The sequence below is a fragment of the Heptranchias perlo genome, chromosome 29 (genome assembly GCF_035084215.1).
Source record: "Heptranchias perlo isolate sHepPer1 chromosome 29, sHepPer1.hap1, whole genome shotgun sequence".
Taxonomy (NCBI): Eukaryota; Metazoa; Chordata; class Chondrichthyes; order Hexanchiformes; family Hexanchidae; genus Heptranchias; species Heptranchias perlo.
In genome coordinates, this window is record NC_090353.1 from 23,906,287 (window position 1) to 24,050,465 (window position 144,179).

General features: G+C 40.1%; 1 protein-coding gene across 5 annotated transcripts; it reads right to left on the reverse strand.

The window, feature by feature from the left end:
- Positions 1 to 2,800: 2,800 nt before the first annotated feature.
- Positions 2,801 to 98,600, reverse strand: dot1l (DOT1-like histone H3K79 methyltransferase). 5 transcript variants are annotated; one of them, XM_067968305.1, is made up of 30 exons: positions 98,320 to 98,600; positions 85,588 to 85,631; positions 79,484 to 79,558; positions 74,531 to 74,594; positions 72,198 to 72,426; positions 71,852 to 71,946; positions 71,707 to 71,769; positions 69,295 to 69,350; positions 62,544 to 62,623; positions 61,348 to 61,416; positions 59,814 to 59,920; positions 58,279 to 58,320; positions 57,410 to 57,487; positions 56,461 to 56,689; positions 55,205 to 55,318; positions 51,288 to 51,379; positions 50,051 to 50,152; positions 48,331 to 48,468; positions 47,615 to 47,740; positions 43,895 to 44,379; positions 42,942 to 43,080; positions 39,524 to 39,676; positions 32,217 to 32,334; positions 31,014 to 31,651; positions 28,631 to 28,833; positions 21,761 to 21,846; positions 18,152 to 18,670; positions 17,660 to 17,887; positions 7,853 to 8,471; positions 2,801 to 7,199 (listed from the first exon to the last, which is right to left on the reverse strand). In XM_067968305.1, exons 1-29 carry the CDS (start codon positions 98,398 to 98,400, stop codon positions 7,882 to 7,884), a joined length of 5,043 nt encoding a protein of 1,680 aa, XP_067824406.1. In that variant the 5' UTR covers positions 98,401 to 98,600; the 3' UTR covers positions 2,801 to 7,199; positions 7,853 to 7,881. The 5 variants fall into 5 exon arrangements, with proteins under 5 accessions (XP_067824406.1, XP_067824408.1, XP_067824410.1 ...); XM_067968307.1 differs by lacking the exon at positions 17,660 to 17,887; XM_067968309.1 differs by lacking the exon at positions 7,853 to 8,471.
- Positions 98,601 to 144,179: the final 45,579 nt, after the last annotated feature.

Here is a 144,179-nt window from a genome sequence, read left to right on the forward strand (position 1 = left end):
GTTGAGAAGGATAGTTTACCACAGTCACATAGGATGTCATGTAGCTTTGATAAGGGCCGCTTCAGTAGGGGTGGAGACCTGATTGGAGTGATTCAAACATGGTATATCTAGAGCTTTGCTTCTGCGAATGATTCATATTGTAAATAAATCTGGTCAGCAATTTAAACCTATATTAAATGGTCTAGTGTTCATATTTTTCACCGAGATTAACAGAAGACAAAGTACAAATCCTACATACTATCTCAGTAAACAATTTACAGTTTTCAGGGTTAAACACTGGTGTTAGACCCAAACAACTCCAAGTCACTACAGCAGTGAAAGATACAGGTCTCAGTTTGAGATGTGGCCTATTTATGGAAAAGAATTATCAAGCCATTTGAAGAACTTGCATTTATATAGCACTTGACACCTCAGGACGTCCCAAAGCATTTCCAATGTATTTTTGACATATAGTCACTGTCGTAATGTATGGAAACGTGGCATCCAATTTGCACACAGCAAGGTCCCACAAACAGCAGAGGTAATGACCAGAAAATCTGTTTGTGATGTTGGTTGAGGCATAAACATCGGCCACAATAACTCCCCTGCTCTTTGAAGTGTCATAGGATCTTTTAAATCCACCTGCGGGGGCAGACGTAGTTTCTAAAAGACAGCACTTCTGACCGTGCAGCACATCCTACAAAGTGTAGCAAAAATAAAGCCCAAAGGGTTTCTATCAATTTTTCATAGCCCCGGCTTGGATATGCAACCTCGAGAGTACTGGAAGGCATCGCAGAATCACTATTTCCTTCATTACAAATTCTTCAATGGTATTCCAAGTACAAAGCCCAGGAAAGAATTCAAGAAATTAGACACTTCCTGCAAGAGGGTAGACTGTTCGAGGCCATTATCTGCAGCAATGTCTGCATATCCAATGCACTTTAAAATTTATTACAGGCAACTGGTAAAAACCAACAGTGGCAACTCACTACAGTGAGTTCTTTTCCAGGCATACAACCAGGATTCCTTCGAGTGTTGCTTGTAAGGGAAACAGTAAGTAATACGCATGTCCTTGGTCACCACCCATTATCACTGCTCATCTTGGACAGCAGTGCATGGGTGGGAGGAAGGGTTCTCGGGCTATCCTGGAATTCCTTCTGGTCATCCTCATCATTGCTTCCTTTGAGTTTCATATTGTAGGACAGGCCTTGAAGTGCTTAGGCCTTGAAGTGCTTACATGATGTTGTAAAGTAATCCTATTGATCACAGATGAAATATGTAAGTATGACAATTGGTACTTCAATTGTATATTTTGCCTAAAGTCTAACATTTTAATTCCACTTCCTGGGTTCTTCAGCTACAGCCACCAGCTTATGCCAGTCCTACCACAGGAGTTTATCAACGCAAGATTGCATGCAGTAAGAACTTGTAGTTATATAAAGCACCTTTGACATCCTTAGGACATCCCAAAGCATTTCACAGCAATTAATTACTTTTGAAGTGTAATCATTTACACAGGCAGCCAATTTGTACACAATGCAATAAATATAGTTAATCTGTTTTGTGATATTGGTGAGTGATGGATGTTGGCCAGGACACACAGAATGCCTCCGTTTCTCTTGGAATTGGGCTATGGGATCTTTGTCATCCAACCAAGCAGGGGGACAGAAAAATGGCACTTCTGACCTCTCAGCACTTCCTACAATGGCACGGAAGTGCTCGAGTTCTGCTCCCATTGAGCCCATTTGACACATACTCCATGAATGGTGTTGAAATAGCTAAGTTAAAAGTTAAAAGATCTATGGATGTTAAAACTTGGCACACAACATATCCAGTCACTCTGTAGCAGTAATCAACAAAACAAAGAATGCTAAACTATATTGCTAAATCAGTAGAGTACAAATAGAGGGGACCATGTTGAAACTGTAGTGCTCTGGTCAGACCACACAATTGAGTAATGTGTCCAGTCTTGGTCACTGAATCACAAGGGAGAAATTCAAACCCTGGAAGTGGTGCAGAGAAGAGCTACAAACCTGATCGCCAGTGTCACATGACTGATGAGTTATGAGGAAAGATTGGAGACTCTTGGGCTCTTAAGATACAAACAGAGGCAAGAGCAGGCCTCAGGTACACCAAAAAGTAAATCGTATGGAAATGATTGAAACTGGAACACCACAATTTAAACCATGACAGGACAAGAGGTCACGAGTTCAAATGAGTGAAAGGCAAATTTAAGACAAATAACGAAGTTCGGCACACGAAATGATCAACACTTGGCATAAACTTCCGGGTAGGGTAATGAAGGTAGAAACCTTGGAATCATTTAACAGTTGAGTGCTATGATTTTGGGGGGGGGGGAGGGGGGGGAGATGGAAAGAAGGGCGAAGAGGAGAAAGAGGTCTGTTGTTTTTTTTCTGGATGGCCCAAGTGACCTCTTTCATCTGTATTTACATTGTAATCATTCACCCAATGACTGTAGAGGAATCCTGTGCGGGAAGCTCCCATTAATACCTCTCCTATCAAAGTATTTTTGTTCACCATCTTTTTACTGTAAAGATGAAGAACACATTCAGAAATGATCAAATTGTACTGCACAGAATTACTACAAATGATACTACTGCAACTGTGGCACAATTGCATCTACAAAGAGTAAAATAGGCAATGAAAATAATTAGGAATCGAGCCGATAAGTTGCATATTTGACAGTGAAGCTGTGAAATACCACTTGCAACTGAGATTTAAAAACAGCTGTGTTTGGAGTTCAAATTTTCTACCAGTTTTGTAGTTCTTAAAAATATATTTTTGCAATAATTAATACACATTATATATTTAGAAATACACAATTTTATTAAAAAGCAAAAAAAAACATAAAAGCATAATTTCTTGGCAAAGCAAACACCAGAGACAAAATTCAAGAATAACTTGGGGGTAAAATGTAAAAACTGCCAGGTCGAAGAAAATGTATTCCTCCAAAAAAAAAACATTTTAGTAGTAGTTGCAACTTAACTGGATTTACAGTACTTTACAATCCTAGAAAAGGGTGGAATGGCAAAAAAAAGAGAAGTTCCATTATAACATTACATACAAAGAAAAACACGAGATCTTTAGAATGCCTGCCATTTAACCTTCACAAATTTCACGAAATTTAATAAGCACTAGGCAATTGTAATCACAAAAACATCCTTTTCCCTACCACACAGTATATGCACCAAGTCTACATTATGAAAAATTTGGAAAACCAACTGAACTGACTGTCGATATGAATATCTAGTTATATTTCAAATTCTACAGCCACGTCAAAATAGTCACAAGCCAATTCCTGAGCGACATCAGCTTCTCATCTGTACATATTGAATGACTTGTGTATATTCACTGAGTTTTTAAATAACCACAGATTTTATTTCTTTAACATTGTGTTTATTTAGGACAGCTTTTTTTCTTCCACACCAAGCAGCATTGTACAATATAAGCTATAGCCACAAAAAGATAGACTGTATGGTATAAATACAAGGAATATCTGATTCATCCTCCACTTGTGTATTTAAAGGTAATGTCCATCTTATACAGAATATATGTAGCCTTCTGATCCAATACTCCAAACTGATGAAAACCTGTGTCCAAGATGCCAAAAGCTTATATGGAGTTTAAAATAGCAGGAGTCTTGAGGCAAAATATTTACAAAGTTCAGATTATTACACCTCACAACTGAGATATTTTGTTTTCAATTCAAGAAATTTGCAATTAATAGTCCTAACTCCTGTTTGTAAACATTTTGGGGATAATATGTGCCTGAAATAACCAGGAGTCTTAACACTATATTGTAATCCCCTTTATCATATTCCACAATCACAGCACACTTCATATTTATGGAATTTACTGCATTTTCATTTGTATTAACTGTGTGGTTAATTTCAAATAAGCATAACACCCATGTAATCTCAACTGAAACAGGCTACTTGATGCACCATTTACATGAAGTTGTAACATTTTATAACTTATGAATGTAGATATTTACATATGCATTGTTTTAAATGCTCATTCAGGATGCAGTGCAAAGAGGATTAAAATATACTTGTATCTCAAATGTTTTTCCCAACATAAACATTTTTAAAATGTAAAACTATGTTCAAATACCATTAAGTGCATGTGGGGAAGTGAAAAATATGTAAAATACAATTAACATCTAAAATCCAGCATATGATGGACATTACCTTTCAGTGCTGAAAAATGTCATCTGTGCCTGGTGAAGGTTCACAGAAATACTTGGAAAGGGTTAGTTTCCTTTTTCAGAACTAGTAAATGTACGATTCTGTTACAAACAGAAAAAATGTCCTCCAATGCATTTGGGTGTACTAAAGAAAATTAGGTAATAGTTTCTAATATATGATATCTCAGGCATTTTGGTAATATATATTAAAATAATAGGTATTACTTTGTACAGAAGTTTTTCCTTACAGTAAACTGAACTTGATAAATAGTGTACAGATCACAATAGATGTTTAATTCTTAAGGGGCAATCTCATTTACAGTTTCTGCATGATAGAGGCACCCCTGATGGATTGTACAAACTGATTTTGACTGCTTATGAAAAGCAGTTTGTTTTATTACTATAAACCAACATAAAATGATATAAATGCACCTTTTTTCTATTAAGTTATATGGCTCAGTTTTCACAGCATGTAATTACACCTCAATATACCTACAAATTTAAGGCTACTTATAAGAACATCCTGCCACTGTATTGATGTTTTATAGTTACTGGTTAGCTAGTTATCTACCAAGTACTAGTGTGAATTTTGTCACATTGTACAAACATGAAGTCAAATTTATAAATGACCCATCACCTTCCTATATGTGCTTCAATGAAATTACTGGGTAGACCGTACTATCCAAATAATCCATTAGCAGTCAACAGTCAACATCACTGGACTCTACAAAGTAGGTTCTATGAAATTGAAATCTAACCAAATACCATATTCTTGGATAATTCAGATTTCTTACTGTTTTAGTGTCTATTTCAATAGAACAGTACTCTGGATTTTATTTCATTTGACTTGTTGCACCTCAACAGCTGAGTTTATAATACCTGATAACTATTGCATCTGTACCAGTAACAGACTAAAGGTCTAATTTTAGTCAACTATTTCCTAGTTCAATTACCCTCTTCTTACCTATTTCAAAAAGGAAGAAAACAAAAGATTGCATTCCAGTAATCTTTGTTCTTCCCAAGAAAGATCTCATGACACATTTCATGGGGTCTTGCCCAGGAATACATCAGAACAAAGGGAAGTAAAACTCTACAGTACTACGTTATGGTATTTTAAACTTGAATAAATATTAGTTTCAAGTAAAAAGTCAAAACATTAACATGACTAAGCACTGAAGCTGGTAACCAGTCAGTGGAAGGTGTCCAATCAGTGTTTGCACTTGAACACTTACTACTTTAACAATAATGTGCATAATGCAGCACTGAACATGTACCTGTAGGACATGTGTCACTGTTTTAGTGCTAGTCATGCATCAAGGTGCATGCACATTGGAGGACCATCAAACTCATCTTCTCTAAGCAATAACCAGGATTCCCCCATACTGCAAAAAGCTAACATTTCTGCTCACACTTTTACAAGCTTTCACTTTTATTACAATTACTCAGTCACAAGCCCATATCCCCACATAGCCACCACTAAAACTAAAACAACCTTCTGAACATTCCCAAAGCAAAAAGAGTTAATTCCCTCAGGTAAAATACAACAGTTTTTAAACTGCAATGTGGTTTCAAAACAGTCAGCAGAACTCAAAAATAAGACCCCCCTCCCTATAGGTTTAATATTTACTTAACATGCTGGATAATGTTTTAAAAAAGATACATGGACTCCTGTGTGCTGCACTGTAATACATACAGGACACGTGAATCGGCTCCACCTGGAGACAGACAGCACAACTCTGCTGGCCTAAAAGCCTTTAAGTCACCCTCAGTTACAAATTCCAATCATTTTATTATACTTACAAAAATGCTTGGCATTGGTCTTACTGCAGTTTAGTTAGTGAATATAATTACATTAAAAAAAATTACTGCAAATTTTTTGCTTCAGACCTTTTTAAAAAAAATAGCTTTTTAAATAATTTGATAAAAGAAAAAACATTTAGCTTCAAGCTCAATCCAATGTTGAATTCTTTAACCAGAAAGTTTAACTTTTGTAAGGATATTAAAAAATTTGAGGTACTTTTTAAAACTGCATTAGTAAAGATGTCCCACCTTGAATGTATAAAACATTGTGAAAAAGAAATTTTTAAAATGACCTACAGTATGAAATCCCACTGCATTTTAAATTTCAGTTTTCTTTTTCACATTTTGCTCTCTTGGGTTGTTTATACATAATACATATTTCTTGAACAAAATGTGTAGAAAATGGTCAAATTTACACTTCATTTTATACTATGTTTACCAGAAAACCAACGTGCTATTGCTTACAATTAAAATTACACACAGCAATAATTCAAATGTATAATAAATCTTTATCTAATGGTATTAGATTACATTGTTCCAACTGCAATTTACAATGCTATAAAACACCATTAAATTAATGATAAAGGATCAGTGATGACAGTATTTTTCTGTGTTATCATGAACTATCACTTAACATACAAAAGACCAGAGACAATCAGAGGAAGAGAAGAGCAGGATCGTACTTGTATAAAATAAACTGAAGGCGGCTGAGCAACATTTGCATCAAGTACCAAACTGTTAACAAGTGATGCAAAATATTACAGGATATCACCTGTTGCTGAGAAGCTTAAGTCTCAGCTAACAATTCAGTTTTCAACCTTTCAGAATAATAAGCACCAGGGATCAGAACCCACAGAGGCACAGTTCGTGATGGTTAAAATAGCACCAACAGCAGGCTAACAAATGAATGCTGGTGTGTGCTGCACTTCACACTTCAAAGCCTCTACTGGCTTGCTGGAACAATGACTAGTCCCAATCACTTGGAAAAAAGATAAATAGTTTCTAAAATACTATACAACAGGAGCCATTTTTTTTTGCAGCAACACTAAAACCAATTCACAGTAGAATGTATTTGCTTTTATTTTCCAGTAGTAAAGAAGCAAAACAATGTTTGCAGGCCACTCAAGCACCTTTTGTTTGATGGAAGTGGATGAAGTTGGTCCACATTGTCCTTGCATAGGTCACATTGTTTTGAGGTAGAATTCCTAATTACCTAGAGATAGAAGGGAAAAAAGTACATTATCTACCTTCCGTTAATAACGGCACCATATTTCAGATTTAAAAATGAATAATGGAATAATTAGGGGAGGGGAAAGAAATCCCCCATTCACCTTTAAGCAATAGCAGCAGCAACTCTACTCAACAGATTGATACAGATTAACAACAGCAATTAAGTTCAGAGATTCACACACTCCAGGCTTAAATTTAATACTAGCTGAACAGCCAAATGTTAATGAAATTTTAATGAGAAAATTTCCACTAAAAGGCATCAATATGTCAAGATAGGTCTTCAACCGATCATATGAAACTCAAATGACTAATGTCAAATGGCAATACTCAATTTTAAATGCCATGACAATTAATATAAAGCCAGTACATTACTGTTGCAACTTTGTTTAGTCTTGAAAAGCAGTTCTTTTTATTCATGGCAGTATCTATATCCGCATTTCTGATTTTAAGCACATGCACACACTATACCAAGAAACACAGAACATTCCTAAACCATAAATGAGATTCTAGATATGTCTTAATTTTACAAAATTAGTCAGGTTTTACACTGCTAGAGTTTGCATTTCATCAAGATATCTCAAACATAGCTGTACACATTGATAAATTGTTTTAACCTTGCACATTTTCTAACCTTACCTTATAAGACTGATAAAGTACGCAAGTTCTTATCGAGGCTTAACCCCAGAGAAATGTGAAGCATAAGGAGGCTGCATGCCAAGTGTGACCCACATTGCAGATGTACTTGTGCTGGACTGAGGGATGAGCGGTGCTGACTGAGCAAGCGCTGTACGTGGCAAAGGTGGGTGATGCACAGTGAAGGAAGGGTGCGAAGCTTTGGGCTGCAAAGATGCAAGCTTCATGGCTAATGCAGTGTTAGCAGATTGAAGCGAAGCAGTTGAAGAGGAGGAGCAAGAAATGGATGAAGGCAAGTATCCATCGTTAACAGAGGACATATTCCGGAAAAGGGAAGGATCAGAACTGTTTGAATTTAGCAATGGAGGGGGTGGTGGTAAGGAAATATTGGGGGGAGGTGTGTTAAGCACAGACTGTGTAGGTGCCCGGGTAAGGTAGGGGGCCACTCTGCTCTCAGTGGAAGATAATGTACTGGAAGAGACAGAAAGAAATGAATGGGAAGTAGTAGGAACAGTCTGTAGTGGGTTAAAGTTTAACATCGTGCTACTAGATACTGGAACATTGCTGAAATTGGCTCCAAACTGATGAGAAGAGACTGAAGGCACCACATGGTTAAAAATACCTGAAATAGGAGAGAAAAAAACAGCTCAAAGGTTTTTGTCTAGCAGGAAGCAAAGCATCAATATAGCAGCTAAGCCCAAAATTGTAGCTTTTTTTTTAAGCAAGCACAGTAAAGCAACAAAAGAAAATAGATTTATAAAAAAAGCAAAACAATTCAGGTTACCCAAAGCATAGCAACTCTCCTTTTCAGTGAATGTCTACTACATCTAAGGGAAAAAAAAAATCTACATTTCTTATATAAAAATACTGTGTGCCATAAAGACTTTAAAACAGGATGGTACTATTTGAACCAACCACACACACTAAAGGTTACTTGCCATGGTTTTCCTCCCTCACCCACCAAATTTTCCTCCTGTTCTGAATGAGTCAAATACTTGCATTACTAACATTTTGTCGATGTGTCCATTCTTAATGTGTGCACCTAGATAATGACTGTTGGTAGACAATTCAACCATGGAGGACAACACAGTGAGACAGATCCCTGTTCTCACAAGATGCCCACATGTATAGTCAAGAAAGGGGTCACTGGATGGCATTCAGAAACAGGAACCCCGACTGAAGAATTTACCCCCTCACTAACGGAGGCCCATTGCAGCACTCCAAGTTATTGGCAAAACTGAGTCAGCTAATTCAACACGGATACATAATCAACCGGAGAAGCTCAATCCAGCACACTACTTGATGTTAAACTACAGCTTGCAGGACAAGGGGACATAGGTACAAACTGGTCAAAGACAAATGCTGACTAATATGCTTCAAGCAAAGAGTGATCAATACCTGGAACTGTCTACGGTAGGGTAGTGAAAGCAAAAACTTGAATCAAGGGACAGTTAGATGGTGTAATGGGAAGTCTAGGTTTCTATGCAAGGATGAGCTAGATGGTCTCCCTCATTTGTACTTATTTGTGTGCAGCTTAGTGCTACCCTGGATGTTGCCTTTACCCCCCAAGCTCATTGGAAGAGCATCTGGACTGCACCTTGTGTCCCAAACACAAAAAAATGGAGTTCAAATTTAATACTGTTCATAAAAAAACAAATAATTTCAACACAACCAACTAAAGCAAAACCAATTAACTGCAGGCAACTGATGTAGAATTAAGTGGAGACTGAATACGTAAATATAAAGTCTCTCTGGTTTTCACTATACCCCACCCACAAAACATTTATTTTTTTCATCCAATCCAACCTTTAATTCTTCTGTGGACTTCCACATGGTCAATTGAATAATCTAAAAAGACAACTAAATACTACATGGAAAGTGGTTCAATTTTACTATTGTAACATTTAGACCACATCATTCCACTTCAAAGTAAGTGATTCTGTGAAGCGCTTTTAGGTGATTTGATATAATAAAGTGCACTATATCTCTAAATGTTTACAATATAACATTTTAGGTAGGATTGAAATCACTGGAATGCAGAAGATGACTGAAAGTGATTCAGGACTGAACCACAAGGACAAAAAGGCTTTTTAAGTTCAAGAAAAAGCTACACCACAGCTAGGCAAACATTATGGGCGTCAACAGATTAGCTCTTTTATGCATGGAATCTCAGAAACTGTTGTAGATGAAAAGCCATGTGGAAGTACGTGCCATGTCAAAGGCAGCCAGCTGGTCTGTTGAGCAGAGACAATTTTGAACTTTAAGCGCATTCAACCAATTCTCTCAAATACGAGTTGGAATTGTGAGTTTGAGCATCAGAAAGTAGTGGAAATGAAATCCTGATCAGAGTGTATATCCACTTTTGAGATCACACAAAAAGTGTCCACTGCATAGGTAGAATGCTTCACAGTTTGAGTGAACTGAACTGAGAAGGCATTGAACCGCAACAGACATTTTCCTCATCCCCAGAATCTGAGATATTCCATTAATCCAGTTTTATGTCACTCCCTTATCCTGCATTTTGCAATTTGCAGAGGGATAGGCTTCGAACAGAAGCAGAGGCAAGTTTTATTCCACCTTCTCCTCTGTTGTTGGTTCAGCACGACGAAATGGGTTTTTTTTCCAACCTAAGGAGACAATCCAAGAATGATCTTTATAGTAGAGCTCACCAGACAAACCTTCCATGTCCCATATTAAGGGATCACAATGGAGAAGTCCAAGAGGGATGTAACACTAGAAATGAGTTGACATCTCTAACACTCCTATTCCCCTATTTGAACGAAAGCCCTTTCAGGCAGCAACATCAACGCGAATTGGGAAAATATTTTATAGGAAACAGAGAGCGGGCTAAGAATGGAAGATCCTCTAGACCCAACTCTAGAACTCAAAAGATCCCAATACTTAAAACACCAATAGTAATGGCTGGGGTCAATGAAAAATAAACTGTAGCGAAGGGCATCGATGCAATTCACTTGGTAGAGGTCAAGTCTGTATCACTCAATAATGATGTTTGATTTGCAACAGGGCAGCATTGATGCCAATAATGACTGCTGCTCACACTCAGTAATCACACAATGGCTGCTCCCAACTCTTAACATCAATCAGTGCCAAAAAAACGATGGAATTCTGGCACCACTGCTGGCTGCACTAGTGTTCAAATCTACCTCTGGGTGGGGCTGTTGATACCAGAGATGGGACTGCAATGCTGGAAAAACATTTGATGCTAGTGGATCTTAAAAGGCCAGAATCAATGGAATGAGGTGGCATGGAACCTGTCTTAGCTGAGGGCATAACTAGGGTCAATTTGAACTGTTCTGGCCTTTTAAAAGGAATTTGATCTGCTGTGCAGTGTTGAAGTGTGATCAAGGCTATTTAGGTGGGAATTTCAAATTACTTTCCAAGCAATATGGAGGATGTGGATGGAGAAAAATTCTTGAAGTTAGGACTGTTAGGGAGTAGAACTCAAAAAACATTCTGACATTCCCTGATCCCACCCCATCAGTTTTTGGACTTGAGAGGTTAGTGGGTTCTGGTCCCTACATCAGTCCTGTTGCTAGTCCTGGTCCAACTCAGACAATCAATCCCACCACCACCTTGTGGAGTTTTTGATGTGACCCATGGGCAAGTTCTTGCTTGTAGTTGTGGCTTTTAACCAAAAGTTAGTAAGGACTCCTGCCTTACCCAATAGTAGGGGAAAGAAAATGATGAACTATGATCGATGATGTCAGAATTAGAAACCACTCGTGCCATGGATCCGTAGGTGTTCCATGATCTATTGGGGTCATAGAATTGCATTCACCATTTCCTACACTTAATTGCTGACCTTAAGTGAACTATCACGACGTGGAGAGCAAGTACAGGGAGGGGAAGAGAAGGACACTTCCAGAGGAATGGGGAGGGGTTGGAAGGAAAACAAATAAATCACTCAGGTTTCCTTTGCACAACTCCAGACAGCCAGCTCCAAAACCTAGGAGTAAGTCTGTGTGGTGCAGGGAAACCCAAGAAAAGAGTTAAGAGTTAAAACATTTCAAGCTATTTTCTGGAGGCCTCAAACCTTTTATACTGACCACTGACTGTACCGAAACCTACAAGAGCACACAGTTTGCCTAACTGGTCGAGGTCTCCAGTTCAGCTTTGTTTTAACAATCATTGCATCTTAACTACCTCCTTTTGGAGTGTTTCACCAGTTCTCAAGCTGGGCCACAAGGTGCACCTTGCACTGAGAGAATAGCACTACTACTACTACTACAACAACTTGCATTTATATAGTGCCTTTAACATAGTAAAGCCTCCCAAGGCCCTACACAGGAGTATAATTAAACAAAATTTGACACCAAGCCACATAGAGATATTAGGACAAGTGACCAAAAGCTTGGCCAAAGAGGCAGGTTTTAAGGAGCTTCTTGAAGGAGGAGAGAGGTGTAGAGGTTTAGGGAGGGAATTCTAGAGCTTAGGGCCTTGGCAACTGAAGGTGGAGTGATGAAACTTGGGGAAACACAAGAGGCAAGAATTGGAGGAGCGCAGCGATCTTGGAGGGTTGTACGGCTGGAGAAGGTTATAGAGATAGCAAGGAGCTAGGCCATGGAGAGATTTGAAAACAAGGATGAGAACTTTAAAATCAAGGCATTGTCCGACCAGGAGCCAATGTAGGTCAGCGAGCACAGGGGTGATGGGTGAACAGTACTTGGTGCAAGTTAGGATACAGGCAGCAGAGTTTTGGATGTGCTCAAGTTAATGGAGGGTGGAAGGTGGGAGGCTGGCCAAGAGAGCATTGGAGTAGTTAAGTCTAGAGGTAACAAAGGCATGGATGAGGGCTTCAGCAACAGATGAGCTGAGGCAGGGGCAGAGATGAGCGATGTTATGGAGGTGGAAGGAGGCGGTCTTGGTGATGGAGCGGATATGGGGTCGGAAGTTCATCTCAGGGTCAAATAGAATGCCAAGGTTGTGAACGGTTTGGTTCAGCCTCAGACAGCCACCTCACGAATCATGCCTCACATCACCAATAGCAAGTAGTATTAAAAGGTTGAACGACATTCTCATGACCTTGGCATTATTGTCCACACCTTTTAAAAAAATATATGGTTTTGGTATGGAGAAATATTTACCAGTGTAAGCCACAGAAGCAAGTCAGTAAAAATGTCAAAAAATCCAGCATTATTCCAGGAAACCCATAATGAGGAACTGCTACTTTACATTTCACAAGATGTTTCTGGATGGAGGCCTTTTGGCCTATTGATTTCATCCTTCCAAAAAAAAACCTATTGACTCTTCATTACAGCTTCTCCAGCCCCTGACTCATTCTTGCCTTTTGTGGAAGTCACTACATACACATCCCAAATGTTTTATAAACAGACAGCCTCTGAAAGAGAGCCGAAAACTCAAAATTATTGTTTCTCTCCTTACCCACAAAATATCAGCTTGTACCAAATAATGATTTCCCTTCCGAACCACAAGATGGTGTGGACAAACTGATCCCAGAGCTCTATCAATGCTGCTCTCGGACTACCCACACAGCTGTTCAAGGGCTTCAGTGTAACTCATTCAACAACTTCTAACTTTTTAAACAAAGTCCCTACTTGGTGATGAACACTCTTTTCCTCCCACCCAACAGGCATGCCCTTAGGACACCTGTCGTAAACAGCCAAAATATTAGAATTATTTTTATTCTTAAGTATTCAGAAACACCCAAGGAACTAAAAAACTCAACTCAGATTAACTGTGACAAATCAACCATTCATCACATAAAAAAGGAATGATAATCTCTTTTGCACCCAATACTTTTTCCCCCCATTTGAATGTTTATCTATGTTTGCAGCTAGGAAAATTAATGAGATTATTTTGTATGTAGGCTCCTATATGAAAGTATGCATTGATAATTTTTGGCACTGATGTTTCACTAAAAGAACTACATGCCTACATGTAATAGAGATACAATCTCAAGCAACAATCACAAAACCTCCTGCATTTGTGAAAGACAAAATAGCATCATAGTTGTTGCAACTCATCACCTTGGGATAGACAAAGTACAAATATACTCATCAAAATAAATTGCCAAAAGGGTACAAATGTTGCAATATATTGTGTCAATGTGAGATAAATACCAACTGTAGCCCACTTGGAACAATAATTTGAGTATCATCTGGCAATCACTCAAGGTATTTCTTAAATGAATCTGCCAGACCACGATACACCGCTAGTCATTCAGAAAACAAAGTAACAGGAGACAGAGTTAGAGAAATGGAGATACAATATTTACAGGCATGTGGTCCAAGATATTGTTCATAACATAAGAAATAGGAGCAGGCCATTCGGCCCCTCAAGCCTGCTCCGCCATTCAATAAGATCATGGCTGATCTTCGACCTCAACTCCAATTTCCCACCCTATCCCCACATCCCTTGATTCCAAAAATCTATCGATCTCAGTCTTGAATATACTCTTATTTTAAAATCACAAGCTTTCGGAGATTATCCCCTTCGTCAGGTGACGAAGGGGATAATCTCCGAAAGCTTGTGATTTTAAAATAAAATTGTTGGACTATAACCTGGTGTTGTACGATTCCTTACATTTGTCCACCCCAGTCCATCACCGGCATCTCCACATCTTGAATATACTCAACCACTGAGCATCTACAGCCCTCAGGGGTAGAGAATTCCAAAGATTCACACCCCTCTGAGTGAAGACATTCCTCCTCATCTCAGTCTGAAATGTACGACCTCTTATCCTGAGACTAGGCCCCCTAGTTCTAGACTCTCCAGCCAGAGGAAACAGCCTCTCAGCATCTACCCTATCAAGCCCTCTGAGAATCTTATATGTTGCAATGAGATCACCTCTCATTCTTCTAAACTCCAGAGAACATAGGCACATCCTACTCAGTCTCTCCTCATAGGACAACCCTCTCATCCCAGGAATCAATCTAGTGAACCTTCATTGCACCCCCTCGAAGGCAAGTATATCCTTCCTTAGCACAACCATTTTCAATAGTAATCAGAATAAATTATGCACAAATGCCAATATCAGGTCTCTGCCCTGATCGCACCAGTAATGAGATGTATAACTACAGCCACATTATGAAAATCTTGCACATATGCACATTTCCTGCCTATAAAACCTAAATTCCAATTTCTTTTGCCACATTTGGTATAAATTTTGTGTCCCCCCCCCCCACTATAAATTCCAAAGTCCACATTTATAAATGAAATTAACCTATGTAAACTGGTCATGCTGTGATTACACTCTCCCGCCACTGATCGCAACTCAGTTTTACAACTCCCAGCTTCTTGGCCTGTACCGCTGTGAAAATCCTTTGCTCCAATCAACTCTATGTCTCTACTTCCCAAACTTCCCTATGTTTGGCTATTTAACTATAAAATTATAAAAAATAAAAATGTTATACAAAATAAGGACAGATTGTATAACAAAAATGGGGACTAAATTACATCTCTGCAAAGAATTCACTCAATAATCTCTCTTCAGTATGTTCTATGGTGTGTGGAAAATGCTTAAAATGAAGTAGTAGCAACTCAGGAGGATAGAACCAACAGAGCAACCCTAACACTAGCTTCCAGGAGCAATATGTCAAAAACATTAATGCGGGCATCCGTCAAATCTAGACTTACGCTCACACTTGCAAGTACTACCAATCAGAACCCAACTACGGTGTGTCTAGGAAGCAGGCTTGGCACATGTGCAGCGACTTTCAACCTACCCTGTAGGCTTTGCCCGTTAAATATCAGTTCAGAATGTAGTAAGTGGCCTGAGCATCTACATAATGAAAACACTGTTCCATTCTGATTGGTGTGACTGTAAGCAAAACATGGGACAATTTCTTTTACAAATGAAATCAGAAAGCAACTTGGATTAAGTTCTAAGGACCACTTGGTCATAATAGCAAATCAAATATGGTTTTGTAACCACTAATTCAACAAGCCAAAATGAACAGTGCAACTTTTCAAGTGAGAAAAATGTACAAAAAAGTTCAAATGGTCCATACATTAACTTGGAGAAATTGGTTAAGATCCCAATCAGGAATCCACGAAGACCTGTCGAACCACAATTTCCTAATAGCTTGCAGAAAACAGAGGACCCAACTAGGTCGTGAAAGGCTAAAACAGCCACATGAGCTTAATAGAAGCGGATTTAAAACCAACTTTTAATCAATGCTGGAGAGCTCATGAACACGAAGGACATCACAAGATGTGGCTAGCCAACTCCATATACCACTGCACAAAATTAGTAGATCCCCGCTAAGAACTAACCAAAGTCCCTTAAAACAGGGAATTGCATCATATGTCAAATCAAAAGGCAATATTTGTGTTTGAAATCCTGGTTATCACTTGAAAATTGATCAGTGCAGCAGCCAATCTTGCTAGAATATACAAACCTCACCAAGAAAATGCTATTGCAGGGAACCAATTAAGAGACAAATTATTATTTTTGTACAAATATATTTAGTTACAGAACTCATTAAGTGTAATGTACCTCAATTAGAGTCCACTTAACAGATGCTTGTTTTGATGTGTTATTGATCAAATGGGTCAAAAGGAGTTTTGTAAGTATGTAAAAAATGGATGTACGTCCAATACTTAGTACAGTTGCATTTAGTGTTTACGATTGGGTGCTTTTAAACTTAGGAGAAACCACATGATCTCTCTCAGTAGAAGGTCATGCCAAAAATGATGCAATGCAATTAAAACAGGTTGAACCTGAGCATTTTTGCAACTGTGCAGCAGCAGGTAAAGCAAATCTTTATCGCCCTCCCCACACCCAATACAGATCTGACTATCCAATCATTCAACCTGGTCAGTAAAGCGGGGAGCAGGAAGGAAATATGTACATAGAGAATTCCTTCAATTAATTAGGAGCACGCTAATGCAGGAGCCATTTTATCTATCATATTCTACATATCATGCACAGTCTGTACCACATTAATGGTTCCTAGAGGAAGGATCAGACTGTCCTGCAGCAAAAGTGACAGTATTAGTTCTGCTGGTATGCTTTTATAGTAACGTTTGGTCTAGTAATGTGTTACGGATTTTACAAGGACCTCACTCCCTGCCAACAGGAGCTGTGCATTCCACCAACCAGTGTGAAAATCAGTGACTGCAGAATGGCAGAACCCAATGTTCTAGCCCTTTAAGAAACAAAGTACTAAGGACTCCAACAAAGAAAAGAGCTAATTGCAGTTGCACCGTAGCAAAAACCTTGAAATCAACAATAACCAGGGATTCACTAGACGACTATCAGCTTACGGCATCTTAAAATATATGATTATGTACACTGGGTATTGATGTTGGTTACACTGGCCTTTCAGCTCTGGGATACTGGTTCAAATACAGCCTATAACAATGCATTGAAAGTTTCCTCTGCCTGCTAACGTCCTACAGGAAATGGACAGTCTCAACCCACGTGGGCATGGGGCTATACTACGAAACTGCCCCTAATTGTGCACTAGATCATATAAAGTTGGTTAATAAAGGGAAATGATCACAACTGTGTCTAATCGAGCACTCATAGCTTACCAGGACAGTAGATGGTGCTCTTCTGAGATTGGCATCATGGCAGACTGTCAAGTCAGAGGGAAGGGAATGTTTATGGAGTAGGGGAATAATGCTTTGAATTGAAAGTACCTCCCTGCCAACCCACTGTATGTTTAAATAGATTAGATTTATCAAAAATACATTAATATTCCAACAATAAATCTTTTAAGAGCTTCTCCTTCAAAATCTATGAATTTCATTAAAGTGTAAAGACTAATATGTTCTAGATGCTAATCTAACCCTTTTAATTACATTACACTCTGAAGTACCCACCTCCTGCTGTCCCACCAGCAATACCAGTAGTGGAGAAATTACCAACAGTGCAAGAATTAGTCAACCCAGCTCCAGCAGCTGTAACAGGAACCATGCTTGCAGTAACTGGTGCTGATCCAAAGAAAGACTGCAATACTGATGGCCCCATCATGGAGTTTGACTTGCCCTGCAATGATGTGGATCCCATAGGGTACTGTGATCCTGCGGTAAGCTGACCAGGAATAGAACCTGCAACAGAATGGTGTGATTGTGACTGAATTGAACATAGTGCATGGTTAGCTATGGGGTGGCTGCTGTCTGAAACAGCAGCTGGCATGTTTTTACCACCCAGTATTCCTCCGGATGGGACTGTGGTCACTGGAATAAAGAGATTTTGGCTAGTTTTAATTTCCCACTCTCTTTCACGTGATTTGTTCACCTTTATATTATGTAGCATTGCATTTTTCTCCACATGGCTTCCCAAGCAACTTAATCCCTCTGCATTTTCTTTACCTTTGACCCCTGACTTGCTCAGCTCATCTCCCATTGCACCAGTCAACACATCTGGTTGCTTCTTGTTTGAAGAGAGATTTGAGTCAATATTGGAGTCGGTTTTGTTCCTGGACAGCTGGTACAGTGCACTGGAATTCAGCCCCACCATCTCTGAAGTCTTACGAGCTAAACAAGCACCTTCATTATAATTATGTAAACTGATATCGGCAGATCGTCCAGAATTGTAATTAAAAGCGATGGGCGAGGCTGCATGATGACCATTTTCCTCCACTGAGACTGGGGTGGTGATGTGCTTCCTCTGATGAGACCCCATTTTAGCATCACTGACTGAAAGGTCACCTGTCATCGGCCTGGTGCCAAAAGGGGAAGCTTGACATAAAGCAGATGCTGACTGGGATGCGCTGTCAGAGTTCTTGGTCAAATTGATATCAGATATTGGAGAAAAAGTGGATTTCCATTTACTGCTGTTGTCCGTACTATTGGAAGAGAGTCCTTGTTTCCGTATTGGCAAACTTCCACCTACAAAGATTTAAAAACAAAAACATGGTCAGTACAAGAAGAAACTGGGTTGGTGGGGGGGGGGGGGGGGGGGCGGGGAAGAAAGAAGCAAGAAATTATTCACATATTTATCTTCACTTTCAAAATAGGCTTGATTCCGTAATACAACTGAAGGACTCCACAGAAGAATTTGGGGGTGCTTTGGAACTGTACTATAATAAAACCAGAGCATAACTCAATGCACAAGTCATATTTATAACATTAAACAGACTTGAGGCTGAAACAAGCTTTCAAAAAAAAAACTAAGATGTGCAACAGGTATGGATGTAATATTGACAGAGCAGGTTTTGCAGAGCCAGAAAGCAGTAAGGATAAATAAAAACAGTAGATCACAAGATAAATAATGGTAAGGTGAAGCCAGTTGGCATATTTGAGCTCATCCATTTCAGGAGAAAAAAATGTTGCCTCTTTCCTCCTCCATGCACCCCCTGCCCCTACCTCCCCAATCTGCCTCTTCAATAAATCTATGGTTTTCACTTCCATCACCATACCAGGAAGACCATTCTTAGAGTTGATCACTCTTTGTTTGAAGCTCTTCATGACAATGATGTTAAGTTGCCCTTTCACCAGTTTTGGCCTATTCTAATTTAGTATTGGTCCAGTGTCTCAGTTTATCCTGAAGTACTGCTCCAGATTTACCTGATCTATTACGATTTAATATTGCGTAAATTTATATAAAATCCCTTCTCAGTCAGCTTCTATCAAGGCTAAAGAGCCCCAGTTTCTCCAGACTTGCCTTGCAACTTAATCCTTTAACCTTAGTGATCAGCCTCATGCCTCTGCTCTGCCCAGCCTCCATGGCTTGAATGGTTCTCCTATCTTTTTAAAAAACTGAACACTCAAGGTACAGACATTGTACATTATCCAACTTATACCTTGCTGATCGAGTAATGCATTACACCATTATATGTTGTTGCTCCATAAGTCTCAAATCTACAAACACCCTCAGATCCCTTTCAACTTTATCTTTAGCTTTAAAAATAAAACTATGCCATGTGTACACCCGACACTCATTTCTCCTTCCAACATGTATTGGTTTCACTTGTCTGTATTTAATGTCATCTGGCACTGTTTCACCCAGTTATAGGTTTTATCAAACTCCTTTTTCTAGGTCCTAATCTACACCCTCCAACTCAAAACTCTTTTGGTTTGGTATTCGCAAATTTCACCAGTTTTTGGTGGATTTCTGAATCCAAGTCATAATCGTGGATTAGAAACAGTAGGATCACGAGCACCAATCCTTGCCTTTCTCAACTCTTACCCCCACTGACATCACTCCTCTCTCTCTTTCCCCAACCAAGTACCCACTGCTTCCTTTCTTTCAGCCAATTTGTTACCCACACTCAAATTTTACTGTGAATTTCCTCTGCTTTAGCAACCTTTTGAGAAACTTTATCAAAGGCTTTTTGAAAATCTAAGTACCCAACATTCATTGATTTTCCACTGTTCACTCGGGATGTTAGTTGTTCAAAAAAAAGTCAAGGCGATTGTCAGGCAGGACCCTCCCTTTCTCACAATGCATTGTCTGTTATTTACTAGATTGTGAAGATAGATTTGCTCGTGCTCAGATTAGATTGATCTTTTTTGAATATACATTACCTAGTTTCCAGTGACTCCTTCATTGCGATTGTGAAGTGCTGGCAAATTTCATCACTAGTCTTTCTTAGTATCTGAGATAGATACATGGATCCCTGGGGATTTGTTCATTTTGAGCCCTCTATGGATGTCTAGAACCTCTGATGCCAAAGTCTGTAAATCTGCTTGGATCATCACACTTAATAAAGGACATGTTACTATAGTCTTCTCTAGTGAAGAACTGAAGGAAGGAATTGTCAAGTATATTAAATATTCTCGGCTCATTCTCAGTTTCATCTCCACTGGCATCCTTTAAAGTTCGCATTTCTTTCTGGACTGTACTCTTGCTATAAAAGCAGTAATAAACGATTTTGCTCTTCAGTTTGCATTCTGCATTTAATCATTTCCAGGTTCTTCGCCACCCCTTTGATTACCGTTTTGATGTACTTCTGAAGTTTCCTGTATTCTTCCCACTGCATTCCCTGGTCTGTCTTCTTGCGACCTTTATGAAGCTTCTCTTCCCCACCCACCCTCCCCCCTCCATTTGACCCGATTGTCCTGTTAATCCACTTAGGGTCATGTTTATTGAGCCTGTGGTTGCTAATCTTAGACATGCATGTATCCATCCCGCATGCTCTTCAGTATATCCTTGAAGGTACTCCATTTGTCCTCAATTGAGATGTTAAACAATTTCCTCCAGCTAATCTTGCAGGTCTTCTGTCATACACACATTTGGTCCTTGTACACCCTGGGCTGGCCCTTGGCAGTGTTCAATCCCAAATTCACATAGAACATTAGTAAGGTTATAGTTACAATCACTGTGGTGCCATGGCTTTTATTTCCTGTATATAGTCAGATCACTTACCATTACCAAATCAAGTTGAGAACTGTGTTTCATGGCTTCCCTGACGAAATGCGTCATGAAGCAATCAATCATTTACCATTTCTGACTTTTAAACCCCTCAAGCATTTCCAATTTGTATCACCAGAAAATGCTGGAAATACTCACCAAGTCAAGCAGCATCTGTAGAAAGGGAAACAGAGTTAACGGTTTCAGGTCGATAACCTTTCATCAGAACTGGTCATCGACCTGAAACCGTTAAGTCTTTCTCTCCACAGATGCTGCTTGACCTGCTAAGTATTTCCAGCATTTTCTGTTTTTATTTCAGATTTCCAGCATTCGCAGAATTTTGCTTTTGTCCCAATTTGTATTAGTTTGGTTGAAACCCCTCACTAATACAGCCTTCCTGTTTTCATATAACCTGTTCATCTCTTCAGAAAAAAATACTGTCATTATCTGTGTTGTTCAGATGCAAACCTGACTCAGTCTTATCATTCAAAAATAAGTTGTGCTCTGTATACATCACAGCCTAGTTAGCTGTAGAACATAGGGGATTGCTAACAAACACATTTTTGAAACATTAAGAAAAAGTTCAGGCTCACTTCATCTTGTTTGCACAACCTCAATTTACTTACCTTGGTCACCTTCTCCACAAACGGTTGGAATTTCTTTACTTTCGATTGATACAGTGCACTGATTTTGAGTCATTTTTCTTTCAATCCTTAAAACAAAAAAGTGCATGTTTACAAATACAGAAATTAATGAGTGCTCTATTGACTGCTGGCACCTCAAAGAATGGTAAGGTATGGATTTGGGCCTGTAATTCTCCCTATAGACCATTCATCTCAGATTGAAAAAGGACGAGTCAAGTCAACCTCAGCAGCTGAGATGAAACTCAGAGCAAGAAGCTGCACTGCAACATAAGAGCAGTGAATATTGATTCAGGAATTTAAACAATAGCTGCAGAAAACTTGCCTTGAAAAGAGGGACATTTTATACCATATTTGTCATTATTGGGAACCCTCCCCATCCAGTTTCTAATGTGCAATGTGGCCACTTCGCTAAATTGGCATGGTATTTAAACATTTCATAACTTTCTTTTTTTTTAAAAACTAACAGCTGTTTTCTCTGTCTAAAATAGTTTAAAAATTAGCTCAGGCTACAACATTTTTAACTAGCATGAGGTCAATGTTTGGGCATGAAATACATACACTATTTTTCTTTGCAGCAACAAACTACTAATTTTAAGTTTGTTAACCTAGCCCTAGGCAGTCTAAAGCAGATAACCAGGGTACTATGGGTAGATAGGTGGGGCTATTTTCTCTCAAATAAGCTAAAAATCTTCACATTAAGAGACAACATTAGATAGTCTACTGCATTCCTCATTTTTTGAAAAAACTCCAGCCTCTACACTCATTTTAGAGAATCAAAGAAAGTTATAGCACAGGAGGAGACTATTCTACCAATTGTGTCTATGCCAGCCCTTTACTAGAGCAATCGGAAACCAATCCCAATGCCCAGTCTCTGTCCATAGCCTTGCATCTTTCTCTGCATTAAATATTTCTTGAATATTCCCTTAAAAGATGCAATGATCTCTACTTCAACCACTATGTAGCAAAGCATTCCATGCTCCAACAACCCTCCATGTGAAGACATTTCTCCCAACCCCCCTCCTTACTAAGTGAGGATTTTCTATTGAGGCTCCTCGGCATTGACTGTTTCATTATTCACTATCAAAAGTTACCATAATTTCAAAAACCTTAATTAGAATTCCTCTTAGCCTTCTTTGCTCCAGTGCAATTCCAGTTTCTCAAGTCTTTCCTCATAACTGTAGTTTCTCATCCCTGGCTTCATTCTATTGCCCTTTATGGCTTTACCTACCTGCATACTCGTTTTTAGGGAATTATGTAGTGGAACCTTTAGATCTCTGTTCATCTACACCCTACAAATGTCCATTATGAGGTAATACATTTCCTTCCAAAATGTATTACTTCATACTCATCCACATTAAGTTGCATCTGCCACCTGTTTGACCATTCCATTAACCTGTGTATCTTCCTGAAGTCTGCTAACTGTTTGCCAAACCACCTACTTTTGAGGCTAACAAATTTAAAGATGGTGTTCCCTATGCCAAGTCCACATCAACTATATAAGTGGACCCAGCACTGACCTGCTGGGGTACAATACTTCCAACCTTTCTCTAGTCCAATCTATGTACAGGCAGGAGGCAAAATTCTATCCAGGCTGCTACATTTCTTCTTATTGCATATGCCTGCTTTCATCCCACTGGGATTTTTGGAGAAAGGGAGGAGATTTGATAGGTGTTCAAAATTAAGGGTTTTGATAAAGGTTAAAAAGTGAGAAAAACTATTTCTGCTGGTCGGTGAGATCTGCTAACTAGAGGATAGAAATTTAAGATCATCACCAAAACAAATGAAAAGGTGAGTTTTTTTTTTAAAAACTTAAGATTGTACGGTCATTGAATTCCCTAGCAGAAACAGTGGTGGAAGCAAAATACATGAGCTTTTAAAAGGGAAGTGGATAAATATTTGAAAAAGAAAATTGCTAAAAGGGTATAGGAAAAGGGCAGAAAGAATGGGACTGGGGGGGGGGGCATAGGCACAATGGGCCAAATGGCCTCCTAGTGTGCTATAAATTATCCGACTATTAAACAAAAGGGCAGCATCAAGGCCTCAAGAATAAATAACAGCAATGTAACATGTACACAATTCCAAGCCAAAAAAAAGTGGCAGGCTGGCTGGGAGCTATGTAGAAGTTGAAACTTCTTTCAAAGATAGAATAAGACTATAGATACTGCAAAAAAAATCCTTGTTCATTCAGACTTGACACATAAGTAGGACTGTACTGAAGTTGAGCAGAAATTAGCAGTTGAACTCAACATCAAAATTTGCAGGGAAGCTTAAAGTATTGTGTTGAACTACTAATGTTCCTGTCAGTTCAACATAAAAGTTCTTCAGGTAAAGATGCAAATTGTCTCTTTGTAACTGCCTTACAGGTAACTTTCAGAAGAATCCTCTGGAATTAGTCTAAGATATGGCAACTATACCAATAGAATGGGCTCTAACTTTCCTTGATTGGTCCTTCCTTGCCTTAGAACAGAAAATAATTAATTCTACTATTTACTCTAGTAATCTCCAATTTGTAATGTGTAACGTTTTGTTACCACAAGAAAAAACTGTAAACTTTTGGTTCCAATAATGTTGAAAAATGAAGGGCTTTGAGCGATAATGGACTGAAAGAATCTGGAGTTGGTAGAAAAACTTTAGCACGGATTTTCTGCAACAGGGAAAACCTAACTTATGACAAGTGCACATGGAGAGTGCACTCCTTCACTTCGATCCAAAGATCTCATGGTCCAACAGACTTCATGCCTATTAAGAGCAACTGAACTAATAGTTTTCAGCAAAAGATACTTTCACACAAATTCACTGGTTCAAATGATGGATATCAGTTTGCTCAGCACCAGATTCAGTTTCTAGCTGAGATTTACCTCCTGAATAAACAACCCAGTTTCCAAAACAAAGCCTGCTTCCCTTTGCTAGATGTTCCATGAATCAAACATTGTATCTGTTGGGTTGCACTCATTATAGAATGACTCCCATCTTTGGTAGTCAAGTTTCCATTCGATTACTAAAAATAACACTTCTATGGAGCAGGGACAAGTCCAAGAAGCTCTTTTGAAGGTCAAGATGAAAATTTGAGATCCATGTGTGCGCACACATATAGGATAATGGTTTAAACCACTCTCCCAACTCATTTATATCAAGTACTCCCATAGGCAACCTCTGCATCAGCTGTCTAAATGTTAACAATGTTTTCCTATACTATGAACTGTATGAATAGTTGCAGCATGAATTTGGGAAGTTTGTGGACAAACCATCTAGTAACCCCAATAAAATCTCAGTATCCTACAATTTCTGAGGTGAAGTGTGTCTTTGAGGAGTAATTTCTCTATTAGCTCACACTTCAAAAATTTATAGGGTGAACAGACTGGGTAAATATTCTTCAATCACCATGGGAAACCAGTCCACCTACTAGGCTAAAGGCCACTGGTGCTTTTTAACTCAGGTTCTTCCAATTTTCTCTGAGGAGGAGGGAGCTTGAACAATGTATATGGCTGGTAGACACAATTATCAGATCCATAACTGTACCCTTACCAGCAAGAGATCTTCCATTTCCAAATGGTCACTATACTCAAAAGAAATTGAGCACTCAGCACTTACAAATACTGTCATAATATTCCATTACTGTGGAAGCCTATGGACGGCATATTCTTTCCTCTACACCACCACTTGTTAGTCCAGTTGAAGTCCACTGGACCTCAAACAAGGTGGATGCTGCCACCAGGCCAAAGCATGCACAGCTGCCACTGGCATTTGTGCTGGGACTAGTGTCACAGCTGGAGAAGACACTGGCTGCAATCTTAAAGCAAGCCATATGCCACAAAATACTCTCTGGCTAAAAACATTGTATTGAGAGAATCCTTCAAAAAGTCTTGAGTAGGGAGCAGAGGGGTACTTCAACAGATACTTGACTTATTTTTTCCCGAGCCAGGCATCTATGGGAAGGTTCAACAACTCTGGCCACTTCTTCCCATCATGCATCAGTGTTAGTATCCAATAGAGATCATCAAACTTCACAATGGCACTGTTAAAATTAAATCAGTGGAAAACCTAGTTCCAGTAAATCACTCGAACCGATGACAGGCAGCTAACTGCAGAATCCTATGGGTGAGCAGCCTTGTGACTAATAAAAAGAGTTCCATTAGCCCTAGAGCACGTCAGTGCTCAGCCCTCATTCGTACAAATTTACATGGAACACTTCTCAGCTATTGCATCTTTCCTGGAACAAATGTATAATAACAAGATCCATGACAATCAATAGAAAAATCAGAACCTTGCAATGGTTCGAGGCCAAGCAATGCACAACTAGAACCAAACTGAGGTAAGGCTTTGGTGGGCCAATAGTAAGGCAAAGAAGGTAAAACAGCCAATTTCCAAGCAAAAGTCAAACGCCATAAACATTTCAAAAAGTGAAAAGGTTCCATACAGAACTAGGCTTTAACAAACTATACTGGTTTAAAACAAAATAATGTTTTTTTAAAATTCAGGTGTTTATAAAACAATCAAGATTGCTGCTGACAGGAGAAAAAGAATCAGTGCTTTACTTTAGACCAAGGCCTTACAACACAGGAGTATCATCAAAATAATTAAGCAAAGACAAAGTTCTGGAAGGGACAGTATTCTCAAATGATTCTTCCCTCTTTCTTGCCCTACCTTGTGATAGGATGACAGCCTAACCTCGGTGGTAGGCAAATTATTGGAAAAAATTCTGAGGGACAGCATTAATCATTATTTAGAAAGGCATGGATTAATCAAGGACAGTCAGCATGGATTTGTTAAGGAAAGGTCGTGTCCGACTAACTTGATTGAATTTTTTTGAGGAGGTAATAAGGAGGGTCGGATGAGGGTAGCCAGTTTGATGTAGTCTACATGGATTTTAGCAAGGCTTTTGACTGGTCAGAAAAGTAAAAGCCCATGGGATCCAAGGGAAATTGGCTAGTTGGATCCAAAATTGGCTCAGTGGCAGGAAGCAAAGTGTAATGGTCGCCAGGTGCTTTTGTGATTGGAAGGCTGTTTCCAGTGGGGTTCCGCGAGGCTCAGTATTAGGTCCCTTGCTTTTTGTGGTATATATCAATGATTTAGACTTAAATGTAGGGGGCATGATCAAGATGGTACAAAAATTGGCCGAGTGGTTGATAGTGAAGAAGAAAGCTGTAGTCTGCAGGAAGATATCAATGGACTAGTCAGGTGAGCGGACAAGTGGCAAATTGAATTCAATCTGGAGAAGTGTGAGGTATTGCATTTGGGGAGGGCAAACAAGGCAAGGGAATACACAATAAATGGAATGATACTGAGAAGTGTAGAGGAACAGAGGGACCTTGGACAGCATGTCCACAGATCCCTGAAGGTAGGACAGGTAGATAAGGTGGTTAAGGAGGTAGACAAGATACTTTCCTTTATTAGCCGAGGCCTAGAATATAAGAGCAGGGAGGTTATGCCAGAACTGTATAAAACACCAGTAAGGCCACAGCTAGAGTACTGTGTACAGTTCTGGTCACATTACAGGAAAGATGCGATTGCACTAGAGAGGGCACAGAGGAGATTTACGAGGACGTTGCCAGGACTGGAGAATTTTAGCTACGAGGAAAGATTGGATAGGCTGTGGTTGTTTTCTTTGGAACAGAGGAGGCTGAGGAGAGATTTAATTGAGGTATATAAAATTATGAGGGGCCTAGATAGAGTGGATACGAAGGACCGATTTCCCTTAGCAGAGGGGTCAATAACCAGGGGGCATAGATTTAAAGTGATTGGTAGAAGGATTAGAGGGGAGTTGCGAGAAATATTTTCACCCAGAGGGTGGTGGGGGGTCTGGAACTGCCCGGAAGGGTGGCAGAGGCAGACACCCTCACTACATTTAAAGGGTACTTGGATGTGCACTTGAGGTACCGTAACCTACAAGGCTACGGACTAAGAGCTGGAAAGCGAGATTTGGCTGGATAGCTCTTTTATCGGCCGGCACAGACACAATGGGCCGAATGGCCTCCTTCTGTGCGGTAAATTTCTATGAACACTTGCTATTCAAATAAAGACTGAACAAATGAGGAAGAACTTAGTTAAATTAAGACAAGCCTCTAAGCGTCACTATACTTGATCAAAGCAATTTAGATTGCTTTTCAGGCTCAAATATTACTGATAAAACAATGCTTTGGTGTCTTAAGGATTTCATGTAACACACTTAATATTTCAGCAATCTCTCAGATATAGAAAACTTCAGCTACAAGGAGTAGCCTACTATCTGAATAACTATCTACCAAGTGCTGAAATAGTCACACCTCACCACAAAGGTCAGGTAGTATGTATGTACGGACACACGCAGCAGCACATTGTGTGTTTTTGTTATTTTCAAACTTCTCTAGTGTAGTTACCACCCTTATTCCAAACTGCTTATTTAAAATCAAAATTCAAGCAACTAAAATCCAACTGATTTTTTTTTAATTCCATAAATGTTGAACCAATCCCACTTTGCCATTTGCTGCAACAAAACTTTAAAATAGGATAACTCAGCTGGTGCAGTGCTCTAACCAGAAGACCAATAGTTACAGTAAATGCAGAACAGTTGCACAGGAGAACAATTGAGGCTTATTTCACAAAAATAAGGTTCATAAAATTCCCAGTGAGAACTGATGGGTACTAAATTATGAAGTATTTCCATTAGTTCTCACGTTCCTTCATTGGCAACAAAATTGATTGCATGTTTTGAGGTTCAAAGAATATACAATGAGATAGTTGTGTAATTTTAATTGTACTGCATTTCAAATGAATATTTCTTAGCTTCAGTCACATGAATTATCCAATGTCAAATTCTAAATCTTTCGAAGTCATAAGGAAGTGTGTGAACCTCTCTGTTTGCAAGATCCCCACCTTCCATTAATCTGTTCAGTTTCCTCCTCTTGTTCTTCATCAGATGTAAGTGGCGAATAATGAACGCCATTGGTTGCAAACATCTTTTCCCTTTTCAGATTTGGAGGTCCTTCATTATCCTGATGGGGAACAGGAGAGCTCTTCACTGAAGTTTCTGGTGATGAAATTGCTGTTATTTCCAAAGGCTGATTGATGTTATTGACCTAAAGAACAATAAATTTAAGACATACCATGATTTTGCAATATTTCTATATTTGGATTCAGTCCCAGTACTGCGTGCTGGGAACACTTTGTATGCTAAGAAGCTTGGTGAGGAAGGTGGGTGTAATTAATTATAATGGCAGTCAAATCATCAAAGAGGAGAACTATAGTGAGCCACTGCTTTGATTCAAAAATGGTGACCCTATCACTTATTTATTCACAGATCCATCAAAACAATTCAGCCATGGTCTGCCATTTCACCGTAAATGACTGGCATTTTTATATGTATTATATATATGTTCGAATATTTATGATATTCAATATGATTAGGTTTGTGGCAATCATATTCAAGTTAGATTGAATTTTGTTGATCAGACTCTATAAATATGAACTTAAAAAGTATGACTGTTTCAATCATAATAATTATATATTCATTTTAAGCTTAGCATGCCATCCATCAGCAGCCCCTTATTTTGACAAAAAAATGTATCAGATTGAACTTGTCATATCTGAAACAAACGACATAACCAAAACAGTAGAATGAAAATTAGAGGAAGTCATGATCAAACTGTACAGTGCTCTGGTCAGACCACACTTCCAGTATGGTCGCGAAGAAACAAAGGAGAGTGTCAAGTGCAGGAGGCAGTGCAAAGAGCCACGAGACTGATCCCTAGTATCAGGTATTCGAGTTATGAGGAAAGCCTGGACAGACAGGGTTTTTCACTGGTTGAGAGGTGATTTTAATGGTATATAGGATAGAAAAGGTTAATCTGGAGACCATTATAAATTAAACTGTGGGAGTAGTACCAGGGTTCACAAGTCCAAACTAGTAAAAGGTAAATTTAGGACTGATATCAAAGTTGTTCACAAAGAGTGATCAACACTACAAACTTCCAGAGTAGAAGAGGTGAAAACTCTTGAATTATTTAAGAAATAATTAGCATCAACAATGGGGGGTGTATAGGGTTGTTCTGGATGGATAAAAGAAAATGGGCCGAGTGGCCTTCCTCATCTGCAACTATGTTGGAAACATGACTATTGTGGCATTTAATTGGCTTCAAAAACCTCAGCTGCTTTCAGCCAAGCAAAATAGGATTGATTTCAAATGTCATTCCAAGTTCCAATTTGACAGTGGAAGCCTGAAAGAACAAGACAGGAAAAGACTTAAGGTTAGCTTTAATATAAAAGCTTGAAAATATAGATTAAGTAGAAAAGAATAAAAATTGCTTCCCAAACATGAACTCCTAAACAATCTTGGTCACAGTTAACATTTGGTGACCAAATGAAAACCCACAAAGCTTTCACTGGAAGCTGTATTCTCCAGATTTAGGTACAGCATTCCAATGTGCTGAGTCAGCACTGCATCTGTACTGCATTCCACCCCTAGGTTTGAGGGCCTTCCTAAAATTAGCTTTCCTCCTCATCCTCCTCAGAAGTAGGGGACATAAGTTTGTCTTTCAGCAATAAAGCCACACACATTAGGCAATTTGACCAGGCATTGGTACTTCTGCACTGGGTGATGCTGAAGCTCCCCCTATAGCAATTGATAGTTGTACCCAAAACAAGATTCAAGTCCTTGGGATAACATGCTTTCAAAAATGAAATGAGGAATCAAGATTTAGCCAATTGTTACTCAGAACCACGTATTTCAAACAAATTTTGAAACTAAACTCTGGTGCCAATCAACACCCACAGGGCTTGACTCAATTGAGGTAGGTGTGCCTGATGAAGGATGGGGTCCACCGAATTGTGTGCACACTGGTTTCAAACCTAAACTAAATCCAAGAAAGTGACTTTTTAAAAAAAAAAGGAAACTCCTTCAGTTGCCAAGTAACAGAAGAAAATTTAGCAACTAGCAAAAACATGAACATATGAACTTTCTTTAGAGTGACAGATAAAGGTATGATGCAGCATATTAAAAGGAAGATTGCATTTGCCTATGGCACAAATTTTCTTAGAATGGGCTGTGTTCCAAGATAACTTTAAAAACAGATCAATTGGCTCATCTGCACAGCCTTACTTTTACAGAAACACCCATTTGTTAAGGCAGCCTATTTGAATATAAATGATGGCATTCTTACTGAAGTACAATGTCTATGGATATTCAGAAAGGCTTTGACGTCAAAAGCAAGTTTCCCCTTCCAAAATAGTCAGTAAGATAGGAATAAATCAAATCACTTACCATGGAACTTATATTCAAAGGAGATCCCGAAGAAAGCCCTAGTGCAGCAAGCAGGGATTTCCGCTTAGGAGAGCTACCTGCATTTAAATTGGATGTCACAGAAGAACGTTTTCTTCTGCCCTTCTTTTTTCCTTCTTGAGACGTGGTCTGTCCAGATTCTAACTTGATGGCTGAAGCCATAGGAGTCTGTTTATTTGAAGTAGGCTGCTTTACATTTCCACCATTTGCAGTGGAAAATATTATTCTCCGTTTGGATTCATTCTCCTGTTCCGAGGCACCTTGGTCTGACTGTAAATCTTTTTTGATTACCTCTGAGAAAGCCTTTTGTGTGTCTGCATACTGTAAAACCCCACCCATGCTTGGAGAACTGGCTGCTGGATTTTGAGAGTTGGAAAGCCTAGGGCTGGCTGAATGCTGCGTCACTGGGGAGTTTTGTTCAGAATTCCGAGATTGCGTCAGGTGCATTGTTGGATGCTGTGGGTTTATGCTCTGTAAGACAGAACTGTTGGCAAGGATACCTACAGTGGTGGAATCAGAATCTTCTAATAATGTCTTGTCATGACTATTGAGCGCTGACTGGATGGGAGAACCAGAATGGACTCCATTGACTGCCACAGAGCCAGCTGAGCAACAAAAACCTGCAAAACGATAAAGTATCACACTGCAACGACCCCAGCTTTGATAAACACAACTACCATCCACCTTTTGTTATTGCTTGGTATGTATGTATTTAATAAAGGAAAAAATAACTTAAAACCAGAATACCAACATGAATTGATTTCTTCTCATCTACATAGTATACCCAAATAGATACCCAAAATATAATTCTAGATTTCCACAGATTTTGTACTTTATATTCCAATACAATTAATTTTAAGTGCTTGTAAATTGCAGGCATTATATAAACACATCAAACAGAAGTTTTGAAAGGGTTAAATTCAAATTTTAATGTTACTAAGTTCCTCCCTGTCACTACCAACAATTTATTTCATGCTGAGAGGTACGAGGAAAGCACCATAACAAACAAAATGGACTAAAGAGTCAAGATACATCAAAAAATATAATATTCACATTACTATTAGGATGAATTAGAAATTCAGGTCTGACTAACTTATTAAATATATTCCAATTGTGACTTATCAAATGCAAATGTAAACTGCTACATGTTAATTCTAACTCAAATGGAAAAAAATAAACAAGTACCTGAGGTAGCCAAAGACTGTGGCTTATTTCCAGCCGCATTTCCATAGTTAGCACCATATTGTTTGTCAAGCATTGATAAATCACGATTTGAAACTTGAATAGGACTAGGTGTGCTTCTCTGTAAAAGAAATCAAATTAAACTGATATTTGTTTCAAGCAGCAAATGCCTGAAAAATAATATACAAGAAAACTATCTTCTGCAATTGCCTCCTGCTGGAAATTGAAGCAATCTGCATCTAAATCAAGAACTATAAAATGCAAAAAGAACTGCATATTCTCTACTGAAGAGCATCAGAGGGCTTTAATCACTATCAAATGAGTAATTTAAAAGCATTATTTGTCTGCAGTCTTTAAACCTAGCTCCCATGCTATTCCATGCAGTCAAGCGGGTGGTGGAGTTCAGTCTGAATGTTACCGATACCATGTTTTGGTTAACAGTTTAGAACAGTGGTTCCCAAACAATTTTTTTGCTAAGCCTCCCTTTCATTAAGTCTACAGCACAGAAACAGGTCATTCGGTCCAACTGGTCTATGCCGGCATTTATGCTCCACTTGAGCCTCCTCCCTTCCTTGCTTCATCTATCCCTATCAGCATCGATTCCTTTCTCCTTCGTGTGCTTATCTAGCTTCCCCTCAAATGCAACTGTGCTATTTGCCTCAACTACTCCTTGTGGTAGCATGTTCCACATTCTTACCATTCTCTGGGTAATGAAGTTTTTCCTGAATTCTCTAGTGGATTTATTAGTGACTATCTTATATTGATGACCTCTAATTTTGAACTCCCCCATAAGTGGAAACATTTTCTCACCGTCTACCCGAGCAAACCTATGAATTATCTTAAAGACCTCTATCAGGTCACCCCTCAGCCTTCTCTTTTCTATAGAAAAGAGCCCCAGCCTGTTCATTCTTTCCTGATAATGATATCCTCTCAGTTCTGGCATCGTCCTTGTGAATCTTTTTTGCACCTTTCCCAATGCCTCCATATCCTTTTTATAATATGGAGACCAGAACTGTGCACACTACTACAAGTGTGGTCCAACCAAGATTGTATACAAGTTTAACATAACTTCTCTGCTTTTCAATTCTGTCCCTCCAGAAAACCAAGTGCTTGGTTTGCCTTTTTTAGGGCCTTATTAACCTGCATTGCTATTTTTAGTGATATGTATCTGTACCTCAAGATCCCTTTGCTCCTTTACCCCATTTAGACTCTTATCCAAGCAATATGTGGCCTTCTTATTCTTCCTACCAAAATACACCTCAGTTATCTATATTGAAATTAATTTGCCAATTACATGTCCATTCTGCAAGTTTATTAATGCCTTCTTTCATTTTAACGCATTCTTTGTATTAACACCTCCCAATTTCGTGTCGTCCGCAAATTTTGAAATTGTACGTCCTACTCCTGAGTCCAAATCATTGTTGTAAATTGTGAACGGTGGTCCCAGCATCATTTCCTGTGGAACACCATTTCCAACCTTTTGCCAGTCTGAGTAGCTACCCTTAACCCCTACCCTCTGTTTTCTGTTTTGTAGCCAGCTTGCTATTGTTACTGCTACTTGTCTCTGACTCCACTTTAGTCATGTGTCTACAATGCTGTAGCTTATCGAAGGCTTTTTGAAAATCCAAATATTACATCTACTCCATTAACCTTGTCTACTCTGTTACCTCAAAAGAATTCAATAAGGTTGGTCAAGTATGACTTTCCCTTCTGAAATCCATGCTGACTACTCTATTATATTTTCATTTTCTAGATGTTTTTCTATTACATCTTCGAGTACAGATTCCATTATCTTTCTTACCACTGATAAGCTAACTAGTCTATAGTGCCCTGGACTTGTTCTATCTCCCTTTTTAAGTATAGGATTAACATTTATTGTCCATGTTATTAGCTGTCCGCCAGTCCTCTAGCACTATTCCCTTTTCTAATGAATTTTTATATATTTTTTTTTATTCGTTCACGGGATGTGGGCGTCGCTGGCAAGGCCGGCATTTATTGCCCATCCCTAATTGCCCTCGAGAAGGTGGTGGTGAGCCGCCTTCTTGAACCGCTGCAGTCCGTGTGGTGACGGTTCTCCCACAGTGCTGTTAGGAAGGGAGTAATATAGTGCCTCTGCTATCTCTTCCCTAACTTGTTTTAATGTGTGCGGTTGCCATCCATCTAAACCAGGAGTTTTAGCCTCTCCAAGTTTGATTAGTTCATCTGTTATCTCCCCCCTATCTATCTTAAATGTCTTCATACCTTTTTTGATCTCCTCTTATGTCATACCCACCTTGTTAGTCTCCCTGGTAAATACGGAGGCAAAGTAACTATTAAATATTTCTGCCATTTCACTGTCATTATCTGTGAGTTTATCTTGTGCGTCCCTTAGTGGCCCTTATCCCTATCCTAATTTTTCTTTTGTTATTTGTTATTTATGATGCCGAGAGAATACTTCACTATTTCTTTTTATATTCTTTGAAAAAGTAGTTTCTCTCTGCTTTCCTAATTGTTTTTTTGACATCCTTCCTAACCTCTTCGTATTCCCTTTTGTCATCCTCTCCTTCATCGTCTATGTACTTAGAGTATGCCTTTTTTTTTTAAGTTTCAATTTTACCCTTATCGCTTTATTCATCCATGGTGTTTCATTATGGGCTCGTTTGTTCTTGGCTTTTAGAGGAATAGATTTCTCCTGAACTCGACTGATCACTTTTAAATATTTCCCACTGCTGTTCTATCTGTCAACATTTTTTTTTCCAGTTCACCTTACCAAGCTCCATTCTCATCCCCTCAAAATTAGCATTTTTTCCCAATCTTTTACTTGGTCTTCATCTCTCTCAATCATTATTTTAACCCGTATTATCTTATGATCTTAATTGCCTCGATGTTCCCCTTCGCTTATTTCTCTGATCTGCTCTGGTTCATTTCCCATTACTAGGTTCGGCAGTGATTCTTCTCTTGTTGGGGTTCTGACATATTGGGTAAGAAAGGAGTCATGTACACAATAAAAACTCCATTCCCCTTTCCCTACCTCTTCGTTCCAATTTATTTGGGGGTAGTTGAAATCTCCCATGATTATTATTCAATGTGTTTTACTCATGTCATAGATTAGATAATTGTTCCCCTCACTTTACTTTTTAAACACTTCTATTTTTGTACTCATGTTCTATAACTGTACTTGTTCCCTGATCATTTGATGCCCTTGTTCCTTATCTTGGTCTGACCTTTACTCTCATCTATTTCTTTCATCTTCAGACTTCTGTTATTTTCACCAGATTCCTTCCCCGTCTTACTAATTTAAAGTCCTATTGACAGCCCTTTGGAGATTCAAGTCCCATTCTCACCCCCCTCTTTCTAAGAAACAGTATTTTTGCACAATTAATAGTTGATATAGATATAGCTGGCAACTCAGAATAATTCGGCAATTTTGTCACAGTAGCTAATTTAATTCTCCTCCCTCATATTTTTGACTTTTAAGGTGAGGTCCAATCATATTATTAGAACTCACTAGCATGGAAATTCCTAGGACCTGCTCCCACATCACGAGCATTACTTTGCCGAAAATGTGGTGGGAACCCTCTTTACGCATATAAAGGGGTTTTCCACTGCACTTCACGCAAAGCGTGAGCAAATCCAAGGAATTTCCTATAACAAGTGACAATTTCCACTATGATAGTGTAAGCAACTTCACAAAGGAAAACTGTGGGTTTCTCCTCTCTTCAGGTTGAGGATGTGAGCCGTTTGGAGGATGAGCTGTCCTCTGCAGACGGAACTATTTGTCTGTGGTCACATTGTTTGGGGATGGAACAGGGAGTAATGAATCGTTGGGTTGCTTTGGAGGGGGCAAAATGTAAGTTTAATATTTTTTCTGCAAACATCAAGGACCCATGAGTGCAGATGCCATTATTAATTTATTTCTCATTTTAAGATGATGCCAAGCAAGCAGCAACAGCAATTCCAAACAGGACAAAATAAACTTTCCAGAAAGGTGCTGAGCACGGGGCAATAAAGTAATTTTTGAGGCCCAGAAAAGTTATTAAAGGAGGGCTCTAAACATCACTAGGACCCAGGGGTTCATGAGAACTTTAACACAGGGGCAATATAAAAGTTGACGCCACACAGATATGCAGAACTCAGGCAAAGAACCTTGAAACAGATTTTTGAAGCAGAATCAGGGGGACTCCGCCATTTCTCTATGGCAGCGGGGACACCAAACCTCAAGCTCTTCCAAAAAGAAATTTATGTTGTACAGGGGTACAGACCAGAAGGCAAACAACTTTTTTTTTAAACTGAAAGAAACACATTTAAACTGAGGAGCATTCAAAATACCTGCCAGCTGAAACTGTTTGCAGGGGATGCCCGAGTTTGAGAGAATAGTGTCGGGAGTCAGCCGGAGAGAGTTGAGGGGAGTGCTACTGCGCCACCAATAGAGAAAATATGTATTGAGGGCATTATCTGTTAGTGAGTTATAGCTAGCTCTTTGCACCCCTGATAAGGGCATGCCCCACAATTTGGGAACCTCAGGTCTATAAAATGCATTTGGTTCATCGGGAAGCAACACTTGCAAATTCTCACTTTGCTCCAATATAACCTAGCCAGGACAGGCAAACTTCAGTCCTTGAGGCATGGCTGAGGAAGAATGTTTATAATAAAGACACATATAACTTGGGTCGACAACAATTTGCATTTAGATATGTTTGTTTACATAGAATGTCACCCCAGAGTGTTTAACAAGGGGAAAAGGAGGCGCTGAACACCAGAGGGTAAAGGATTGGAAGAGTGCATGAAGAACCAAAGGAATGGTCAAATAGATAAGTTGCAATGAGCTTTTATAATAGAGACACACACAAGGGAAAGTGGTTTTGGATCAGCCTTCAATGTTGGGACATATGCACGGGGAAAATTGCTGGGGTAAAGTGGAATGAAACCACACAGGGATATGAAAATGAGGATGAGGACTTTAAAATCAATATTGGCAGAAGCCAGTGGAGTTGGGCATGATTTAAGCGGTGGACATGCAGGACTTTAGCAGAAGGAGGAACTTCTCTCAGAGTTCTGGAATAACTGACATTTGTGATAGGTGAAAGATAGAAAATCATGAGGAGCATTTGAAAGTTAAATCCTTCAGCCAATAGTATGAATTAGAATTTTAGCAGCCAAGGGAGAAGTAGGACAGGTGCAGGCATTGTCAGAGATGGTAAAATGCAATCTGGATGCAAGGTAAAGAACAGCTCAGAGTCAAGCAGAACACCAATACTGCACATCTTTTGGTGCAATTAAAAGCAGACCAGAAGTTGATGAGAAGTGGTGCCAGAGACAACGATGTACTGGTGTGAAGCAAAGCATTGCTTTGGTTTTGCTAACATTCAGGTGAAGGAAAGTTTGTCTCAAACAGAATTTGGTGTCAGCCAGGCAGTCAGGAAGGAGGGCAATAGCATTGGGGTCAATAGTGATGGAGGTGAGGTAGAGTTGTGCGTCGTCAACGGAACAAATGAAAACCAACTACATGCTTGGAGTTGATACCATCAAGAGGAGAAAGAACATAATGAGGAGGAGTGGGCCATATGGCCCCTCAAGCCTGCTGCACCATTCAAGGTCATGGACGATCTTCAACCTCAACTCCACTTTCCCACCCAATCCCCATATCCCTCTATTCCCCTAGACCCCAAAAAAGATACACAACTCAGCATCCACAGTCCTCTGGGGTATAGAACTCCAAAGATTCACAACCCTCTGAGTGAAGAAATTCCTCCTCATCTCAGTTTTAAATGGCCGACCCCTTATCCTGAGACTAGGCCCCCTAGTTCTCGACTCTCCAGCCAGGGGAAACAACCTCTCAGCATCTATCCTGTCAAGCCCCCTCAGAATCTTGTATGTTTCAATGAGATCACCTCTCATTCTTCTAAACTCCAGAGAGTATAGGCTCATTCTATTCAAACTCTCATCAGAGGACAACCCTCTCATCCCAGGAATCAATCTAGTGAGCCTTCGTTGGACCGCCTTTAAGGCAAGTATATACTTCCTTAGTTAAGGAGACCAAAACTGTGCACAGTACTCTGGGTGTGGTCTCACCAAAGCCCTCTACATTTGTAACAAGACTTCTTTACTCTTGTACTTCAACCCCCTTGCAATAAAGGCCAACATTCCATTTGACTTCCTAATTGCTTGCTGTACCTGCATGCTATCTTTGTGTTTCTTGTACGAGGACACCCAGATCTCTCTGGACACCAAAATTTAATAGTTTCTCACCATTTAAAAAATATTCTGTTTTTCTATTCTTCCTACCAAAGTGAATAACCTCACATTTCCCCACATTATACTCCATCTGCCACTTTCTTACCCATTCGCTTAACCTGTCTATATCCCTTTGCAGACTCAGTCCTCCTCACAGCTTACTTTCCCACCTAGCTTTGTAGAGTCAGCAAACTTAGAGACATTACTCGGTCCCTTCATCTAAGTCATTAATATAGATTGTAAATAGCTTAGGCCCAAGCACTGATCCTTATGGCACCCCACTAGTTACAGCCCGCCAATCTGAAAATGACCTATTTATCCCTACTCTCTGTTTTCTGTCCATTAACCAATCCTCTATCCATGCTAATATATTGCCCCCAAACCCATCTTGTGTAATAACCTTTCATGTGGCACCTTACCGAATGCCTTTTGGAAATCCAAATATACTACATCCACTGGTTCTCCTTCATCTACCCTGCTAGTTACACCCTCAAAGAGCTCGAATAAATTTGTCATACCCGATTTCCCTTTCATAAAACCATGTTGACTCTGCCTAATCATATTATGATTTTCTAAGTGCTCTGTTACCACCTCCTTAATAATAAATTCCAGCATTTTCCCAACAACTGATGTCAGAGCGAGCGAGTGAGAAAAAGGGTGGAAGCAAAGGAAAATATAAATTCACCTGATATTTCAGGTGGAAAAGGTAAATGTCAGGACTGGCAAATGGAGCAGCATGGATGGCTGCTCCGACCCAGCAATCCATGCCATGGTGAGCACATCTCAGGATGTTCAAGTCACAGCAGAGGGAAGCCATGGGTCTGCATAGGGCATACAAGAACCTGTGGCAGTTTAAGTGGGCATTATGCAATGCAGTGGGTAGGTGAAAATGAGAGGCGAGACCAGGTGGCTGAGTGATGGTGCTTCAGCTACTGGAATCACAACTCCTTTTTAAAATTAAACATGACGTTGAATTAGTAAGATAAGATTAGACTGGACATGGAGATGTTATTTTAGTTATCCAATGAGTGTCACAAAATTGAAATTTCTTCATTCTTTTACTTGTAATACAACAAATTGAGTCAAATGTTACTTACCACTTTCTCAGCACGATTCGGCAGAACTACACTGGCCAAAGGAATGCTGACAGGCAATTTGTTTGGTTGAACAGTGCTAAGTGGAATACTGATTGGTAGGCTGGTTATGGTTTCAGAATTATTAACTGGACTTTTGCTGAAATCTTTAGAAAGCTGCAGGAAAAAAATGCAATATTCACAGAATGGACAGACAATTACAAAGAAATCACAATGCAGCCTTTCATAAAACTGCTATTAGTTGATAATACTGACCCATTTGAAGCATAGAAGTGAATAGCGCACGAATTAGATTTGGCAGAACAATTCGCATATTTGAAGTGGTTGTAGTTTTGATGTTTAGACATGACATCGTGTGTACTTTGGATGTGTGAGGCATCAAATCAATACAATACACTTTGGATACTTGTAAAATTAGAACCATCTCACTATGACTTATGAGAATACAGCAACTCTGACATCTGTCATACCAGTAGCCGTATACAGGGCTCTAATTAAGAGGTGCAAGCCCGTGGATCCGAGCTGGATTGTAGAGGCAAGAGTACTCGAAGATTCTACATTAAAATTGTCCATCAGTCTTGCCTCACTTTTCCATTAAAGCACAAAATGTAGGATGAGGGAGGTCAATTTAGTTTAGCACAAATGCAACTTCAATACATAAGCGAGTGGTGAAGCAGCAGGCATGGTGACACTGGGAACTGTAACTATAACTGTAGACATGCACATCGGAATTCTGGGAGTCCTGTCACTTGTTTTTGGATGCTTGTGACAGGACAGCCTTATTTAAGGCTTGCACTGTTCATTCAACATGGGGAGTGGCTAGTAATGACATATTGAACATTATCAGCCTCACAACTAATAGCGGTTGGTAAACTACCCATTCCACTGTGGCCGTAAAATAAATTCTCCTTTCAACAAGGGCCATGGTCAGACTATGAATGATAATCATCAACAGCAGGCAGAACAAGTTACACCTTTCAACATCCAGACCACACAAAAGAACTGCATATCTTCACGCAAGAACCACTGAAAACTCAATAAATATCACATGAAATACCAAAACAGTCAACATCAGGAAAAGGTTAGAGATCAGCGAGAGTGGCACTTACTGTATAACCATTTAATAGATGCAACTGTGTTGGTTCATTTTTTTTAAAAATGGTGCACTTATTTTGATTTTAAAATGTATCACTTTCGAAGTCTGGAAATACATGCTTAACTGAAACATACCTAATATCTATCCAAACTATACATTAACAAACTGGAAAAAAAAACAAAGAGCAAGATCAAATTATGCAATGTAGAACTTTTTTTCAAAAAAAGTTTAAGTAGCCTACCAATACTAGCACATTGAGAACCATTTCGTTATCAATCATAGGTATGGTATTTTTTTTTGCTAAACTCCAGGTTAGGATCATCAGAATTATTAATCATCTTCATACAAGGAGCAAGGGAATCATCTAGAGATACTATTCCTGTCGCAATTTCAGGCTATACTCGTCAGAGGACTCCACCTCATTCAGCATAAGGGCCTCAGATCTGGCAACTTCCCCAGTTCTTCAACAGAGGCACTGAAGCAGTGAACACATACCACACACAACTAAACTTGTATTTTTCATCCCAGATAGCTGTACCATCACCAATTATCAGTGAGTTGAGAAGCTGATGAGAGCTTTGTGGCTGGAAACTAAACTTATATTTAAAGAGTGAAGTACATAGGGAAATGGCCGTAGCAAGGATTCAGCCATTTCTACGCTGATTGTGTTACTGGACTTGACGTTTACCCTGGAGTGTTGAAAGAATGGGGAGATGCATTATGCGATCCACACATCTTTGTTAGCTTTTAGAGGTTTAGGAGCCTCATTTGGAGTAGTGTCCAGTTTTGATTTCCACACTTGGTGGGATACACTGAAGCTCCGGAGAAGGTACTGAGAGGTCGACCAAAATGATGTCTCCGGAGCAGCTACCTCTTGGAGCTCTTAGCTATCAAGATAGGCTCCAGAAGTTGAGGCTATTCTCATTAGCCAAATGCAGTCTTAGAAGAGTTATGCTTTAAGTATTTAAATTGATGAAGGGAATAGATTCTGTCCTGTTGGATAGGCTATTTGAGATGGATAGGGATGAGAGAACTAGGAAGCATGGTTATAAAATATGTAAGTGAAGAGTTAGGTTGGATAATAAGCATTGCTTTTCAGAGTCATCACCCTCTGCAACAGATTACCAAAGATTCAGTGAGCTTGGAATCCCAGCAATCTTTCAAAAAAGCAGATGAACATGTTCCTGAGAGAGGAGGGGACTTCAAGTTACAAAAAAGGTAGGCTGTGGGGTACTAGGGATTAAGGGGGCTCTTGAGTTAGTGTGGACTTCTGGAGCTTGCTTTATTGTCATCAGGTACCAGGCAGAAATTTTCTTAGTGATTTTTCCTAAACTGCCAGAGATTTTATTTTGCTTCTCCCGGGAGGTTGAGAGACAGGGGCCAGGGGGAAAACCGTGATACACAAGGCTGTACCATGCCAGGATGGAGCAGGCTTGATGTACATGATCTTTTCCCATCCTTTTTTGTATGTTCCCATAACATGAGTACAGGCCCTACTTCTGCTCAATTCCTTTTCCTGATATTGCAGCTCAAAAGTGTTTCCTATTACAAGAACTCCTCTTTTTTGTTTAGAGATAAGCTATTTGCACCTGAAAGATTGCCTTTCTGACTTGTGCTGAGCTGCACACCAAACCAATAATGTGCTTTCCAGTAACCGAGCTGCTCAAGATCAATTTGAAGCAGGTCGATCCAAAATGGCATCTCTATTAAAAATGAATGGAACTCCTTCAGGATGCCGGCAACTGCTCCTAATGATGATGGTACAGTGGCTTTAGAGAGGAGCCCACACTTAATTCTCTATCAGACCAGGATTAGACAAGTATCTTGGTTTTGAGATGTGGTCAACACTGTCTTCCAGTGGATGAAAGAGTCATGCCAGGCCTTTTGCTCCGTTGAGAACAGATCAAGAACTTATCCTATCGCCTAGCAGGCCCTCATATTAGAGGAAAAGATGATGTGACTATTCAAGAAGCAATGCCTGATGATTTCCCTCCTCTTTTCATCTTAAGTGGCATGCCTTTATATGTAGCAACATATTCCGTAATTGAGGACAGGTTGAATTTGCTACCGCACTTTTACGATTTAACTCAAACTCACCAGGGAATTAGCCACCCATGAAAGGATAGTTTAAATCCTAATATATGCAAAAGTTGAAAGAATAAGGAAGTATGAATATGCAACAATGCAGAAGCAGATGAGTGAATGAAATACAAGCACCTAAAAACAGAGTTAATTGCAAAAAATTCAGAGAACATGAATCACACCACACTGCATATGCTTTATAAACAAGCGACAGAAAAACAAAATTAGCAGCACTATTAATACCTTCTCTATACTTTTCTCACATGCCATCTGCTGGGCTGTTGGGGACGAGGGTTGCTGCTGTTCACCTGAACCGTGCTGAACACCATTTGGAACTCCTGGAGTCTGATGTGGGAGGCCAGTTTCTTTTAGATTTTCAATCCTGTAATGCATCAGGCAATTTCACTTTGATATAACAGAGTTGAATCTGATCGTATAAATATACACTTAAAAGAAATTGAGTAAGTTATATTAGGTATCTGTGGTTAAATCTTCATAACCAAGACTGGTGTACGAAGCACAGAAAAGTTTTCCTGCTGCTGATGCATTCCAAAGCCTGGTCTTGTCATAAAGCACGTTGCCAGGAGTGTTATCTTGGAGCCTAACAAGATGGTCACTAGTTTGTATGTATTTCCACTCTATTATGCAGATTTAGATTCCTTCTGTTCCTGGGTGACATATTACAAAAAACCATTTTTTTTGTCGACTGGCCAAGTGAATCAAATATTTTAACTATAGACTGGACAGTCTACAGACAAGACTGTCACCAACATAACTGAACACTAAATGACACTAGTCTTCTGAAGTCCAGACCTCCTGGGTGCAGTAAAATTTTTCCAGTTTATCTTAAGAGTTTGCCTACTTCTCATCCTTTTTTGTTTGATGAACTTGTATTTGGATTTTTTTTGTTCGTATTGTTAGAACTGTGCAATAAAAGTTTAATTTAAAAATGTTCCATACAAGTACCAGTTTTGGATCAGGTCAAACAAATCAAAAAGGTACTTGATAAATTAGATAACCAGAACATTCACTCAATGAACATTATATTAGCCCATTCAATTTCATGCAACAACAAAGGTTTCTTTAATAACCAGATAAGCAATTCTTGCTCCTCGCTTGTTGGGAGCAGTTTAAACAAAACATTTCATTGCCGCATTACTTCACTTTTTCATTCAGAAACAGTATCTGTCACTGACCTCTGGGCACAGGCCAGTTGTACTTCATGTGCCAGTTTTCCGCCTCCAGTATGATCCTGGTTCAAATGTCGACGAAGTGCTATTTTGGCTGGAGAAAATCTGGTGTAGTCAGGAAGAGAGTGACTTGGTAATCTGTCTGCTTTGTGTTTACTCATAAGGTTTGGGATGCACAGCCCATTCTCCTGGTCTGGAAACACAGTGCTGTATACATTCTGCGATTTGGAAGGAGGCCGGTTTAAAGAACTGTGAATTTCAAATGGTGTTGCACTTCCATTAATAGAGAGTTCAGGGCTCAGACCATTCATACTTGCCATTGGAATTTTAGGACATTCAATTTCAAGTTGGAATCTGTTTCTTTCTGTCTCCATCTCATAGTTTTTGTTTTTGTTGTGCAGCTGGAGAGATACATCATCTGATGGCATGTATGACTTAAGCTGTATTAGCTCTTGCTGTCGCTGACTCTTCTCCAACTCCACAATGCTTATCTAACGGTATGGGGAGGGAAGAAAGAAAAAATTAGGGGAAAACAGCAATATTCTTAATCCCATTTCACCAAACTCAAATTACCAACACATAGTCTCATCTCTAAAGTCTGTGCAAATACATGGAAAGTTTCCTTTTCTGAAAAAAATTAATTGGATGACAATAATCTAAATCACATCAGCTCCTGGACAGTGTCGGCAGCATTGTATGGAGACCATATCACCAGACCAATAACCTTCCTCTTTAGATGTGAACTGAAAAAAAAATGCAATTTGAATTTCATTTTCAAATTGTCAATCTGAAAATTATATTTCATGTGCATGCCTAAGAGAGATTACAGTGCTAATTTAAGCACTGTACAAGTCAATTATAACCTACAATAAAAGTGCTTTCACATAGAATACTGCAATGGAATAAATTATCCTTTATATATGGAAGATGGGTTTAAATCTAGTCCAGACTAAAGGAATCAAAACGTGCTTTTGTAACATCAGTGCAGCGTTTGTGCCATTAACAACTCCAGTGTAAATCTGCTGGATTTGCTTAAAGCCAACATCCAAAAGTTCCAATAAAAATGTGTGTTCCTGGACGCCAGCCTTAGTGAATCCAACTGGTTCACATTGGGGTTGCCAGCAGTAGTGCAACATCCGCAGTTCGATAACAAGTAGCGCAAACTCTCCACTGACACCAATATAAAAGTACTATATTTTACTTTGGCAGCTGCATGAATCATAAGTGAACTGAATTTCATCACCGTCCCATTAGTTTCCCTTTGGGTAGGAGTGTACAGCATAACTACACATGGTGCAGTGCTCAATAGCCAGCCTCAATTGTAAATTGGTGGTTCGCATGGAAAAGTCACACTGAGGCAGCCGAAACTATGCATTTGAAGATGTACAAGGAAATTTACTCTACATCCCAGCCAATGCGATGACTGACCTCAGAGTGCTTGATGACAAGCATGATTGAATAAAGTGTCAAATCTGCAGGACTTGCAATATCTGAGCTCATCACAGAATTTCACAAGATTTTCAGTATTTATATCTGCAATAGTGAGCAATTTACCCAAGAAGGTACTCTATATATTATAAGGATCCATTACTTCCCTGCTCAACTTAAATCAGCTTATGCATCTGTTAGGTTCTAGGTTTAATATTGTGGCCATTAAAACAGGGGAAATAGTTTCACCAGCTTTTATCAGTATGCTCAAGATTAGAGCAGTGTTAAAGGGTTCCAAACACTTTAATTACAAGACCACCAACATTAAAAAGTGAAAATAAATTATTCCCCAATCCCACGGCAACATGACCTCAAGTTAAATAAAAACAAATGTGTAAAATAGCTTAGCCAATTTCCATAAACTTTTTTTTAAAAATCAGCCCCAGTGGCTAACAAATGGGGAAAAAAAAACAATTGCCATACCTAATAATCTCCAAACCAAGCTGAGAAGTGTCTGACTAATTTGATTGAATTTTTTGAGGGGGTGACTAGGCGTGTGGATGAGGGTAACGCAGTGGATGTGGTATACATGGATTTCAGTAAGGCCTTCGATAAAGTCCCGCACAGGAGACTGGTCAAGAAGGTACGAGCCCATGGAGTCCAGGGTGCCTTGGCACTTTGGATACAAAACTGGCTTAGTGGCAGAAGGCAGAGGGTGATGGTCGAAGGTTGTTTTTGTGACTGGAAGCCTGTGGCCAGTGGGGTACCACAGGGATCGGTGCTGGGTCCCTTGCTGTTTGTGGTCTACATTAACGACTTGGATATGAATGTAAAAGGTATGATCAGTAAGTTCGCTGATGATACAAAAATTGGTAGGGTGGTAAATAGCGAGGAGGATAGCCTCAGTCTGCAGGACGATATAGATGGGTTGGTCAGATGGGCGGAACAGTGGCAAATGGAATTTAACCCGGAAAAGTGCGAGGTGATGCACTTTGGAGGGACTAACAAGGCAAGGGAATACACAATGAATGGGAAGACCCTAGGCAAGACAGAGGGTCAGAGGGATCTTGGTGTGCAAGTTCACAGATCCCTGAAGGCGGCGGAACAGGTAGATAAGGTGGTAAAGAAGGCATATGGGATACTTGCCTTTATTAGCCGAGGCATAGAATATAAGAGCAAGGAGGTTATGATGGAGCTGTATAAAACACTGGTTAGGCCACAGCTGGAGTACTGTGTGCAGTTCTGGTCGCCACACTACAGGAAGGATGTGATCGCTTTGGAGAGGGTGCAGAGGAGATTCACCAGGATGTTACCAGGGCTGGAGCCCTTCAGCTATGAAGAGAGACTGGGAAGTTTGGGTTTGTTTTCCTTGGAGCAGAGGAGGCTGAGGGGGGACATGATTGAGGTGTACAAAATTATGAGGGGCATAGATAGGATGGATACTAAGGAGCTTTTTCCCTTCGTTGAGGGTTCTATAACAAGGGGGCATAGATTCAAGGTAAAAGGCGGGAGGTTTAGAGGGGATTGGAGAAAGAACTTTTTCACCCAGAGGGTGCTGGGAGTCTGGAACTCACTGCCTGAAAGGGTTGTGGAGGCAGGAACCCTCTCAACATTCAAGAAGCATTTGGATGAGCACTTGAAATGCCATAGCATACAAGGCTACGGACCAAATGCTGGAATATGGGATTAGATTAGACTGGGCTTGATGGCCGGCGCGGACACGATGGGCCGAAGGGCCTCTATCCGTGCTGTATAACTCTATGACTCTATAAGTTCACAAAGGTAGAGTTTGTTTGCTAGATAATGGAATATGCACTCTCCCCCCTGAAGGGCACACCTCACGAAGCCCAGGGAGTTTACAAACAGGATCAGAAGAGACAAGGTTTAGGGCCCACTGGTGTGTGCAAGGGTACTGTTGGATTTAATCTAATATAAATCCACAGGACAGGGCAAGAGCAAGCTTCTCCAGCCAGACCCACCATATATGTCAGACACTACTTAAATGCATATTAGAGTTGAATGGGAAAATGTCTCAGCTCCTAGTTACAAGTCTATCCTTCCTTCCAGTCCCATTAATGAGCCAAGCTAGCTGATCATCAATGATGTCTTGGAGTAACTGCAGCTCTGTCTTTCTCATATATCTAACAATTTTGCCAAAGGGCAGACTTTGTTTCAATTTTCCATCAGGTGTGTCATTTGGATTCACCCAAAAGAGAATGTGTACACAAGGAAATCAAATTGTCAAACTTTGAACTTTTTAGAAAATTATTACAGAGTAATAGCTTGTTGCTATCCTACCTGAAGTTCTAAGCAGTGTCTTTGTTTTTCTGAGATCTGACTCTTCAAGGCTTGTTTCTCCTTCAGCAGGTTGTCCAAAGACAGAGAAGACCAATCCAAACTTAGCTCTTCACATCGTGCTTTCAGCTGCAATATTTATGATCCAAGTGAACAAACAAAAAACATTTTAACTACCCTCACCCAAAAAAGTGGTCATACTTCAAGATCCCTCATAACCCGAACAAAAATTACAGTATCTCCTAAATGTTATAACAAAGGACTATTGTCCTACTATATTACCTTCATAAGTCACTTCACCTTAAAAGTGCTGCATGCTGAAAGTAAACCTTCATTTCTATCGAGACCACTAACTTGTTTTGAGGAGCTGCGTGAGTACAGAACACAACAATTTGTTCATTTTCTCTCCATGGGGAAAAGCAGCCCATCCCTACTCAGCAGCTTCTAACAAACTGATAATCAGAACTGGACGCATATTCCATTGTACTCCCTAGAATACTACATATAAATTATTTCTAGAGAAAACCATAATCACAAGGCAAGAATGCTAATGTATTCAAGATTTTTAAAAATACTTCATAAGTGTTTGGCAATAACTTCTATTATGACACATGCCTCCTAATTACAATAGACAATAGGTCAAGCAGCTCAGCCTGCAGCAGCATCCAAAAATGTCATGTTTTTCATTACATCCCATTCCAAACCTATTAAATAATTACCAGCTGTAGACTTTGTTTCCTGAGGTCACCATTATCCTTTTCCAGCTGCTTTGTCTGTTCTTTTAGCTGCCTGTTGTGAGCAATGATCTCTTTCTGTGCTTGGAGTAAATCATTGAATGTCATGGCCTTTATACCCAACTGGGGGGGAAAAAAAGGGAGTGGAGTGGAAAAAGTGTAAATTGAAAACATTCCACAATTGAGAAGGCTATTTTCAATTCCTCATTATAGTTCATACCCAATCACATTACTGCTCTATTCAACTAGTTTTTCAAAAAAATTATTCTATTTCAAATTCTGCATGGCATTTTTAACTGGAAAATTAATTTGTTGATTTGCTGCCTTTATATTGCTTCAGATCCAAATACATGTTCAGGTAATCCACATCTTCCATAAATACTTAGTATCATTTAATTAAGGCGAAGTTTAAAATCTGCGCATATCTGATCATCAGTAAATAAGGTACACATCACCGATTTCAGTTAACAGTGAAAGCGACTAAGGCCGAAGACTAGGCAATGAAAAGTCCTGCCTCAACCAAATAGCCTCAGAACAATCTAGAATTAGTAGCCCTGATTAGGAGGCTAACGATCAGTGAACACATGTTATGGTCAATAAGACATTACAGAGTAAAAAATGATGTTGGGTGGGGAGAAAGAAGAACATTTGCTTGATAAAAATGGTTGTGTCTGGCATGATTTTTTTTAAACTCCAGGCATATCTTCGCTCTTGCTCCACTCAAATGTAAGTTAAATAAGGAAGAATGCTTTGTGCACAGCTTTCCATTTAATTATTTTATGCAAACACCACTTCATATTACAGACTGAAATTGTATTAAAATTTCTCCTTAAAAATAGTACTGCAGCCTAGATTCAGGGAATACAAGTTCCCGAGTGACAAAAAGACTTATGTCTTGACTATGTAGGACACAAGCCAATATAGTGTACTCTAATTCAAAAGTCACTTAATTCAAATTACTGGATAATTTGAAGTACTAAAAAGCCTGTGTTTTCATTTGTTGCTTAATTTGAATTATTGGATGTTATGAAATTTTTAGCACAAAAAACATTAAAGCGAGGTTGCGTGAATATAATTCAAGTAATTTAAAAGTTTTTTAAAAATTAGCTATCCCTCAGAATTCAAAACTTAGGCAAGCAAAACATTTATTAGAGGTGGGACAGGAGAAGCATAGGTAGGGACTTCCCCCCCACTTAGCCAAGTATTTCCTAACAGAAACTAGCATGGGCAGGAGAGTTTTATCTGGGGGAAGGGGGTGAAATCAATGTTTTCAACAATAAGTTACTAAGTAGCATTTCACAACAGTGCCCCAATTTTTTTTTTGAGAAGATAGAACTGTTCCCCCTCTCAACCAATGACCTAGATATCAAATGTCTACTACTGAGAATTCCCACTTACAGCTCCCCTTTATAAAGGGACAGTCGATCACAATTAAATTAAGCTTTCTTGGCATTTAGCTGTAACTACTTTTTGAGTGGGCAGAGAATAGTGTCACAAAATCCTAAACAACACAATTTACAATGTGTACAATACAAACAAAAAACTACAAATCAAACAAAAACAGAAAATGCCAGCAATAAGTTCTGCTTGAAAAGTTAACTTGTATTTTGTAATTTGCTGACAGGAAAAAAAATCCTGTATTCAGAGAAATACAGTTCTTGGTAAATTGCTTTATATTTCACGGATGTGGCCACATCATTTATACCTCTTCAAGTTTTTGCTGAAAAAGAAGGCGCACTTCTTCTTTCTGTGTCTGACAGTGTCTAAACAACTGCTGTGCTGTCCCCGTCAACTGCATGTTCTTTAACTGCAAAAGAAACAAGAATGTTACATTTCATTAATAACTACCCTACTGGCATGCATTTTCTGAAATTTGTCAAACTTAAAACAATTACATCAGGTGCTAAGTTAGGTCATGTTAAGTGTTTAATGCTGACCATCTTTAATTGCTTTTAATTTAAAACCAAAAATCTTGAAGCTAAAAGGTTTCTCTGGTGATGTCGTTAGTAAAATCCTCCATTTACTAATGCTGTAAGTTTCAAAGACTACTTAACATGTTGCATTTCAAAGATAATTTCTCGTGAACATACCAATGGAAAACAGCTTCATTGTTCATCCTACAGCCAACTACATCAATATCAAGTTCCTGATCATAAGGAGAATTGACTTTTGCAGGAAGTACCTGGAGATAGCCTAAATCATAATAGACAGTACCTTCATGGAGTTGCAGGGTCAGGCCCCAAGTACAACCAAATAAGAAATCCCAACTCCGGTAGGAGTTTGTGGGACAAATCCAAATGCTTTATTAGGACTGCTGTGGCTGGAAATTATTTCTCTGGGGAGTCACCCAATCTTCCACCGTAACTTCAGTAGAAACCTCAGAGATACGATGCAAATGGCCACTTAAAATAACAATGGGATCAGGGAACTCTGTTACCTACAATGATGTATTCAGTCATGCTAATCCAACCACTAAACTTTTAAATCTTAACCTAATCATGATCAGATTCTGGCTTGCACCTTATGCACTTCAACCAAATAAAGCTGCCTTCCTTCCCACTGCTTACAATCATGCAGCAAATAGATTAGAATAGGGAGAAATATTTGGGCAGGCCTTGAAACAAGGTTAAAAATTGATATACTTAGATTAGGAGTGAGGAAGTGAAGGTGTCAGCTGCCAAGGAATCATTACTACAAATTACACTTAAGCTCAGTTTTGCCAAGATACTATGGGGTAAGCTTCATCATTCGTGCTCCCAGTGCAGCGCTTCATGCAACAGGAACCAACATCAAAAATTTGGACATATAAGGTCAGCAAACCCAATTTACAGCCTGCACTATTTTCTGTCCATTAATTTTGACAGAATATCATGTCCTTTTAACCACGACATAAAAGTTTCACTATGATGAGAATTTAATAAGGAATGGTCTAAAAGATGTACCTTTTCCTGGTCCAATAACTGCTGTAAGTTTGTCTTGTACTGAGGTGTCTTCATATATGCCATGAACTGCAGATACTGTAACCTGATAGACTCTGGATTTGAAGATCAAACTAGTTAATGTATTTTTCTTATTTTTAAAAAATTCTAAATGAACACATTCCTGCTACCAAAAAAACATTAAACTAAAAAAGGAAAATACAGTTATGTGTACTTGAGAAATTTTCAAAACCGTAACTGTACTTTGAACTTTAGTGAACCCAGGAGTTTTGGTGATTGATTTCTTCAACAAAATACAGTTGTTAAATAAATAACATTACTATAAAGTTTCTCTTAAAGTACTTAAATGTATGCTTAAAATGAAGAATCATTGTTAAGTTAACATTCTTACAATAGTGGATAAGTACGGCAAAACTATTAGTGAAATAACAATATTTAAAATCTAGACACATTTCACAGTATTACAATAATTGAATTAAAAAGCACGCTTTTAAGAAGAGATACAGTGCAATGTGCATGGGTACACTACCATTCTATACCAGCGTGTGTAATATGACAGAGTTGCACCATATTTTCCCCACAGTAAGCTTTCAGTTTGTCCATCATGGACATGCTAAGCAAACAAACAAAAGCAAAAAAATTGGAGAATAAATCACTTTGGGCCACATTCCTACCAGTAGGATACAGCACAGCAGTCGGATACACCATAGCAGTCAAAGACCAAGGGAGCTGGTAACCTGACATTTAGCCGTGGAGTAGACGTGATTTAAAAGAACCTACTTAGCATCATCGAATTTTAACTGTAATAATTCTCGCTCACAACTCTTTCAATGCACAAAACACACTAGTCAAAGTCACAAACAGCATCCTGTGGAATTGTAACCAAGGCTCCCCATTCCTCATTTTCCTTGACCTCTCCACCTTCAACACAGACACTATTCCATCCTCCTCCAATATCTCTCTACTGCAGTCCACCTTGGACACGGACGTCCCTGGTTCCACTCTAACCAGTAAGAAAGAAAGCACGACATTGCAACTGATTACTTTTCCTCCTTTACTCGCACATCTACCTCTGGTGTACTTCACAGTACATCCTCGGCCATCTAACATTCACTATCTGCATGACACAGTCTGGAAGCAGCTTCTACATGCACAATGATTACACTTTGCTCTACCTCACTGCCTGCACCACTGACCTAAAGATTGCTGCCATACTTTCAAACTACCTATATCGAGATATGAATGAACTAAAACTCTCTGGCCAAAAGTTGGCAAAACTGAAGTAATGCTCTTTGTCTCCCATCAACGCCTCCAGCTTCAAGTCCATCAACCCACCCAGCTGTCATCTCAAGCTGTGACAAGTGCGGACCGCCGGCATCCGGCTCAACCAGTTTCTCCCACCTCTACAACATTATCCACCTGTACTCCATCTCTCCCCTTCCAATGCCAAAAAACTCTAGTCCATGCCTTCATCGCCTCAACGCTGAACTTCTCCAAAGCCCTTCTAGCTCGCCTCCCAGCACCAACCCTCCACCAGCGTTAACTCATCCCAACAACTGCATATAGTATACTCAGCCGCATCAAGTCCTGCATTTCGATGATACCCATCCTTTTCGAACTCCACTGGCTAAGTCTGCAATGCGCCCATTTCAAAATTCTAATCCTCTTTCTAATCCCTGCATGGCCTCACCCCACCCTACCTTAGTGAACCCTCCTGCCTTGCATCCATGCACGCATACCTCTGCTCCGGACACTCGACTTCTACCTGCTCCTGAATTCCTCCACTCCATCAGCAGCAGCAACTCACTGCCACCATCTGCCTGTCCTGCAGAATTGTCTACTCTGTTCCCTCTGCCTTGCCACCTTTCCCCAGACTTTCAACAATCTCCTTAAAACCTTACTTTTGGACTGTGCCTTTGGTCTCCCATCCTAGCCTCTCCATTTCATACTTCTTCAATAAAATTTAAGATGAAGAGAGAGCAACATAAAAAATTATTCAATCCTTGCCTTATTTAGTTGGATGTAATGGAGTCAAAAATAAAAGCAATTTTACCAGCAACATCCCATGTGGTTGGCCTGTACAGAAGGGGGAATACTTTTGCCTTGTAGACTGCAATCTTCAGCCAAGATCAATGAAGGTTGCTCAGCTTCAAGGGTCTATCCGCTGATTTTGCCGTAACAGAGACCTGTCACATCGTATCAGTTTCTGGTTACTAATGTGTAAGGAGTCTGATGGATTTTACATCTGCCAGCTCTTTCCACATAAATTTAAAGCAGCATGAAAGCCACAGACCCAGTTGTCTTCATCTTTGTAAATGGTATCATCTGCCAAGGAATCATTACTACAAATTACACTCAAGTTCAGTTTTGCTAAGATACCATGGGGTAAACTTTACCATTCGTGCTTCCAGTGCAGAGCTTCATGCAACAGGAACCCACATAAAAAATTTGGGCATATAGGTCGGCCTGCCCAATTTACCACCGGCGCTATTTTCAGTCCATTAATTTTGACAGTATCACATGGACTACCAATCGGGCATGCTGACCGCTGCATAATTTCAAATGGAATGTTTAATTCACTAGGTTCTCCACAATCTGCTGTCAAAGGCCATTGTTATTATTCCTTATATATGCCAGTAGCGTAAATGTTAACAGTTTAATTGGCTAGTGTGAGCATTTTTCACTTTGACAAGTATAACTGCAGCATTATTCCAACTTAGTCTTTTCAATGATAAGTGTAAATAAAATTTGAGAATTCAAGAGATATTATCCAGGTCACTAGCATTTTTTTTTACAAACAAGGATCAGAATGCACTAGCTTTTAATGTGTACCTTTGGCTTTGCCTTATTTCAAGTAATTTCCAAGTAACCAATGAGTAACTATCAAATTCAGTAATTTACAGTAGTCCTTCAAGATTTCACACACTTGCTGCACAATGACAATCGGCAAGGTTTTAATTCTACTTTGTAAACTTGCTCGGGACAATTTGTGCACAAGTATACTTGATGACCTCGTCTATGATTTTCTGTAGTTTTCAGAGTGCCCACTTCCTGTTCCATGGTTGGGCAAAGTAAGGATCCATAGTTCACTGCCCATACTCCAAACATCGGCTCCAGTGCCTTTGGAAACCCAAGCTGCATCATTAAATACCTGCAATCAGATCTGCATGCAAGGGTTCCAAGATGTCCTTTGGAAATATCCAAATGGGCTACAAGTTATAACAGGTTGACGGAATGTGACCAACATGAATGCCAATGAACAGAGACTAATCAGTTGGAGTTCTCTCACAGGTGGACAATGCAACATAAGATTGGCTTGATTATTGAATTTCCTCAGACATATCAAGTAGGAGTGTTAAACAGCAAAGCTGTTACAATAAACAAAATTCCAGGGTCACTCATGCAGGTCCATCATCCCATCATTTCAAACTTCCAAGTAGTCTATTATAGTCGAGGTACAAGATGACAGGACTTATATTCCAGCTGGATAACAGCTACCGTGTTTATAAAAATAGTAAAGAATCATTCCTTTTTTTTTAATAACACTGAATTGAAGTCTCAACAATTATCTCAGCTGCATGTCCGTATTATCATTTCAATAACTGTCAAGTAACTTAGGTATTGAATCAAGAATTGGACTAGACAGTTGCCTCAGATGAAGGCAATACTGAATAGAGCCATGGTACTTGACTTATTTTGGCAGTTCTGACTAACTTTTAAAACAATTGTTAAAATAGCAGTAAGTAGCAAATAGAAAACAATAGTAGTAAATCAAGTTAGATAGAACAATGTTGGAGACTTGATAGTTTCTTAGAGACTACAGCAGAAAGAGTCAAAATTAAATTTGCATAGAGAACATAGCAAGAATGAAATTACATACAGACAAATAGGCAAAAACCTAAAAAGGAAGCAGTACTCACCTAGCAGCTTCTGTAGTGCAGGTGGTGTAGGACCCAGTAAAAACTGATTGGGTGAATAGCGTTGCACTTTGGGAGGTAGTTGGTAAAATGGACTATGAGGTGACTTGTATGCATCTGAAAAATGAAAGCAATACACTGCAGGATTTCCCAAACTTTCAGTTTACAATTAACTCCATGTGATGTAGCTTATGGCATCACCCAGTGTCATTCAGGCTTTGAAACAAATGGTTCTCTCAACTAAATCACCCAACATTCCCAAAATTAGTTACAAAGCTAAAGAAGCACATTGATATGATGTATGCAGGCAAAGCCAAATTAGTATTGAACGCCATCTGCTGCAAATAAAAGCCCAAATTAGTACAGTTGAAACATGGATGACATAGTAATGTTAAAAGCACAAACTTTAATGGCAATTATTTCTTGTGCCAAAGCAAGTTTTTTTTTAAGAAAACATGATTCAACCAGGAGTAACAGAATTGTACAATGTTTTGATGTATCTATTGGCAACTATTATGCTTCCAGATTTGCCTTATTCCATGCCAAATTTAGATACATTGGTTATATTATTTACCAGTAACTGCGATCAACAAAGCAACAAAAAGTGATTTATCAGATATCTTTTTTTTTACAAGCAGCCAACTCAATCCACATTACTACAAGGCCTTGCAAGTGGACACTGACAGTCTGCATATATTTGTGGGTGAGGGAATGGGTATTTGAATGTGAATTTGTATAAAATAGGCACTTTCAAAACCACACAGAATAAATCAGTAGTCCAGATTAAATTTAGCTCAATGTCTATTTGATAAGTAACAGTAAGCTTCAGCTAATTAGTTTTCAAAATTTACCCATCACAAACAGACTATTTCCAAGAATTACTTGGATTAGTTGTACAATAGCTACTAAGGCAATTAGCTCAGCTTCACAGTGCACTATTTATGATGTGTTCACCCTTGGAAATTAAGAGGAACTTTCAATGACTCCACAAATGATGCGTCATATTACTGAACTCAGACCATAATAATTACCTGTAACTTGCCAATAGCGTATTACGAATTACAAATTTTTAACATATTTGGTTTGAAAGAACACCAAATTAGTACAGTAACCCCATTCTATACTTGAAACCTTTTTTGGGACAGTTTAAAATGGACAAAGCAACTGAAAATGTGCAACAAAAGACAATCGCGAGAAGCTCCTTCAACAAGAGTTTTATTTGCCCACTAATACAAAGTGCAGCTGACTGTTTAACTTACCCTGAGGTGAGGATGCCGACAGAGTCTGAGCATGTAAAAGATCCAGTGCAGATTGGCTGTTCTTTGTATTCCTTTTTGAAATTGCAGTGCTCATTTTCTTGGGGCGCCCTCTTTTTCTAACTGCAATTCTCTTGCCTTTATTAATTATCTTGCTTTTACGTGGTTTAGCAGGTGATGATGATTTTTTGATCCCGGTTACCCCAGTTTTTTCCTCTTCAGGACCAGAATCCTGCCAATGAAAGTGTTACAATTACTAGATTACAAACAAAATACAGTATATCCCTTCATTGATAACTCAAAACTAAAACCATGAAACCTTTTGTGTTTCCAAGCAGAAAACGCAGATCTCCCCTACCATATTCTACATGTTTTCTAAGATTTTTACAATGATCATCACTGGTCCAGCTGTTTAAAGAGATACTTCAGGAAAGGCTCAAATATATTGTACTTAATTTACTCTCATATGCATGAATGCCTTCACTAAAATAACTAGGCAGAGTGAGCAAGCGCCACGTAGAGAGAAAACAGGAAGAATTGGAGGACATGTAAAGGAAAAATACCAACGAGTAGTGGGAGAGAAAAATTGGTCACAAGTCATCACTAAAATCCTAAACAGTTAGAAAATGGATAGACATCTAATGATTGTCTACTATAGAGAGAAATATGTGAGAATTAAATTCAGTAAAAATTTGAAAATTAAAAAGCTAAATTCATCTGTGAACTGCAGTTAGAATCAAGTATTCAGTCAGTCATGGTATACACATCAAAAGTGGTGCTAGATATGACAGCAAAAGTATGACGCAGTTCCAGCATGAAATAATCACAAAGGGACAATTATATTCTCAATGATGAACTACAAGTTACAACGACCCAAACAGTTTTCTGCAGTGGCTCTAAGATTTGAAATGCTGCCAAAACTTATTTCGCTAAACTGAAAACTCCACAGTACCTTGGTTGGAGTTGTTGTACTACTCTTATTTTCTTTGTTTTCCTTTTGTTGTCTACGTCTAGCTGCCTCTTGTTCCTCCTGTAACAAAATATTAAACAACTTTCATTCGGAATGTATGTATGAGGGGTATGTTATCTAAAATTACAAAATTTCACATTTCTCAGATAAGCCTTCTTATTTTCAAATGAACTTAGTTTCGCAAAGGCGAAGAATCAAAATTCAGGGGAAACCTGGAGAACACGCAAGTGCCACAACAGCATTCATGGACAAAGAGAGGCAAAGCCATCTTATTTCTCCCTTACTCGGCAGGGGGGGTGGGGGGAGAAAGAGGGTTGAGAAAAAAGGATCCTGTCAACACACTGTACATACAATAAAGTTCTTAGAAAGGATAACCTGACCGAGTAGAAACCAAATGACCCCTTTCTTTGTAAAATAAGGAACTGCAAAGGGTGGACAAAAGAAATTGTGTAATATCAAAAGTTCATCCTTTTTCACATGCAGCTTTAGGGATACAAGTTCTTTTGATAGGAAGTATGAACAGTCCATGGAACTCAGTCATAATACCGTTGTGCACTTCGACAGATTTTAATATCAAGAACCACATTTGCTTAGAAGAACAAATAGATCAAGTACTCAATAATGTTTGTTTACAGTCATGCTCAGCCACTGAAAAGTTTTTCTTCCAGTTAAGGAAAATGGAAGCAATTCTTTATACCACAATTACATTACACATTTTCAGATGACTATACTTCGTGTCCAGGGGTAGAAACAAACATGTTGGTTCAAGAGTAACCTTCTTTGACCTTAAATTCATGAGCTTGCCATATTGCGGTTATAATTTTAACGAGCAAGTAAAAAAACAAACTTACCCTGAGTTTAGGATTTTTGAGACTAGAAAAGTAGTTTTCAAGCTGAAATGGAAAAAAATGTTTTACTTTCTTCTGGTTGTGCCTTGAAAACTATACATATGTTGATTGGCAATTAGATGTACTGCTAAACAAAGGTCCTGGAGCTGACTGAAGCCAAGACAGCTGTAACCATCCCTCTGGATCCAAGCATAGGTATACTCGGTCTACTCGTGGCAGAACAAAGAGCCCCTACCACACAAGCTTACTCCTGGCAGCAAAATAGTTCCCCGTTGCAGCACAATCTACACCCTAGACAACAAACATATCGTCTAAGCACATGATGGATATTTATCAGTCAGAGCAAGTAATGTACAGGCTGTGCCTGGAGCTTAACAAACATTAGGAGAAATGGGGCCCCTTCCAGTAGGCCAGCCTCAAACCCACCCAAATCTCCCACATCTAGAAAAAAAGTGTGAGAAATATAAATCCATTTAAAAAATAGCAACTTTGTTATATAGAATGTACAGCACAGAACGAGGCCAGTCAAACAGGTCCACACTGGTGTTTCTGTTCCACACAAGCCTCCTCCCTCCCTACTTCATCTAACCCTATCAGCATATCCTTCTATTCCTTTCTCCCTCATGTGTTTATCTGTCTTCCCCTTAAATGCATCTATGCAAGTCGCTTCAACTACTCCTTGTGGTAGTGAGTTCCACATTTTAACCACTCTCTGGGTAAAGAAGTTTCTCCTGAATTCCCTATTGGATTTATTAACTATCTTTTATATTTATGGCCCCTAGTTCTGGTCTCTTTTCTCCCCACCCCCTCCCACAAGTGGAAACATCTTCTCTACATCTACCCCATCAAACCCTTTCATAATCTTAAAGGCCTTTATCAGGTCACCTCTCAGTCTTCTCTTTTCTAGAGAAAAGAACCCCAGCCTGCTCAATCTTTCCTGATAGATATAACCTCTCAGTTCTGGTATCTTCCTTGTAAATCTCTTTTGCACCCTCTCCGGTACCTCTGTATCCTTTTTATGATAGGCAACCAGAACAGTTCGCAGTACTTCAAGTGTGATCTCACCAAGGTTCTATACAAGTTTGACATAATTACTGCTTTTCAATTCTATTTCCCTCTAGAAATGAATCCCAGTGCTTGGTTTGCTTTTTTTTTTAAAATGGCCTTATTAACCTTTGTTGCTACTTTTATTGATTTGTGTATCTGTACCCCAATCCTCTGCTCCTATAACCCACTTAGACTTGGATTTTCCAAGGGGTGCGTGGCCTCCTTATTCTTCCTACCAAAATGTACCACCTCACTTGCAAGCATTTCTAGAAGTAAAACACAACTTTAAGAAAATTAAAAAGTTACAGCCGCCTCCCACAGCACATTTCGCACCAACACTTCAAAAAAAATATTAAAATCAGCTACAATTCCAACTCTCATCACACAAAACCATTAAAACTATAGTGAACATTACTAATTCCACCCCCCCTCCCCCGAAGGGCAACTGAGGCACTTTCACAGTAACTGAAATGACATAACATATTACTTACTATGGTCCGATCAATTGTATGCAGGTAGTAGGAGACTGGTTTACCAGTCCATGAAACTGAGCCTCGCAGTGGTGATAACTCCACAACTCTCATGATAGTGCCAATATCTTCAAAGAGCAACATACAAGTAAAAAAAATTAGTTCGTCATAAAAGATTACAATATTACACAAATATTTTAAGAGTCTGTTTGGTTTTAACGACCAAGTTTCAAATAATGAGTGCTGACTGGAAAGCATTTCCAAAGATCAGCAGACAATTGCTCGGAATAAACAGGCTTCCCCCATGTAAAACTTTTAATAAGCTCCTCAATGCAATGAGGGGCACTTAGTGCAACAAATCCCAATTGCATTGGATCAATCAGATCCAAGATTTCCCAACAATCGGCATGGTTTCTTCAAAAGAAATACAATAGGTAAAAATTTACATCTACAACAATGTTTATAACTATTTTTTAAAAATCCAAGATCTCAAAATATCCAAAAAATGGCCTGTAGCTTCAAAGATCTGACTGCCAAAATTCTCCAAAATGTATCTTGGTTTCAAAATATTTGACTTTTCAACTTCAGTGTATAGCAGAATTTTTCCATTTAATCCCAGTTTCTGTGTTTAGAGAGGTTGGTGTTTCGGAGAGAAAAAGTTTTTTTTTAAAAAATATATTTAGAATTTAGTTTTAACACCCATTTGCTCCTACTAACAAAAAGCTATGCCAAAAACTCATGCAAAACTACATTGTCTGCTTTCTGTCCCATACCAAATCCTGCCTGCTCATAACCTCTATCCTCTCCGACCTCCACTGACTACCTGTCCCCTAATGCATGTGAATCAAAATCTTCCCTACATTAAAAGCATTACACAAATGCCTGCTGTTGCTGCCTATAATACGAAAACATAGTAGTGTTAAATGCTTCTCAAAAACTTGAGAAATTTCCTGCTCAACGTTACTTGACTTCCTGCAGCAATGCAACATCATAATGTTGGACTGACACCAGCCAAGCTGCAATGTGAGCATGCAGTTAAGAATTTCTGCTCTCACAAACTGGGGAAAGGGCTGTGCAGCTGCACATATACACGAACATGGGCACAGTGCATTTCAGTTCTAAGATCGTCTCTACTGGCCATACGAAAAAAACTACTCTACTTTCTTCAATAGAATCTATCACTTGGTCCATGATCAAATCAATGCCAGTGGCAATGGTGTCAATGTAGAATGGGACTGCACAGAAATCTCAATTAGAAGGTATAAATTTATATTCTTTTCAGGAATAGAGACCTTGAGCTGATTCAAGCACCTGGCCTAGCACAGAACCATAGAGCAGAGACAAATATCAAAATTCCTAATGCATTACCTCCAATTTAATAAAAACTTTGAGAACTAAACTTTCAAGAAATTTGTCACAAAGCATGCAATTTATCATAAATTTATATATTTTGCAACAACTGAATAAGGGGTGAGGGGTTGGGACTCTACAGCCATATTACATCAACGTCTGAAATATCCAGATCTCAAACACTGCAAGATAAGTGAAAACTTACCACTCAAGTTCCGGCTATTTATTCTGAAATTCAATGGTGCAAAGGGCTTGGAAGAGACAATTTTGCCACCTGTAACAATAATGGAGACCAACTGCAATAATGTCTCACATTTTTCAAAATGTACTGCACGGCCTTTCAAATGATTTTTTTTTAAAAATCCAACTTTTCAAGTAAAGAATCTACATGGATTGATCTTAATTTTAATACAAAACATCTGCACAGATCAAGAACAAAAAAGAATCAATGAGTAAGTTCTGCAAAATTGCACTCCTAGTATAAAGCCTCGTTTGACTGGAGTATGGGTTGCAAATTCTGACCTATACTCTTAAGTGGCCTATGACCTCACACTCCCATCAAGTAGGGCTCCATGCCACAAGTGCAGAAAAATAGTTACATATTCAGCTATTTCAACTGGAGCGGTTTTCATCAGATTAAGAGATGATTTGATAGAGTTGTGTAAATTATGAAGGGATGGGAAAGAGTAGCTAGAAACAGAGTGTTTCCAGTGATTGAGGAGTGTAGAACACAGGGATAAATATTAAATGCAAGAGATTTAGGACAGAGAGCAGGAGAAACCTTGGACAACATAACACCCCCAACCAAATGGTCGTGATCTGGCATTTCTGACATGTTCATAGTCAACCACCTAACCACTCAGCTGGAGTTCGGGAAATAACAGAGGCAAAGAAGAATGGGAAAAGGTTTAAATTTTTTTTTAAATGTGGTTTAATGCACTCCAATTTTAATTCACTGGTGACAATCTGAACAGGTTGCAAATCCACATATTGCACATGTAACACTAATTTAAGTAATCAAGTCCCACTTTGCCCAGAAAATAGCCAGTATGCAGTACTTTTAAAATTCTTTAATGGAACAGCATGTAAATTGAAAGTTCCATGGCCACCTATTGTATTATCAAAATTGGAAAATATGAATCACTAACTTCCACAATTTTTAAACTCAGGTTATTATTTGAGTAAGAGCTGTAACCTAACAATAGAACTTATATAGGGGAAAATTAATCTGATAATGTAGACTCAGTCCAAACTCAACTCAAAGATCCACTACTCTGCTAAGTCACATTTCTATCATTTTACTTTTTGAATAAGAGTAGATTTGGAACAACTGAGTTGCTGGTTTGAAGAAGTCAATTTCTGGTGCTAATGAAAGTTAAAAAAGACTTGAAATATTCTTACCTTCCTTCATGTTTGCAAATCGCTCCTTCAGCTGGTGATCCACCTCGGGACCAAAGGCAAAATTATTCACAAACACAACACTGTAAAGAAATACTGAAAATATAATCTCTCATCATCAATAATTGCATCATAAAACAGGGTGCATTTAATCATTGCACTTGTGACAACTTTTATTTTCTATTATAACTAAATGTGGATCAAAAGAACTTAAGTCAAATACTAAGAAACAAAAAGTCAGTAGAAACATTCATATTATAGGAATACATTGTACCATAAGAACAACTGCCAATTATGAAAGCAGAAATTTCACAATGCACTGGTAACCGAATGAAGTCTGAGGAAGCAAATTCAAATTATATGTAAAACCACAACAAATACTACATGGTTCCAGCAGACTTGCATGGGAAAATATAATGAACACACCCATATCACAGTACACATTACAAACTTGTTTATAGGCTTCTATTCTTATATTATGAGACTAGAAAAATACTGCTAATCCATAAAACAAAGTATTATCCACCATGCAAGGTCTTCACTTTTCAAATGATGACATCCCTCAAACCCTGTAGGAACTAGTCCAATCTTGACTGGCTCTGGGGAATCCACTTCCATCCTCCCCCATCCCTTGTGACATTATCAGGACAATCCACCTCAACTTGACCCCTGGTCCACACTGCTACAACCCAGGACTCATGTGATAGCAGATTTCTTTCAGACCTACAAGCTAAATGATATTGCCCTCCAAGTTCACTAAACATGAAATAAGCAATAACCCTAAAATGCCCTGCAACACCTACACATTGAAACCTATGATTTGCATCTAGTTGATGGGGGAAACAGATAATAATGAAGTACAATCTCCTGACCCAAATGAAACTGAGACCACCTTAGGAAGAAACCTTGAGTGGGCTCTAAGAACTCCTCTATCTTAATGCCGTATCAAATAGGGACAATCTAAAGTAAAACTTGTCTCTCACTAAGTTTGGGACTGAAAATAATGCCATTCGCAATGTTCACTTTTAAATATTTAACAAAATCACACCAACATTCAAATAATGAGTTCACCAGCTTATGAAGGATAAGTTCCTAGTCAGGAACCAGGGAATGTCTATCTACAGTGCAGGAGCAAGGGGTCAGAGAGGGGATAATCCTAATTACATTATTTTAAAAAATCCACACTGCCAAATCGAAATTGGACAAAGTCCTTTAGTGTGAGGGATGCCTGAATAACAAAGAATATACATTACACTCATAATACTGGACACATTCAATGCAATCAACAGTCCAATTAAAGATACATCCCAATAGTTTTAGCATTCAAATCGATGGCTTCTCTTCAGTCGTACATTCAAAATATATCACTATACCTATTTACACGTGCTCCATAAACAAACCAAGATGACATTACAGCACCTATGATTGAATCTGTAAGACTGGCATTTAATGTAAACAAAATAATGAGTAACTTAGTTTATAAAAATCAAAACTTGCTCAAAAACCAATGTGTGCAATTTTTAGGATCCCAATTTTCTAAGTACAGTTGATTTTCTTAGTTTTTCAAAACTGCTTTTTTTCCTGTTGTAACTAAGAAAATAGATTCAAAACAGTTGAAACTGATGCCCAAGACACCAAATTAACTTAATAATTTAATCTATACAGCCAAGTGTAGCTTCTATAAACAGAGTTGCCCTCAGCAAAAATAATCTCAATATATCCATAAAAATACATATGCCACATGCTCACATTCATACAATCTAGTTTTCCACTGCACTGTTTTGGAATATGAAATATGGTACACAGTTAATCACTACGTGAGTCAAAACCTCTAAAAAATCAACAGACAAAGCAAAGATAAATATCTACCAATACATTTGTTCTAAAAGTGTAATGTACATAAGATACCCCAGGACTCGTCAGCTTCTTAGTTTTAGAAAAAACTGCACGGAGAAGAATTTGCTAGTCTCTAAAAGTAGCTACACCAAGAGTAGCTGGTATAACGCAATAAGATTTTGCACTAAACACACTACTCTATACCTTGAAGCTCTCTTACCTCCCCCAACCCCAACGACAGAATTAAAAACCAGTGGTCATGGAGAGAAAACAGCTTTGAATTAGTGTTTAATATCTCTAAGGATCGTGCACTAAGCAACTGCTTAAATTAGGTTTCATACAAAAATTTAGCCATAGGGGTTCGGGATGTGAAGTCTCACCATAGTGGAGATTGGGGGGAGGGGGGCAGCAGGGAAGTGTTGAGAATAAGCAGAGTGATAAAAAGGGAATCAAGGAGTAAAAATGGATCAGAGTCAAGTGTGTGCGCACAAATAGGCAAAGTATTAAGAATAAAATTAGGGAACAAAGCACAATTACAATAGGGGAGTATGTCAGAGTTTCGATAGAGACTAGGCTTTAACTGCGACAGGACTGGGATGAGAACTGGCTTCAAGACTTTCAGAAGATATTTAAAAAAGGCAACAGGGGTGGCATTACTATACAAGAACTCTACTAGAGCATTAGCTGGAAAGAATATTAATGGTGGTGTTTAGACTGAGTATCTGAAATGAATTGAGAAATAATGATAAAGGTCAAATAGATCAATATAGACAAGTATGAGGTAGTGCATTTTTGGTAGGAAGACTAGGATGGCCATATACTGCTTGGATAATAAGAGTCTAAATGGAATAGAGGAGCAAGGGGATCTAGGGGTGCAGGTGCACAAATCACTACAAGTAGTGACGCTGGTTAATAAGGCCATAAAAAGCAAACCAAGGACTAGGGTTCATTTCTAGAAGGATAGAATTGAAAAGCAGAGAAGTTTATGTTAAACTTGTATAGAACCTTGGTTAGACCACACTTGGAGCACTGAGAACAGTTCTGATCTCCACATTATAAAAAGGATACAGAGGCAATGGAGAGGGTGCAAAAAAGATTCACATCAGGAAAGGTTGAATATGCTGGGGCTCTTTTCTCTAGAAAAGACAAGGCTGAGAGGTGACCTAATAGAGGTCTTTTAAGATAATGAAAGGGTTTGATTGGCCGGACAGATAAAATGTTTGCACCTGCAGGGAAGTCCAAAACTAGGAGGTTAGAAATATTCAATAAATCCAATAGGGAATTCAGGAGAAACTTCTTTACCCAAAGAGTGGTAAGAATGTGGAACGTGCTACCACAAGGAGTAGTTGAGGCAAATAGCAGAGATGCATTTAAGGAAAAGCTAGATAAGTACATGAGGGAGAAAGGAATAGAAGGATACATTGATAGGATTGGATGAAGTAGGGAGGGAGGAGGCTAGTGTGGAGCATAAACACCAGCAAGGACCAGTTTGTGCTCTAGTTTTGATGTAACTCTATGTAATGGCTCTGCAACATCATTGGGCTTTCATTATGGACCACCAAACATTGAGAAATACAGGAAGAGATTTGTAAATAATTCAAAGGAGGTTCCAGAATAGAGCGGTGTTAGAGGCACTTCAACTATCCAGGGGTAGCGTGACAACACTCACTGTGCTCAAAATAGGAAAGGGCTCATGCATCCAAGACTGTTCATTATCAATGGTTACAAAGATAACTAAGAAAGATGCAGTATTAGACCTAGTTCTGGGAGAAAAGAAACTGATCTGAAAGTAGAACATTTAGAGGCAAGGATATTAGGCTTAAAGTCAGAATAAAGAAAATACAGTTTTTAAGAAGTGCTAAATTGGAATACAACAAATTTTAGAAGGGTGGAAACAGACTAATCAGATGGAAAATTTGGTAAACAGAAAACTAACAGTGGAAAATATTTAAATCCAAGATGGGTGGAGTACAGACCAAAAATATTCCATCCAGGCATATAGGGCTTTCAGCAAAGCTCGAGAATTCCATGGATAACTAAGGAGATTAGGTCCAACATAGAGTTTAAGAAGGATTAATATGATAAAATGAAGGCTAATATTCCAGAAGAGAAGCAGAAAAAATAGAAGTATTAGAAGTGTTAAAAAGACTAGCAATCAACAAGAGTAAAAGAACAACTTGCATTTATATAATGCCTTGAACATTGAAAAACGTCCCAAGCCATGTCACAGTGGAATAATCAAAAAAAATGCCGAGCCAAAGGAGGAGATATTACCTGAGGTGACCACAGGTTTGGTCAGAGGTGGGTTTTAAGAAGTGTCTTAAAGGAGGAGAGGGAGGTGGAGAGGCAAGCACTTTTGGGAAGGAATTCAGGAAAGTTGTTGCTTCAGATATGTGTTGTTAAAATTCTGTGCTATTGCCCTTTATATTGAACGCCAGTTCTTTTATACTCTTAGCCCTCCTCATCAGCCGTGGCTCAATTGGTAGCACTCTCGCTCTAAGTCAGAAAGTTATGGGTTCAAGTTCCACCCCAGAGAATCGAGCACAAAATCTAGGCTGACACTCCCTGTGCAGTACTGAGGGAGTGCCGCACTGTTAGAGCTGCCTTCTTTTGGATGAGACGTTAAACCAAGGCTCAGTCTGCCCCTTCAAGTGGATGCCATGGCACTATTTCGAAGAGGAGCCGGGGAGTTATCCTGTGTCCTGGCCAACATCTATCCCTCAACCAACATCGCTAAAACAGATTATCTGTTTGTGGGAGCTTGCAAAATGGCTGTTGTGTTTCCTACATTACAATAGTGACTTCAAAAGTACTTCATTGGCTGTAAAGCACTTTGGGATGTCCTGAGGTCATGAAAGGAGTGATATAAATTCAAGTCCTTTCTTTCTTTAATCTCACTTTTGTTATTTTTTTTCTGTTTTACTTTGTGTTACTAGCCTTTATCATATTCTTCCTTCTTCAACTCTACCTTGAACCTAAGTGTTCTTATTCACCCATGGAATTTTTAAGTTTTGCTGCACCCCTTTACTCCTGGTTGAAATATTTTTAGTCTCCACCTACACTCATTGAAATATTTCCCACTACTAGTTTTCTGCTTTATCTTACTAACGTTTCCATCCAAATAGGTCCCCATTCATAGAGTGCATGGCAAAATGAGAGGAAGATTGCAGGAGGGCTTGGAAGATTAAGAAAGTTTCTAATACAGTTCAATGTAGATAATTAAGTACTAAATTTTGGGAAAGAACAGAACAGAAATATGCAACAGTAAAATTCTCAGAGCACAACAGAGATCTAGGGATACAAATTCACAGATCTTAAAGCAGGACTGCGGGTAGAAAAAGCCATAGAAAGGGCAAATTATATAAAAAAGGCATTAAATACAAAAGCAAAACAAACTGAAGATGAATCTGCCCACAGTAGTCCAGTGTGCAGCTTTGGGCATGCCAGTATAGAATGGATAGGGAAGGTTTTAACTGAAGTGTTTTAAGTTTTGATAGAGTTTGAAAGGATAAACAATGAAAGATTATTTTCACTGGCCAGTGAAAAAAGGGGCATAAGTTTAGAATCCAAAGAACCAGAAAATTGAAGGGTTCAAATTTTTTTTTTCACATAATGCGTTATTAAAACATGGAATGCATCACCACAAGTTGCCAAATCAATCACTGTTTAAAAGTTAAACAATCACTGAAGGAAAATATTAACATATGGAAAAAGAGCAGAGAAACAGGATTAGACCAAGTAACTCCACTGTGGAGTTACCACTGGCACTTCTGTGCTAAAATTTCTGATAATGACGACACTTGAAGGAAAAAGCAAACAAAGCCTAAAGTCACGAGTGAGCTGAAAGGCCATCGCAATATAGTCAGATTTAAACAGTTATGCAAACTTTCCAGTAACAAAAATTGTTTGGAGCATGTGTGTAGTCATATTAACTTCTCCTTCATACAGGATGATGCAACAATTATGAAAATTCTTATTTCATGCATATTCTGTCGAAAGGCAAATATAGGAAATTACAAGATGAAATTTCCATCTATACAATGGCAGTTTCAAAAAAGTCATTGCGCTACAAGCAGAGGAATAGGATTGAACAACAGCCTTTTAGTAGTAATTTTTAAAAAAATCATTTTTGGATGTGGGCATCACTGGCAAGGCTGGCATTTATTTCCCGTCCTTTGGTGCCGAGTAGACGGTGTGGGGCTTCTTGAACCGCTGCAAAAAGTTTGATACAACAGAGTGGATTGCTGGGCCACTTCAGCGGGTTAATAGTCAAGCACGTTGGTGTGCGACTGGAGTCACAAATAGGCCAGACCGGGTAAGATAAGGATGGCGGGTTTCCTTCCCTAAAAGACATTAGTGAACCGGTTGTTTTTAACGAAAATCTGACAGCTTCGTGGTCACTTTTACTGATACCTTTTTATTTCCCAATTTAAAAAACTGATCTCAAATTCTCAAACTGTCATGGTGGGATTTGGACTCACCTTCTGAGTTGTTAGTCCAGGTTTCTGAAGTACTAGTCGAGTAACATAACCACTACACTACCATACCAATTATTGAATACTGGTACCATATTGGTATGGACTATTAAAAAATGTGACCTACAAGCTGTGGAAATTATGTTTCTATTAATGAAGCATGAACTATATCTGTGGGCTACAGAAAGTTGTTCAGTTTTCTAGAAGAAGAAAAATTCCATGTACTATAAAACGTTACAGGCTGCAGCTAGATTCAACAAAGATGTCCTCTCATAAAACTGACTATAGCCCACTTTTGCCTGTTACTGATTAGCAAATGGTTAAGTCTCACGTGTAAAATTATGTATCACACCAACCGATAAAATGCACATACCTTCTCAACAGCCAACCAAAAAAAAAAATATACTGTAAATTGAATTATGTATTACTGTTGGACTGGTCACCTTGTATTTGCAATTTTTTCTTTCCATTCTTCAGATAGGAAGTCACCTCTTTCCAGCTGAAAGAAATAGAAAACTGCTCATATCACAATATAAAATTATCTTTTAATTTGAGCACGAGTTATCCAATTTGTTGCACTTTTTAAAAATTCCTCTCTGATTACTGGTACAGTACAAACATGGCTCTTCAGTAACCTTCAAAGTTCTAAATTCACACCACAGTTTAGTGATATTTTTCCTGCAAGTATGTTAACCCATCAAAAATTTGAACGTTATTACAAAAATCTTTCATTGAGACGTCTATAGAAGCTTATTCCTACGCTGATCAATGCTGGGCCTTAATGCAAAATAGTGGGGCACAAGATGCACATTCCTACCATCCACAATTATAAAACCACTCACTTCTAAAACAATCACACAATAACCACAAGTCACAGAAAAGTCTGTAGCTCATACAATCCAGCCTTTCCAGTGAAGAAAGGATCTGTGGGATAAGTACTTGGATGTTTCCCTACAGTCCAAATGCCCAATAAGTTAAAAGCAGAGATGTCGTGTTGCATAAAACGACATTCAACAAAACAGAAGTGCATGTGCAGTATCACAAAATTCATATAGAATTGTGAACTGAGTATAAATCAGATTGGTAGTTCAACATGCAGGGAAAAAAAGACACAGAGCTAAGGTTACTTGTAATCTAAGCTTGCATTTAGTGTCAACTCGGCTAGTGAATAGCACTGTCCCGAGTCAAAAGGTTGTGAATTCAAGCTATACCACAAACTCGAGTACATAGGCTGACGTTTCAGTGCAGCACTGAGGGGGTGCAGCATTAAGGGAGTATGCCATCTTCTGGACGAGACATTAAACGAAGGAGGACGCAAAAGATATCTTGGCACGATTCGAGGGTCAGGGAGTTCTCCCAGTAACTTGGCCAGCATTCCTCCTCCAACATTTTCCACCCAAAACAGATTATGTGGTCATTCATTCATTTTCTGTTACAGAACCTTGCTGTGTACAATTTTGGCTGTCATGTCTGCCTACATAACTGTGATTGAACTTCAAAAGCAATCTATTGGTTATGAAGTATTTTGGGATGCCCTACAGTCACGATAAAGTTATTTCAGTGCAAGTTCTTTTTTTTATTGTCATGAAAGGATCACGCGCTTCACAAATAGAGGTAAGCAAAGGAAGCCAACACCAAGCTGGGAGGATTAGAAAAGATGACCAAACGCTTGATTAAAAATATGGATTTTCATATTTTGAAGAGCTGGAGAGGCTTAAGGCTTAGGGGTGGGGTCCCAGAGAAAAAATGACTCAAAGGTGGAGTTAAGGTACAGATCAGTCATAATCTAAATAAATAACAGAACCGGCTCATGGGCTGAATGACCTACTCCTGTTCCTACGGCTGTGTCATTAATGATGGGGTGAGGGGAGGGTGTGCACACAAGGTCAGGATCAGAGGAACAGAGCATGTAGAAAGATGGATAGAGCTGGAGAAGATTTCAGAGATAAGGTGAGGCAAGGAGGGGCTTGTAGCCATGAATTTTAAATTGAATCCATGGATGACAGGGAACCCATGTAGATTAGCAAGGGTGGGTAAGAGTACAGAATGTGTGTAGCAGAGTTTATGGAGTGGAGGCTGGGAAGCTAGCAAGATGACAATTGCAGTAGTTGGATAGAGGAAAATAGAGAGAAGAGGATAGAGGAAGAGGGGAATAGGGAAAGGGGAAGATGGGTAGCAACAGAAGGGGAATTGATGGAGGAGAAGCAAAGTAGTATATATGAGAAGGGAAGGAAAGGTGGGAATGCTAAGAGGAGGTGGTCATAGTTGGGAGATGGTAGTGGGAAGGATAAACGGGAGAGTAGGAAAGACAGACAGAGGCAGAGATAGGAAGGGAGCTGCCAGGGGCTCATTTTCCCTACACATGCCACTAGAAAATGCAACTTGGATCCTGGACTGCTCCCAACTCTGCACAACACCCACCTGAAAGGATAAAAGAGAAGAAAAACCAGAGCAGAAATATACAGACAAGGATCATGAAACAGAGTGTGGGCGACAGAGCGCAAGCGACAAAGAAATATACATATATCTCTCACGCACATCAATCTCCTGTGGTGTTGTAAACGAGGAGTCAAGATCAAGTGTAATCTGCAGGTGAAATCGGGCAAGACAGCAAGGAATAACTGGACAAGAGCACACACATGTAATGCAGCCCTTATTATACAAACAAATTTATAATTAAAAAAATGACACCAACAAGAATGTGACAAAGTTAGATTTTGTAGACAGGAAGTGCATGCAGATATGAGATTTTTAATTGAAAAATTTCTAAGTGCAAACATTTTTTATCATTTGATTCTAAAATTGAAAGATTTTTCAAAATTTGGTGTCTGAATCTTTGCATAAAACAAGCTTACTGTGTACTCTCCATATTTCTTCCCATACCATCGCATCCATTTTCTGAACTCTGTATCCATTGTCTGTGTAAGGAAAAAAAAACATTATACTTCGCTTTTCTTTATTGGACATTTTTCAAAATATTTTTCTAAATAAACTGCTTACCTCTGCATATTTTGCAGGTATCTCTGCCTTTTCTACACCATAGTAATGCTTGCATTGTGTAGCTGCAGCAACTTGTAACACTACTTGACCCACGCCTAGGGAAGGAAGTTAACATCAATCAATACAACTGGCTACAGAACTACATAATCCAGAACTTTCTACATTTCACATAAACTACTCTATTGCCTTATATAAATGATGCCATTACAAAAACATGACTGTTAAATTGTCAGTCAGATCAATTAACCAAAGGTCATCTGAAGTTCAAATTATAAGCTAGCCTCGTCCATTTTATTTTTCTATCAATAGCTTAGTAAATTTGCCCCCCAAAAAAAGAGTTTCTTACCACTTCCTAAATCAACAAACGTATCATCTGCAGTCATTTTTATTTCATCAATCATCTGAGCGACTAAATCAAAGGATGTTTCTCCATAAACCTCGGGGGAAAAGGGTTCATAATTGTTCAGTTTCTCTGGATCAGTCACTGAGTGGTTGTAGACCTGTTGCAGAATATGTCGTAGCAGGCCATTGCAAGGCCGAGTGTTCAGTTTCATTGGCTGTGTAGTCCCTTTCCACTGTATTAAATGGAAGACATTTTTTCATTAAGCAAACTCAAGAGTAAATTTGTTTCGAAGTGAAGAGTATCCACTTGACAATTTGTATTATACACAACCAGTGATGTGCTTCAATTAAGCTCCGAGACAGCACCACCACATACATGATAACACAATTCTCAGGGAACTATTACAGAATTTACTAATAGGAAACAATACAAGCAACTTTCAAAATTATATCTAGAATTGACATTTCATCCAATCCCCCCACCTCCTCCAAAAGTGAAATAATGATTGCAGGAACTAACATTTTTTTGTAGTTAACCATTATTATTCCTCATGAGAAGTCTCCCCTATTTTTTTTTAAAAAGGATATTTTCTCCTGTACTTGATAGAACTGGCAAAAGTAAGCAGGAATGTCATAATCAATGGGGAAAAAAAAAACTTGGTTTTGATTCTACATTGAACAGTGAAATGTCCAGAAAATGGATTTGATACATGAGGTATGGAAATTATAAACAATACCCCTATCAAGATCTATGAGTAAAATAATGCAGACATGGTTCCTAACTCACCCATTTTCAAACAGTACTTTTAGGCAGCGATACAAAAATATTTTTTTTAAAAACTTAGGGAAAGGGTTACCAATACATCCATTGCCAAAAAAGATACTGGAGCATCTAATTAAGAACTTTCACTTCATTGCCATTCATATGGTTTGTTGGTATGATATGGGAAGGCAGTACAAAAATATTATTGTAGAATTCAATTAATCCTGCCAGCAACCAAGAAAAAATATTTTCCCCCAAATTAAAAATATGGAATTTTTTGACAAGTTTCACGCTAATTTAATTTTCTTTCCAGAAGGTGGGGGTAGTTGGTGGGTGGGTCGGGGGAAGAGAATTACTAGTCAAAACAACTGATAAAATTCCAACCTCAAAAAGGAGTATTTATTGTGCACCACTATCGTGCATTGAATATAATGGAAACTGATGACATTTGTGACCAGCCTTGTTTCTTTATGAAGCAACAGCCAGAAACTAAAAAAAGCAACCATGAAGTCCACATTAAGTAAATACTTCCTAGTACATATCAATGAATTACAGTGTGAAATATCAACAATGCTCCAAAACTTCATTCATTGACTCTTCATTTCCCACCACCTCCCAACCTTTCAGCTCCCTCCCAATTATTCTCAAATGTAAGGAATCTTACAACACCAGGTTATAGTTGGACTATAACCTGTTGTAAGATTCCTTACATTTGTCAACCCCAGTCCATCACCGGCATCTCCACATCACAATTATTCTCAAGTGAAAAGGCTGTTAGGTAACCCATTTTTTGGAAGCAATCAAAACATGTAAATGAACCACACGAGGCCAATACAAGACTATTGCTGTTAAGTCCACTCTTCTTTCAGGGAAGGGATGGGCCTCTCTCCTCAGTTCCTCCACTAGATAGCCTAGCCAAGATGAGAACCTCACGACAAAGAAACTGGTGAGTACTGATGCTATCTCTCAATAGCAAAGACCAACAGTGCAAACATGTACTGAATCCAAGATCACCTCAGTTTCCAGTTTTGATAGTATGAGAAGCTAATAAAGTCTTCCTTCCTCCAATGAGATGCCCCCATTTAGGAACAGGAGGTGGCTATTCAGCCAGTCGAACTTGTTCCCTCCCCACCCCATATACCAGATCCTTAGTTTCCTTTTCAGTACTTGCCATTGATTTCCTTTGTTGTCTATTACAGCACTTTCCACCTCCAAATTAAACCACTGTCAATAATAAAAAGGGTACATTAGGCAGTGGCTCCAAATTCAATGCAACACCAACATGAAGGTCACCTGGCCCGAGGTACACATGCATCACAGGCCAGGCCAGGTCCAAAGTTCACCCCACGCCAAATCCAGAATGTCTCCGTTGATGTTGAGATTACATACAAACATACACACAGAGTAAGTGAAGAGTAAGGCGACACAGGAAAAGGGATAATGGCAGAGAAAGCAAGAGAATGCACGAGAAGAAAATAGAATGTGCAAGTCACAGAGCAAACAACTACTTTTAAAACATTTTTTGCAACACCTAATTGAAATACACTACATACAATTCAAACTACAATACATACCAACTGCTGAATGCTATCCATGGCCCGGTTGTACTTTTCACATAGCTTCTGCATACTCTCAAAACTAGAAGAGATCATATTGACAATTGAGAACAACATTCCAAATGAAAACTAAGAAATTTCTTCATTTTAATTCTAGGTAATAGTTAATATTTGCAAGTAGCAACAAACAGATGGCAAAGAAAAATGTTTATATATAAAAGCAATCACAGTGGAGGCCCCCATAGTACTTTTTATACAAAATGTACTTAGTGTAGAAATTATTTACAATTGACTAAATTTGTACATGTAACTGAACTGTAACTACATCTTCTAATTCCAAGTTTTTCGCTATACAAAGCTAAATTTCTTAAATACACATCTGTTTGCTTGATTTATAAGTTAAAAAGTACACTCGAGGACCCAAAATACACTATCAAAATCAAACAGCGAGCTGATGGCAAAATAGGATGAGGTAGTATTAGTACATTCCAATCAATTTGGGATGGATTCAAAACCAGGTTCCAGAGATTAATGGCTATTCTCCAACAGCTGCAAGTGAAAAATTCACATAATCCATTTTTGTTAATAGTTGAGCACCTCAAGATGGAAAGAACTTGCATTTATATAGCACCCTTCACAACTTCAGGATGTCCCAAAGCACTTCAGTCAATGAAGTATTTTTGAAGTGTGGTCACTGTAGTCATGTAGGGAAACACAGCAATCAATTTGCACACAGCAAGGTTGCACAAACAGCAAAATAAATAAATGACCAGATAATCCATTTTAGTGACATTGGTTGAGGGATAAATGTTGGCCAGGACACAGGAAAGCTCCCGAGCTTCTTCAAATAATGCCGTAGGATTTTTTAAGTCCATCTGAAAGGACAGGCAGGGCTTCGGTTTAATGTCTCAACGTAAAGACAGCACTTCCAACAGTGCAGCACTCTCAGTACCTCACTGAAGTGTCAACCGAGATTATGTGCTCAAGTCTCTGGATAGATAGGTTATAAAGATGGCTGATGTGGAAAATTGAAGTAGTTTGTGTTAGAGGTGTTGCTTTTAAGTGGGGGTAAAGTCATACTGTTAAATCAATGTACTTCTCAAAGTCCAAAGGTTTTCTGCGGCCTACTTCACCTCTGGTGATCAGCAGTCTTATATGCCGCACATGCCTCTTTCGGCTTCCCTACATGGTCTGCCTGTCTGTGAAAGAGTGAATGAGCTGGGATTCGCATGTTTCCTTTACTTCAACAAATGGCAGCAAGACTGTGGTACCATGAGGCACAACTATCCTATCTTCCATGTACCTTATTAAAATAGAATAGTGGGCTTTTTTTTTGTCTTGGTTGTAACTTGGCAACTTTCACGATGAAATCACTGGAATCAGAAGCTGATTGTGTGGGAAATTACAGGTGCAGAACAATGTCCCGTCACTATATGGGACAGTGTGAAGTGTGGGATCAAACAAGATAGACATCATTTGGATTGTGCCCATCAAAAGTCTGAGTAACTCGTGTAGAAACTACTTCATCCAACATCTAACCAATGTTGTCTAATCTGGTAATGCACAATACAAACATGCAATATCCAGGTTATATGAACAAAAGCTAATATTTTTTTTAAAATTTAAACAATCTGTGGTTTGGCCATCCAAATGTCAACTGAAAAAAAAGCTATCAGCTTCAGGCCTGCAGATTCAGGCCAAATTTGCAAATGGAGCCATTAGCAATCAGACTCCAAATCCAAAATGTTTAGGATGAAAATTAAATATTCAAACATATGTTACATTTTGTGTTGTGTCTAAATACAGGTCTAGGAAAGGGTCAGGTGAGCAGTTTTAAGTGGAGAAGCTTATTCTAAGCAAGTATTGCTGAGCTGAGACCAATGCTGAATTTTCACATTTCACACATACCTTTCAGTACTGAGTTGTCATAAACAAAGTATAAGAACTAATTAAGTCCATTTTTAACCAAATGGGATAGGATGTGCAAATTAGTGTCGCCTTCAAGATGTCCTTCACTTGTGGCATTCTGGCACTTGCAAGCCAAAAATGCCCATAAGATCTGCTATTAATCAAACCAATGGAAATAAACAAAGCTGCAACCATCTACTTATTTTAAATTCACAAGCTTTCGGAGATTTTCTCCTTCCTCAGGCAAATGTTTCAAGAGCTCCTTTGCCTGAGGAAGGAGAAAATCTCCGAAAGCTTGTGAATTTAAAATAAAATTGCTGGACTATAACTTGGTGTTGTAAAATTGTTTACAATTGTCAACCCCAGTCCATCACCGGCATCTCCACATCACCATCTACTTAGATGGAAGTATATGTTTTGGACAGAACACAACTGAACCCCTGACCTGTTAATCCTTTCCTTTACTACTACTGTGCAACATTGATTGGAATAATAAAGCAAGAGGATTTCTGACTGCAATTTTAAATAGTAGAAAGATTATCCATTCTACTGAAATAAAGGTCCTTTAATGGGGGAACATGAGCTTGCCTTAAAAAAGCAGCAATTTTGCTGAAGTTTTCAACTATACTGAAACCAAAGTAGCGTTAAGCAGTATAAAACACCAAACTAGCCAATGATAGTGACACAAATGTGCACTATTTATGGAAGGGACAGAATACGGGTACGGTAATACAGTGGTTGTGTTAATGGACTAGTAATCCAGAAGACATGAGTTCAAATCCTACCTTGGGTGTTTGAGCATTTGAAATCAGTTTAAAAAAAATCTGGAAATGTGACAAGCTGTCGGATAGTAGAAAAAACCCAACTGGTTTAGTAAATCACTAATATCCTTTAATGAAGGAAACCTCTCCATCCCTTACCCAGTCTGACCTATATGCAACTCCACTCCCAATGTGGTTGACTCTTAACTGTCTATCAAGCCTTTCAGTTGCATCAAACCAGGGTTCATGGCAGCAGCCCACCACCACCACCACCTTCTCAGGAGCATTTTGGCATGGATAATAATTACCGGCCATGCCAGCAACACCCACATCCCAAGAATTAATTTAAAATTTTTAAAATCAGTTTGGTCAGATTAGGATCAGCTAACCTTTCCAGCTTTGGTGGTGACAAAGTGTCAGCAGTGCCACATATATGTATATAGCTTGCTCAAATTTACACATGTATCATTTGTGATTACAAGAGTGTATTGTTGAAACACATGCACGTGTTCCAAGCCCCTCACCACCTTCTCGCCCACTCTCAAAAAAAAACTTAAATATATATTAGTTTGTTGCGATCCAGCACAGTTGTTTTTCTTTAAGATATTATTCTACAGTGGCTTCCACATCACTCCTCCCCACTCCATATTTTCCTTTTATAAAAGTTCCTTGACATTTACAAATGATCACATACAGAGTTCCAATGATCAACACCAAGGTACCACAGTATCCAACCCCCTCTCCTACCCCTCCCAAAAAACACAAAATAAGATATTAGGATATGAAATTAATACAAAATAGGACACAAAATAATGAAGTTATTTCTTAAAAATTAGTCAGTTCACTTTATATCATTATCGACAAAAAGGATACTTCCATCCCAACCTAGGCTAGATTCAGGCCCAGATTCTAATTGGCTCATTTGTACATTCATTGATTTCTCCTGTACCACTGCTGCCACTTGCCCCACCCAACACACGCAATATGCACCCACACTGCCTCAAATTGAAGCAGGCATATTTTACATAAATAGTTTATATTCTCTTAATTTGTTTCTATAAAATACCCTTCACTCCACATAAATAGCTATGATAGGTGAAATGGTTTGCTGCAACCTTCACAAAAGACCTCTGAACCTGCAATCAAGAAATATATCTTGTACATTTTAATATTAAGGACACCAGAATTTTTGTCACCATTCTTAATGCTCAGGAATTAATACTAATTTTAGTCAAGTGAGTGTTTAAGTAAAAATGTTTCAAACTAGAGAACTCTTACACAAAATGTTTGTCAGGTATGACACACACTGTAATTGAGCAAGTATGCAATAAGCTCAGACCCTCAGCTCTGTTTGCTCCCTCAGCATATGGCTTTAAACAAACAGTCATTCCTTACATCAAATAAATTAAGTTTTTTGAACATCTGACAACTTAGGTACTGAAATTTGTTCAAGAGCCTTCTTAATTTCCATAATTTTCCCAGTACTCCAAAACAAGGAATGATATTCAGAGGGATTTGGGTGTCCTTGTACATGAATCACAAAGTTAACATGCAGGTACAGCAGGCAATTAAGAAAGCAAATGGTATGCTAGCTTTTATTGCAAGGGGGTTGGAGTATAAGAGTAAGGAGATCTTGCTGCAATTATATAGGGCTCTGGTGAGACCACACCTGGAAAACTGTGTACAGTTTTGGTCTCCTTACCTAAGGAAGGATATACTTGCCTTAGAGGGGGTGCAACGAAGGTTCACTAGATTAATTCCTGGGATGAGACGGTTGTCCTATGAGGAGAGATTGAGTAGAATGGGCCTATACTCTCTGGAGTTTCGAATGAGAGGTGATCTCATTGAAACATACAAGATTCTTATAGGGTTTGACAGGATGGATGCTGAGAGGCTATTTCCCTTGGCTGAAGAGCCTAGAATTAGGAGTCAGATAAGAAGCCAGCCATTTAGGACTGAGATAAGGAAAAATTTCTTCAAAGGGTTGTGAATCTTTGGAATTCTCCACCCCAGTGGGCTGTGGATGCTCAATCATTGAGTATATTCAATATTGAGATCGATACTTTGGACACTAAGGGAATCCAGAGATATGCAGATACGGCAGAAAAGTGGAGTTGAAGTAAAAGATCAGCCATGATCTTATTGAATGGTGGAGCAGATTCGAGGGGCCGTATGGTCTACTCCTATTTCTTGTACTCATAAAACAGTGTTTATTCTTTCAATGCAAACATTTTTGTTCAATTATGTTGTTTTGTGCTCAAGAAACTTATTAGAACTATTAATACACGTCAGTATACTTTACCATTTGGTATCATAGTCCACTAGCACGTAGTTTTCCATAGCAAGTTTAAGATCAGGGACCTCCTCACAAACCCACCTGAAATAAAATTAAACACAGGTGTTCAACCTTAGTTTTTCTCTTGGCTACCATTTTTAAAAAGTGCATCTCTACAGCGCTGGCATTTCTTCTTCAACCAGGGAGACCAAGCTGATCTGGACAAATTTCCTCACAACCAGCCAAGAGGAAATGCAAAGCAAAATCAAGCTCAATCTGGAAGACCCCAAAGCAACACTGCAGACAACGCAAGATCTAGCAAGTTGTGGTCTTGACATTACAAAGCAATGAACGCACTATGTTGGAAAAGCTTAACATGCCAATTCACGTTATACCCAACACAAGACTGGTATTTTTCCCCAAACAGATGGATACTGCAAACACACCTTAATAAAAGGCACTTAAGTGGCTTAAAATCAGGTGTATTCCAAAAGGTGAGAAAAAAATGCCCCATATTATCCTCTTCCAGTAGGAAATTGCTTTTATATAGCACCTTATCACATCATCAGCATGCTACAAAGCACTTGACATCAATTCATTATTTTTGAAGTGCAGTTGCCATTATGTAGGCAATTTGCATACAGTCAAGGTCCCACAAACAGCAAATGAAATAAATGACCAGCTAATCTGATTTTGGGAGTGCGAGTGAAAGAAGGATTGCTGGCCAGGGCATCAAGAGAAGTTCCTACTCTTCAAACAGTGCCTTGAATGTTTTACATCCACCTAAACAAGCAGACAGGATGAGAGTTCAAAGTCTCATCCAAAAGAGAGCATCCTTTAACAATGCAGCACTCAATGTATTGCACTGACGTGTCAGCCTAGATTAATGTGTTCAACTCCTGGAGCGGGGTTTGAACCTACAGCCTTCTGATTCAGTTGAGCTGACAGCAACCTAGTGTATCAGACTATGTAGCCATTTAAAATGCTAATATCCTGGGTGGACTACAATTATCTGCAGAATTGCTTAAGTTCATTTGAATAGTTCACCATTAAATCGGAGTCTTGCTTCAGAAGCCTGGAAAGGAGGTGTCTCGAGAGGTGATCTTGTACTATACAACATAGTAAACTATATGGAATAGTTAAATCTAGAATATTACTATAAATTAATTTGCAGGAGCAAGACATGGGGGCACAGGTTCAAACTAGTAAAAGGTGACTAAGACTGATATCAAGAAGTAGTTCTTTCTGCAAACGAACACTTAGAATGGCCATGCAGATACAGTAAATCAAGTGAAAGCCCTAGAATCATTTAAGAAATAATTGGATGCAAAAATTCAGACAGATGCTTTCTGGGTGGATAAATTAAGATGGGCTGAATGGCTTTCTGGGTGTGTGGATCTGGCCATCTAGTTTCTCTCCCTATCTTCCCTCATGCCCTCAGCTCATCTTGTCCATGAGACCCACCTCCTGCTGCCTCAACCCTATTCCCACCAAACTGACCATCCAACTTCCCTTCCTGGTCCCCATTTTAACTGATATTGTTAACAGTTCCCTCTCCTCAGGTACTGTCCCCCTCCCCTTCAAATCTGCTGTCATCACCCCCTCAAAAAACCCACCCTTGACCCCTCTGTCCTTGCAAACTACCGCCCCATCTCCAATCTCCCTTTCCTTTCCAAAGTCCTTGAACGTAGTATCACCTCCCAAATCCGTGCCCATCTTTCTCACAACCGCATGAACCCCTCCAATCAGGTATCCTCCCCTGCCACGGCACCAAAGCTGCCCGTATCAAAGTCACAAATCACATCCTAAGTGACAGGGTTAAATTATCCCTCCTCGTCTTTCTTGGCCAGTCAGCAGACTTTGACAGTTGACGACACCATCCTACTCCAACTCCTCTCCTCTGTCGTCCAGCTGGGTGGGACTGCCCTCACTTGGTTCCATTCCTAGCTATCCAGTGATAGCCAGAGAATCACCTGCAAGGTCTTCTCTTCCCACTCCCGCACTATTACCTCTGGAGTCCCCCAAGGATCTATCCTTGGCCCCCTCCTATTTCTCACCTACTTGCTGCCCCTCGCGACATCATCCGAAAATACATCAGTTTCCACATGTACGCTGACAACACCCAGCTCGACCCCACCACCACCTCTCTCAACCCCTGCTGCTTGTCCGGTGAGCGGAAATTTCCTCCAACTAAAATATTGGGACGATCGAAGACATTGCCTTCTGTCCCCTCCATAAACTCTGTTCCCGAGCCACCGACTCCATGCCTCTCTATGGCCACTGTCTGAGGCTGAAATTTGGCATCTTTGACCCTGACGTAAGCTTCCAACCCCATATCCACTCCATCACCAAGACCACCTACATCCACCCCCGCCTCAGCTCATCTGCTGCTGAAACCCTCATCCATGCCTTTGTTACCTCTAGACTTGACTGTTCCAATGCTCTTCTGGCCAGCCTCCCTTCTTCCACCCTCCATAAACTTAAGCTCATCCAAAACTCTGCTTCCCATATCCTAACTTGCATCAAGTCCCGTTCACCCATTACCCCGGTGCTCGCTCACCTACATTGGCTCCTGGTCCTGCAACACCTCGATTTTAAAATTCTCATCCTTGTTTTCAAATCCCTCATGGCCTCACCCATCCCTATCTCTGCAACCTCCTACAACCTTCAGATCTCTGCACTCCTCCAATTCTGGTCTCTTGTGCATTCCTGACTTTAATCACTCCACCAATGGCTGCTGTGCCTTCAGCTGCCTAGGCCCTAAACTCTGGAATTTTCTCCCTAAACTGCTCTGCCTCTCTACCTCTCTCCCCTCCTTTAAGGCACTCCTTAAAACCTACTTCTTTGACCAAGCTTTTGGTAATCTGTCCTAATGTCTCCGTATGTGGCTCGGTATCAAATTTTGTTTGATAATCACTCCTTGGGATATTTTACTACGTTAAAGGCACTATATATATATATATATGCAAGTTGTTGAATGTACCTCTAAGGGAACTTTAATAACACAGATTAGATTATCTTTAGATCAAAAAAGTATTTTTTGTAAAATCATACGGCTGTCAATATTAAAACGATTAAGTTCCCAATTTAATTTCCTGGGGTTCTCTTCAACAATAAACTGAGGCAATCCAGTAGTGAGCAGATCTGATAAATTTTGAATCTAGTCTATATAAACTGGATGGTTATTACTCATGATTCTAACACACTTCTAGTTAGAACGGCTATCTCTGGAATGATTTACATTTTCCCTCCTCCACTGAACTCTTGTTGAGTTGCAGTTCCAAGAACATCAGTGGCTCTCCAGTGCTTGCCGAAGTGGTCATTCCGTAAGTGAGATACAGCCAAGCCCAATCCTGTCCTCACCAAGTGCCAACATGTGCACTTTCCATCATGGATAGCCATTTTCAGCAAGGAGATGGCTGACTTTTGCTGTCCAGGCCCAGTAATGAGTCACCAATACTGGGTCAGCTCTAACACCAAACTGGTAAAAGGAATATTCTTCAACTGTTTCTCTTTTCACCCCCCAAAAAATTTGCAGTCATCCAATTAATTTTATTACAGTTCAACAAGAACTATATTTTTCCAAGCCCTCTTAAATCACTCAAGAAAAATTACATGGAACGTTCAGCACAGAAACAGGCCATTCAGCCCAACAGGTCCATGCCGGTGCCGATGTTTATGCTCCACACGAGCCTCCTCCCTCCTTTATCTAACTCTATCAGGATATCCCTCAACACTAACAGATCAGAGATCTGCCCAGTTTCAGATTAAGAATTCAGATGTTAATGCCAATTTTACATTTTTAATAAATGTTCAACTAATCTAATCTCTTGTTTTTTCTAAAATGGATTTCCATCAATCGCCTAAAGGAAGTTCTTCACTATAGCTCGTTATGCAAAAATCAAGGTTGACTGCTGCTTCAAAGGGAGTTGTTCGACTTCTGTTTATGTGGATTTCTTAACAAGCGTTGGAGACAAGAGTCCATCAAGTGGATAGGCAGGCTATCAACTACTGGAAATTATCCCATTCAAGGGACTGCGAGCAAGACACTGTTGCGATGCATCCTGATAGTGTGTCATTGGCTTCCCTGGTTTCTGGGAGACCACATTGTGACATCTAATTTAATTGGTGGATCAAGCATTGCAAGAAATGCATTTCAGTGGGACAGCTTTGATTAATTGTGAACTATATCTGCCTACTTTCCTTTGTAGTAGTTTAATATAGAAGGGAAGAAAGATGTAATCTAGGGTGGTGGTCGTACTTACTTCTTATTTCCCTTTGAATTCTCTATACAGGTAAACGCCAAGAATTGAGTCAGGTTAATTTCTCAAGTAAAAAGCTTTAACCAAGGGTATGTGGTCCATGTTTTGTCAAGTACTACTGCTAAAGGATTGCAGACTTGTATTGTTCCAAGATACCGAGCATCAAGTAAAGTGTTCTAATCTAACTGAAATTTGCTCGTTTTAATTTGTTAATCTTAATACATTTTCAGCTCAAATCTCTTAGCATGATATTTGCCATGATTCGGAGATCAGTAGGGTACAGTGGGATCCTGTATTATTTCCAGTACATACTGGAACTGTAAGGGCTCAAATGTCCACCCTGCTATCCCAGAATATTTTGAACATAGTCACATCTCAGTTCATACGGAGCAAAGGCTTGCCTATGGAAGTAGACTTTTGCATTGGCCATCAGGACCAAATATCTGCAGTGAAGACAATCTGCTATCAGAATTCTCACCGATGTTCAACTCTTTAGGAGGAGGCATACACAATGAGTGTTTAGATTTGGCTTCCGCATACTGGGAATAGTCCAATCCTCAAATGGGAGAAAGAAAGAACTTGCATTTATATAGTGCCTTTCACGACCTCAGGATGTCCTAAAGTGCTTTACAGCCAATGAAGTACTTTTGAGGTTTAGTCACTGTTGTAATGTAGGACCAAAAGAGTTAACATTGTCTTATGTAGCAGATCTTGAAAGGAAAACCACAGCCCACTAACTTTGGCCCACCTTAATAAATTGATGCATTGTGCCATACGGACTCACAATTATATACTTACAAGTTCTTATCAGTGGAAAGGACTGTGCAAGGAAAGGGTTAATCAGACGGACTTGGAGTGATTTTATATTGCAATAATGTTAACTTTCAAACTTTGTTTAAGTAGGAAACTATGATTTTTAAATTGTAATGTCTTGGAAGTAACTAATTGGTGCTACAATTTTACAGCTGCACAGCAATTCTAACACAGTGACCACTGAACTTTTGAACTGAGAACTGACCCTTAGGCACCACAGTTTTAATATGCTTGTGTGAAGTAATCACCTGATAGAGAATGTGTCTTAATGGAATAAGTTAATTGAAGTCGTGCCAGTGAGCACTGATCCTCAAGCTTGCAAGAACTGTAAGCACTGATCTATGGCTACAAGGACACGAGTTAGTCCTGCAGAAGAAAAACATCTGTGAAAACATTATCTTTTTAATTGAAGTTTGTGTAGGCCAAGAGGACTTGTTTGGTGCGTAGGGGATGCAGAACCAAGACAATAGATTCACATGGTTGAACAGTAATTAAATGTAACAGGAAAGAAATGTGCAATAAGATAACATAAATAAGGAGTTATGCTAATCTCATTAGCTCAACTGAAAAGAAGCTCATTCGTGAGGAATTCAGCTTATCAACTGAGTTATTGATAAGGTATAGGTTTCTAGTTCGTTATTCCTTATATGAGTTGTTTTTAAACTTTTGGTATAATCATGTAATGTAGAGTTATGCTGATTCTTTTACACCTGTGAGGTGACAAAGGTATAAAATGATAGCGAATTGTAACGAGAATTTGGATTTGAAGTTTCGATCAACCTGAATACTGGGCTCAGAACTATAACAAGTACCCAACCATCATTGGTGTGATTGTAAGTACTACTTTAAGTGTATGCTTAAGTACTATTGTATTTACTATATAATTAATAAATCTATGAGCACTTCACCGTAATGTTTTAAGAACCTTATCCATTAAGAGGAATAGATAGAACATCTAATTATAAACAAATACATCCTCTAACAATAGGTAAAAAAGAAAAAAAATACAAAAAACTTTGTCCAACCAAATCAATGGAACCGAACTTCAGTTCTTACCGGATCGTTTCAATAATTTCATGAGCAGCATCATGGTGTTTGTCCTGAAAAAAAGTACAATACTGTTTTATACAAGAAATAACAAACGTGAAGTCTAAGACTAGTTCAAAATCTCAGGAGTGCCGATAAGTTTCCAAATCCCCCAAGCCCGCCATTAATTTGTACACAAACACTGCTAGACTAATATATTGATGCCAACAATGGAAGGAACACAGGAACAGGAGTCGGCCATTTCAGCTCCTCGAGCCTCTACTGCCATTCAATTAGATCACGGCTGATATGTACCTTAACTCCATTTACCTGCCTTTGATCCATATCCCTTGATACCATTACTAATAAAAAATGTTAATCTCAATTGACCCAGCCTTTTTGGGGGTGTGGGGGCGGGGGTTGTTTGAGATTTCCACTACCCTTCCTGTTTTCACTCCTCAATGGTCCAGCTCCAATTTTGATGTGTTCCCTTGTTCTGAATTCTCCCACCAGAGGAAATAGCTTCTCCATATCCACCCTATCAGATACCTTAATCATTTTAAATACCTCTCCTACATCACCCCTTAAATTTCTAAGCTCAAGGGAATACAACCCAAGCTCATAACTTAACGCTTTGAGCCCTGACATCATTCTGGTGAATCTGCGCCATACCACCTCCAAGACCAACATATCCTTCCTGAGGTATGATGCCCAAAACTGAATGCAGAGCTCCAGATGAGGTCTGACCAAGGCTCAGTAAAATTGGAGCATCACAGCCCCCTTGAGATAAAAACGAGCATTCCATTAGCCTTTCTGATAATTTTTCATACCCGTGCACTACCTTTTGGTGATGTGTGTACCCGGACATCCAAATCCCTTTCCTCCTCCATAGTTCTTGTCATTAAGAAAATATTCCGATTTGTTATTCTTGGATACAAAGTGGATGACCTCACACTTCCCCACATTGAACGCCATCTGCCATATTTTATCCCCTCAATTTTTCTACGTCCCTTTGTAGCTTCTTGCTCCCATGTACACAGTTTACTGTGCCTCTTAACTTAGTATCATCTGCAAACTTGGATATACAACTCTCCATTCCTTCATCCAAGTCATTGATGTATATGATAAGCTGAGACCCCAGTACAGATCCCTGGGAAACACACGTTACATCCTGCCAACCAGAACACATTCCCTTTGTCCCTAATCCATCTCCTACCTCCTAACTAATTATCAACCCATGTCATACAGTTACATTAAATTCCACATGCTTTTATTTTTGCTAATCATCTCTTGTGTGGAACTTTATCAAATGCTTTCTGGAAGTCCATATAGACAAGATCGAAACACTCTGCTGTTCACTAAGTTAGTGCCCGCCTCAAAAAAATTTAACTAGTTTAGTCAGACATGACATACCCTTCACAAATCCCTTTCATCAGCTCATACTTGTTAAAATGTTCAGTCACTCTGTTCCTGATTACAGATTCCAGTAACTTACCCTCAACTGAAATTAAAATGACACTTCTGCAGTTTCTGGTTTCTCCCTCCCTCCTCTCATATAATGGAGTGAAATTTGGCATTTTCTAAACCAAAAGCACAATTCCCGAATCAACAGAACTTTAGAAATTGATGACTAATGCATCTGCAATTTCCCCACCTGTTTCTTTTAATACCCTCTGGTGCCCCAGGAAGCTGTGGAAGCTACATCATTGAATAAATTCAAAGCAGAAATAGACAGTTTCCTAGAAGTGAAGGGAATTAGGGGTTACAGGGAGCGGGCAGGAAATTGGACATGAATTTAGATTTGAGGTTAGGATCAGATCAGCCATGATCTTATTAAATGGCGGAGCAGGCTCGAAGGGCCGATTGGCCTACTCCTGCTCCTATTTCTTATGTTCTTATGTTTGTTCTTATGTTCTTATGAAACCATCAGCTCCTGGAGATTTGTCTCCCTTCAGTCCCATTATTTTCTCTTTCACCATTTTCTTATTTATATTAAATCCATTAAGTTCTTCTCATTTACTTATTTTTAGGTTCCCTTCTACCACTGGTATTTTGTCTTCTTTCCCCACTGTGAAAGCCAATACAAAGTATTCATTTAATAAGTCTGCCATTTCCTCATTATCCATTACAGTATCACCTGCTTGTCTTTAATTGCCCGCATTCCCCCTCAAGTATATTGAGAAAAACCTTTTACTATTAGCTTTAATATCCCTTGCAAGTTTTTTATAATACTCCTTTTTCCATCTCATTTCTTTCTTTGTATCCTTTGGTGGTCTCCCAGTCTGCTGTATTTCGGCTTCCTTACATTTGTGCAAGCCTTTCTTCTTTAAAGCTGGACACTGTCTCTTACCTCGGTTGTTGATCATGATTACTTAACTACACAAGTGGACAATTGTAAACAATTTTACAACACCAAGTTATAGTCCAGCAATTTTATTTTAAATTCACAAGCTTTCGGAGGCTACCTCCTTCGTCAGGTGAACAAGTGGAGTTTTTGCCTTTTAAGAATATGTACTGGTTTTGTATTGTACCAACACTTTCTTTAAATACTTTCCATTGTTTGTCTGTAGGTTTACCCGTCAACAGCTCAGCCCAGTTTAGTGATCAATTTATTTCTCATCCCTTTGAAATTTGCCTTACTTAAATTTAAAACCTTGGTTTGTGACTCTCTCATCACCCTCTCAAACCTAATATCAAATTCAATCATACTATGGTTACAGGATGTTCCCTTACAGTCAGACTGTTAACTAACTCTGGTTCGTTACTCATCATTAAATCTATGGCCATATTCCTTTGTTGGTTCTAAAACATGTTGTTCTAGAAAACTGTCCAGATTATAACAACATGCATTTATGTAGCTCCTTTAACGTAGTAAAGCATCCTAAGGTGCTTCACAGGAGCGTTATCAAACAAAATTTGACACCGAGCCACATGAGAAAATAGGACAGGTGACCAAAAGCTTGGTCAAAGAGGTAGGTTATAAGAAGGGTCTTAAAGGGGGAGAGCGAAGTAGAGGGGCGGAGAGGTTTCGGGATGGAATTCCAGAGCTTAGGACCAAGGCAGCTAAAGGCACAGCTGCCAATGGTGGAGCGATTAAAATCAGAGATGCACAAGAGGCAAGAATTGGAGGAGCGCAGAGATCTGAGTTGTAGGGCTGGAGGAGGTTAGAGATAGGGAGGGGCAATGCCATGGAGGGATTGAAAACAAGGATAAGAATTTTAAAAATCGAGGCGTTGCTGGACCGGAAGCCAACATAGGTCAGCAAGCACAGGATATTTTTGAAATTCATTGCCTTTACTACTTGAGCTTATCTGCTTTTCCCAGTCTGTGTGAAAATTAAAATCTCCCATTATAACCACTTGGTTTCTGCTACATGCTTCCCTAATCTCCATATTTATACATCTCCCCCCCCCCACCACTAGATCACTACTGTCAGGAGGTCTGTAGACAACTCCCACCAGAGGCTTGCATCCTTTACCTTCCTTGGTTCTAGCCATACTTTCCACTGTCTGTTCACTCTTACTGAAGTCCTTCCTTTCCACTGCTGTAATTGTGTCTTTTATAAGTATTGCTAGTCCTCCTCCTATCCAAAGATCCCACAGCCTGGACTTTTTAGCTCCCAATCGTGCCCAGCTTGTAGCCAAATCTCTCTAATGGCTATTACATAATACCCTTTAAGCTGAAGGAAAAAACCTGGTATTTGACACTGGGTACCCCAATTTTGGATCCTCTTTCATAAAGTATGGTCCTGCATACCCTGAGATTTACAATAGAGCTCCAGTTACTCAGGTGTTAATTTTGATCTAACGTTTCTTGCATTGCATAGCCACAGTCCACCATTGTCAGTATGTATGTATGTATACACACATACACCTGGAAAGAGGGGCTTACCTAATACTACTTTAATTTGGCACCAATTCTTTGCCCATCCTCTTAATAAATACGTCTCTCCTTTATCCTGAGCTTTGTTATCCATTCCATGTTCCCTCAGTTTTCTTTCCTCCTTTAACAGTGGAAATACTTTCCTGTACTAATGAACATTAAGTTCAGACTTGCACACCATGCAATTCCTTGTCTAACTTAAACCAAAGAAGTTTTAACTTTTCAGACATGGTTAAGAAGTACCGTTTGAATTGACAATATTTTCTACACACATTCTAACTGGATCAACCCAATTTCAGCTACTTGAGGAATACACATTTCAAACCCTACCAACTATCACAGCACAGTTTCATAAAACTGAATCATTGTGGGCACTGCTTAACAAAAGTTGATTTTAAAGGAAATCCTTTATTCAATTACTTAACAGAACCCAAAAGCCTTCAACTGTGTTATAGTTTAAAAGGAGGAACTGTAACCCTCTTCAGAAGCTATTCATATGGATTACTAAAAGATGGTTATTATTCAACACATTCATTCCATGGGTTGTTTACATTGGTGACTGTAGCCAGCATGAATTGTCTATTTTGAATATCTGCATTCAATTACAATGCATTGTAATAATTGAAAACTAGCCAAAGGGGAACGGAAAACATTATACAGTACAATCCATAGAAGACATCAGGCAACCAAGGTCATGAAAAAAACTGACTAACAGATCTCCCGTGGTGTTGCACATGGGGAGTCAAGACCAAGTGCAATCTTCAGGCGAAGCAGTTTGGAGGGCAGAAGATAACCAGACCATAACAGATATAATTCAGTTCCCATTGTAAAGTCATATATTCTGACTTTTTTTGAAAAAAAGATACTATACTTCAAAATTCATGACTGCATGCACTTCCTGATATCCCTTTCTACTGGGGAGGATGTAATTACAGCATGACAACTTTATAGAGGCAGTTTCCATTATAAATGTGGACATAGGAATTTGACAGGAAGTGCACATAAACTTAAGATTATTTATTACAGATAGATAGATAGATAGAAATTGAAGCAAAATTCCAAGTTGTCCAGTTAGCCTAAAACTGGTAATCAGTCTAATTTCTGTTGAAAATTCCAGGAAATTGGCAAAGCTATGGAGCACCTGTCAGATTTGAAATTCTACTGCTGGACATTCAAAAATGTTGTAGCTCCAAAGAATCATAGATGTCGTGGATACCAGAATCCAATTTTCCATAACTAACCCAGGTCTCAAAAACATTTGAAGTTTCCACAATATAATTCAACTCATTTTAGTGATGCTTAGAGCTGAATTCTTCCAATTTTATGGAAGAATCAGACAGGCTCCAAAGCACAGCACTAGCTTTCACTACTGCATTGAATAATTTGGGATGGACAATAACTGGATTCAAATGATTTAGGCAATATCATTGAACTTCTTTACCTTCAAAGTCCCAAATTTGCTTAAAATGTAACTTTTATGGGACATGTGACTGTCATTGTACAGTGGTACAATTTTATTAAAATAGAAATTTAACCAATTCTTGAAATGTCCATCAAAAGGAGAGAAAGCAATACGAAGACTCAAAAAATGGTCCAAGTGCCAAGAGGGGATAAAGTACAAGTATCACCACAAACGACATAACTAATTTTCAAACCAGATTTCACATTTTTAACATCAAGATTTTTGGAAATTGTGCTTTTTCAAATATCTCACAGATCACTTTTGCCTGCTCTTGCAATTTTTCGACTATTATCGTTGCTCTCCAAAAAGTGTTCTCATCCTGGGATATGGTTGCATGGGTGCCAAAAGCCTTATCATTCCTTAGGTGCAAGCCCAGCAACTGTTGTCGCATATTTCAGTCGGCACATGAAATTTGTATACTATATCCACTTGAAGTTAATACCCCTTAGTACAATTATAGATCTCATCCTTCCAAACTTGGGTTCTGCCTAGTGACTAGTCAAATTCTTCAAAGAGATTACTGAGCAAACAGACAAAGGGAATGAAGCAAACTTGCAAAAATATTTGACGAAGTGCCATGTAAAAGACTGTTGCAAAGATTAATGCTCATGTAGTTAACGGTAAAGTGTTAAGGATAGCTGAAGCATAGAAAGTAAAGAGTAGGAATAAATGAGTATTTCTCAGGTCAGTGGGAATTAGCATGCGCTGCAGGCACCAATTTTGCAATCCTTCTAATTCTGCATTAAAATGATTTGGACAAGGGCAAAGACAGAATATCAAAAATTTCTGGAAGAGAGAGCAAGCGGAGGTAATTAGTTGGCAGAGAAAAAATTTAAACACTTTGTGGAAATTTACTTGGAAAATGAAACTAAATTAAACATACTTTCCGTGATTTACAAAGTAACGATCTGACTGTTCATCCAGCATCACCATTTCGGATTTGAGCAAAGCCTATATATCCATTCATCCGCTACCTGGCTGAGTTTTATTTATAAGGTTTGCTTGCAGGGAAGGCAATATGTCCAAGATTAAATTTTAATCAGCATTTGGCTGAGTGCTGAACTTGAAATCCAGCACTTGAACACTATCCTTTATTTCAGCATTGTGGAAAAAGTGAACGCCACAACCACAATAATCCTAATTCAAATAATGAAACACCTCAGAACTGTGTAATTTCTTTTAAGAACATTCCAAAGTACTACTTTAAGTGTAACTTATGAAACATCTTTGGTTAATACAAAACATAAACCACAAATTAGATTCTTTAAATTTCAAAATTCCTTTTCAAAAGAACCAATCTAATTTTTTTTTAAAAATCAATTTTTCTAACATGCAATGGAGGAAATAAATTCTGCCACGGGCAAGAATACTTTTAGGGCCCAATAAGATGCACCAGTGCATAGTATTTTGATACTAAATTTAATGTAATTTCGATAACTATGTTCATTCAGAGCCTGATCATCTTGTAATCATAACAGGTAAACAGAACAGCATAACTCATTTTTAATTTTTAAAAAACATGTTGAAATACTAGCATTACCTACTGTCCTACAACACATGCCTTGACCCTTCATCTAGGTTTCTCAACTTAAGCAAACCGCCTTTCTATCGTTTCCCATTGTGTACACAAACGTATACAGACTGACCCAATAACTCAACAGTACCCAATACGTGGCTCACGAGATGCAGGTCACTCTTCTATTGCTTGAGTGCAATTCTTTGACCTTTTAATGTGATTAATAGTAGTGCAGCTCTATAGCAGAATGTAAGCTGAGAAATTTTCAGGGGAGGAGTTTTGAAGGAAGTAGGATCAAGCACATAGCAGAGAGGGGATGGATATTTCCAACCATAACTGAAATGACATTGGCATTTGCTATAGATGGAGAAGCAGAAGCAGCAGCAGCAAGAAAACAGTCATGTCAAGATCTGCAACAGAAGTGGCAAGAGAAACCTAGTGATTTTGCTTGGATCAAGGAAAACAATTTTAGCTCCAAAAATATGACATTGCTGATAAATGTTAGCAAGGGTTTCAGCTGAACAATGCTGAAACTTAGTGCTGTTTAACTGAATCTGTTTGGAAGTGGTGAATTAAGTGAAATTTGATGTAGAAAATACATAATACAAAGTAAATTACATATTTTTGAGGTGTGAACTGCAATTATCCTATCTCAGCGTAACGTAAAAGTGGCAACGACAGACAACAAATGGGGTGAAATCACACAAGGCATTTTAATTGTTGTTGCTGATAATGGTGTCTCCTGCATGGAATCCGAGGCCCAGTTGTGCCACAAATGTTTTTTTAAATTTTGGTTCAGAGTTGAATTCTGGAAGATTGTGCTGTAAGTGTCCAAATATTGACACCACTGCCCTTCATCTGATTTCTGTGTTCAATTTCACTTGTGTGCAAATCTGTTTTCTACCTTCCAACATATAAAATATAGTACAGATCTATCCCAACTGCTACTCACATTTTAGAAGTGTTACATTCATGCACAAGTAGAAACCAGATTTCCAAAGTAACATCATATTGATTTGCCTACCCAATTGCACCTTGTACAATACAAGCGTATTTTTGTTGCCGTTATAATGAAACCATTAAAATTATTACCGTTAGTGGTTTTATCAGAAATTCTTGAAAATCTTTTTCTTAGTTGTTGGAATTACAGTACGACATGGTTTGGAAACTAATAATCTTTAACTTTAAAAAAAGTGACTGGAATTTTGTCACAACTCAGTTCAAGAAAAAAAAGTGTCAAATTGACACTGAAAATGTCCTTATGCGTATATTTTAATTTAAGACACATTTACCATAATGGAGCATTAAGGACTTCAATTTAGTGCAATCCTGAAAAATAGATACCCAACAGAAACATTCAAGCCATTTAACATTACAGATTGGGCCTTGGGAGACTTAATCAGCTCTTCTGAGCTGTAATATAAAAAGGACTTGAACACTTGTGCCAGTTAAATTTTCTTTTTGTACCTCATGTGTTGTGAAAGACTGCCCACATCCATTCTGTCACTAAGATTGCCTTCTTCCATCTGTCTAACACTGCCCATCATTGCCCCACTACTTCCTTATTGTCGTTGAAACTCTTATTCTTGCCTTTATAACCTCCAACTTTAGCTATAATGTATCTAGAATGCCAGTGCTCGTATTCTAACCAGTTTAAAGCATTACATGTCCATTACCACAGTCCTCACTAGACTTGACTGATCCCCTGTGCCCTGGCAAATTGATGCTCACATTTAAGTGCCTCCACAGTCTTTCCTAACCTACTTCAGTGATCATCTTCAGTCTTATATCCCTGCTCACACTTTTCTATCATCTAGCAGTAGTCTACTCCCTGCTTTCAAAAGCCTGTGCAAGTCTTATCATTTTAACTGCTTTTTCAGCTCTGTCCCTTAAATCTACTTCATCTAGTCTCCTTTGCATTCTGTATCCATGTTCATTTCGCTCATCTGTAAACCTCTCTGGGATGTCCTTTTTGTTCTATAATTGATATCTTCTCTCAAATTCTAATAATCGTACTTCAGTAGTAACAGAAACCCACTCCCTTCACTAATTCTGTACAAATGATTATTGCCCTGTTTACCATGTTATCAATGACAGCAGCACAGTAAAGTTAGAAAATGCACTGCTCCTCCAGAGGTTCTAAGACCTAAAGAGATGGGTTTTACGAACATCCCCAGCAACAATATTAATAATTTCCACCATCTTATCTGGGTATTGGATATGAACATCTCATCTACCAATACAGGCCAGAGTGGCATTTTCACTCACTGGCTTGTACAGACTTTCCCAAAACTAATGAGGAAGCCATGGCATTCACAAAGTTGTTAAATATGATGTAAAAACAGCTACATGGCACAAGATGGCACACAGATTCTTTTCTGTTGTCCCACTACTGTGGAATCCATCTTAAAATATAAAAGGAGTAGTTTCCACAGCAATGAAAGCTTCAAGCAATATTGAACGATTTACTGAAGTAGTTTTGTTGTATAAATCGGCAATAAGTTACCACACTCCTGCTTTTAATTTGTAAGTATGCAGTGCACCACATAGTGCAGCATGCAAGGTCGAATTCCCATTTCACTCAACTCCTGAACTGAACAATAGGTTGTATAGGAAACAAATCAAGTGGAGGTGTCATCACATTCCAGCTTATCAAAGATGGGGTTGATAGAAGTCTGGGTGCAGGACACCCATTTAGCAGAAATGCAGGACCTTGAAATATCATGGGGGAAAAAAAATCAAGGCAAGTTAAATCAAAAGTTAAATAAAAATGTGTAAAAAAAGACAGCAACCGATTACTAGACGACAGATTTTTTTTAAAGTTGAAGATCGCAGGACACATTCGTATTACAACCAGCTACTGTAGATTATGAAAAGTACAAACCAAATGAATCAATGTAAATAAATCAACAATGTAAAGGCAATGACAAGCAGTAATCACTGACTTTTTTCTAAGTGTAGATTAGCAGTCACTGAGCCAAAATCCAAATTAGCTTGCATGACAACATAACTGATCATTTTGGAGTGGTTACCAAGTGGGAATTAAAAGTTTTCTTAAGATAGCTCCACCTGAGGATCAATTGGGTTAAGGCACAACTTAGTGTGCTATACAGACTAGAAGCTCCCAGTTCAATCCCCTTCTGTACTAAATCTGCTGATCTCAGCCAGACCAACAGTTACAATACATCAACTGGCCTCAGGTAGGGGGGAGGAAAGAGAAAGAAGCAATTAGCCAGGGTTTCCACTCCTCATTGCTAGCCAATGGTACTCTGGAAAGTGCATGAGTCATTGGGCAAGAACAGCATTGGCAAGTCAGGTGTGATACTCTCCAGCTAATATACCAAAACTCACTGACTAGGCTCATACATCAAGAGTGGCTACTTGAGGAAATACTCCTGAAACCAAACATCAATAATCTGTGTCTTCAGGAGAGAAGAAAAATGAAAGTTTTCAAAGATACCTCCAATTCTGGCCTCTTGTACGTCCCCGATTCTCTTCACACCACTATTGGTGACCGTGCCTTCAGCTGCCTAGGCCCTAAGCTCTGGAATTCCCTCCCTAAACCTTTCACCTCCTTTAAGATGTTCCTTAAAACCTCTCTCTTTGATCAAGCCTTTGGACACCTGTCCTAATATCTCAGTGTCAAATTTTGTTTGATAATGCTCCTGCGAAGTGTGTTGGGACATTTTACATTAAAGCCACTATATAAATGCTATTTTTTGTTCCATAGCAATTTTACACAACCTAACTGGAATATTAAAAAATTCTCCACCCTCCCAATAATCCCATTAAATGTTATATCAAAAGACATAGTTATCGTTAGCAGTGAGATGGCATCATTATTTCCACTCGCGAAGTTATAATTCACACTTTATCTGGCAAGCTCGGTTTGTGGCTATATTTATCATATTCACATCACTCCATGCCACAAGAAACCTACTTGAACTAGTAATTCGGATACACGGTACAGAATCCAACGTATATTAGAACATAACTAAAAATTGACAGTAGCATATTAAAAATATCCTTTAACCAAAGCTGACCTTAGCTGAGTGTTTTAACTTGGTAGTTTAAGAGGGAGAAAAAAGTTATGGGACTGAAGCATGAACAGTACATTTTGTTTTTGTACAACAGCCCAGATCCAATTTTATGCATTTAGATCTTCATAAGCCAAAAGATGAAACCTCAGTTATTCTGGGATGCAAAAGTTCAAAATGTGTTATTTTGGATCAAGAGTGTCCACCAGCCCAATTAGTTTTCTGCTTGCATGACTGACTAGGTATTAATATCCCTTTCAAATGTTATTTATTTTTAAAAATGTATAAATAGAACACAACTCTGCTGTTAATAAAGGCTTTTCCACAAGTGGAATGAATTATGTATTTAACAGCTCCCCACTGAATACTCACTGCAATACTTTTAGATATATGTTACTTTTCCTCCTCAAAACTCATTCCAATATTCTGTAATAAATTTTACTGGGATTCCATAGTTTAAAATATTCCGTTTTGTCACATTTCCTCCAGTGACAACGCAGATGAATATGCACATTTTCTAAATCGTGTGTAAAAAAAGTGTGACTCATAACCGAATCATAGAACGTTACAGTACAGAAGTTTCTGAACTTTACATCTAACATAATGTTACAAACATATTAGTCAATAAGCTTGTAACATTATGTGGCATTTCTGGTAACAAGACAAGCATACTCAATTATTTCAAGGGAGAACCCCGTATTTTCCCTTAGCTAATCTATCACGGTATCGTTTTGAGCCAACAGCTGTTTAATGCTGATTTGCCAAATTGAGTTTCCCCTCCCACAGCCTGGAGGAACGTCAGCACGGGGCTGTGCACTATCAAACCATAACAACGCATGGTCATCGTACCAGATACATTGGCAACGTCCACGCCAAGCCTGGCATCGCCCGATTGGCGAAATATTGCCAATTGTGCATTCCATTAAAAAAACGTATCTATTTCTCCTAGGTCCCAGAAGCAGTAGGCATATACTGTAACTAGTGGATGTAGACACACATCCATTAAAAGCAGTCGCTCCTCATGAATTCCAGTCATTCCGAAGTCAAAACTGATAGCTCTAGAGTCATTTTCCACACTAACATGCTTCTCTCGTGATTACAGTTTAATGTAAACGAGCAAAATAATCAAAGATAGAGACAGGGGAAATTCAGCACGTGGTACTGTTATAACTGAAAGTAGACGTACCCCCCAAAATACCTTCCCATAAAGAACCGCACGTAGAACCGAGTAGTTCTGCACGCTTGTCCTAACATTTATTTATTTAGGCCTCAAGCAACCTCCCTATCTGAAACCGGCCACCAAAACAGCACCAACTCACAGCCCTCAAGTCACACACAGGACGGGGATAGGAAACCCAGCCAAACGTCAATGACTAAAGTCATTCGGCAACACAATGGGGTTGTCCATTCGGTTTTGAAATAATCCCCTCAATTAACGCCTTCAACAACAGCCTCCCCCCTCAAAAAATACAACGGCTCGACCCTTAAACCCGGATCAAGGCCGCTCCGACTCGAATTAATTCACCCGACAATGAATGTACCGCTCAAACAAAGAGAATATCCCGTCCGTCCCCCGACACCGGCTCAGGACGGTACTAAACACTCCCTCTCTCTCACACACCAACCACACATATACACTAACAAATAAGCAATTTCTCCTTAAAATGTTTAACATTTTCGCCGCTCTTTACTCTGTACATCAACATATATTAAATAAATAAGTTTTGACAAAAAGTAATTTTTAGGGAGGTTTCGGTGTCGGTGCTGCTTGGGCCCGACCAATCCCCGCTCCCTTCCCTTGCCCTGCCCGCCTTGTTACCGCCCGAGAGCCCGCGCATAACCTATTGTTTTTCCCCTCCACTTACATAGACTGGTAACGGCCAGGGATAAACGGCGGGTTCCGCACCCGCTGGGCTTTTAAGACGCAGTTCGTGCTTCTCACCCATTTTCTTCCTGGTACTATCATGCTATGTCTTGACGGATTGAAAAGATTTGGGGGAAAAAAGGAATTAAGAGTCGAAAAAAAAGAGGGCGTTGATTTTTTTTTATATATATGAGTGAGTCAAAAAAAAGTTCTAACGTAATTTGTCATCATATCCCTTTCATGACTCTCTGTCACCAGACCCCAACCCCCGGCCATCTTGGGCCGGCGTGAACTGAGCGACCAAGAGCGCTATACCGCAGACCAAACCAACTCGCAGACTTGGGGGAAACCATGATCCTGTACAACAATAATCTCCTTAATAATACATCTTTCCTCAACTTTTTTTCACACTATTAACATGCTTGAAAATGTAAACTCTCCATGCTTCGAGCTTAATCAAAAAATGTTTCAATTTATTGAGAAATACATAGCTCATGATTTTTTTCTGATATTAACACCATGGTGTATTGGAGATTATACCAAATCTGAGATGTAGGGGTGGGTTTTGACGTCCAAACATAAAGAGCATATGCTAATTAGCTCGGGCAGACTGTTCCAAGCACGTGATGCGAAGAGAACAGGAGACAACTGAAGGGTGTGTTCCTGTGCTGGGTTGTGGAATGTGGAAAGGTTTTCTGGTTAGAGACCTGAGCTGTATATCGCCAAATTTGCACCACCACAAATATACTGATCAGACTTCAGAGCGAAACCTGGAGTTTTTAATTGTGCACATTATCAAACATTTACCCACGCTAACCTCTCCAATTCTTACCAGTGTAGCAGAAACGTCAAGTCTCGACTGACTGACTAACTCATTTTGGTTTCAAAATATAACCGACAATGAGACTTGAAATAAAAACAAAATATGCCAGAAACACACAGCAGATCAGTCCATCTGTGAAAAGAACAGACAAGTTTACATTTTGGATGCAGACCCTTTTTTATTCATTCATGGGATGAGGGCGTCGCTGGCGAGGCCAGCATTTATTGCCCATCCCGAGCTGCCCTTGAGTAGGTGGTGGTGAGCCGCTGCCTTGAACCGCTGCAGTCCATGTGGTGAAGGTACTCCCACAGTGCTGTTAGGTAGGGAGTTCCAGGATTTTGACCTCGCGACGATGAAGGACCGGCGATATATTTCCAAGTCAGGATAGTGTGTGACTTGGAGGGGAATGTGCAGGTGGTGGTGTTCACATGCACCTGCTGCCCTTGTCCTTCTAGTCCTTCTTCAGAATTGATTCAGTAAAGGTTTAGTGCTTTCTTAAGACCCTCAGCAAGACTCACACCAGCTCTCAACTGACATGATTTCCCATTTTGCAGGTCTGACAAAGGGTCATAAGGCCTGAAACGCTAACCATACCTCCCTCTCCCCACAGCCACTGCCTGACCTGTTGAGTGTTTTCAGACATTTTCTGTTTTTATTTCATGATTTCTCATGAGACCTTTTAAGGAAAGAATGGGCAGAATTTCCCAAGGAAGCCAGGGAACTCCTCATACAGGCCCCTTGATGGGAACTTAAAGGGCCAGTGTAATAAGGGAAAATTCCTGGCATAGAGTTTGCCCTGAATTCCTGGTCCCACCAGGTAGAAATTTTCCTTTTCACCCTCCCAGACCCCAATAATTTTGGGGCCATTGTGCAGTGGGCACATTGCTGCCACTGGTTCAAAGATGTGGAATCTGACTTTGGAAGTCCTTGAGATTGACCCAGTGGGAATCTTGGCACAAACTCTATCACAGTGATGAAGGGGATTATTCCATTGAGTTTATCCACAAGGGATTACAATTACACAAAAATCATCCTGAATCATTATTCTGTAGGTTGATGTGTTGTCAATCAAGGTTGAAAGGGTGATTGGAATATGTCAAATGTAGAGCTTCAAATTTGGTGGCAAATCTCCATGGCAGCTGTCTCCTCAGCTTCCTAGCCATGGTTGACCAAATCCCCGGCATATGATTCAGAGCAGTCCAGCAATCAAGCATGTAGTTATGAATTGGTGGAAACATCCTTTATTTCCCAATTACATTGTTCAATGTCAGTTGAAAACTCTGCACCATGGGCTTCATGACAAGGGATGACCACCAAGTTAGAGTGGCTGATGGCTTACATGTTACAAGTGATCATGTCAAGGCACTCAGCTACAAGAAAGATATTGCTGATCATGAAGCTTGGACTGGGTTAATGTGATTGCCAAGAGTGTGGACTCAATGGCAGATGGAGTGATTAATGATTTTCTTGTCTCTGCAACTGAAGTCATAAACAAACTGGAAGCTGCCAGCTGTTCGTTCACTAAGGTATCCATGGAGGCAAGGGTAGATGTTAGTTGAAAGCAATACTTAAAGCCTCTTTAGAGCATCCAAGAACTGTTGCAGGGGTGGATTATGATGTAGCATGACATGAGGGTCATTATGGAGAAGAAGGCAGATCAGTGAGTTGATTTCATCCGCGATTACACAAAAATCATCCAAAATTATTTTTCCTTTGGCCAAAGACTAACATCAGAAATGGCTGAAAGGGCTCCTTCTGGGCTGGTGCTAACAACTTGGACTATGCTGCTCTTCAAAAAAACTCACAGGGCAGAGTGTTCTGCACAGATAGAAAGTTTTAATGAACCAGTTCACTGAGAGAAAGTGGACTCCATACTGCATGCGTGACTAATGGTAGGGTGCAATCATGAACGCTATTCATGTCCAAGTCCTAAAGGCTGCTTTGCTTTTGGTGTAGGATGGGACGATGGTAATGGTCTTAGTGATCAGTACCAAGAAAGCTGTCTCATCCTGAAGCTGTCTTTCTGATGTTGGTGAATAGGATTTTATTTCAGATGTCAATTCCCTGGATGTTCCAAAATGCAACTATGGTTTGTAACCAACAAGAAGGAGGATCCTAGTGAAATCTATCAAGGAAATCACTGATATCAGTGGCTCCTATGGTGATTCTTTGGGTTGTCATGGCATGTATTTGTACCAGATTGGAGTCCATTCTCACAATGAATGAGTGGGATTGGTTGTAGTTTTATTTGAGACCAAAGAAGTTCATGTGGCTCAAGGGAAACCTACTTATTTTACTTTCATCAATTTTCAGAAGGCATTCAATCCATTCCCTCGTGTAGCCCTGATGAAGAAGTATGAAGGTATGAGAGTACATGGATGAATCCCGGATTTTGTCTCTGTAAGGGTATATAGAAGCATATTTCTCAAAAGAAATATGAGCCAGGATTATCCACAGTCACCCTTCCTATTGTGTGTCTTCATGAATGATGTGCTGCATAACATCATATGGAGTAATATTGGAGTGGCTGTTTCAGGCATTTTTGGAAGAAATGCAGACTTCTTTTGCAGATGTGTTATTCACAGAGATGCTTGGGCATCCTGTGCACTCCTTGCCCCATCTGAACAATGGGCTACCCAGTGGAATGTGCTGGTTGCCTCCAAGTGTGGTCCTATGGCTCTTTGCAGGTCAAGGGGATCTTTACTGTATTGAACGACAGATAAATGGAGTGTTAGTCCCAGTTGTTACATCTGGTGGGTTCCAGTTTCCTTCTGCCTTTGTTCAAGATCCGGAACTGCGCTATGAGGTAGGTTTATGACAAGAAGAGAAAGCATTTGCAAGGAGGGAGAGCTCTGGCCTGTTGCTCAGCACCCTGGAAGGGGGAATCAACCTCATGGTGGACACTTTTCCTTGTTAAAGAGAATTTGGATTAAGCAATTGGTAGTGAGTTAGTTTGGTACATACTGTGTGACTTGGACATCTAGAACACTAAAGTGGCTACATGTCATCAGTTGCCACATGCAGGACCCTTCATCATATTGATGGAAGATTTTTGCCATAAAACTGCTAAGATCTCTTCCTGGGACTAGGAGGGGTAGACGTACCACTGGGAGCTGCAAAGCTTTCCACACGGCTCCAGATAATTCTGCAAACCAATGTTCTAACATATATGGTGGTGAAACTGGACAAGCAGGAAGCTCACCAGTGATCTGTGCTGGGTGAACAGGTTGAACTCCATTAGTACACATGCGTATGGTGGAGTGAAGGGGTGAAGGAGGGGTGGTGGGGGAACAGGAGGAGTCCTTACATTTTGATTCTTGCCAACCTGCACCTGTAAGTGCGTCCTTATGGAGAAAGTGCATTCCATATCAGGCAAATGAAAACTACTTATATGAATTTCTGAGTAGTTTGGTTTGGAGACTCTTAAGCAGAATACTGGGGTTCCATGCATGTCAGACACTCCCACCTGACCAAAATAAAACTCACTCCCAACATTTCACCATTGGTGATGGTTTTGGTATAGCACTGGTGCAAACATGGTAAACACAGACTGACATAGCAACAAAATCCACCTTGAATTTACACTTGCTTATAGGCAACAAGGGGTTAATAGTGTGGTGACACAATGATGCAGAAGATCAAACTGTACCAACATTTCTAAGTTCACCTCAGTATTTCCCTCAACCAGTTTCATAATTAAAGCATACTGTGATAGAAAATGAACCACTTAGTCAAAGTTTTGTCTCACATTGAGACCAGCAGGATGGAGAATAGTGTTGGTTCAACAGATTCTTTGCAACCACAACTACTACTAATTGCATTTATGTAGTGCCTTTGACATAGAAAAACATCCCAAAGCACTTCACAGGAGCATAATCAGACAAAATTGACACCGAGCCAAAGCAGATATTAGGAGGGGTGACCAAGAGCTTGATCAAAGTGATAGGTTTTAAGGAGGGTCTTAAAGGAGCTGAGGGAGGCGCAGAGCAGAGATGTTTAGGGAGGGAATTCACAGCTTAGGGCCTAGACGGCTTAAGGCATGGCTGCCTATTGTGGAAAGAAGGGAGTGGGGGACGCACAAGGCTAGAGTTGGAAAAACACAGAGTTCCCGAAGGGTTGTAGGGCTGGAGCAGGTTACAGAGATAGGAATTTGAACAAGAGGATGAGAATTTTAAATTGGAAGGGTCGGGCGACTGGGACCCAATGTAGGTCAGCGAGCGCAGGGGTGATGGGTGAGTGAGACTTGGTGTGGAGTAAATGGGCGGCAGAGTTTTGCATGAGCTGAAGATTGTGGAGGGTGGAGTATGGGAGACCAGCTGGAGAGATATCATCAACAAAAAGGGAATGATTGAATTGCAATAGTAAGTGATTCGGGAACTGAGCTTAACATCTTTGCTGCGAATGGCACATTCATATCACATCTCCCCAACAATATCAATAACACTGTTTATGAAAAGGAGTCTTATGGCACCAAACATAGGCTACCATTAAGAGATGGGTGGCAGTAAATAACTAACAGGATTTAAGTTTTATCTTTCTGTAGTGCAGCATGAATGACAACAGTAACATCAGACAAGCCTCACTATGCAAAATATAGCTTCTTTATCAATAAAAACCAGGTTGCCAACATTATTGTAAGAATTTTCTTTTTTAATAATCCCCTTGATGTCTCGACATCATCTAAGTCCTCTGATCAAGAAGGAAGGCAAACAATGGGTTCTTAGGAATTAGGTGCCAGAACAGTGGCCCCATCAAATGACATAATGCAAGATTGTTAGTAAACCCATATATAAAATTTACTGCACATTTTTTTTCCTGAAGAAGTGCTAACCTGTTATTTTCCCAAGTGCTGAGAAAATAAGCTAGATTCAACAGCAAGAGGGAAATGGCAGCAGTCCCTCTCCCACTTTTTGTTCTGAGTTAACATAAGGTGGAAAGTAAATTGCTCCAGACAATTGCAATCATGAAAAAAAGGAGGGACAGACACTCAAAGCAGATTTTTGTTTTACAGTGACACACCCCTCATTACAGTTCCTTCCTCAGCAAGACTCACGCTCTGAGCGAAGTGGGAAGGTGGTAACTTATTTCAACACATTCAGTATGTGTCAATTTCCTGATAGGAAAGCTACAATACACCAAAGGTAAGATGTAAGTATCTTGTGTCTATATATTGCTTTATAACATGGAAGTATCTACACTGATCTTCAAAAGCAATGAGAAAACGAGAAGGCCTATGAACTTGGCCTTGCCTAGGCATAAAGGAATCAAGTGTATTTAGGTGTGATATGCACACAATCACACTTTAATTATGGACACTATACTTCATTGCAATCATCCCATTTTTAATTGTGTAGACTATTGTAGTTTAGAGAAGAAATGAAGCAAAAGCATAAATGCTGCCATATCTCATTTATTCTCTGTGAATGATAATATTTGCCATAATCTGCATTGTGCTTCCTATTGCTACCAAACATTAATTATATCTGTTTGCAAAGTAGAAATTCTTATCTTAATATGATAGGGTACATTTGTTTTCAGGTAAATTTTAGGCATTCCTACTTTAATGTTGATATTTTTGATTGATCCAAGAAAGAAACAACTTGCATTTACATAGCAACTTTCATGACAACAGGATGGCAAAACAACCTGAGGCGAGATGAGGAAACATTTTTTTACACAGCGAGTTGTTATGATTTGAAATGCACTGCCTGAAAGGATGGTGGAAGCAGATTTAATAATAACTTTCAAAAGGGAATTGGATAAATAATTGAGGGGGAAAAAATTGCAGGGCTTTGGGGAAAGAGCGAGGGAGTGGGACAAGTTGGAAAGCTCTTTCAAAGAGCCGGCACTGGCACGATGGGCTGAATGGCCTCCTTCTGTGCTGTATCATTCTATGATGTCCCAAAGCACTTCGTAGCCAATAAAGTATTTTTAGAATTATAATTACTGTTGTAACGTAGACAAATGCAGCATCCAATTTGCACACAACAAGGTCCTACCAGCAACAATGTTTTAAGTGACCAGCTGATCTGTTTTAGTGGTGTTAGTTGAGAAATAAATGTTGGCCAAGATGCCAAAAGAACTCCCCTGCTCTTCTTCAAATAGTGCCATGGGATCTTTTACATCCATCTGAGAGGCCAGATGGGGCTTCAGTCTCATCTGAAAGACAGCACCTCTGACAGTCCAGTACTCCCTCAGTACTGCACTGAAGTGCCAGCCTAGATCGTGTGCTTGTCTCTGGAGTGGGGCTTGACCTATGGCTTTCTAACTTAAGGCAAGAGTGCCACCTCTGAGCCAAGGCTGACATCTAAAATGCAGTAGAAATATTTGTTGAAAATGATGAAATTTGAGTTACATCTATTTCTTTTTGAGGGTACAAACCCCTTTGTATTTTTTTCCTCTCGGCTCCCTAGTTCACACACTAACTTTAGCAGATGGGTCTGGTAAACAACTTGCTCCTAGGATGCCACAATGTTGCCCTAAATTGGTTAATTGGAATTGCATAAGGGTAGCCTGATGATGACACTAATTTTTGCTGTCCTGTGGGCACATACCTACAATAATGCACCTAAGATCAGGAGCACAGCAGTGTTGGACATTGAGTATGAGCCAATGTCCCACTAATCCAGGTGGTCCAAGTTAATGCACTAATACATCTACTCAGTACTTGACAAAATATTTAGTGAGTTTGTAAGGTCTTTATAAAAACCTCGGCAAACTGATTAAAGTATTAAAAACTGCAAGGAAGAAGGCATGTTTTCCATCGGATCAAATGCTCCCTTCTAGATCTTATTGCAATATACAAAGAGGACACAGGCTGTCGTAAATGGCATCACAAATGACATTACCAAGGCAGTTTGTTGTAACTGAATAAATCATTATTTCTGGATAAGGGATCAAAAGGAACTTGCATGTTTGTTAAACAGATTGCAGCAAGCATAAACACTGTGTACAAACGTAACTTGCCAATTTTTTCTATTAATTCAATAATATAAAAATAATAAGGACATTTGAAAAGAAAACATTAAGATTGTCAGATGTTAAACATATTTTAAAGGTGAGCTGGAGCATAACTGGAAAACACTGTAAATCGGGTTCAGATTTTGAATAGATAATGAAAGAGTTTTGACAGCTTGCATAGGTATCAAAAGTTGGCTTGTTACTGAACTTTGAGGAGCCTTATTATTTGTAATTACTGTTAATAAAATAACTAATATATTAAAAATGTTATATTCTGTATATATTGTTCTGTTGATTAAAAATGTCCAAGCTAACTGGTATGGCACAATAAGGTAAATGTTGGAAAAGGATACTGATACACAATGTCAACAATTCTGTTTCCTGCCTCCACGTTGGATTTTCTTCCACTTCATCTTTGCAAGGGAGAAATAGTTCAAGCTGTTGTTCATAGGAAGTAAAAACCACCACTGGATGCACCACACATAAAAATAGTATTATTTCATATTAAGTGTATGAGTTGAAAAAGATGACGAAAAATTCCAGTGCAATGTGTAGTATGTAATTGCTATTCGTGTTATCTGTGGTCTAACCTGCCAACGTCACGGGTACGAAAACCACATCCATAGTGACTAGTGAACATATATGAAGAGTAATTTACAGTCAAAGGATGAACTTGTGAAAATCGAAAGTGAAAATACACACATGTGAAAAAAGGATTAGCAGTTAGCAGCAGCATGCAGGATTAATTCTGAATTTCTTTGAGAGGTCTCCTTAAGGTTTATATCGAGAGGAAAGTGCCCATAAAATAAATAGAGTATCTCACCAATGAAGTTAGTCCCAGGCATTCTTTCATTCACAGGAAAGAATAATACAACTCACATGCTGGTAGTGCTCATGAATAATGACTGTGAAAATATCAGAAATCTTCATATATATTGGCTATTACAGTATTCATGTTTATCGTAAAATGATTTCAAAAGTTTCACACTTGTAAGATTATTTACTGTTGTTTATGACAGCTTTAAGTTCAAACAGATGTCACAGAAATGTATCACTTTGATATTTACAGAAAGGTATAATTTTGATGAAGATGAGTCAAATGTTTGTTTTATCAATGATTCATCTATCTTTCAGATATTATTTTTCTCAGCAATTACCATGATTCAAAGGTGTGGGAGTTTTGGTCTTAAGGTTAATATGACAAAGTGGTTTACCTTAACTTGAATCATAGTTTTGGTAACTACCCACACAGAAGTGGTTGCTTATGACATCACCTCCTCGATAGACATTGCTCAAAAAATACTTCCATTCAGTCAGCTCACACTTTCCACTAGCAGTTCTTGATCATCTAAGATTATTCATAAATGCAATACAACAGTGATACTCCACAAAGACCCAACATATGGGCAAAACTCGCACTACACTAGTAAATTCAATTTTACTGCTACCTATTCAGTTTCAGTGATGGAAACAACGTTTTGAAACCTAGTAAATAAATTGGTGACAGAATAGAAACATATTGTTAAATGTGAAACCATTGCTGATGAGTAAATTAAGTAACTTAAAATAGCTCTTTCACACTGCATGATAAATTACTATCAAATGAATTTTTTTTAAAACTGCAAATGCTGGAAACCTTAAATAAAAACAGCAAATTGTAGAAATACACAACAAGTCCATTGGTACCTGTAGTGATGGTAGGTATCTCAATGCTTCAGTTGTCGGCTGTTCATTCTCAGGCTGGAAGATAAGAGAGCCCCTTAAAAGGGCTAAACAAAACAAATAGGGGAGGGCAAAGAGAACAGCAAGTAAAAGTCAACTGTCAAGAGTGCTGATTCCTGGCACAGAGAGGACTTAATGGGCTAAATGGCCAGCAACCTGGTTTTTTTTGAAGAGCTGGAAAGAGGTGGAATCTGAGGGTGATATGCAAAGATCCTCAGGAAGCCATTAAAAGCCATTCAAAGAAAAAAAGGGTGTGAAAATAGGTACAGGGCAGGGAGTTCCAGAGGGCAGGACATAGTGGCTGAATAAGAAGGAGCACAGGACAAGGAGAAGCCCAGCGTTAGCATGAAGGGCGTGAAGAGATCACTAAGGCATGGTAGGGAAAGGTCATGCAGGGATTTAAACGCAAAGATGAGAATTATGAGGCCAATTTGCCTGGGCACAGAGAGCCAGTGGCACTTGGGGAGGATAAAGGAAAGAGGACTGTGGGACTTCGTGCAGGTAAGGACAAAAGCTGCAGCATTTTGAAGGAGTTGAAGCTTGTGGAGGGTTGACGCAGGGAAAGCAGCGAGGAGAACATTAGGGAAGTTGGGCCTCGAGATGATGAAGCCATGGACAAGGGTTTCAGCAGGTGGGCGAGAGGGTGGAGGAAAGAGGTTGGGGTTGGGGGGGGAGGAGTGGCAATGCATTCCATTGCATTTTCTCATTTCAAGGAAGACTTTCAATGATGGTAGGCACAGCCATAAAAGACTCCATCGCTATGGATTTGGGCCCTGCATCTCCCAAAAGAATGCATGGGGGCCTAAAATTCCAATTGGGTCCTGGATCCACTTCCTCGATGGAGCAGGTTTATCCATGGTGAAATAGAAAAGGGGTCAGACCCAGTTCCGCTTGGATTTCGCCCAGTTTGCCCTAGTGGGCCTCAGCAGAATTCTCACCAGCTGAGATCTAGTGTTACTCCCATTGAGGCCTGACAAAAGGCCCAAACATCCTACAGAGGAGATTGATTAGCTTCAATAATGGCTCTGCTGGCTCCTATTGAAGCTGAAGAGTCACTCACCTTGAATATCCTCCGGCCTTCCCTAGCCTCTCCTCTGTCTTCAGAGTGGTGCCATGCTGCTCCAATTTTTCTGGTGGTCCATTGGGGCGGACGCCATCGATGCACTCTTACTGGTGTGATGCATCTGCCCCCACGTATGTTAATGACTCTGTCCCCAGAATTTGGAACAGGGTCTGGGTCTGTCCTTTTGGGTGGCTTTAGGGCCTGCTCTGCCACTCTTCTGCTGGCAGACCATCTCTACTGGAATTTGGGGCCCATGTTTTTGCATCCTTGGAAGGCACAGTAACCAATTGGTAGCGATGGCAGGGCTCATGAAACAGTCAGCACCTCCCAATCTGGGATAATTGTGGAAAAAAAGCTTAATCTGAAGGGAAAGGCTAGCAAATAGCCACGGGACACCCAACCATCAGCTGCTGACCTGCCTGGAGGAATTAACTTTGGAAATAGTGGGCCATCATTCCGTAGCACCCACTGGAGAGGGTCGTGCAGGTGGCCAACCTTCATTTACGGTTCAAAACCCGTTATTGCTGACTTTTCTTATATTTTCCTGCATTTTCTCTACATTACAACAGTGACTACACTTCAGAAGTACTTCATTGTGAAGCGCTTTGGGATGTCTGATGTCGTGAAAATTGCAATATAAGTGCAAGTTCTTTCTTTCTCAGTTAATTTTCTTACATATTTAGGCATAATAGGAAAGTGATGGGAACAGAGAGAAGCCCATCCAGGATTACGAACCAGGGCATGATGCTGGAGGCCAGACGGAGGAGGAACCAGTACCAGAGGAATGGCACAAGGGTACAGGGAACAGACAGTAGTGACAAATGGAAGCTGATGGCTGAACAGTGGTCGGAAGTGGATCCCAAATTGCTGGCATCTGAGAATTGGCATGAGACTGCAGGGGACCAGGCAGTATCATCAAATGGAACCTGAGGCTGGGCATCCCAATGGAGCAGCATCTGAACAGGTAAAAGCAAAATACTGCAGATGCTGGAAAGTGACCATGGGCCTGCTTGTTAAAGTAAAGCTGATGGTATTGTGGAGCATACTGCCACAGCACCATCTAGCTTCTGGAGAAGTGGAACATAAGTATTATGGTGAGTAAAGAAAGCTGTATAAATGTCCAGTGAAAAGTAATTCTAGGCATTATAGCCAGGCGTGACTGCAAGGCATGACAAAATTATGAGACAGAAAGTAAGTTTACCAAACAAGAGCTCCAGGTGTGTGCTGGATGCAAAGTTTTTAATAATACAATATCGGTATACAGATACAGATCGATGGTGATCTAGTTTTTCAAGTAGGTTGCTGCTTCAGAACAGCACAGGCTGTTTATAGGATACTTTAAGGATTAATCTCCTTCCTCAATCACTTCCATGTGTCATTGCTTGTGCTGAGATACAGTGAGCCCTTCTCCTTCCTGAGCTTCAGGCATTGCATTTATTTGCTCTAGAGCACCATAACTAACATGGTCAAAAAATGTAATTTTGTTTGTGGGAGCTAAATACAAGCCAGCAATGCTAAATTTAATATTTATGATTTCATTCTAATGGATCTCTGGTGAAGCTTTGTGTCAGTGCAGTCATGTTATAACTGAGCATTCGAGAGGAAAAAGACTCTGTATGCAAAAGAAGTTCAAAGCTAACAATCACTTTCTGTACCAGAATTATTGCAGAATTCTTAAGGTTGTTGGAAATCTTTAATTTGTCTATTGGATCCCAAGACAGCTTCTGTCTTTCAGTACAGGGTCAATTCTGGAGGCATCTATCTGTCTTATAATCATTCCCATTGCACCACTATGCCACTGAAAAAGCGAAAAGCACATCTTGGGATTCTTTCAGTGTAAATTAACTCACTGGCTACAAAACAAACATAATTTATCGTTTAGCAAAATAAGACTGCAATTAGAATGTTTCCATACATTCTTTAGGCCATGTTTAGTTTTTGACAGTACACAGGATAAGGCAGCACAAAAAAATCAGGAGCTGAGAGTCTTGTTAGGTACAGCTGTTGTCAGGAACAACATTCACATGTACTGTGCTGGGACAACACTTCCCTAGGCAATCGTAATTAACTGAAGTTGGTGTGATATGTTTTTTATTGACATTTGTAAGGAAGATCTGCATTTTTCAGCCGAGGGATTCTTAATCATTTTTTAGCCTAGGTTGCACCTAATTAAAACATGTTGATAATTTATAAAATAATGAAACAGTTTTTCTTAAACCAGTGTGCATCACTGGCATCATAAGGATTGTTATAATTTAAATACAATGATGCACATTCACTGCAGTATGTTCTCTAGAAAAGAGAAGACTGAGGGGTGACCTGATAGAGATCATTAAGATTTGGAATGATTTGACAGGGTCGACGTAGAGTTTCCACTCCTGGGGGAGACCAAAACTAGGGGCCATAAATATAAGATAGTCACTAATAAATCCAATAGGGAATTCAGGAGAAACTTTTTTACCCAGAGAGTGTAAAATTTGGAACTCACGACTACAAGGAGTAGTTAAGGCTAAAAGCATAGATGCATTCAAGGGGAAGCTAGATAAGTGCATAAGCCAGAAAGAAATAGAAGGCTATGCTGATAGGGTTAGATGAAGAGGGGTGGGAGGAGGTTCATGTGGAGCATAAACACCGGCATGGACCAGCTGGGCCAAATGGCCTGTTTCTGTGCTGTACGTTTTATGTAATTCTCTGTACTGTAATTAATATGGACTCCTGAATGGAAGAAAATGCTGCTGACAGACTGGCAATTTAACTAGTTATTCAAAAATCACCATTTCCATTTTAAAACAAATTAGCAATATTTTTGTCCCAACTCAACCCCATTATTGATAAATTTCCTGCATTATTTTATATTTATTGGCATTTTAGAAATAAAACTTGCTTCAACAGTTCTTAACTGTGGGCAATAGTGTTTTGGGGGGAAAAAGTGCTTTGAATTTATTCAGTGCACAGGAATTATTGATATCTTTGTACACTTTGGGGGTTGCTATGTTTTTCACTATAGTATAGGACCTCGATTACCTACAGTTGTAATTAAAACAAAATCTAAAACTTTGGTCAGCCAAAACTTTATTTTTAGATATCCTCAAGATATTGCAAAATTGTGTTATATTCTAGTTAAAACCAGTTCAGAAGCATACATCCTTCAATCTTGTGTGATATAAATCCAATTCAATTAAGACAAATTTCTGCATTTAACAATATGTAAATGCTGCAACCTGACTGTTGATCATGATCCTCAAAGCAATCTGTTCAGTTTGTGGTGTGAAGGGTCAACGCCCAGTGAAACAGTTCATTTGACTCAGAGGGAACAACTTAAATGAAAGAAAGGAATTTAAGGTACATATTTTAAACATCATGGCTTTAATAAAACCTACTATTGTCAGCATTTTAAAAACACAGTTTGCTTTGAAAATTGCTTTAATAAATTAGTATTGAAACATGATTATCTGATGATTATACAACAGGCACAACATACAGAGTATTCAGTGAAGACATCTGGCATCAAGATTAACCTCAATCTGGTAAATCTCCCTGTACCACATGTTTTTTACTGTGTGACTTCATAAAATGAACAAGTTACCTATAGTGCATTAATTTGATCTCTTTTCTTTTAGAAAATAAGCTCTTTTTTGTGCTTTGTCATTGTCATCTAAACTTGGTCAGTGGACATTTAATGGCTTTCCTTACAGTATTTTACTGTTTTGGATTCATCAGTCTGCATACTGAGGGGCTAATCATTATTCCAACTCTGATAAGTACTACTGCTTCAGAACACATTCCAGATTATTTTATTCTTTTCAATATATGAAACACAAGCATTTGGGCTGTTTTCTGTTTCAATTTGTGCCAGCGAGGTATGCAGAAAGCTTGTTATCATATAATTTAATGAGCACTAATACTAAGATTGATTTAACTTTACTCGGGAACATCTTAGCTTGTTTCTGATATTGTAAGCAATATGAAAACGAATGTTGTGTTTTTTTATGTTTGCTTTTTGCGAGTATCTACAGGCCAGCACTGTGTCCTTCCAATTCAAAATGGATGCCATCATATGATGGAGGGAAAAGCAATTACTTTGGGTGTGTCGTCTCCCAAATCCGTGCCCATCTTTCCCACAAATCCATGTTTCAATTCCACCAATCAGGTTTCTGCCCCTGCCACAGTACTGAAACGGCTCTTATCAAAGTCACGGATGACATCCTATGTGATTGTGACAGTGGTAAACTTTCCCTCCTCATCCTTCTTGACCTGTCAACCAGCTTTTGACATGGTTGACCACACCATCCTCCTCCAACGCCTCTCCGTCGTCCAGATGGTTGGGACTGTGCACGCCTGGTTCCATTCTTATCTATCCAGTCGTAGCCAGAAAATCATTGCAATTGCTCCTCTTCCCGCTCCCAGGCTGTTACCTCTGGAGTCACGGAAGGATCTATCCTCAGCCCCCTCCTATTTCTCATCTACATGCTGCCCTCGGCGACATTATCCGAAAACACAAAGTCAGGTTTCACATGTACGCTGACAACACCCAGCTCTTCCTCACCAACACCTCCCTGACCCGTCCACTGTCTCTGATTTGTCACATTGCTTGTCCGACATCCAGTACTGCATAAGCAAAAATTTCCTCCAACTAAATATTGGGAAGACCAAAGCCATAGTCTTCAGTCCCCGCCACAAACTCCATTCCCTAGCCACCGACTCCATCCCTCTCCCTGGCTATGGTCTGAGGCTGAACGCAACTTTGGCAATCTATTTGACCCTGAGATGAGTTTGCGACCACATGTCCACTACATCACCAAGACCGCCTACATCCACCTCCGTAACATCACCCGTCTCCACCCATGCCTCAGCTCATCTACCACTGAAACCCTCATCTTTGCCTTTGTTACCTCTAGACTTAACTATACCAGTGCTCTCCTGGTTGGCCTCCATCTTTCACCCTCCATTAACTTGAGCTCATTCAAAACTCTGCTGCCCATATCCTAACTCGCACCAAATCCCATTCACCTATCACACCTGTGCTCGCTGACCTCCATTGGCTCCTGGTTTGGGAACGCCTCGATTTAAAAATTCTCATCCTTGTTTTCAAATCCACCCATGGCCCTCCCCCTCCTTATTTTTGTAACCTCACCCAACCCTGCAACCCTCCGAGATCTCTGCGCTCCTCCAATTCTTGCCTCTTGCCCATCCCCGATTTTAATTGCTCCAACATTGGTGGCCATGCTTTCAGTTGCCTAGGCCCTAAGTTGTGGAATTCCCTCCCTAAACCTCTCCGCCTCTCTACCTTTCTCTCCTCCTTTAAGACGCTCCTTAAAACCTACCTCTTTGACCAAGCCTTTGGTCACCTGGCCTAATATCTCTTTGATGTGGCTCGGCATCAAATTTTGTTTGATAATCACTCCGCTGAAGCACTTTGGGACGTTTTACTATGTTAAAAGCACTATATAAATGCAAGCTGTTGTTGTTATTGTTGTCTGCTCCACAGCGTGGGAAAGAGTGTTTATAATGTTTATAATCAGTAAACAGGCAAATACTCAAGCTATTTTTCTTCTTGTTCTCTATCTAGTCGTTACTACTCTTCGTTATGTTTTTGCAAATAATTATTAGGATCTGCAAAAAAATATAAAAACAGACTAAGAACAGAGCATATGGATTACAAACACACTATTGGTCAATATTGCAGAGCGCTTAGCTCCACATTAAAGTTCCTCCTTAACAGGCTCAAATTACATCCAAAGCTCACATATGATTTTATTTTAACTGCAAGACTGCACAGCTACTGCTCCCAACCCAATATCTGTGGACTGTGATATGCTGTCGGCAGATCAAAGTTAAACTGCTGACTGCACATCATTGCAGGTTGCACTTAGGTCAATGACAAAGGATCACCATCATTTCATGCTTGGGTACATGTTTAGAGCTCTGCGCCTGTTAGGCGAAGTGACTGCGAAGGTCAGGCCTTTACTAACATTCAAATGAGCTGACCCCACAAAATTGGGCATAGTCACTTCAGTGTGCTGAAAGTTAGCTTTGGCCAGCTAGCCATTCCTGGCTCAGATTTTGCCGGTCTCACAAAAGTAGGACTTACAACCTTAGCATTGGTGTGAAGCTTTGCATTGGCACAACACTTGTAAGTGCAACTTTAAAAGCCATCTGTCCACAATAGATTCAAAGCCAAGTTGTTGAGGTGAATGAAAAGTATTCTAGCTCACCGTACCTTCAGTTCCCATGTAAGTTTATGCTATAAGACCCTATAAAATTTGTGTCAATGAGTATCTACATTGTGTAGGATAAGATATTGGAACAGGACTTTCTTCAAGACACTTTTAAAAAAAGGTTATAATTTTAATGAACCATGCTGCTAAAACACTAATGTTTATAATTTAAAATTGAGTAATAATAAAGTTCACAGTTTATAGATAGTTGTAATTTATGGCCAACCTTTGGATTTTGATAGAGTTTACAACAGCTCTGCCTCTCATTAAAAGTATTACAGTTAATAAACATAATTGGCCCTGAATTTGCTTTGGCCTTCTGGTGCAGTCTCGTGGTAACTCCGACAGGAGTGCAATGGAACGCCCCAGAAATTGGGAATTCACTGGGAGTTTCTGGGGGAGCATTGCCTGGGGCCAAACCTCCACCTGCCCCCCCAAACATGGTCCCCTGCCTTCAGTCTCCAGAAGGGCACAAGTAGGTCCCACCAGAGCGACATTTATTTAAAAAAGAAAAATGTATTCTCAGCTCCCTCACAAAGTGGGGTCAGTGGGAGGGCACCTAGTTTGAATGAGCCTGCTGGGGGCTGAAGAGATGGAGAAATAATTTTTTGGGAAGAGGGAGGGGGGGCTGGGCACCCCCACTGGACAGTAGCGGGCATTGGAGTTTTCAGGCAATGTGGGCTAGTGGGCACTTGGGATGCATTCATTGGCCACCTGCAAATGAAATGCCCTCATACTGACCCTGCATGCTCTGGTGGGGTTAGCACTGGATGGCATCACTGGGAGCAATCTCGGCATAACTGCCAGAATTGTTGCACATGCAAATTCGGGGCCACTCAGTCCTGTCACAGAACATACAAAAACTACTTCAGGATAGAACTAATTTATGTTTAACGTAGCAACTAAACCAAATATGCTTTATTATAATGTTCATCTTGATTAAAGTATAACTACAGCAAAATTGGCCAACTGCTAGCAACTACATAATCCAAGGTAAAATTTTGTCTTTCAAGTTGACAGCAAAGTTAATTTTAACCTTCAACTCTCTGTGATGGCATCACCACAAGACGATAATATGCTTTGTTTTGTTTCAATTTTATGGGGTTTTGGGTGTGTCTGGCTTTTTGTTTTGTAGACATGAAAATACAGTGTGATAGACTTTTTGACCAGGTTTTTAACCACCCTCGCCAAGTGAGAATGGTGCATGGGAGGGGTTAAAATTAGAAAATTCTATCTCCCAGCTCCAACCGGCCGCATTCCCGGCCTTCGTAATTTTTATGACAGCAAATCAGGCCGCTGACAAGCCTCCCGCTAAAGGCAGGTGGGGGCCTACTTAACATTCAATTTGTGGCATGATGACGTCATCATCGCTGCATCGTAATATTAACTTCAAACTGAGGGGGGGAGGCCCGCACTGTCTGCAGCCCGGCAGCAAAACCAAGGCGGGAGGAGCCGACTGGCCAGAAGAGGTAAGTTTAAGAGATTTGCTTCTTTTTGAACTCCTCATAGACCAGGAGGAGCAGGAATGCTCCACCCAGGCCCCGCAAGGAATCCTTGGGCCCCTCCATCCCCGACCCCTCAGATCCCCAAACATCTCCAGACCTGACTGCCAGGGGACTGTTCTCACGAGTCCCCGGTTGCGGCCTCATGCCGCTAAATTCCCGCTCCTGCCCGCTGGTCAAGTAGCGAATCTGGCCGGGTGTGGGGCGGGACTCCGGGAACTTTTCTTTAAACGAGGTCCTGCCATAAAGATTGGCAGAGCATCCACATCCCCGAGCTCTCCGGGTGCACCGCCCACTACCGGGCTCGCGCGAACTGTTCCCGTCCCCCAGTAAAATTTGAGGACTTTATGTCTGTTAATTGTACGTGTCAATTGGAAGAGAGAAAGAAGTAAAATAATAAAGGTTTTGGCAGAGCGTAAGATTGAAAGAGTTCCCAGATTCAGAATAGTAAGGCAGTGTTCTTTGCAGTGGCACCACTTCGTCATTCAGCGATGCTGTCATAAAATTATAGCGTACATTAATTAAACACTGCATTCAAAAAAGACCCTGTTCCATTCCTATTTGTTTCTTGCTTTGCGTTCCCCATATTTACAGCAGCTGAGAAGCTGGCAGAATCTAAGTGGCAGATGCAAGTAGCCACATTCACTATTGGGTGTGGCCACAGAGTTTTGGGATTCTTCCAATTTGTTATAATTAAAGGCGTACATAGCTTGTAGAGAGTGGTGACATGAGTCACATTGGCTGCGACCCATCCTGTTTCTTATTTTATCTTTGATAGGTCACAGAGAACATGCTGATAAAAGAGAACATATATAAAACCCTTTGGGATATTTATGGCTTTCTGTTTTTGACAAATCCTGTGAGATCCTCACAAGCAAATAAATGCTGAGGTAATCTTGTTACTATTTATAGACTTTAATAGGATTGGGGCTAAATTATCTTGGCCCAGATTGTGCTGAAAAAATAACGCCCGTTATTAATGCGCAAATTGGCCAGCAACTTGTGGCGAGGAAGAGATACCCCGTGAATTGCGAATCGCCATACATTGCTGGACGATTTGCGCCGCTTCACCGTTAGCTTTGCAAAAACGACATCTTGTCCTTAACCTCCCCGTGATTTTCATGAAGTTGCTGCATTTGCACATTAATTGCCCATTAAACGGGCAACAGAAAGTTAAGTCTAGTAATTAACAGCTTAAGTACCCTTTTAACGACGTGATAATTGTCAATGCCTGCCAATCAACCTCTCTTGCCCAAAAAGCGAATAATTATAGGTGTTGAGTCTCATTGCTTCAAGTTGTGAATTATTGTTGCAGATTTTAAAAATGTCAAATTTTAAATTTTACATTTTTTCTTACTTTTCCTGTCTCTTTTTTTCTCTCTCCCTTAATCCAATCTTTCTTTCCCTCTCTTTATTTCTTTCTGTATCTGATTTGACATTGAGTTCACTCATTCTAATTCACCCTCCTTCTCAGGCCTTCCTGTGTTTATTTCTCAATCCTTTAATCTCATTGTTTAAGGAGATACACTGTTTGCCCCGTTGGTCACCAAGGTCCCAGGTGCTCTGTTGCCCTCACCATGCACTTCCAGCAACTTTGTGAGCAAAAATTTTTAAAACCTAAACGTACATGAAGAAGTTTAACTAACAGGGCACGCTGCAAGATGCCCCACTCCAGCAAAATCTGGGCCCTTGAATTTCTGGTAAGAAATCAGACTTAACTGAAGAAAAATTCGCATTTCATGCTGACTGAGCCAAGACGAGAGGCAAAAAATACAGAAAGGCATTCTTATTATTTTGTTTTAGAAATCTTCTTTCTATTTTGATAAAAATTTTAATGCCCTGCCAGCTATTGCCTTCTCCAAGTTGGGTGGAGGAGGAGTGCTGCCTCTGGCCATTCTCTAACATTACCCCCAGCATGAATAATTTTATATCTATTAATATGCTGTGGGAAAGCGAAAGACAAATCCTGTCCTGAATTTCCTCCACTCAATGCCATCAGTGCTAAATATACAGGTTTATTCCATGATCATAATCATAAAGGTTTCTTGCAGTATTCAAACAAACATGACATTTTCTACTAATTTGTACAGGGCAGCAAATCTTTTTCAATGCTTCACAAAGCATCTCCGGTGGCTTTCCCAGTGTGTTATGTGATCCCTCAGCATACACACAGCAGCAGAGCAGATGGTTACATTCTTAATGGGACGACATCAAGTGCTCCCCTTAAAATGGCAATGTCCAACTTTTATATTACCCTTACGGTTCTTCATTTTCAGGTTTTTGTTGCCAAATTTCGTCCAATAAATTTCCAGATGTCAAAATTTTTCCCAAATTTTACCTGAAAATTGAGAGATTCAGCAATCTTATGACTGCCCAAATCATATTTTTGTGAGTTTCAAGCTATTTGTTTTTGTGCTTCTCTTTCGACTTGGTGCCTGGTATGACCTGTAATGTTTCTCCTGTCTCTGCACCAGTACACCATCAATAAAATAAAAAATATATCAGTTAATGTACTATATGTGCAATAATATATCTATGATTATATTAAAAATCTTGACCTAGAAATTGGTTCACGTCGGCCTGCCAATGAGAACTGGACGCAGGGAACAAACTTGCACTGGAATAGGTAGACCCGAGGCCCAGTATTGGGTGGGTCTTGGGCCTCATTTAAATTGGACCGGCGAGCTGCAGAAGCAGACTGGGTTCCCCAGGCAGTTCGCTGGCGAATTGGCATTGGATTTTGGGCTGCTGCCTCGCCGGTAATGACCCTCAGGTAGATCCTGGGAGGTGGTGGGGGAGGCTATTGGGAGGGGAGAAAGCGATTGGGACGGAGGCAGGTGATCGGGGTGGGGGAGAAGATGTGGAGCGGGGGGGCCAAACGGGAGCTGGCAATGGTCTTTAGCACTGCAGTAGAGCCGAGCAGAGGACTGCTGCTCCTTCCAGTTCCGCTTTCAGTTAAGTATTTATTAACAAATTTACCTTTTTGGTGGTGGACTCCAGCGATCCCTTTAAGGACCGCTGGTTAGGCGGCATGTAGACCATGTTTTCCTGAAAGCAGCTGGCCCAGTGCCAGCTGTGTACAGGGTAGACCAATTTGCAAACGTGGCCACTAATGGGTGTTAGGCCCCAGAGCCAAAAGCCTGTTTCAGGCACGGGCCCTGGACGCCTCTTTTTCTGCCTTTACCAATGTGGCGTGCAGCCCACCTCTAGTGCCGAATGTGCACGTGCATGACGCGGCCATATTGGATGCTTTGGCACCCGTTTTACGCCTGTAAAATGGGCACAGCGTCAACCAATTTCTAGGTCCTTGTGTCTACATGCATTTCTTGTCTACAAAACAGAGGACTGGAGGATTGCAAATGATACACCCCTGTAGGAGAAAGATAAACCCAGCAGCCACAGACCAGTCAGCCTAATGTCAGTGGTAGGGAAACTTTTAGAGGCAATAATCTGGGACAAAGTTAATTGGTACTTGGAAAAGTATGGGCTAATAAATGAAAGTCCATACGGATTTGTTAAAGGTGAATCGTGTTTGACTAACTTTCATACTGGAGGGAAGTATACAGTGGTGTTCCCGAGGAGTCAGTATTCGGACTACTGCTCTTTTTGTTATATATTAATGATCTAGACTTGGTATACAGGGTATAATTTCAAAGTTTGCAGTTGACACTAAATTCGGAAATGTAGTAAACAGTGTGAAAGATAGTAACAGACTTCAGGAGGACATAGACAGACTGGTGAAATGGGCAGACACATGGCAGATGAAATTTAATGCAGAGAAGTATGAAGTGATACATTTTGGTAGGAAGAATGAGGAAAGGCAATATAAACTAAATGGTACAATTTTAAAGGGGGCGCAGGAACAGAGAGACGGGGCGGGGGGGTGTATGTACACAAATCTTTGTAGGTGGAAGGACTAATTGAGAAGGCTGTTAAACACAAAATGGGATCCTTGGCTTTATAAATAGAGGGACAGAGTGCAAGAGCAAGGAAGTTATGTTAAATCTTTATATAACACTAGTTACGCTTCAGTTGGAGTATAGTGTTCAATTCTGGGCACCACACTTTAGGAAGGATACCAAGGAAAAAGAACATAAAAGATTTCCCAGAATGGTATCAGAGATGAGGGACTTCATTTACGAGGAGAGGCTGGGGTTGTTCTCCTAAGAGCAGGGAAGGTTAAGAGGCAATTTGATAGAGGTGTTCAAAATCATGAACAGTTTTGATGGAGTAAATAAAGAGAAATTGTTTCCAGTGGCAGAAGGGTCAGTAACCAGAGGGGACAGATCTAAGGTGATTGGCAAAAGAACCAGAGGTGACATGAAGAAAAACATGTTTACGCAGCGAGTTGTTGTGGTCTGGAATGCGCTGTCTGAATGGGTGGTGGAAGCAGATTCAGTAGTAGTTTTCAAAAGGGAATTGAATAAATACTTGAAGGGAAAAAATTTGTAGGGCGATGGGGAAAGAGCAGGGGAATGGAACTGGTTGGATAGCTCTACCAAATAGCCGGCACAGGAACGATGGGCCGAATGGCCTCCTTCTGTGCTGCATCATTCTATGATTCTATAATTCGAAAACATTACTTCCTGTTGTCACATTTTTGCCATGCTTTTGTGTCATCTTCTGCCATTATAACTTCCTCTGTCTACTTTTATAATGGAAACTGCTGTGTAAATTTGTTGTACTATAACTGCACCCTCCTCCCAGTGGTAGCACTGTAAAGCTTCAGTCCTGTATCTCCCACACTTCTGTCTGTATTGTAGAGAGACTCCTGTGTTTCAACCAATTCTACTTCTCTGCTTCCCAAATTGCCATAAAATTTAATTATAAATAGTAATATAAAATCATAGTATTATTTAAAAGTAGGGACAGAATGTATGACTTTAAGATGGAGATTGAATTACATCTGTACTTCCTTGTCCAATTGGCCTCCGCCCTGTAATCTCACTTTACCTGAAGGCTACACTCGGTCTTAGCTCTGCCTGTATTAAATATAAAGTGGGAAAAGTTTAATGAAAAAGTAAATGTGAGTAAACAGTTGAGCAAGAGAAAAAGATTAGGAGTTTTTTTTCCTAAAGTTTACTGAAAGAGTAGATGTGAGTAAACAAGTAAGAACGTGGTAACAGATCTTTCAGTTGTTTTTACTCTTATTCAGTCTTGTTCCCATGCTGAAATGTGTTTCCAAAAGCTATCTCACAAAAAAAATGATTGTTAAGCACTGTTGCTTGTTAATGGTTAATCAAGCCAAATTTGCACAGTTTTGTTCAGGGTGGGTTAGTTTATGAAGGAAGGGCAAGAGATTAAATTTTAAGCAGAGCACTGGGGAATTAAGGGAAAAACAAAGGATGCAGATAACTTAAGTCAACCTCACTTTTGGTGGCAGCTCTCACACTCAAATGAATGAGCTGATAGCCAACAATTTTATTCAGTTGACCAGGTATTTTATTTGTTTCATACCGAATATACAATTTATTCCCCTGCTTGGTGGTCAAAGTAGGAGGTTCATCTTATGCAAAGCAAGGACAGCATCACAAGTTGCAGTTGTTAAGTACAGTACTCAACCTGCACTAGGAAGCAAACACAGAGCAAGTCCCAGCCATATAATCATAAATGAGGTTGCAAATGTTCCATTTTCTGTCAATCTACCATTGTCCTCCCTCCAGCTCCCAGTTTGATTGCTCCCAACTCCCTGATATACAGATATGTTTAAAATGACATCTAACTTTGCAGTACTATCCTACTTTCAAGTCAGTTTGCTGAAAGAACAGGTTCCAATTTTCATTCCAAACATTACTTAAAACATTATAATTTCCTTGTGTCCTGCTTGCCTGCTCCCTGATTCTTTTGCTGTACATCAAAATCAAATTTCTCTCTCAAAAATTACTCATAAGTCATCACAGTTGCCAGAGAGCAGGAAGTTTGATTGTAATGTCGGCTGACTGTCCCACATGCTGCCGTTGCAGTGCACTAACATAATGAATGAATGAGAGACTGGGACTGGGATTTAAATGATTTTAGTTAATCCTAAGAATGGAAATTACAACCTTTAGCTCCAGCAAAGTGACTTACTAATAAAGTTAATGATGCAAATTTGGAAACATTTTAAACATACACGTATATCAGAGAAGGGAGCAGCAGCCGAGCACTGGAAAGAGGGTAGTGACAGACCAGAAGATAGAGAGACAAAGAAAAAACTTGCAATTATGCATTGCTTTATCACATCCTTTGGTTGTAAAGTGCCTCTGGGCCACAGCATTTTTTTTAAACGTTCATGGGATGTGGGCATCGCTGGCAAGGCCGGCATTTATTGCCCATCCCTAATTGCCCTTGAGAAGGTGGTAGTGAGCCGCCTTCTTGAACCGCTGCAGTCCATGAGGTGAAGGTTCTCCCACAGTGCTGTTAGGTAGGGAGTTCCAGGATTTTGACCCAGCGACAATGAAGGAACGGCGATATATTTCCAAGTCAGGATGGTGTGTGACTTGGAGGGGAACGTGCAGGTGGTGTTGTTCCCATGTGCCTGCTGCCCTTGTCCTTCTAGGTGGTAGAGGTCGCGGGTTTGGGAGGTGCTGTCGAAGAAGCCTTGGCAAGTTACTGCAGTGCATCCTGTGGATGGTACACACTGCAGCCACGGTGCACGGGTGGTGGATGGGGTGCCAATCAAGCGGGCTGCTTTGTCCTGGATGGTGTCGAACTTCTTGAGTGTTGTTGGAGCTGCAGTCATCCAGGCAAGTGGAGAGTATTCCATCACACTCCTGACTTGTGCCTTGTAGATGGTGGAAAAGCTTTGGGGAGTCAGGAGGTGAGTCATTCGCCATAGAATACCCAGCCTCTGACCTGCTCTTGTAGCCACAGTATTTATATGGCTGGTCCAGTTAAGTTTCTGGTCAATGACGACCCCCCAGAATGTTGATGATGGGGGATTTGGCGATGGTAATGCCATTGAATGTCAAGGGGAGGTGGTTAGACTCTCTCTTGTTGGAAATGGTCATTGCTTAGCACTTGTCTGGCGTGAATGTTACTTGTCACTTATGAGCCCAAGCCTGGATGTTGTCCAGGTCTTGCTGCATGCGGGCAGGGACTGCTTTATTATCTGAGGGGTTGCGAATGGAACTGAACACTGTGCAATCATCAGCGAAAGCTTGCGAGCTTGTCTCTCGACCTGGCCTACCCATGCACCGATCCCTTCCCGAATTAAAATTGAGGCCTTTGTTTATCACCTGGTTTAAAAAATTTAAAATAAAACTAGGAATTTAGAATATTATGAAGTCTGAAAACAAAGGCCCTTCTTAAACTTGATTTTCCTATGCTTGAATTCACATTGTGCTTCAATAGTAGGATCAGAACTATTACAACTGTGATGTTTCCAAAGTGAACAACTTTGGAAACATCACATCGTTCACCTGACGAAGGAGGAAGCCTCCGAAAGCTTGTGAATTTAAAATAAAATTGCTGGACTATAACTTGGTGTTGTAAAATCGTTTACAATTGTCAACCCCAGTCCATCACCGGCATCTCCACATCACAACTTTAATCCATGCTTTAGGTTCTTCTTTGATCTTAATTTTAAAAAAGCACAATGTACAAATTCCGCAATGCAGTATATATATATATCATGCTACACAAGCAGATTAATTCCTTGTCATTTATTCTCTGTGGTTTATTTTTCTGCTATCTTGACTTTTCCTTGCAGTATAAAACACCCGGTCCGATTTTGCATATTTTAACAATTGCAAGCAAACACACAGTACTATCATCCACCAACTTGTTGCCTCACTAAATAATAAAATAAATATTTTCTTTCAAGCATCTCTCTCCCATTGGTCAGGCCCTATCTCCCAGCCTCTTTAACAGCCATGACTTGGTTCCTGTATTCTGTCGCCCTGACAGCTTTCAGCCTTTCTCGAAATCCTAGTCTCCAAACAATCCATAAGTACAACGTGTCTGATTTAGGAGGCCTGACATATTTCCATCTAACAATCAGCTACAGAGCTATGTCTACCGACTGTACTACCAATATTCATTTTTTTTGCAGTGTTTAAAAAGCAAGCAATTATGTTTAATTATGACAAAGGCAAAGGAATTCTGAACTTGATTTTGGTTTCTCAAGTTTAAAAAATCCTCCCTAAATAACTGCCTGGTGGGTGCATTTGCTCACATCAACTTAAATCACATGGGTTTTGGGAAGTAGTTCCATTCTCCAGTAATACACTTCGCACCCTGCAAGTTTACAATAGGCTGGATCATCAAGGTGACTGCTTTATGTGCTGGGAATTGGAACATTTTCCCATTTCAGGCACCCAGTGTCAGCATCAAGCATCCTCAGGTCAGATATATCACAGCCAGCTGCAGAGTATTCTACTCCAACAATCAGCAGCAGTAATATCCTCAGAAGAAGACCATCTACTGCACCAGTCGTACACTTTACATTCCCACATCAAGATTATATTCACACCCTGCAAGCCTTTGCATATGTGGGGGAAAGTTACAAGTTATATGAAATCTGCTCCAACAGCACTGTGATATGTCAACGGCAACTCTCCCTCCTGACCAAATCCAGGCTCTTGCTGCTAATTTTAAATGTCTTATCCCTGTACCCATGCTGACAGCCTGTCTCTGATTTTAAATCAGTAGCAGGAATTGAGTCTGAAGTTGGGAGTCAGAAGGGAGAGTTGCCACTTAAATATCACTGTACTGGAGGAGCAAGAGCTGGCAGCAATGGCTGATAGGAATGTGCACTGCTCGTCCAGCATTGTGATATTTGTGTGGTAATTCTCCCTTCTGACTCCCAACTTCAGATCTGATTTCCAATGCTGATTTAAAATCAGAGTCAGGCCAGCATGCTGGATATAGGGAGAGGAGGTTTAAAATCGGCAGTGAGAGCCAGGAGTGAAGTTGGGAGGGAAAGTTGCTATTTAAATATCGCAGTGCTGGAGGAGTGGAGCAACAGCTGACAGTAACAGCTGATAAGAATGCACTCCAGGACACGTACATTCTCCAGAAGAAAACAAAATAAATTTTTCTTTCCATTGATCCATTTTTTGTGCAGAGGCCTTTGTAAAGTCCAGGGTTAGTCCTCGTCCAACACCAACCACCCCGTGGCCTCCCTGAGTAGCAGTCACAGTTTATATCGCTTTTGTGCATATAGTCGAAGTGCATCGAGACTACCAAGCACATGTTGAAACACAGAAGAGACCTTCTCAGTCTGGGCTGGATTGAAATGCAGGTCCCAGAGGTGAAAAGCAAGTTGTGCTAATGCACTGCACCACCCAGTCGCCCTTGCCTTGTTTGAACTGAAAACAATGAGACTGATACAAATCTTCAGTCCCATAGAGATAACACTCAGTTGTGTCCGGATGATCCGAAGTGAATGTTATCCTCTGAGGTTTATAGATTTAGTTCTTCACCAGTAGTTACTAAATTACCTGCTTGACGCATGCATATGTTTTCCCAAGAGACTCACTGGCCTCGATATTTACAGAGAGGTGGGGAGGGAGTGGGGCCGTGTGTCTGCAGCCGCGAAACCCGGTAATTCCAGGAAGATGGAGGTCTTGCCGAATTTAACGGCAGGACCGCATGATAATTTTTTTGCTCCGTTTCCCAACCGGTATCCGGGCAGGTTGAGAGGCTGGCCGCTGCCAGGCGGGAAAGTGTGCTGTGGAAGGCAATAGCCGGGGAGTGCTGAGGATGGACCCCGGCAATCAAGAAGATCGGGGATCGTGGTCGGGGGGGCTTCTTGGTGGGTGGCAGCAAGGACGGCGAGAGGGAGGGAGAGATTGTGAGGGGTGGGAGATTGCGGGGAGGGAGAAATCGCAGGGAGAGACATCGATTGGGGAGACATCACAGGGGGGAGATATAGCTGGGGGAGAGATATCGCTGCAGGGGGTCAGCAGATTGCGGTTCGATTGGAAGATCATCCAGGAAAAAGCAGCCCGCTTGATTGGCACCCCATCCACCACCCTAGACATTCACTCCCTTCACCACTGGCGCACAGTGGTCGAAGTGTGCACCATCCACAGGATGCACTGCAGCAACTTGCCAAGGCTTCTTCGACAGCACCTCCCAAACCCACGACCTCTACCACCTAGAAGGACAAGAGCAGCAGGCACATGGGAACAACATCACCTGCACGTTCCCTTCCAAGTCACACACCCTCCCGACTTGGAAATATATTGCCATTCCTTCATTGTCGCTGGGTCAAAATCCTGGAACTCCCTTCCTAACAGCACTGTGGGAGAACCTTCACCACAAGGACTGCAGCGGTTCAAGAAGGTGGCTCACCACCACCTTCTCAAGGGCAATTAGGGATGGGCAATAAATGCTGGCCTCGCCAGCGATGCCCACATCCCATGAACTAATTAAAAAAAAGATCGCAGCAGGTTTGCTTGAGGGGCCGGAGGAGCAATCCTGCTCCTCCTGGCCCACAAGCAGTGCTGGAAAAATACTTACCTGCTGGATTCAGCAGGTCTTACCTCCCTTCAGCTCCTGGGTTTTCCAAGCCCTGGGAAACCCGGCAGGCCAATGTTAAATTTAAATGGCTGCCAAAATCTGAAGCAGGCAGCCTCATTAACATTAAAATCGCTCACTCGTCTCTCCAGAGTGGGTTACTCGGCCACAAAAAACTCAGGTTAGTCAAGCACTTGCCTTTTACGTGTTAGCTATCCTTAATTAACCCATTGTTAATTTTATCCTATAGTGTGTCCTTTAGAAGCTTACCCATTACTGATGTTAGGTTGACTGCTCTACATTTATCTGGTTTATCTCTGACTCCCTTCTTGAACAAAGATGCTACATTGGTAACTTTCCAGTCCTCTGGCTCAACTTCCATATCTAAGTATGTTTGAAAGACCGTGGTCAGAGCGGTTTCTATCTCAGTTTAAAACACTGCACTTATTTTTTAAATGTTCATGCTGTTAAAACAAAATCCTCAGACAAATTCATGATGATCATAAAGTGACCTTATTATCTTTTTGATGCTTTTCTTTGGCTGATCAATCAATACTGAGGGTTGAATAAAACTTCAACTCCCACTTGTACATTACAACAATAGTGCAAAGGTCGTCAGAGATAAAAGGAGAGAACAAGACCTATATAATGCATGATCAAACATTTTCTGTGATGGATAATCTACTGATGCAGTTTGTTGGTGTACTGCAGAGTGGTGGAGCATAGGTCTCCCACCTGGTGTGTCCTCAATTTAAGATGGGTCTTTTGAGGAGATGCACCATGCTGGAAGAATGGGGTGTATTTATGAATGCCCTTTGAAATAAGCCAGGATCTGAGGCTCTACTGTTTTCCACTGTGGGTGATAAATATGTGGTACTTACATTTACCACAATGGTTTCCACACCTGAAATATTGTCCAGCCGAGGACCTAAGTGCAAGATGAATTTTAAATTAAATTTTGCACCGGATTGCAGGAATTCACATGACTAGGGTAAAAGAAAAGAGCCGTCCAATGACTTGTCGTACCTTGACTTCAAAAAAGCATTTGACAAAGGACCATGCAAAAGGCCAGTGCTTAAGCTTAAAACAATGAGGGTTGAAAATAAAACCTGGAGTGGATTAAAAAAATCCTGAAGCAGGTGCTTGTTCGAGGAGTTATGTCAGTGAGGTGGGGGGAATGCTGAGTGGAGTATCACAGAGGTTAATGTTGGGAACATACTGTTTCTAATTTACATTAATGACATAAGCTGCTTTAATAATGGTGTCAGTGAAATGCTTGCACTCTGGTTCCCAGAGCGCAGGTCTTGCGGATGTACCAGAATCTCCAATGTTAATCTGTTGGATTTGCTAAGGCCAGCATGCAGGAAGATCCAGTAAAAACAGAACGCCAGCCTTAACAAATCTGGCTAATTTATATTGGAGTTGCTGTTATCGTCAGAAACTGGAAGCACAAACGTCCCCTGACTCCATTATAGAAGCAGCTTTAGACTCCGAAATTCAATGCAAATTGGTCAAATTTGTAAATAATACCGAAATATGAGGGGCAGTTGCATCTGAGGAGGCAGCCTGGGAACGACAAAATGAGTTGCAAAAACATGGACGTGGAAGCGGCAGCGAGGAGGGAGAGATCGTGGGGAGGGGTTGGCTGATCGCAGGGGGAGGCTGATCGCAGGAAGGCGGCTGATCACTGCAAAAGATTTGCTTGAGGGGCCAGGGGAAGCACTCCTGCTCCTCTTGGCCCATAAGTAGTGTTGGAAAAGCACTTACCTGCTGGATCTAGCAGCTCCTGCTTCCCTTCAGGAGAGGGAAGCCCTGGGAAACCCAGCCTGTAGCCATTAAATTCAAATAGGTCCCAAAATCTGAGGAACGGCGCCTTATTTAATTATAATTACGGACCCGCCTCTCCAGAGTGGGTTACTCAGACGCCTCCAAACCCGCCGCCGTTAAACCGGAAGTAGGCGCATTTGCCACGGATTGGAGGCGGGTTTCACATATTTATCAATTTAACCCCCTCCCCAACCCTTTCTCACCCATTGTGGTGGTGGGGGGCACGGGGGTTAAAATTTCCGCCAATGTGTCCAAGCATTAGCAATCAATGAAGCAAACAAATGCTGAATTATATAGCTAAAACAGTACAATACACGTTGGAGGAAGTCATGCTTAAATTAGTCAATGTTCTAGTGAGACCACATCTTAAGTACAGCATCCAGTCCTAGTCAGCAGGACACAAGGGAGGCGTTCAATCTCATCAGTGCAGAGAACCACAAGCCTGACCCATAGTGTCAGAGGACAAAGTTATGAAGAGAGTGAAGGGTTTTATAGCTTTGAAAGGAGGCGATCAATGGCTGCCCCTTATAGAGGTAGATAGGACGTTAAATGGAGATCTGGAACACTACTCTAATATAAACAATGACAGTAGGACAAGGGGAATGGACGTCCATGTCAGGCAGTGGAGGCAAAAAGTTTTGACATTTAAGAAGCAGTTGGATGCTGTAATGGGGGAACTGTAGAGTCTTTCTGGATTAATAATCTTCGTAACTTTGTGAAGGATTTTGGTTTCAGAAAAATATTGTCTGGACCAGCACTTAAAGTCTTGCAGTTGCAAGATTATAAGATTGGGAGCAGGTACTGGCCCATCCTGTTATCATAAGATGCATGCAGGAACAGTAAGCTATTTGTACTGCAGTGGGCACAGATCACCTGACAGTGTGCTGGGTGAAGAGCTGGTATAGTACAACAATGTGAAAAAGTGGCAATAAGTAAACTGACAATCTGCAAACAGGTCTCATGATTTTTTCCCGCAGGGAGGAAAATCTGTGAGATTAAGTCAGCCTGCAACCTTCTGGTGCACAGGTCCTGGGAACAGGCCTGCTGCCTCCCCCAGCCCCCAGTCAGGAAATGGTATATGGGTCTGGGAGAGTCGAATGAGGTGGGAGGAAGTAATTTATAAAATGGAAAGCAAAAGACATTTAAAACATTTTGCAAGAACACTAAATGGTGACATAGATAAAAAGAAAACAAACTTAAATGATGGAAATATAAAATAAAATAGCAAAATGCTTGAAATACACAGCAGGATAGTAAATGTGTCAAAGTAACATAAATGAAATTCAGTACACTATGCATATTGCCACTGTTACACAAGCACAATATAATTTGTTTATAATAAATCTTCTGTAGCCCAAAGAAACACAATATAATATTGTTAATCTTTCAGATGTTCTTTCTTTATTGCAATTATACATCTGGAATGTTCCTAGAAACCTATTTTGATGCTGGGGACAGAAACTGAAACCACTGTTGTTGATATGAGCTGCTTTGAAATTCTGGATTGAAGCCCAAGTCTTGTAACAGCTGACATCACTATCATCCTCCATTTTGAAGTCTATGCAACAGCTGTTTAACTATATTTTTTCAAATAGTTTGTCTTGGTGTTATTCAATTGCCGAAGTCAAATTCAGTCCACTGTGACACAAATGTTATATTTGAAATAAATAGCAAGGTCACCCTCAGTTCACTGCATGATATTTCCAAGAGTAAGAAACATGCCGATGTCAGTTCAGAGGACATGAGATTCTGTAGTTGCCAAGAAAATACAATCTAGTGTGACAAGATGATTCATTGGTCTCTGGGGATTAATCATACCAATGACTTTAGTCAGTAGGAGCCAGAACCCACCAGGCTATTTTGAGACAATTAAGCTGATGAAAGTTTGAAACTTCTTTCTTTGAATTTTTTTAACTAAATATTATGACTATCTGGTCTGCGTATCCTCTCTAACCACTGCTCCACCTCTATCCTCTCTTTCCTCTCTCAAGTCCCTGAAACCTGGAAATGCCGGGAACACGGAGGTCCTGCTGAATTTAACAGCAGGACCTCATTAACATTTTTTTACAATGTTTCCCACACAGTAGCCAGCCAGATTGACAGGCTGCCGGCAGTAGCTGGGGGCAGGTGGAGACAGTTCCTGGCTATTGGAGAAGATTGGGACACAGTGGGGGAGCTTGGAGTGCAGCAGCGAAGTGGGAGGGAAGGAGGGAGAGATCGCGAGAGTGTCAGCCGATCGCGGGGAGGAAGAGATCGCGGGATGGGAGCAATCACCCAGGGGGGTCTGAAGATCGTTGGGGGTGGTCAGCCAATCGTGGGGAGGGAGAGATCGCGACAGAAGATTTGCACAATGGTCTGGGGGGAAGCACTCCTACTCCTCGTGGCCCTCAAGCAGTGCTCTATAAAGCACTTATCTGATGGTTCTGGCAGCTCCCGCCTCCCTTTAGCTGTCAGGTTTCCTGAACCCTGGGAAGCATGGCCCGTAGCTGTTCAGTTCAAATGACTCCAAAAATCTGAAGAACAGAGCCTCATTTAAATATTATAATTATGACCACCCTCTCCAGAATGCGTTGTTCTGTTGCCCCCAAATCCACCGCAGTTAAACTGTAAGTAGACGCGTTCGCGGGGGGTTGGAGTCAGGTTTCACATTTTTACTTATTTACCCCACCTCCCCCCGACCCCGCTCGACCCTCTCCCGCCAGTCGTGGGAGGATTAAAACTCCCCCCATTGTTGCTTCCCAGTTTCACGCTTACCTCTTCCAGAACTCCTTGATCAAATCCCCCCTACAGCACTCAGACTGCCGTAGTCAAAATCACCAATGATATCCTCTGTGTCTGCAACCGTGGCACATTGTCCCTATTTGTCCTCCTTGATCTCCTTGCGGCATTGAATGCAATCATCCATGCCATTTACGCCAACCTCTATATCCTGTCCTCTGTACCATTCCATGGCACCATCCTTCTTGGCCCTACGTTATAGTATATTTGCAAGGAGGTCAAGCCATGTTTCAAGGCACAGTTGACCATGATTGACACTGGATGTGGCAGCCCTTGCTGCATCGTAGTTGCAGGTATCCTTGCAGCAGCTGGCACGGTTCCACATCTGGCTTTCTAATGACCTGGACTCTGTGAGGAGAGTTCCTCATAACCTTTATGTGTGCCAAGGCCTGTAGATATGGTTGGTGACATCTTGGTGGGTATAGTCAATCAGGGTAGGCTGTTGATCACCCTGGCAAGCCTCCTTTCATGAAGTGCCAATGAAAGCATGAGGTAATGTAATTGGGGTGCTTCTGAGGGACTATGTAATAGTACAGTTGGTTGACCTTCACGGCCCAAGTGGTTGAAATTTACTTACTGTGACTGTACTGTTCACTTTCCATGACCTTCCGTATAGGAAGGTTACTACCGCCTAACCTGGACGTCCATGTCACTTATGTATGATTTACATCTAACAACGAGAACATAGAGCAATGATGTGGAGGATGACTTCACTCCCAATTTAGTATTTAAATGAAACACCCACCTGTTTGAGGTCCGCGCTTTCAATCCCTCGGGCCGCACCCTCCAGAAACTGTAATGTGGTGCAAAGTGGGTGCCGTTTTGGCAGAATGCAACTCCTGCCTATTTTCTGCTTCCAGCCAGTTGATTTATGCCGGCAGAATCGATGGGCAGGAGTCAAAAATCCAGGCGAAACAGGGAGGAGTGCAAAATAACTGGGAACAGTCTATAGATAATGAGACAGGGCAGGATTCTGGGGGGTTTAATAGAAAACTGCCTCAAATTGTCACCACAATGTTCAGCAGTAAAAAACGAGAAAAATAGGATCTTAGGTTGTATAGTTTGAGGGATAGAGCACATGTGCCAGGAATTGATAGTTTGTTTCCACAAAGCCCTGCACTGCCCCCACTTTGAGTATTGTGTACAGTTCTGTGCATTGTACCACCTGAGGACATCCTGTCCTTGGAGGGTACTAAGCTGATAAATGGAATTGGGCATCTGAACTATGAGAAGAGACTAAGGAGATACCATGGATGTTTACATTGGAAAAAAGATGCTGTAGAGGTGATCCTGTTGAGGTATTTAAGGTCTTCAAGGGAATAGATAAACTGGATTCCAATGATTTTCAATATTAAGACAAGCTCAAGGATAAGAACATAAGAAATTGGAGCAGGAGTAGGCCAATCGGCCCCTCGAGCCTGCTCCGCCATTCAATAAGATCATGGCTGATCTGATCCCAACCACAAATCTAAAGAACACAAGAAGTCGGAGCAGGACCCGGCCACATAGCCCCTGGGCCCTCTCCGCCACCCACAGGGCATTGACCGATCCGAACTCAGCTTCATGTCCAATTTCCTGCCCGCTCCCCATAACCCCTAATTCCCTTTACTTCTAGGAAACTGTCTATTTCTGTTTTAAATTTATTTAATGATGTAGCTTCCACAGCTTCCTGGGGCAGCAAATTCCACAGACCTACCACCCTCTGAGTGAAGAAGTTTCTCCTCATCTCAGTTTCGAAAGAGCAGCCCCTTATTCTAAGATTATGCCCCCTAGTTCTAGTTTCACCCATCTTTGGGAACATCCTTACTGCATCCACCCGATCAAGCCCCTTCACAATCTTATATGTTTCAATAAGATCGCCTCTCATTCTTCTGAACTCCAATGAGTAGAGTCCCAATCTACTCAACCTCTCCTCATATGTCCGCCCCCTCATCCCCGGGATTAACCGAGTGAACCTTCTTTGTACTGCCTCGAGAGCAAGTATGTCTTTTCTTAAGTATGGAGACCAAAACTGTATGCAGTATTCCAGGTGCGGTCTCACCAATACCTTATATAACTGCAGCAATACCTCCTTGTTTTTATATTCTATCCCCCTAGCAATAAAAGCCAACATTCCGTTGGCTTTCTTGATCACCTGCTGCACCTGCATACCAACTTTTTGATTTTCTTGCACTAGGACCCCCAGATCCCTTTGTACTGCAGTACTTTCCAGTCTCTCGCCATTAAGAAAATAACTTGCTCTCTGATTTTTCCTGCCAAAGTGCATAACCTCACATTTTCCAATATTATATTGCATCTGCCAAATCTCTGCCCACTCACCCAGCCTGTCTATATCCCCTTGCAGGTTTTTTATGTCCTCCTCACTCTCTACTTTCCCTCCCATCTTTGTATCATCTGCAAATTTTGATATGTTGCACTCGGTCCCCTCCTCCAAATCGTTAATATAGATTGTAAAGAGTTGGGGACCCAGCACCGACCCCTGTGGAACACCACTGGTTACTGGTTGCCAGTCCGAAAATGAACCATTTATCCCAACTCTCTGCTTCCTGTTCGATAACCAATCCTCCACCCATGCCAGAATATTACCCCCAATCCCGTGATTTTTTATCTTAAGTAATAATCTTTTATGTGGCACCTTGTCGAATGCCTTCTGGAAGTCTAAATACACTATGTCCACTGGTTCCCCTTTATCCACATTATACGTTATATCCTCGAAGAACTCAAGCAAATTTGTCAGACATGACTTCCCCTTCATAAAGCCATGCTGACTTTGTCCTATTAAATTATGCTTATCTAAATGTTCCGTTACTGTCTCCTTAATAATAGACTCCAAAATTTTACCCACCACAGATGTTAAGCTAACTGGCCTATAATTTCCAGCCTTCTGCCTACTACCCTTTTTAAATAACGGTGTTACATTAGCAGTTTTCCAATCTGCCGGGACCTCTCCTGAGTCCAGGGAATTTTGGAAAACTATCACCAAAGCATCCACAATCCCTACTGCCACTTCCCTCAAGACCCTAGGATGGAAGCCATCAGGTCCAGGGGATTTATCCGCCTTGAGTCCCATTATTTTACTGAGTACCATCTCCTGAGTGATTTTAATCGTATTTAGCTCCTCCCCCCCGAGAGTCCCCTGTTTGTCCAGTGTTGGGATATTCTTAGTGTCCTCTACTGTAAAGACTGAAACAAAATATTTGCTCAGCATTTTTGCCATCTCCATGTTTCCCACCATTAATTTCCCGGTCTCATCCTCTAAGGGACCTATGTTTGCCTTAGCCACCCTTTTTCTTTTTATATAACTATAGAAACTCTTGCTATCTGTTTTTATATTTTTTGCTAATTTCTTTTCATAATCTAACTTCCCTTTCTTAATCAATCCTTTAGTTACTTTTTGCTGTCTTTTGAAGAATTCCCAATCTTCTATCCTCCCACTAAGTTTGACTACCTTATATGTCCTTGTTTTTAGTCGGATACTATCCTTGATTTCTTTACTTAGCCACGGATGGCTGTCATTTCTTTTACACCCTTTTTTCCTCAGTGGAATATATTTATTTTGAAAGTTGTAAAATAACTCCCTAAATGAACACCACTGCTCATGTACCGTCTTACCCTTTAATCTATTTTCCCAGTCCATAGATTCAAACTCTGTTGTGAAAAGGTGAATACACAGTTAAGATATAACTTCTTTGCACAGAGGATGGTAAATATGAGCGATATCCAGCCTAGGGACACAGTGGAAGCAAGGAATGTTATCAATTTTACAAGGGTGATGGGTAAATTTTTGGCAGACAAGGCTATTGAAGGAGATCAAATGTGATAAAAAGTCTAACGTTGCATCACAGGTAAAATTGGCCTCCTGCAAGGTTGCTTGATTGCCTCAGGGAGGAATTTCCAAAAATTTTTCCTGAAATTGGCTTCCCACAGGAGCTAGAATTGCTAGCTCTGGGGAGAATGGTGCACGAGATTGCACCATCTAAAAGAAATAATGAACATGGATGGGATTCATGGACCTTTCCCACCTTCCTTTTCATATGTTGGTATGCTTATAACCTCCAAAGCTGCAGTTCCCTAATAACAGGCAGCCAGTGTGCCTGCACATTGCAGAATTGTACAACACTTACTTGTACACACAATGGTGTTAATCCTTCAACTCAAAGAATAATTTATTTTCCAGCAATCCAATGTACAAACAAGATGTATCATGATTGAATCATTGTAAAAAGGTTATTTTCCAGTAGTCAGCAGTTATGTCATACATGGTATCCTGAGTCAGCCCTGTGGGTTTATCAAACAATCCAGCCCAGAAATACAAATGAGTTTTAAAGTCTGAAATTTAGAACGATTCCACCTACTGGTTTCTGACACGTTCTCTGATGGGATTATGAGCTCTCTTGAGTTTTTAAGTTGCAAGTTATATAAACTACAGGGATTTGCCCCTGCAGTTCATTGCCCTGGAGGATCATCATGGAAAATAACCTGAGCAATCGGTCTCACATTTCAAGTAAGTGGGAGGTGCAGTGTGGGCGTAATGTCGGAGCATCACAGTCACAGTGGGAAAGTTGCATGTGGTTTAATTTAATAGTTTCTAATGAAATCAGCGGTTAAGATCAGCAAAAGATTCAGATTTGACCCGATCTTTAACCCTTAGAAAACCACTGCAGTTTTAAATGTAATCTGATTTAATTCAGTCATAGTTTATGACTTTCTTCAGCCGTATGAACCATGTGAATCATAACTCAGCCATGGTTTATACTGATTTATATTGGTTTAAAGCCAGGTGATTAGTAGTTTGTGTTCTTTTTAGTCACGTGTTTTACTTTGTTCAAATGTTTAATATATAATTTGAGCAATTTCTTTCAATTTTTTCTAACCCCTGGCCACACTGAGATTCATAAACATTGGTTTATTAGGATTAATCTAGCGTAGTTCATACAAAATCACATTTTAAAGACATTTATGGGTATTTTACAAATGCCTTGGAATGTTTTACAACATTAAAGACGCTTATATAAATGCAAGTTGTTGTCGTAAAGGTTGGTTGATCTGTTTCTTGTATGTAATTTTTCCTGTTTCATCCTATCTTTCCTGTCTTCCTGTCATCACACTGGTCATTTTCAGCTGGGAAAGTGGAATATTTTAAGCAGTTTCTCCATGACTGCCATCAACATAATTTTGGATTGTCCAAAGATAAGAACTGTCCTTTGTGGGTTGGCAGCAATTTTCCAGCTGAGTTTTCCTCCCCTTGAGATGGACCACTTCACGTGTGTGGCCTTCCTTCTAACAGCCCCAGGAAGGCATAACAAAATCACTTGCTGGCATGAAACAGTTTTATGATAGACAATGGTGAGATTCAAAGCTGGGTTTCCAACAAAGGGTGGATGGGTGCATTGAAGGTAAATATGGTGAAATAATGGTGAGTGCTCTTCTGAACTTGGTGAGTGCTCTTCTGAACTTGGAGCTGAGGCAGATTAGAGAGACGTTTACCTAATCCTGCAATAACTGACCCGGGAGTACTTGACTTTGACATTGGGTCTCTGAAATGGGAACATTTTCAATGTCTAAGCATTAACACCTCTCACCCAGATGAGCACAAGATTCACAATTTGTTTCTAAGATTAGAATCAGGAAGATCCCGGATTTATCCAATAGTCCCTTGTCTAGTTCGTTGATCTTGTGCAGGGCAGTGGTGAGGTATGACATATGGCCCATGCTCCTGGGCTAACGAAAGGGCAAAATCAACTGGGGCTCCTGCTCCTATTTGCTATCCAGTGAACCCTCTTGATACATGAATGTTGGGTGATGACAGGATTGGGCTCAATTACGATGCCTCCACTGTCATAGTAGGCTTCCTACAATCACTGTTACAGGCTCACACACACCCACTTGGGTGAAGTATCACAAGGCTGATGACACCTGTACGATTGTACCCAATACAGGACAAACCTTGTATATGTAATTCCCAACCCAACTGGATTCAGGTCCCAAAAGTATTAACCCTACTCGCTTGCTCTAAGGTGACAGCCACAATCCCTACTACTCATCTGCATGTGCTTTACTTTGAGTTTCCACATCTCTTTCATGTTCCACTCCCAGTACTGGTCCAGCTCCACACCCATAATCCTTGTCGAGCTCAACTTATCCATATCCCCACGGCACAAATCACTCCAGTCACCAGAAAACAATAAGAAATTCCTAATTGCTCCTCCCATTTTATATAGCTGGAGATCAGTGACAGCTCTTCATGATTGAGCCCAACAAAATTCCTGACCTTGGATTCAGGTTCCTTGAGCACCGCAGGTTGCTAGGGTCCATAGGTTATCAGCATTCTGTGTTAAACCTGAGATGAAGTGAATATAGTTATTTTCTTGCCAAATAGGACTTACTAGATCCTGCCTCAATGTTTCAAATTAAAGAGGCACCAACCTGGTTCCTGGTTGGGCAGCATTCATTTTGATCCTGCAGTATTGTTTTGTATTGAGGCACACAAGATAGTAAAATCAGTGAGTCCTTTATGTCACTTTAATGGTTTATGTTGCTGTTTATACTTATGGACTTTGGAGTGAAACAAAGATATTAATCTTCTATTATATTTAATTAAACAAATGGGCTCATTGTTAGCCAGCAACCAATTGGCATCGAGCTCATGGAGGGGGACTGGGGCTGTTGTCATGATCAGAGCTCAATGTCTTAAGAGGGTAGGTTTCCTTTCCATCATCCCAATAATAATTAAGGTTAAATTAAATATTTTTAATGCTGACTACTGCTTTTGGGCACAGATTCATCAGTTTGGATGTTAAATTCGATTTGAGCCACCTGCTGCTGTCCAACCTGAATTTAGGCCCAAATCCTATTTGAAATTTCCACTCAAAGGGAGAACTTAGCATTAAAAAGACTAATTTGCTGAAACTACTTTCACTAACTGGAGATTCTGAATACTTCTTTGTGTTTCTTCCATTTGCATAATTGTTGCCACTGCGCATGCGTTAGGTTAAGCTAGTCACGCTGACGTGTTCTCATACAGGCTGCCTGTTGACAAAGGATTCTGACTGCATCCACTTAAGTCGGCAAGTTGCATTCAGGGATCATTCCACATCACGATGCTGCCCCAGCATGAATCACCATGTTTAAAAGAGAGAAGAAAGCTGGAAAAAAGAACATTGTGGGTTGTGTACCATGATGGTTTAGTAACGTGTTGTATCACAGAAGTGTAGCATGCAGCTTCATGCCCATGAGTCACCATGCCGTGAGCTTTCAATCTGGCCTGGAATTTAAAGAGGAAGGTTGTTGTTAGGTAAGTTCATCTAGGCTGCTCTTGTGCACTTCCTATTAGCTGGTCACGGAGCAATGTTTTTGGAGCAGTTGCAGGACAGGTTGAAAAAGCGGATAAAAAAGCATACGGGATCCTGGGCTTTATAAATAGAGGCATAGAGTACAAAAGCAAGGAAGTTATGTTGAACCTTTATAAAACACTGGTTTGGCCACAGCTGGAGTATTGTGTCCAGTTCTGAGCACTGCACTTTAGGAAGGATGTGAAGGCCTGAGAAAGGGTGCAGAAAAGATTTACTAGAATGGTTCCAGGGATGAGGGACTTCAGTTACATGGATAGGCTGGAGAAGCTGGGGTTGTTCTCCTTAGAGCAGAGAAGGTTAAAAGAAGATTTGATAGAAGTGTTCAAAATCATGAAGGGTTTAGATAAAGGAAATAAAGCGAAACTGTTCCCATTGGCAGAAAGGTTGAGAACCAGAGGACACAGATTTAAGGTGATTGGTAAAATAACCAAAGATAACATGAGGAAAAATGTTTTTATGCAGCGAGTAGTTATGATCTGGAATGTGCTACCTGAAAGGGTGGTGGAAGCTGATTCAATCATGGCTTTCAAAAAGGAATTGGATAAATACTTGAAGGGAAAAAATTTGCAGAGCTACGGGGAAAGAGGGGTGAAATGGGACTAACTGGATTGCTCTTACAAAGAGCCGGCACGGGCTCGATGGGCCGAATGGCCTCCTTTTGTGCTGTAACCATTCTACGATTCTATGATTCTACCTTCCGGCTATGGGTATTCCTTAGGGCACACTTCTCTATTTGCAGGTTCAGGAGGAGGGGTAGTATCAGAGGAGACCTGCCAGACAGGTGAGATTGCAATTAAAATCGCCATTTGGATATATCCTGATGCTGACAGTTATGTACACAGGGCCAGGTTTTCTTATCTGAACCTGTCTAAAGAAACCTGCCTGTGCTGACTCAGATTCCCACAGGAAGCCATCAGTGATCACTGTACACTCCTGCAGACCTGGAGACCAGTTCCAGCACAGGGGTGACTTTGTCATTGCCTATCAAGGTTACATCTGCTTTGATATATTAGAAGTGGAACTTGCAGTAATACACCCTTTGAAAAATAGCTGCACATGGCAAGGAATTGCACTGAAGTGCTGCAATGTAGTCTTGCATGTGAGGTAATGAATTAATGAATAAGGATATAAGTATTGAAAAAGAAAAGGATATTCGCTATGAGCTTGGGGTAGACCTCTCAGTTCAGCCTCCTTCATTCCTTCTAATGCCTCCAGGATTCTGATGACCCCCTCTTCAGAAGGAACTTTTGTAAACCCCCATTTGCTACCTTTGCTTCATGTGGAGAGGTGGCAGATTTGGGAGGGGGGAGGGGCGGTCACAAAAGCAGCAACCATTGACTCCTCCTGACGATAGGGTCATTGAGGGTCATGTTGTATGCAGCTTTCTCCCGCAAGCAGCTATAAAAGAGGATTGTGACATGAGTTATACTGAAATGACCACATCAACAGCCACTTAATGTGTGTGCGTGAACATGCAGCTGTAAGGAACCTTCTGCTGGCATAGTCCTTGGTACTTGATATTTGGCCCATTTAATGGCCAGTTTTGGCAGCACTGTGACATGGCAACATGGACCAGTAAAACAGAGCAAAATGAGCATGCCTGTGCATTTACAATGATCAACAGTTGGCAATGTTCCTTGCACTCTCCCTCTCTGATGCTGTACCAACTTTACTGAGGAGCAATGAAAGACTTTGATAGATCAAACAATTAAGATGTTATCATATGTACATTCACTTACCTTTGAAATATTGTATAAGCCATAAAATTTTTGTCCTCGCCTGCTCCCAAGTTTGGGCCACGGGTGAGACAGACGGACATGCTCCCTCGCTTTTTTCCATACTGCTCTGGTGATACTTTCTATTGCTGGGTGGCCCTCTCCCCAAATACAGGCACCCTTCACCACAGAATGATCTCCGAACGGCATCATTCTGCACTGTTACTCTTGGTAATTACATGTGATATCAAAAGACTGGACGCAGCAGCAATCAAATCAGCCCTCGTTTAAAGGGAAGAAATTTCCAATTGGTCTGCCTGCCCAATTTATTTAGATTAGGTGACCAGACCCTAAGATACTCTGATGGGGTCAGGACTTCCGGCAGATCTAGATTCCTGCCCTGGCCCACTTATTGCAGCAGAGCGGGAGCGAAGAATTTCGGCCTCAGAGTTTTGTAATTGGAACCTGACCTCTTGAATGCTCTACACACATGTTTTAAAATCTTAATGAATTTTTTTCTTTTTTCATTTATACATGGATTACAAAGAACCCTTTTTCTGGGCTCTTTAATTTGATACGAAGAGATAGAAAAATAAAGAACCCAAAAGGTATATTTTCGTTGAAGTTCATAAAGCTTGAAGAATTAGTGGAGTGATAGGATTTTAAAGAGGTCGGCCTAGAAATTCGATGGCACCACCCCCCGTTTTTCAGGTACAAAACAGGCGCCTAAGCATCCAACATGGTGGGTGGGGAGCGTGCACTCATTACGCGTAGGTAGTGCGCCACCCGCCATATTGGTAAAGGCAGAAAAAGAGGCATCCAGGATCTGTGCCTAAAATAAGCGTTAGGCATATGTAAATAAGGGACCTAACGCCTGTTTGAGGCCCCTTTTTCAAAATTGGGCTGCCCTGAATGCAGCCAACGCTGGGCCTATTCAGGAAAACGTGGTCTATATATGGCTTAACTAGCTGTCCTTAAAGAGACCGCTGCAGGAGGTCACCAATAGGAAACGTTTTGTAAAAAGCACTTCTCCTGTGTCCACTGCAGTGCCGAAGACCATTGCCATCCCCACTCAGGCCCCTTCCAATTGCCTCCCCCACTTCTCCCGTTCAGCCCCTTCCCTCTCAATCGCTTTCCCCACCTCCCTCCCGATCGCTTCCCGCTCTCATGGTCTCTCCTCCCTCCTTCCCAATAGCTTCCCCTCTCCCTCCCGATCGCTTTTCCCCCTCTCCCGTTTGCTCCCCTCCATCCCAGTCACTTTCCCCCCTCTCTTGATCACCACTCCCCCTCCATCACAATTGCTTCCACCACCTTCTCCTGATCGCTTTCCTCCTCTCCCAAGACTTACCTGTTCTGACACAGAGATTGTTCTCTGTGCCCAGTTAAGAACAATAGGAACCTAGGAAAGGGATTAGGCCATTCAGCCCCTCGAGCCTGTTATGCCATCCAGTGAGATCATGGCTGATCTGTATCTTAACTCCAGCTAGAATAGAATCATAGAATCATAGAATGGTTACAGCATGGAAGGAGGCCATTCGGCCCATTGAGTTCATGCCGGCTCTCTTCAAGAGCAATCCAGCTAGTCCCACTCCCCCACCCTATCCCCGTAGCCTTGCAAATTCTTTCCCTTCAAGTACTTATCCAATTCCCTTTTGAAAGCCATGATTGAATCTGCCTTCATCGCCCCCTTGGGCAGTGCATTCCAGATCACAACCACTCGCTGTGTAAAAAAGTTTTTTCTCATGTCACCTTTGGTTCTTTTGCCAATCACCTTAAATCTATGTCCTCTGGTTTTTGACCAATGTGAACAGTTTCTATCTACTCTGTCTGGACCCTTCATGATTTTGAATACCTCTATCAAATCTCCTCTCAACCTTCTCTGCTCTAAAGAGAACAATTCCAGCTACACCACCATATAACTGAAGTCCTTTATGCCTGCAATCAATCCAGTAAATTTCTTCTGTACCCTCTCTAAGGTCTTCACATCCTTCCTAAAGTGCGGTGCCCAGAACTGGACACAATACTCCAGTTGTGGCCAAATCAGTATTTTATAAAGGTTCATCACAACCTCTTTGCTTTTGTACTCTATGCCTCTATTTATAAAGCCCCGGACCATGTGCTTTCTTAACCTCGTTCTCAACCTGCCCTGCCATTTTCAACGATTTGTGCACATATACCCCCAGATCTCTCTGTTCCTGCACCCCTTTTAGAATTGTACCTTTTAGTTTATATTGCCTCTCCTCATTCTTCCTGCCAAAATGTATCACTTCACACTTTGCTGTGTTGAATTTCATCTGCCACGTGTCCGGCCATTCCACCAGCCTGTCTATGTCCTCTTGAAGTCTACCACTATCCTCCTCACTGTTCACTACCCTTCCAAGTTTTGTGTCATCTGCAAATTTTGAATTTGTGCCCCGTACACCCACATCCAAGTCATTAATATATATCAAAAAAAGCAATGGTCCTAATACCAACCTCTGGGGAACACCACTGTATACCTCCCTCCAATCCAAAAAATAACCATTCACCACTACTTTCTGTTTCCTATTACTTAGCCAATTTCATATCCATGCTGTCACTGCCCCCTTTATTCCATGGGTTTCAACTTTGATGATAAGCTTATAATGCGGCACTTTCTCAAACGCCTTTTGGAAGTCCATATACACCACATCAACCGCATTGCTCTCATCGATCCTCTCTGTTACCCCATCAAAAAACACAATCAAGTTGGTTAAACATGATTTGCCTTTAACAAATCCATGCTGACTTTCCTTAATTAATCTACACTTGTCCAAGTGACTGTTAATTTTGTCCCGGATTATTGTTTCTATAAGTTTCCCCACCACCAAGGGTTAAACTGACTGGCCTGTAGTTGCTGGGTTTATCCCTACAACCTCTTTTGAACAAGGGTATAACATTTGCAATTCTCCAGTCCTCTGGCACCACCCCCATAACTAAGGATGATTGGAAGATAATGGCCAGTACCTCCGCAATTTCCACCCTTACTTCCCTCAGCAACCTAGGATGCATTCCATCCAGACCGGGTGACTTATCTACTTTAGGTACAGCTAGCCTTTCTAGTACCTCCTCTTTATCAATTTTTAGCCCATCCAGTAACTCAACTACCTTCTCTTTTACTGAGACTTTGGCAGCATTTTCTTCCTTGGTAAAGACAAATGCAAAGTATTCATTTGCCATGCCCCCTGCCTCCACAAGTAGATCTCCTTTTTGGTCCCCAATCGGTCCCACCCCTCCTCTTACTACCTGTTTACTGTTTACATGCCTATAAAAGACTTTTGGATTCCCTTTTATGTTCGCCGCCAGCCTATTCTGATACTCTCTCTTTGCCCCTCTTATTTCCTTTTTCACTTCACCTCTGAACTTCCTATATTCAGCCTGGTTCTCAATTTAATTATCAACCTGACATCTGTCATACGCCCCTTTTTTCTGCTTCATCT

Coding starts and splice junctions, on each gene's coding strand:
- dot1l (XM_067968305.1), bottom strand. CDS start 98,400: ATGGGTGAGAAGCACGAACTGCGTCTTAAAAGCCCAGCGGGTGCGGAA. Junction 71,770..71,851: donor TACCTGCAAAATATGCAGAG/GTAAGCAGTTTA, acceptor TTCCTTACACAG/ACAATGGATACAGAGTTCAG. Junction 17,888..18,151: donor GAGCAAGTCAGGGGTCAAAG/GTAAAGAAAATG, acceptor ATTCTGTTGCAG/GTTCTATTCCTGGTCAGCTT.